Raw genomic sequence first — 110,949 nt, 5'->3', positions numbered from 1 at the left:
GGACTCCGAGCGTTTCTTTTTTTTTTAAGCCGGAGTCGGAGTTACCAAAATCATCTACTCCGCAGCCCTGTAAGCAAGGGTACAGTGTCAGCAATTCGCAGATTCAATTTGTATACGAGTAGGTATCCGCAAATTCATCCCAAAACGACAATACACCAATGTCGTAGGTCACTTTTTAAATCATTCATGGGGATATTTTTGCGGGGGACGTCCCCCCGGATTCCTCGACTGGGGGTGACGCGTCCCCCCCCGGTTTCGACGCCCATGAGAATTACTGAGTTGCTGCAAAATGTAGTGAAAAAACTTGTTCGGTAAAGGATTACTTCTTTTTTTTTCCGCAGCATGACAGGTAACTGAGAAAAAGCAGCTCGAAAACTTCGATTGACATTCAATTTGAGGAGGGGATAATCCCCCCCACCCTCACTCCAGGGGGGGACGGTGTCCCCCCCATCCCCCCCTGTGGCGACGCCCATGCATGCCCCCCTTGGCTCTGAAAGGGGGGTCAACATATCTTTTGGCCCCCTTTCATCCGTGCTGTTTCTCACAGCCGGCTAATTTCTCAGAATTATTTTCACCATTTCCATCGACGCTAAGGCCGAACAACTTTTTTGTTATTAATATGATCAGGGATTTACGCACGAACATTTTTTTTTGGGCGTGCTGGCAGCCAGCTTATGCAGCACACTGCACAGACAGCTTGATTTTCGACTATGCCCGTTTGGCTGTAACTGCAAGGCGCCGAGGTTGGCCGCCGAATTCCATTTGTCTATGTCCTGCTGGAAGGTAGCCCAAAGATCCTCGCTCAGGATTACGCCCGGTCCGGATGGTAGCCGGTTATTTCTTCAAAACTCCGGCAGGCTCGATTGACGCAACCACCTGGACCTTGGTAGAGCAATAAGCTGGCGCGCCGTCCTCCATGAAATTGCATGTTGACCTTCCATCGACCGTCGAGGCCATGCGTCGACTCAGAACTGATCGGCTGAAGGCTACTGGACCGTGCAATCTTTCCCAAAATCTTTTTTCCAAAATCTTTTTATCCCTTAGGGGTAGAAATGATTAGAAACCGGATAAGTGTTGCCCTAGGTAGAGGACAAAACTTTTGCCGGACCCTGCATAAAACCACCTTGCAGTTTCCCTTCAATCGGCTTTGATCCAGCGGAAATAGTCACGCATTAACCTCTCTCCTTAACCCGCGCCAGGCCGCGGTCCTCGGTGCCAACCGCTCCGGGCCGGTGGGTGTCTGAACTGGTCTGAACACCCCTCTCCTTCTTACTCGGCTCCTGGGCCACGTAGTGACACGTGGCAAGCGGCATTCGAAAGACCTTCGAAAATCAAGACGAAAGCAGTCATTTTTTAAGTCTGGTGACCAGCCCAGCTAACAATTTGCCGTTGTTACAACGTCGTTTAAACTTTAACCCGCGCACCGACGGGGGGCGGATATCCGCCCCCCCCCTGAGGTTTTTCGCGAATAGCGGGAAAACCGCGGTGCGTAGCGCCGCGAAATTTGGTATGACTATAACCTCATCAATTTTACACATGTTGTGCAAGTTTGAATCTCCTACCTTTTAAGGTCAGGTCACCAGGTCACTTTGAATGACCCAACCTCAAGTCACTTTTTTGCAACTTTGTCACCGTGTTAGAGCTATAGTAGATGTCGGAGACCTTTGAAAGTCGCAGGATATTATTAGGTCATTAGTAGCTACAATTTGTATATCTCGGAATTTTGATGTCGGTGACCTAAGGTCAGGTCAATTTCGCGACCTCCCCATTATAAGTCAATGGGGGAAGAATCAACTCCCTGTTTTTCAGGGTTGGCATTTTTGCCGGCAAAAACTAGTTTATGCCATTTGCCGGTTAAAACCGGTTTTAACCGGCAAAAAGTGGCAAAAACTGGCAAAAACTCAGAATATCACAATGCTATGCCTAGACATGATTTTGAACAGGAAACATTTTAAGGAGAATTCGGTGAAAGCTTTATGCTTTCAAACAGAAGTGACATTGACCATTGAAATGTTTCATACCTAACTCAGAAACATTTTCATGGGCTATCCATAAGGAGCTAGTAAGATGTCTTTTGGGGGTAATAAATGAGCCAATGCAAGGGTGACTGGGTGAGTCCTGCACAATCAGAAAAGCGAAGAGGCATCTGCCATTGATATGCGCACGGCACCGCATGACACCCTACTTACCGAGGCCGCCTTGTCCCACTCTCCCCTTACATGGAAATACATTCCGTTGTGGATGTCTACCGACATGCATAATTGCATAGACATTTTAAGCAGGGATAAGTAATGAGGCAACTTCAGAATGTTAAGTGCATCTATATAGCTACCAGAAATGCATTAAATGCATTTCTGTACATTTCAAATCCATTCCTAACTAGAAAAGTTAAAGGTTTGGCCATCTGATTTTTTGCCAGTTTTCGCCAGTTTTTGCCACCAGGGTTTCTGCCAGCCGGTTTAAACCGGTTAAAACCACTGGCAAAAACCAGTTTTTGCCACCCCCTGCCAACCCTGCTGTTTTTACCACTAAAACGGGTCTGAATGGCCCCATATACCATACATGACTTCATATACGATCAACCTTCACTACCTTGAGGTCTGTTTTGCTGTTGGGCAGCTGTGAGGTCATGTGACGTCATCAAAGGTCACCAAAGGTTTTTGGCCAATAACTCCGTACAGGAACAAGATACAGACGCGTGGATGGTCTCATTGTGTTCAGCTCGTCAAGACGCATCGAATGATATACATGATGACCTCGAGGTCACGTGACCTGAGGTCAACCTTTGACCTTGACCTTTCGAGGTCAACATATATATCATTCGATGCGGATTGACGAGAGGATCACGATGATGCCCTTAGTTTGTTCCTATCTTGACTAATTCGAAAGTTATTCGAGAAAAACTCTCTCCATATCTAGTGCCGCCATTTTGACTTTTTCGACCCCTGTGACGTCATCTTTGACCTGACCTGAAAATGACCTTTGTAAAAATTGTAGATCTTGGCCGTGCGTATCCGATGCCGTTTACCGCTTGTCGCTATCTTGCTTCGTTCTCGAGATCTCAGGGGGGGCGGTCATCCGCCCCCCCCCCGTCGGTGCGAAGTTGGCGCAGACCCCCGTCGGTGCGCGGGTTAAACGTTGTCAAATGGTTACCACAACGTTCCGATTTATCGTTGTGACAACGTAATTTTGTAGACTCCAGAGAACGGCGTGACAACGTCATCCGACCATGCATTTGAATGTCATCACAACGTTTCTGTAACGTGGCCGTGACGTCCCAAAACCGTTCTTACAACGTCCCGCCAACGTTATGAAATGTTTTCTGTAACGTGCCAACAGTGTTTCTGGAACGTTGTCACCACGTTTCCGCAACGTGACTACAAGGGGTATAGAACGCTTTGGCAACGTCTCTGCGACGTTTTTATCACGTACGCACCACGTTGTCGCTACTTCGTATTGCCGTCCCTGCGACCCTGAGTATACGTCCTAAACATTTTCGCAACGTCCTCTCAACGTGTTCGCAACATACTCAGAATGTGTTTCAGACGCTCTCTTCCCGTTCTCTAGACTTGTAAAAAAGGCATGTAAGAAGTGTATATTTCAATACATCACACAGGTCAATTTACAAAAAAAAAAAAAAAAAAACGACAGCGGCGGCATCGGTGATGGGGCATGGGGCCCAGGGGCGCCCCCATGGGGGCGTGGGACGGAATTGGGTTCTACCGGCTCTAGCGCTAGCCGCTAGCACGCCAGAACTGGTGGAAGTTGACTTCTTCACTAACCCTCGCTGGGAGGATCACTCGGCGGACCGTTAGGCACCGGCTCATTTGTGGCCTCGATGTCCCTAGGCAGCTGGCAGTGCCTGACCAGACGGTCTGCGCACCCCCCGTTCCGGTCGCAGCTTCCGGACAGCCACTTCGCTACCGCCTTGCCGACAGTAGGCCTGCCACAAGGCGCGCTGACGAGTTGCAGGATGTCTGCGGGAAGACATGAGGGAAAATCAGACATATTCAATTCATGAAAAATCACAAAAAATACCTGCACCACTTCCCATAACAGTGCGACAGGCTAGATCAAACATGTCCACACCTTAGAGGCTAGAGCTACAATGAAATATAGCCTAGACCGCACGATATTAAAAGGCACAATCTTGCAAATGCTACTCGTAAATGGTACTTTGACTTACCAGTCAAAGCAATCACATCAAACGCAGACAACTGGCGCTATCTTTCATCTTCCAGCTATCTCAACCGCGCCCGCCGCCGGCCCTCACTGCTCGCTCGCGCCGCGTAGACTGCGGCTCGGCCGGCTGGCTCTGAACGCCGGCCGGTGACACTGACGTCACGGCCCCTCAGGCGAGGTCAGGGCGCGAGCCACCGCTCGCCTGAGTGGCGGCCGGCGTGGCTTGCTGGCAGCCGCGGATAACAGCCGCGTTTACATAGGGATAGTTGCAAGCCTCTAGCTCCGCCTGTGATGTTGCAAAACATGCCAATAACGCTTTGCAATTTACACATGTTATATATATATATATATATATATATATATATATATATATATATATATATATATATATATATATATATATATATATATATATATATATATATATATATATAATCAGAATTTATTTGTATAAAACACCGCTAATTATTCAGTAGGGGAGAGTGGGGTAAGATGCCCAGGGTGGGAAAGACGCCCCACCCCCTCTAGCGGGGAAACAAAGAATCGAACCTGGAAATTAATGTTCTTAGCGTAAAGCAGAAGCCTGCCTTGTTAACTGCCCAAAAATTTGCGAAGCTCAGTTGGGCAACGGCTGACTGGTGATTGCATGCTTTTTATTTGCTGCTTTCAAAAATATTTTGGCGTCAAAACATTGTAAATATCAAAAAAGGTAGATAATTTTTGCGTCCCATGCTATAGTCGTGATACATTAACATGCGTATACTGTGTCCCAAACAGTTTGTTTCAGGGTGTAGTTTTATGGCTAACAAATTGTGCTGATTTAATGTTATTTCGGTACCTTGGGGTAAGATGCCCCCTGTCCTGATGGGAAAGACGCCCCCCTAAATCCGTAGGCTGTCCTTCAAGCAGCCCGTCAAATCATGTATTACATACTTGTGATGAGAGACAAAAGCCGATCTGGGACTATTGAGAGTCCGGTACGGTCGGGTGCTCCCCATGCCGATCTCTCGGCCCACACAGCGACTTTTTGGGCGGCATCTGACTCTGAGAGCCCTCACGACGGCCTCTGTGGGCCCCATTATTGGTTCTATGGCCCCTCACGACATCCTTTGAGGGCTCCCACGTTGGCTCCACGGGCCGCGCTGGCATCTGAGGTCCCCACGATGGGCTCGAGGGCCCTCAAGCATCCTATAAGGGCCCCACAGTGGTCTCCGAACGCCACCACGGAGGCTTGTTTGGCCACGCTGGACTATGATGGCCCTAACGATGACCTCTGAAGCCCCTTACGACTACTTTTGAGGGCCCTTACGATGACGTTTGGTGTCTACTGCAGGCTCGAAGGGACTACTGATTCGTTCAGGCGATTCACGTGCCTATTTATGTCACTTTTAGTGCAGGGGGCATCTTACCCAGCGCCAGGGGGCGTCTTTTCCACCCTGTGGGGTAAGATGCCCCCTTTCACTTCTTCAGGAAAATGCTTGATAGCAAAAAAAGTTATCATATTTCAGGCACGAAAGTGTGATATTTTTGGAAAAAAATGATGTCGGCTTCCGTTGAAACTCCAAGTTTTGGCTTTCCGATCGTCATTTTCGAATAATATATGACATAGTCAAACCCTGGGCATCTTTCCCCACTCTCCCCTACCTATAATGTCAAGGTTGTGAAAAACCGTTTTAACAACGTGTTGGCGACCACCAGCTGACAACGTGAACAGTCCTAGTGTTAAAACATGTCCAATTTAACGATGAAAACTGAAAATGCGCATTGAAAGTCAAAGGAAATGCATTATATGGCCATATATGTCACCATGCATTATCAAAATATTATGTTGCAAGTGTGCGGTTGCTGCAACGTACCAATAAAACGTTGTCACAACGTTTTACCACAAATTTCGGACCAAACCATGGCTTCACAACGTTCAGAACGTTGCTACAACGTAATTAAAACGTAATTTCGCAACTTACCGAAACACGACGTTGTGACAACGTTGTACTAACGTTTCCTGTTAGCTGGGAGACTCTGGTCAAGGTCATAGGTCTGGTCACCAGAGAACATCAAAAGAAAAATCTTGCCTATGTGTGTCAACACATTTCGAAACTCCGGCGCATAACTCAAGAACCAATAGAGCTGCTGCAGCGCCGCAGAGAAACGTATTCGATAGCCCTTTAAACGCTTTTTCTAAAGACAGTGCTCAGATTTGACCTCAGGTCAACGGTTTAGCCGGCAGAGGCAAAAATTGAAAATAGCTGCTTTTACGAACAATGTTTTTTTTAAATCACTTCTGACTCAAGAAACGTTGAGATCTCTCGTTGAGATGGCTCAAATGAGCTATACTTTGGAATTACAAGGTATTTCGAAATTTGACCTTGGGTCAAGGTAGTGACCTGATCGGAAAAGGTCATTTTGCATATCAGTAGATCCGTATTGTCGACCTGAACACATCGAATGTGTTTCGAATAATTCCTCTAGCATGTCTCCAATCATAAAAAGTTATTGTCAAAAACTGAGGGGGGCCTTTGATGACCTAAGGTGACCCCAGGGAAATGGAGGGGTCATGGTTGCAATTTTTCGATTTAGCTGTCTATTTTATCTGTAACCCGATGTTTGAGTGTTTGGAATGACGTTCGTCGAAAAGAACCGCCTTTCGATTTTCTCCTATTTACTCAAAAAGGAGAGGGCGCAAAATTGACCTGACCGTAAGTCACCGATATCAAAACTCCGAGATAAACATTTTATAGGTAGGTACATAGGTACTGCTACTCGTACCAGCCGCTGAAATTTTCAAGGCAATCATTCAGTCGGTGTAACTAATGACGAACATTCAAGTTTTACTGAGATGAGGTTTCTTGAAGTGACGTAGTGACTGGACCTTTAGCGACCGGGGTCTGAAATGTTCATGACATGTGCGGAAAAGATGCATTGACAGGTGTGCCAAATACGGCCGCCGTTTTTTAGATATCCGCAAAAGACCGCAATGGGGTGTCCAAACATCTCCCCAGCCCCGGCGTGGGTTAAGGGGACCCTCCCACCTTCAAAAAGTTTATGAATTGGCATGAAAGTAATGTCGCTCGGTTCAGAAAGAGCGAAAACGAATATCTACCAAATGTCACCGAAAAATATTCACCGGTTTTCAAGATATTAGACTTTTACTTTTGTTTACTTTTTGGGATCTCCGCTGTTCCTAGCGACTTTATTTGGAAGCAATAGTTTGGCGGCTGAAAGTGCGGCACTTGTTGCGCGCAAAGCAGCATATACCACCGCGTGCTACAAAACGTTTTAGTCAAACATTTAAAAATCGTTAGATATCTGCGCTGACGTCACACATTCAGAGGGGTATTCCTATGCATTAGCCCCGCTGAATCAAAATGCTGCAATTTTGAAATTCAATATTTCCGATTTAAAGGAAGGGTGCCACCTTTTGGACACAACGCAGTTTTTACAAGATTAGCCTCACATGAACCTAAAAACCGGCTTCACTTACCTATGCTCGAGACGGTCAGCATTGAATCCGCACGTGAAGTTATCATTTGCGAGTTTACTTGATGTTCGGTTGGGCAGAGCCTAGGTTGATGTCACAGATTGGTGTTTGCACGGGCGCAGCCAGGTTGGTCCTCCCTCCAACCCCCGGCCTTGATGGTCAGTGATACGTGATTTTTTAAAATTTATTTTTGGCAGCTTTACAAAATAAAGTGGCTGAAATCCGGGGAGAAAATAGGATTTGGGGGTAGGTTAGGTTCCGCGGGTCCTATCCTAGCTAAAAACCTAATGGGCAGTTGGCCCCCCCTTTCAGCTGACCCTACTTAGATCCGCCCTTGGTTGCAGTCGAGACCGGGTCGATGAAAATAAAATAACCTCCCCACCACTTAACGCAGGCGCGCCAAAATTTTGGCACCTGTAGGAACTTGATTGAAGTTTATTGTGACCAAGTTAAAAAAAAATCATTTAGAAAGTTTTTGAGATATCGAGGTTTTAGGGAGGTCATGATTTCTGAATTTTCGACCAAAAACGGCATATGTAAAAAAAAATCATATAAAATCACAGCATAGACATACAGACATGCCATAAACGCCATTAGACTGCCAATACCATGAACAATCAAATGGTTGTCTTCGATTTTTTATTAGCGTTCCGCATTTTCCAAAATCTTGAACTGAATCTTGGCTATTTCTCGTGACTACTTCACGACCATGATAGGTACGAGTACATGCATTTCTTAAATTGAACTTTTTAAACCAAATGTTGTAACGCAGAGGCTCCGTTCCAGACTGTGTATTTGCGGCCGGTCACGGGGCTCACAGACACAGCGCCTGAGGCGACCAATCAGGCGTCCGCTGGCCGGCGCTGCCTGCGCCGGCATGGTGCACTGGGACCAGAGCAGCGGCCCGGGCACAGCAGCATTGTGCACCACAACACTCCTCCCCCCTGGTTACAAAACCATCACCGTAACAAGAACATAACCGAAGAAAACACTTCTGCGAAAACCGAGTCATACACACGTGCCCATCAATATCGATCCGGAGCTCGCAAGGTCGCGCGATTCCTCAGATTGTACCCGTGGTGGCCGGTGGAGCCACCCGGCGTGCCAGCGGATGGTAACGACGGGGAGAGCTGGTCTCGGCTCCCCGGGTCCATTGGAGCAGCCGTCAGTGACGGGCTGCGGCCGGTGTGACGGACCGGAGCCGGGCACGGGAGCAGCGGCCGACACCGGTGCGGGATCCGGCGGGGCTCCGGTGGCCGGCACGGCTGGAACCGGTGCGGCCGACACGGGAACCAGGAGTGGACGTGGCACGGGTGGCATCACGGGCTCCACGGGGCTGGAAGGAAACACAACGTTTGAAGAAGTCGGCACAGTATGCTCGCTATACCGTCTCCTGACGAGACATACACTTTGTCCCCGATCGATAGGTCACGCTCACATGCCCCCTATCACGATAGGTACTCTTTTTGCTCGGACTGTCTGTCACGGATGTGCTGACTCAAGTCGGGGCTAACTGCACTCAGGTGAGGACGGGGCTGTCTACCCAGAAACAGCTCCGCCGGAGAGCGTAAGGTCAGCGTATGAGGTGTAGTCCGGTAATGTAACAAAAACCGGGCCACTTTGGTCTCAACAGACCCAGTAACCTGCTTGTAAAAACCATTTTTAAAAGTTTGCACCGCCCGTTCTGCGAGACCGTTCGATTTGGGAGACATGCATGGGCTAGTGAGATGTCTGATGCCATTCGTGTGACAAAACAGCTCAAATTGTCGGGACACAAACGCCTGGGCATTGTCGGTCACGATCACATTCGGCAGACCCCAGCTGGCAAATGACATCCGCAATTTATCAATCGTTGTTTCGGAGTCAGATGCACGAGTCGGTCAGACCACGGTCAGTTAATAGTCGGGTCAGACCACGAAGCTGAGTGAATGAGATCATATTGCACATCATTCGATTCGCAAGGTCTTCCCGAGTCCATTGGTAGCTTCACTGGCGGTCGCAGCCGCTAGCAAAAGGGGGGGGGGGGGCAAAGTCACACACGCGGGACATAACATTTATCCGTCACCGGGGGGGGGGGGTGTGATCGGATAATTTTTTACGTCCACGAGGCGCCGAAAAAGTTGGCATTACTTATGCTTCATCCACCTCATTCTTGCGTGAAATCTTTAGGCTCAATTTAAGGCAAAATCACCAGTTCCATTTCCCGTCCCACGGTGTTTCCACCGGTCGGGCCACTGCACCATGGCGACGGATCGGTGTAGCATATACTGGAAGGTCGGGCACGCGGATTCATGACCTTACCACTATAAAACAATTCGGAAAAGTACAGATACCTCTTGCTTTGAACAAGCATGTGAAACCCAGAGAGCATTTTCAGACTATGACATTTACCCATATAGGTACCTAGTTGTGTTGCGGCGGGAGAGTGTAGGTACACCGACCTCTGGAGACCCCCACAGGTTCCGAGCTTTCAAAATTGGCATCTGAGGACCGCGCGCGACTCCGCGCGCTTCGCAACGGCTCTATTGGGGCTCACTCAACCTGCCTAGTCCTGCCTAAAAGACTGGCCCTGAGCCCTAAGGACTTCATCAGTCTCTGCCAGCCCCAGGACTCACACCGGCTCATGGGGTCCCGACGTCGAAATATGAAATAATCTGCGCGGGACCATCAGGACGTAAAGTAATCTCGATCAGGACCAACGTAAGGCTGTGCCGGAGACTGCGTGAGCCCTCTGATCTTCAGAAACCCACCCATGTATGTTTTCACGTAGAGGCCAGTTTAGGGCCCTCAGAGACCAATGCAGGGCCTGGAAACTGCAAAGGCCAGTAGTTTGAGACCATCAGAGACCGAGTTGGGCTCTCAGAGGCTTATGTGGGTCCTACTCATTACAGGCCAACATGGGGCCCTCAGAGGTCAGCGTGAGGCCCTAAAAGACCGGCATGAGCCGTCGTTGGACCCCAGAGGCCAGCAGAGGGCCCTCAAAGGCCAAGAGGCCAATGCAGGCCCTTAGAGGCCGGCATCGGGTCTTCAGCAGCCAGTGCGGGGCCCTCATTGGCACCTAAAGGTTCGTCTTGGGACACCAGAGACAGAAATAAGGCCACCAGAGACCGGTGTGAGACCCTCAGACGCCGTTTGGGGCCCCTGAGGCCGGTTAGGGACCCTCATAGGCCAGGTGTGGGGCCTCAGAGGTTGATGTAGGCTCTTAGCGGTCAACGTGGGCGCTTGACCGCCACTGAAGTTCCCTCAGAGGTCAGTGTAACCCGCTCAAAGACCGGCGTGGGAGCTATATTAATAGCTGGGCGTGGGTTTTTTGAGCCTCGTGACGATCGAATCAGGGCCAGGGCCCCATACACCTATGGGGGCCCATCGGTTGCTTGAGGGGGGGGGGGGATAAATGATATGATGGCCCCCTTTATGTGCCTTGGGGGGCATGGCCCTGATGCCCCCCCCCCCCCCAGCGACCGCCACTGCATGTACACATTACATACAGGCCTCTGAAATTACATACTAGCTTATGCAAACCCTATGCAGGCCCCGGAGATCCCACGCTAATCCGTAAGAAACCAAGCCGGCATTCGGCGTCACCACCGGGCTTCTGAGGTGCACAGCACCAACCCATGAGGTCTTATGTGTCGTAGAACCACGCTCATTTGGCGGGGCCCACCCGCCACTGGCGAAGAGGGTCTCATGCCAGCCATTGCTGGGCCTACGAGAGCCTCAAGTAAACCCAAGCTGATATTCCATATAAGATCCGGCCATACCCGTGAACCGGTGCCAGCGACGCTGACCGCCAAATTGACAGAATGCGAAACTGAGCCCACTCATGAGTGAAATTTACGTCCTTTGATGGCGCAAGAGAGAAAATGAAACATACAAAAAGCTTTTCTAGGACTTTTGTTCGATGTGAAAGGTGGGGCCAAAAGATAGTATGGCCCCACCTTTCAGCACCAAAGGGGGGGGGGGGGTAATGGCCCCCGAGGCCCCCCCCCCTGGGACCGCCTATGGGTAGCTTTCCCGTCTCTCTAGTTCAATTTGATCGAGAGTTATTGACGAAAAACTCTTATGACCCTAGTGACGTACGAATGACGTCACGCAAGGTCAACAATGCAAAAGTCAGGCACAAATGACTTCAATTGAACTTTCAGTAACCAGTGATGTCACTAGGCAGCTTTACCACGCCATTTGTAGGCTCTCTTCCCGAAATCACAATTTGAGACCATTACGGTAACGCAAAATAAGTACATTTATAGAAGAACACCTTCCTATTTTTTGCATACTACTTAATTATGATCCAAAAATGTTTTAAGAAAATAAAAATTCAAAAACATTTGGTCCCAAAGGCATAAAAATGCAAATGAAAGGAAGCTCGAGGTGTTATATATCAAAAATAGTTTATATTTCAAAATTCTAAAAATGCATATCATTCTTTGTTTCAATGCAAGTTCAATGCCGTATAGCATTTGGCATAGGCGCGGGAGCCGGGGGGGCAGTGGGGGCAGCTTGCCCCCCAACTCTGGGGCCGTGGGGGCGGTGCCCCCACAGCTTTGAGACGGAATACCACACTTTTTTTGCAAATGTTTTCTTTTTTTGTTGAAAAAGCCCAGGGGTGAAAAATAAGTGGCCTAAAACCGGTGAGAAAACTAGATTTGGGGTACCCTAGGTTAATCTCTATTATGGTGTGCCCCCACAGTCGGAAAGTAGTTCCCGCGCCCCTGGCATTTGGCATTTGGATTATCTGTCTTAGAGTTACAGCCCGCCAAACTTGGCGCTGCAACGCAAGATCCAAAACATGCTACACACTTTTTTAACTCAAAAACTACTCATCTGATAAGCCTGAAATTGTCACAGGAGGATTCAGAGCCCCTGATTACCCCTTAGACCAATTATCGTTAAAATCCGAGAGATGAGGGTGTCAAATTGGAAAAAAGTGGTACGAACTACGATCTATCGTGGAATGCCCCATCTGCCATCTAGCGGCCAGTAGTGCAGGTACGGTCATTGCGGCACAGTATCACTGCAGGCGTCTCACTACTGCCATCTAGCGGCCAGTAGTAAAGGTACGGTCATTGCGGCACAGTATCACTGCAGGCGTCTTACTACTGCCATCTAGCGGCCAGTAGTGAAGGTACGGTCATTGCGGCACAGTATCACTGCAGGCGCCTTACTACTGCCACCTAGCGGCCAGTATTGCAGGTACGGTCATTGCGGCACAGTATCAATGCAGGCGTCTTACTACTGCCATCTAGCGGCCAGTAGTGAAGGTACGGTCATTGCGGCACAGCATAACTCGCACCGGGCCGGTGTTCGGCGTCCACCGCGACAGGCAGGCGTGGGGCATTTGAATTTTGAACATCCCTCTCTAACTCGGCTTCTGAGCCACTTAGCGAGTAGCGACACGAGCTAGGCGGCGCTCGAGGGAGCGCTAGAAATCATGACGGTAGTATTGTTGGCTGTCAGACCAAGGCCTCCGATCGGTGCTGACAACTGGCGACGGATTTGCGAATCTAGATGTACCGCAGCTGAGACAGATGGCGCTGTGTGTTCGGTTGGCCATGGGCAGCTCGTTCGAGGCGAGTCTATGCGGCCCTGTGGCCTGTGATTGGTCGCCGGTTAGGAGTGGGAGAATCGGAAACAGCTGTGACGGAATGGTGGTTGGCAAGATGGCGACGATCGGAACGGCCATGCTTATATCTGTATTTTCGGATACAATAAACAAGTTTTGAGTGAGAATCACGTCTTGAGTGAACCCACGAGAACGGGCAATAGTGGTGGCAGCGGTGCTCAAGATGGGAGAGTGATTCTCGTGGTACGGACGGACTTTTACTGGAAACCGTGATTGCCGCAAGTCAACACGTGGCACAGATTGATATACGCAAGATGGCAGAGAAGGACATTTCACTCGATAAGTTTACTGGCGTGACAGCCAAGGATTGGATAGAGTGGCTCGAGGATTACGTATGTTACGCGGAAGGGAGAAAATGGAACCGGGAGAAGCAGGCGTCAAATCTCCGATTTTTTGTGACAGGCGACGTACGGGACTGCGTAAGAGACACTGGAGCCACAGACCTTAATGAGGTCGACACAGCAGTCCAGGCCCTGTTGGGTGGAAAACCGACCTCTCTAACGGCCAGTCAAGAAATCGATGCAATTACCTATAAGGGTAGCGTACTCGTCATGGTCCAACAGATGCGGAGATGGGCGAAATATATTACCAAACAGGAAGAAGTAGATCAGATGGTAATGCTACATCTTCAAAGGCAACTACCTGTGGCGTACGCAGAAGAAGTGATCAAGCGGGACTGTCAAAACCTGAAAGAGGCAGTCAAGGTCGTACAAGGACTCGAGCGGGCACATCAAATCCGAGTGATGCGTCCTCAACAGCCTGAGCAGGTTGTGAGTCGTGTGGTGGAAGGTCAGAGAGCAGATGGGCATCCTGAGAGATCAGCGGGCCATCAGCAGCAGCATGGCTCTCGTGGCGGCTTTGGTCGCCCACCACCTCGTGGTCAGCGAGGAGGACAGCGAGGACAGTTCGCAGGGAGGTGGCAGCAGCGTCAACCCCCACTGGTGACATCTGCTGGTCAGTTCCAGAGGCAGCCACGAGGTAGGAGAGGGGCCCAGTGTTTCACATGCGGAGGTGAGGGACACTTTCGAAGATCCTGTGTGTTTAAGAATGACAGGTGTGGAACGTGTGGCAGAGTGGGTCACCTGAGTCCCATGTGCAATGAAAAAAACGAGACACGACCCGCTACACAGAGCCTCCAGTAGTGGGTCATGGGTGTGAAGAGGACTCTAAGGAGCCTGAACCAGGGGGGAGGTACCTGAAAGTAAAAGTAGGTGATAAGGTAGTCGGTGCTCTTATCGATACAGGGGCTGATGAAACATTAGTTAAGTTGGATTGCCTGCCCCAGGGTACACCTACGTATCCCCTGGACAGTAAAGTTAAGTTAGCGGATGGAAGTGATGCAGATATTGTAGGTTGTGCTGTGCTAGATATAGAGATTGCCAAGTGTGTCCAAAAAGTAACTGTACTTGTGTCACGTAAGTTGTCTGAAGATTGTTTGATTGGAGCTAGGCTTCTCACTCAGCTGGGGGCAAAGATCGACATGAGCACAGGTTTGCTTCATGTCAGAACGGTGACTGTCCCACTACAGTGTTCACCCATGAGAGATCAGTACCATGTGTCTCGTGTGGTGGTGACTGACACAGTTGTGGTGAAGGCTCGCACTGAGATGTTGTTTAGTGGTGAGGTACGTGAGCGACGTTTGCAGGGTCAGACGTGTTTGTTGGAGCCAGAGCGTTCTGCTGAAGACAAGTTAGGCGTTTGTGTGGCTCGGTTAGCTGTTAAGGTTGATGATTACTGTGTTCCCATTCGTGTGTCTAATGTGTCAGCTGATGATGTGAAAGTGTATAAGGGGACACATATTGCCAATGTTCAGGTAGTAGGAGATGAGGCTGTGCAAGGGGTGGGTCATCCAAACCCCTCAGACCTGTCTGACTTTGACAAGGACCTGGACAGGGTAACTGAACATCTGACCATGCAGGACAGGAATGACTTCAAACAGATCCTGACTGAGTACAAGGAGGTGTTTACAGGATTGGGTAGGACGAGCATTGCTGAGCATTGCATACCGACTGGTGACCACAGACCTATTTTTCAGAACTACAGACCTGTGCCGGGTCACATGAAGGGGAAGGTGGCTGAGCAGCTGAGTCGGTTGGTTGACAGTGGAGTTGTTCGGCCTGTACCTGAGTCGGAGTGGGCGAGTCCTCTCGTCGTCGTCTCCAAGCCGCACAGTAAGGACGTTCGTATCTGTGGTGATTACAGGCGTCTGAATCGCATCACTACTCCTTGTGTGCAAGTCATTCCACATATTGAGTCGTGTTTGCGGAAACTTTCGGGAGCTAAACTGTTCACATCGCTTGATTTGGCGCAGGCCTATCATCAGATGCCGCTTCATGTAGCTGATCGTGCTAAAACAACAGTCACAACAGAGTTCGGTTTATTTGAATATCAGTCTTGCCCTTATGGACTTCAGGGATTGCCTCACAGTTTCAATCGTGCTGTGGCACTGGCATTATCTGGTGTTAGTGTGGATGTTTATGTTCAGTATTTCGATGATATCCTCGTTTTGGCCGAGGACATGAGTGAGATGAAATCGAACCTTCGTGCTATATTCCAGTGTTTACAGGACGCTGGCTTTACTCTTTCGCTCCGGAAGATTCGTCTGTGTCAGAGGGAGGTGAAGTTCCTTGGATTTCTGGTCAGTTCTGAGGGAGTCGCGTGTGATCCCGAGAAGACGCGTCTCATCCGAGATTGGCCACAACCAACTACAGTCAAGCAGGTCAGATCATTTCTGGGGCTAGCTTCATATGTTCGTAAGTTTATTCCCAGATTTGCTGAGTTGGCTAAGCCGCTGACCAGATTGACCGAGAAGGGTGTGCCGTTTGTATGGACGTCACAGACCGCTGAGGCCTTTCAGGCTTTGAAAGCTGCTTTAGCGTCGCCACCTGTGCTGGCGCATCCGTCGTTTGAGAAGGGCGCTCCGTCGTTTATACTAGACACAGATGCCAGTGGTGTAGCGATCGGGGCTTGTCTAACGCAGAACGATCGGGTGATCGCGTATGCTAGTCGTCCGCTGACGAAGGCAGAGCGGCAGTATGCAGTCACAAAGCGTGAATTGCTAGCTGTAGTCTGGGCAGTGCAGCATTTCCACCAGTTCTTGGTGGGAGCTAGGTTCGTTTTGAGGACAGATTACGCAGCACTTCAGTGGTTGTTTAATTTCAAAAACCCAGAGGGCCAGATCGCCAGATGGCTGCTGATACTTTCAGAGCTGGATTTTGTGACGAGACATAGGAAGGGAGTTTTGCACAAAAATGGGGACGCTTTGTCTCGATATCCGCATCCAGAGGAGTCGGATTGTTCAGATGGTGTGACGTATCGATGGATTCGGGTCCCAGTGACGTCACAGGATGCAGATGTGGGAGGATCTGGACCAGTGACTGATGAGTTCCATGGGACACCGGTGTTGCGTGCTGTGACATCGGAGACCGAGCAGAATGTGAATGAAAGTAGCATTCAGGGCATGACCATTCAGCAGCTGTCACAGGAGCAGGACAGAGATGCTGGAATTCTGGAGCTCAAGGCGTGGAAACGCAAACGCGTTCGTCCGCGCGAGAAGCACCTGAGATCAGAGGGCGCCATACGGTTACTGAGAGAGTGGCGGCGGCTCGTGGTGCGTGGTGAGGAACATCCTGTTTTGTACAGACGGACGCAGACAGTAAGGGGAGCACCTACTTGTTTGCAGATGGTTGTTCCACAACACCTTCGTCGTGAGATCCTGGAGGCACTTCACTGTGGCTATGGTGGAGGACACCAAGGTGCAGACCGGTTAGAGAAGCTGGTTCGACAGCGATTCTTCTGGCCGGGCATTCAGTCCGAGGTGAGGGGGTTTTGTCAACAGTGTGAGGTGTGTGAGAAAAGGAGAGACGCACCCAGAGGGTCAGAGGCTCCCATGGGGTCATTGCAGTCCGAAGGATTCATGGATCGGTTGGACATTGATTTGGTTGGACCTCTGCCAGCGAGTGAACCTGACGGATATAAGTACGTACTGACGTGCATTGATTCCTTTACCAGGTTCTCATGGGCATTTCCGTTGCCAAATCAGGAGGCACGTACCATTGCTCAGGCGCTGATGGAAAACGTGATTTCTGTTTTCGGTATTCCTCGTGCTATTCACAGCGACCAAGGTCGTAACCTGACGGGTAAAGTGATGACCGAGCTGTACAGTCTGCTGGGTATTCACAGCAGTACGACCAGTGGGTATCATCCCGAGGGCAACAGCTATTCGGAACGCAGTCATCGTGTTCTGATGGCAGCTGTCGCCAAGATGTGTGCTGACCATCCAAAGGCGTGGCCTACTTGTTTGGGCCCTGCTGTGTTGTCAATGAACGCCAATGTACATGACTCCATAGGGATGTCGCCCTATGAAGCTGTGTTCGGACGCCAGGTAAAGCTGCCTGTGGACCGGACGTTTGGAGAGGGAGCCCAGGTCGCGCCGGATCAGTCAAGTGAACCGGACATTCTGGCATACGTGAAAAGGCTCCAGGAGACTATTGACAGCACTGATCAGTTGATTCGTGATGCTAGCGTTTCAGCTCATGAGAAGAGTAAGGTTCTTCATGATTCTCGTTTAGTTGAATCGGTATTCGAGGTTGATGACAGAGTATGGCTTCGTAAACAGGTCTTCAAGAGAGGAGAGACGCCGAAACTTTCTTGGAGGTGGGAAGGTCCGTACAGAGTTCTCGAGAAAAGGAGGGGCTGGACGTATAGGATTGGCAAGGAAGGAGCGGGTGGTGCTTCGAAAGTTGTCCACCACAATCGTTTGAAGTTGTGTGTGTCTACCCCGACCGTCCCACAGAGGCACTCGGCGAGAGGTGATGAGTCTCGGCACGCGGCGCGAGATGATAAGTCTGTGAGACCAGTGGAGGCTCGCCGACGTGACAGGGCGCGCCCAGATCCGATACCAGCAGATACAGGCCGCGAGTATCAACGTAACCGTGTTTTGAACCGTCCTCGGGAAACCGACCTGACCCTTCCTGTGACACGGCACGCTGATGTTCGGGTAACTGACAGACAGACTGATGAATTCACAGGAGACGGGACATCAGATGTGCAGACAGACGGTGACACGGCGTCGACAGACCATGTTGTTGTTGACCCGACTGACGCCCTCCCAGTGCAAAATGACAGTGCTGACACGAGTGGGGTGACGGATGCTAACCCACCCTTACGGCGCTCAGGCAGAGATAGACGTATGCCTCGTCATCTGGCTGATTACGTGCTGGATTAGATTTAAGATTTCAGTGTGTGCTACATGCATAAGATTTGTTTTCGTTTCATAATAGATGTAGGAGAATGATGTCAGAGCTGACAGCAGAGCTTATCTGGATCACAGTATCTCAGTCGATCTCCAGGAATGGTTAAGGCAATGGTATTTACTGGCTGTGATATGTGCTAATTCATAAGTGCACATGTGAGTGAGCCCATATTAGATCCGAGTAGCAGAGCGGTGCATTGAAAACAGCAGTCTATGACTCACTGTTTCCCTCAGGTTGATTGTTGAGTCGGTCAGATACAGGTGTAAAGTAATAACATGCAGGGACATCGTGTGATTTTTTTTTCTACGCTACGTTATGTTGTCTGACAGTTTTGTTGACGGGTCGTCAACTTATGTGGCCGGGGGTATTGTTGGCTGTCAGACCAAGGCCTCCGATCGGTGCTGACAACTGGCGACGGATTTGCGAATCTAGATGTACCGCAGCTGAGACAGATGGCGCTGTGTGTTCGGTTGGCCATGGGCAGCTCGTTCGAGGCGAGTCTATGCGGCCCTGTGGCCTGTGATTGGTCGCCGGTTAGGAGTGGGAGAATCGGAAACAGCTGTGACGGAATGGTGGTTGGCAAGATGGCGACGATCGGAACGGCCATGCTTATATCTGTATTTTCGGATACAATAAACAAGTTTTGAGTGAGAATCACGTCTTGAGTGAACCCACGAGAACGGGCAATAGTATTTCGGTTGTTTTGGGTCAGGTCAAAGGTTTGACAAACTGGCGCATAATTCGGGAGCCAATAGAGCAATAGAGCTGCAGCGCCACCGACATCAGTAGCTTGTAAATTGTCCTCAGATTTGACCAAAGATCGGCTTCAGATAAAACCTAAGAACGGGCTAGCCTCCAGAAATCAAAAACTGAAAAACAGGCGTTTTTCTATTTGTTTTCCGTTACAACTTTTAGCTAAAGAAAGGTACACCATTTCGTTTGCCAGCATCGTGTTTCTCTTGTCAAAACGCGTCGAAAAACTATAGTTTGGCCTTTAAGGGTCATTTTTAAAGTTTGACCTTAAAGTCAAGGTCATTACCTTGATAGAAAACGTAATGTGGCACATCAGTCACTCCGTATCGTTGACCTGAACACACCCAAGCTGGTTTCGTCACTCTAGCATGTCTCTATCAAAATGTAATATCAAAAACCAGCTGGGACCCTTAATGACCTAAGATGACCTCAAGAGCATAAGGGCGGGAGGGAGTCACTCGCGCAATTTCCCGATTCAGTGTGGCTTTTTACCTGTAACGATTTTTTGAATGACGCTCGTCTAAAAGAGGCGCCTTTCAATTTCTTCCCACTGGCTTATAATAGAGAGGGCGCAAAATTGGCCATACCATAGGTCACCGGTTCCAAAATTCTGAGATAAACATTTTATACACACTGCTACCTTTATTAATCACCGAATGTTTCAAGGCGATCGTTCAGTACAGGGTGTCTCAAAATTAATGTCACACCCTCCCACAACCTTTATTTTGCCTTCTATGGCGCCATATCAATATAATTTTCCCGGTACTGGCTCCCAGACCATCTTAGCTACATTCTAGTCACGTGACCTTCGAAATTTTGTGACCCTGGCCGGTCAAGGGGTGTACGGAGGTCATTTCCGGGGCAGTACCCAGCGCGCGCGGACCAGGTGTCCAGGAGGGCAAAACTGCAGAGCAAATCGTCCCGCAGCGGGGCAGTCGGCATGCGGGTTGCCGGCAGCATGACCTACGGCCAAGTCGCTAGGCACTGGGCATGAGTTGCCGCACGATTTGCCGCTGGTTGACACGCGGCAAAAGCGGATAGACGCCTGAGAACAAGCTAGGTCGCTGCAGGAAGACTTCCGCCAGCCGGGTAGCGCAAATCGTCATTGCGAAGTGCGGAGATAAAGACGGGCTTTTCCACAAGGAAAATGGCAAGGAAGCTGTTACCAACAGTCATCCAGTCTCCAAGTCGACAATCCATCGGTACCGGAGGTTGTCTCTAAAGCTGAAGCCCACCAAGCCACGTCACCAGCCGAGAACTTCTGCTGAACATGTCCATTGTCCAGGGTCATCTTTCAATGGGTCGGCGCCGCGGCTCATCGAGCTAGAACGACGCAGGACTGGTCCAGATCGAACTTCCCAGCATTCTGGGAGAAGGACAAATGGCCGGGAAATAACCCTAACCTGTCGCCGAGAGAAAATTTTAGGGCGATCGTCCGGTAAGAGGTGAACAAAATGGCACCAGCATAATCTGAAGGCACGCTGACCAGGAACGTTCGAACTCTCTGGTCCAAGATCAGTCCACAGAAGCTGGGCATGTTGATGTCTGATGTCCCGGACCGTATGCTTGCCCGTATCAGGGATGACACAGGCGACAGCAAATTCGAAATCTATGGCCTAAATGAACCATAAAACATGTGTCACGTGACCGACTTATGACATAAGATTTCCGTGACCTATGATGACCTGACCCTGACCTGAAAATTAAAGTGCAAGTTTCGTACCCTCAGGGTATCTAAAGCATCTGTTCACGAGTGTGTAAACCAAAAATCAGCCTGATCTGACTTGTAAGACGGCAGACAGAGCACAAAAAGTGAAGAAGCCAAATATCGATAATTTTTACTTTGACCTGACCTGTGACATCATCGGTGACCTCGAGGTCAATGAAATTAGGTTTCGCTCGACAGTTTTTCCGGGGCTATCAAATGTCGTTTGAATTTTGACGATCGGCCCAGTAGTTTCGGAGTTAGGAGGGGGGGGGGGGTTATGAATAGCCTGTGGGTCTCAGGGTAAATAGGTGCGTGTTCGGAGGAGAGGAAATTACCCAGAATGAAAGAACGAAATAAACAGTGAAACGATGGTTAGATATGGGTAAAACTGGGAGAAAAACGTGAGAAATAAAACTAGGAACTCGTCGAAATACTCAGCCTCTCTGACACTCTGCGTACGGACACTAAATTTATATTTGAACTAAGAGCACGCGCCAAAAGCCATAGAGATCAAAACGAACAGGAAGTCAACGGGGGCGGAACTAGACAGCCAAAAATTAAAACACTTTTTTACATAATCAAAAACGAATCGAGCATATGGAAACGGCGAAAAGTCAATCTAGAAATTACAACAAATTAAAGCAAGGACAGATATTAAATACGGTTGAAATCTATAAAACAGAAGTGACGATAATAACGAATTTACAATAATACAAAGCGGTAAAACAAACGCTCTTGATAAAATCGTAAACACAGCGCACAGCGGCGATCGGCGGCGCAAAGGCAGGCTGACCGAAGGACACGCCGCAGCTAAATTACCGGCGCTAGCGCGCCACACTGCTCCCCCTCTTAGTCGCGGAGCGCATCACATCACATCACAATTCACAAAAGGGGCCTGCGCGGTGGTCACCAGCGACCCGGCGGCCGGGAGCGGCGCGACGGCGAGCGGATCGGCGTCCGGTGGCGGCGGGACTCGACGGCGAGCGGCTCGGCGTCCGGTGGCGGCCAGCAGCTCGTCGGTCCGGGTGGTTGCGGACAGCACCGAGTCCAGGCAGTGTCGTTCGCAGGTGTGAAGCTGGTACAGGCGGCAGTCATCTTGGGCTGGCAAGTTGGAGGCGATCTGCCAGTGTCGATGTGGTGGCTGGCAGGTATCAGGCAGGCGTCCGAGGTCTCTCCAGGCTGGAACTGCTCCAAGATGGAGGGGTCGCTGGCACAGGAGAGTCTGGACTGGAGGTGGCTGGTCAGGACTGGTTGACCATGGGAACGCACCTGGATTGTCTGGGAAGTGGGAAGCACAGTCAACCACAAGACGACAGGAAATGAGCCAGAAGGGGTACAGAGACCTCAGCAACAGCGAACATACACTGGAAGGAACAACAGCGGGCCAGGATAGGAAAATAATGGAAAGGTCAACATGAGGAAACAAACGTCAGTCGTCAGGAGTCAGGATGTCTCCTGCACTCGAAGAATGAGGCGGTCTTCAGGTCGTTCATCTGTGGTTCAGATGGCGTGCAGGTCGGTGACGTCCACAGTGACGGCGTTGACTGGTGTCCCAGCAGCTGAGGCAGTCAACTGGTAGTCAACCGGCGGAGCTCCTGCCAGGTGCGGCTTGACAGAGGCCCCAGGAGAGGCGGCTGCGTCCTGCGCGGCAGGGTCGTCATCCTGTGCAGCAGGGTCGTATCGACTTATTGCTGGTCGCCTCTCTCGTCCTGCTGCTGGTGCTGGTTGACGGCGGGGGGCTGCTCAGCGGAAGTGCGAGACAGCTGGTTTGTCAGGCTGCACGCGGGTGCGAAAACAGCACCAACAGCAGAAGGCAGGGCCAGGGACTCAGCCACAAGCACATCATCCGTCAGAGTGAGGCATGACGAGTAGGTAGGCAAGGTCAAGGTTAGCAACAAAAAGCACAAAAAATGGCAACAAAAGCACAGGATATATCAGCAGGTTAAACTCATCACTTCAATCACGTCGGGGTCACCAGAATGTGGGTCTCAGGGTAAATAGGTGCGTGTTCGGAGGAGAGGAAATTACCCACAATGAAAGAACGAAATAAACAGTGAAACGATGGTTAGATTTGGGTACAACTGGGAGAAAAACGTGAGAAATAAAACTAGGAACTCGTCGAAATACTCAGCCTCTCTGACACTCTGCGTACGGACACTAAATTTATATTTGAACTAAGAGCACGTGCCAAAAGCCATAGAGATCAAAACGAACAGGAAGTCAACGGGGGCGGAACTAGACAGCCAAAAATTAAAACACTTTTTTACATAATCAAAAACGAATCGAGCATATGGAAACGGCGAAAAGTCAATCTAGAAATTACAACAAATTAAAGCAAGGACAGATATTAAATACGGTTGAAATCTATAAAACAGAAGTGACGATAATAACGAATTTACAATAATACAAAGCGGTAAAACAAACGCTCTTGATAAAATCGTAAACACAGCGCACAGCGGCGATCGGCGGCGCAAAGGCAGGCTGACCGAAGGACACGCCGCAGCTAAATTACCGGCGCTAGCGCGCCACAAGCCCCCCCCCCTCCCCAGTGGGACATGTTATACACAGACCCCAGTGGGGCGCGGGTTAACAACCATTGCTGGTTCACACCTCAAGTAAGGGGTTCAGCCGCACGTGCGCACGTGCACACCCCTCGTTCATATCTTGAAAACTAGCTGCCCGATTTGGTTGAAACCGTGTAGCTGCCTTTCTAAGAGCTAAGCTAAACGTTCCTGATACTCGTCGCAATCTTGAAGTGCCGTTGCACGTGCGCACGCGCCACGCGCGCGCCCCTAATTCGTAGCTCGGAGACTAGCGGTTCCGTTTTGCTGAGACTTTGTATGCAGCAATGTAGGTACTCCATAACGAGTAACCACTAGCGACGAATACATTTGGGTATCTTAGAAATTTGTTTTCCAACGGTACTAAACCTCTGCATTACCTATCAGGTGCGGCTGCACGTGCGCACGTGCAGACCCCTTGCTTATATCTGGGAAAGTACTGATTGTGTCTGTCAATACGCCAGTTCAGCTGAGCGCGCCGCCCAGCGCGGACGCGAGCGCTGCTCGCTCCTACCCGTGTACCCATTCGCCTATCCGTGTGTGTGTTTTCAGTGTGCATCTGGGTGAAAGTGATACTTACAGCCCAGGACTGATCCCGACTCTTCGCACTGGACGAAACTTGGCTGCGTGACGGTCGTGTCACGTGTGACGGATTTGAACCTCCATCATGCATCGAGACCTGGCCCGCTGCCTGACCCTGCTCGCCGTCGTGCGAGTGCTGGTGCTCATCTGCGCCCCGCAGCCGGCGCTGGATCCCTCTCCCTGGACGGATGCCGTGCATCGCAGCAGAGTGCAACGTCTGCAACCGTCGGATCGCTGCCTGCTGCGTGGCGTCACCACCCGGCAGCCGGCTCGTCCCCGCGGTCGTCCGGGCCGCACGGTGCCACAGCGCCGGCCCTGAATCGTGACCTCTCAGCGCCCGAGGCAGCGACCTGTCACTCACCTGCCGGTGACCGAGCCGGGCCGCGACCGAGGCAGGGTAGAGGGAGGAGACCGCAGCGACGCGGTGCGCGCGGACAGAGGGGCCGCCGCCGCCGCGGCGGTCGGGGAGCGGCACACGCCTGTCTGCACATCGGGGCACTGAACATTCAGAGCTTGAAGCCCAAACTTCTACTGTTAACGCCAGACCCCTTGAGACCCTAATTTTTCGCGATTACTTTTAAATGCGTGAAGGAATTTCAACCAAGCTCAGGACATGGCCGTTTCAAGACAGGCCGAAACTTTTACAATTTAGATATTTTATCGCCATTTCAATATTTCAGGCACTTCTCATTGACTCGTAATGTTAAATTTCGAGCAAGATTTTCATCCGGTGTGTAGAGGCTATCACCAGTCAGTCTGTGATACGTTATGACGTCACAGCTAAGCCCCGCCTCTGTGGTCTTGGCCTGCGGCGGTTTCGGGCCGGCGCGCGGTCACTCTCGCTGTGGCGGGGAGCGGGGACGGGCGACGGTCGAGCGGTGCCGAAAGCCGGCGGAGTTGTGCGTAGCGTCTTGGCTGACAGTGCCCAGAGAGCGACATGATGACTAAGGAGTCATAAATGCTCAATGCGCATTGCTTCTACAATGCTGATATGTTCGCTGATATATTTTTTTTTATAAGCTGCAAATGACGGGCAGATGGCATATAACTGACATAAGGTTAGGAAATATTCACCTGTATTTAAAGCCTAATGGCGTTGCAGATAATGCGATAATGGGATGTCGGATGTCACCAAGTAGCTGCCGATTTGTACATCGCTATGCAACCATCGAACAACGCAATAATAAGTTAATTGCCTGAGCTTCACATCATACGGCTCGCTCGTATTTCAAACAGATACCCTACATCGAAAATCGTATTTGTTAGGAATCGTTAACGTTTGTTCGAAGCACGACTGAGTAGTAGGTTGAGGAGTGATGGTCCTCTTGGTCCTATATACAAGAGTCAACAAGAGCCTAACATTTACTTGACCGTCTGCTGCAATTGAATCATAGCACGTGAAGCGTCAGCGAAATTCATAGTCCTTCACAGATGGCAGGGGTGTCGTTTGTACAGAGGTCGCTGATGGGCACGGGTCAATGCCGCAGTCGTGGGCGGAGCCTAATGTCATATGACGTAGAAAGCCTCTATCCAGGATGGAAAAACAGTTAACATTACGAGTCAATGACAAGTGCCTGAAATATTGAAATGGCGATAAAATATCTAAATTGTAAAAGTTTCGGCCTGTCTTGAAACGGCCATGTCCTGAGCTTGGTTGAAATTCCTTCACACATTTAAAAGTAATCGCGAAAAATTAGGGTCTCAAGGGGTCTGGCGTTAACAGTAGAGCTCTCGGACGTGCTGCGACGTCGCGACTTCGATGCCGTGCTCCTTTCCGAGACGTGGTTGCGACCCTCCACTCCTAGCCGACTCGTCGTTCTTCCCGGCTACACCATCAGCCGTATACGGATCGGCCCGACGGACGGGGGTACGGCGGCGTGGCCATCCTTACCAAGACCGGTTTAACCACATCTAACCTCAAGATCAATGGTTCCGGAAGCCCCGACAGCAGGCTGGAGTCGTGCTGGGCGCTACTTAAGCTTGATCGAGGACGTCAGCTCGTCATCGGCTCCCTGTACCGGCCGCCCCGGTACACAGTAGCTGCCCTGCAGGACGACTTCACTGACCTGGAGATGCAGCTGCACCGTATACTGATTGACTTTCCCGGGGTCCCACTGGTGATCTGCGGTGACCTGAATTGTGACTTGCTGAAAGACCACTGTGATCCCTCGCGTCGCCGGCTCGCTGAGTTTTTATCTGATCACTCTCCACGGTTCGTCGGAAGGTCGTCTCAGGCTCAAAAGAAGCGGTATATACCATTCGAAAGCTGACGGTGAGCTGAATCCAAAAATGTAATTTTTATCAAAATCGATCGATGGCCTTTTTTGAAAATCGCGTTTTTGTAAAAACTTAATAATCTTTTATTCAACGGGCTGTCCCGGACATTCTTGAAAACATAAACATGTATTTTTGAGTTCCAGTGAAAGCTGAACGCCAAAAGAACAATATTTAGCGAAGCAATATTTCCAAACATTAATATGCGTCTTCCACAGCCGACAATAAGGCGCAATCACACAGCTCAGTGTCACGATGGACCAAAGTCAGCCACACAGAAGCGTGAAATGACCCTTATCGACTCGCAGACCCGGCGCTCTCGGCCCGCCTGACCGGCCACAGAAAGAACGTTCGGCTCCCGTTCTACTAAACAAATGTCATATTTGTCACTTTAACTGTCCACATCGCTATGAAAGTTATTCAGGATACCTGTGAATAAAATTCATTGTTCTGCTTGATTTATAACATGCTTTAATTTACATTTTTCTTATACATGTTTTGTTCCATCCAGCTGCGATCAGTGCCCGCGCAGGGGAAGTGAGCGGGGTTTCACTGTCAGAGGCTGTACTGGTGACAGCTGCTCGGCCGTGCGACCGGTCAAAGGTTACCCTGCCCCGCCGGGCGCTACCCCCACTCCACCCGAGCTGAGGCCGGTGCAACCTCTGACATTTCAGCGCGGCCAATTTTCCTTATATGGGCATGATACAAAGCTCAATTGAGCAAAGTAGACATGAACAAATGCAAATTAATGCATGATGTGAAGATTGCAGAACAATGAATTTTCTTCACAGGTATCCTGAATAACTTTAATAGCGATGTGGACAGTTTATGACAAATATGACATTTGTTTAGTAGAACGAGAGCCGAACGTTCTTTCCGTGGCTGGTCAGGCGGGCCGAAAGCACCGGGTCTGCGAGTCGATAAGGGTCATTTCACGCTTCTGTGTGGCTGACTTTGGTCCATCGTGACACTGAGCTGTGTGATTGCGCCTTATTGTCGGCTGTGGGAGACGCATATTTTTGATTGGAAATATTGCTTCGCTAAATATTGATCTTTTGGCGTTCAGCTTTCACTGGAACTCAAAAATACATGTTTATGTTTTCAAGAATGTCCGGGACAGCCCGTTGAATAAAAGATTATTAAGTTTTTACAAAAACACAATTTTCAAAAAAGGCCATCGATCGATTTTGATAAAAATTACATTTTTGGATTCAGCTCACCGTCAGCTTTCGAATGGTATATATCGTTTCTTTTGAGCCTGAGATGACCTTCCGACGAACCGTGTCTCTGCACCAGCTCGTGACTTCGGCCACTTTCACTTCCGGTTCTTTACTCGACTTATGTATGGTTGACAATCGAGATAACGTTAAGAGTTTGTGCGTTCTAAACTGTGATTTTAGCCCTCACCGTCTTATCAGTGTTCGAGTCAGTGTTCCTAAACCACATGTTAAGCCCACAGTCATTTTTTTCACGTAATTTTATACATTTGGATGCTGCTGCTTTTAACCATGATCTGAGCTGTGTGGACTGGGGGGGGGGGGATATTCACTGCGCCGACGGTGGGTGAGCAGTGGACTGCCTTTTTGAACCGATTTTTGTCCATTGTTGACGCTCACGCTCCGCTGCGAAAACTTACGATCCGCAACCCCACCGCGCCCCCGGTCTCCCCGGCCACCCGTGACCTGATGGCCCGCCGCCGGGCAGCGCTGACTCACGCCGGCCGGGACTCCGCCGAGTACCGCGATTTAAACCGGGCCGTCCGCTCCGCTATACGCAGTGACAGGCGCCGCGACATACAGAGGGAGATCGGTGAGCGTGGTCCGGGTAGAGTGTGGCGCTGTATTAGGTCGGTGGTGGCTGGGAAGCGGGGTGATGGGTCTATGCGTCCCGACGCCACGGTTGACCAGCTGAACGAGTTTTTCGTTTCTGTCGGCCCGAGGGTGGCCGCGGAGATTGGGGCGCGGGGGCCGGTGCCTACCATTGATACGCGTTTACCCCGTGTGGGTGCCTGTTCGTTCGCGCTCTCCCCCGTGACCCGGGAGATGCTCGGACACACGATCTTCAGCATGCGGAGTTCGGCCGCCTCCGGTGCCGATGGTGTTTGTATCCGCATGCTGAAGATCGGTTTCCCAGCTATCGGTGATCCCCTCCTGCATATCATCAATTCCTGCATCACACACTCCGACATCCCAGCTCCCTGGAAACACTCCCTAGTCAATCCCATTCACAAATCCGGTGACCCCTCTGACCCTACTAACTTCCGTCCGATATCTCTTGTTCCTGTCATTACCAAAGTAGTCGAGCGCGTCGTTCACCGACAGCTCTACAACTACCTCACCAGCAACCACCTCCTTTCATCCAGTCAGCACGGTTTTCGACCTCACCACTCCACGGTAACTGCACTTCTTTCCGTATCCGACCAGCTCCTATCCGCCACCGATAGGGGGGAGATTTCAATGCTGTGCCTCATTGACTTGAGCAAATGTTTTGACGTCATCAACCACGATATTTTACTGCGAAAACTGAGTTTGCACGGCATTGAAATCTCCTGGTTCGCCGCCTATCTTCGGGGACACACACAGAGCGTGTCCCTGAACGATGGGTCCGGATGCAGGGTGCTGTCTCGGCCGCTCGCCAACGACATGGATGTCTTCCAAGGTTCAGTTTTAGGTCCGCTCTTATTTACTATTTTCGCCAATGACTTATCTCTACACGCTGATGGAGCTCTAGTGTTTCAATACGCGGATGACACCCAGTTGTTGGTGAGCGGTCCGAAAGATGACGTCGGGGGACTCACCTCTCGCATGGAACGCTCACTGTACTCACTAAGCTCTTGGTTTAGCTCTCACTCGCTGAAAGTTAATGCAAACAAAACCCAACTTGCTATCTTTGGCAGTCGACAAACTCTGCGCTCTCTTCCGAACATATCAGTAACTTTTTGCGAAGTAGCTTTGAAACCCCAAGCAGAGGTGAGAAACCTGGGCGTCGTCTTCGACGGTGCCCTGACCTGGGAAGCACATGTGTCCGAGCTGTGCCGGCAGTGCGCCGGTGTGCTCGTCGGCTTATCTCACTGCCGTCATTATCTTCCGGACGGGGTCATCAAAGTGCTAGTATCAGCACTTGTACTGTCGCGGATCCGCTATTGTCTTACTGTTTACGGAAATGGTTCGCAGCGAAATTTTGACAGACTCACCAAAATTCTCAATTTCGCGCTGAGGGTGATTTTTGGCCGTCGAAAATTCGACCATGTTTCCCGGCTCCACGAGCAGTTGCGTTGGATGACGCCTCGCCAGATGGTACAGGCTCAGACGTTGGAACTGATGCACAGGGTGCTGCGGTGGGGTGAACCAGACTCGCTGGTTAACTCTTTTACCCGATGCTGTGACACTCGCATGAGAAGTACGCGACAGGACCACCTCTTCCGTCTACCCAGGCCGAGGACAGAGGCCGGGAGGCGTCGCTTCGCCTATAGAGCGCCAGACCTCTACAACTCGCTGCCTGCCGGAACCACCGAGCTGTCTCACCAGCGTTTCGTCCGAGCAGTGAGAGCCCATGTTTTGACCTTGTGAGACCGTCCGTGCGTATGGGTCGTGGGATGTGGTCCGGGCTGTGAGCTGTGTGATTGTTTTTACTGCTTTATTGTATGGTGTCGATGAATGAGATGACTGCAACCTGTATGATTTTACCGATTATCTTATGACTTGGGGCAATAATAGCCACGACTGATTGTGGACTGCCCTGCAAATGTAATACATACATACATACATATCACGCAACCTAATCAAGAAAAAGCAACGGTATTAGCTCTCGAGTGTTTGACAGGTGATTTTGAGTATGCGTGGCGGCGTTTATAAATCATTTATGTCTTCAGCTTTTAGGGGTAAAATCACCCCTCACTGTTTTTTGGGGGGGGGGGCATGAAACTGTGCCTCCTCGGGATCCGCCACTGAGTTTCCCGTGACATGCCGGGAGGGGGGGGGGTGTTTTGGACCACCCCTGCGGTTTCTTGTATCCCGCGACCGCCTGGGGGGTCGGATCCAACCCCCCTCCGTTTTTCTTGAATAACTCATGAACCGCTCACGCTATCAACTTGAAACTTTGCATACCCTCTTCCCCATCAATTTGACGTCTACTGTATAATTTGTAAGAAAATTTTTCCAAAATCTTTGAGATATATCGATTTTAGTGATGTAACTACAAGGCGTTTTCAGTCAAAAAGTGGTAAATGTTTAAAAAATCGCCAAAAATCAGAGTTTAAAGCAAATTGCAAATTTAGGACATGTATAGACGCAGCTCTACGTGTTCTTTAAAATGGCTATCTCGGATTTTCCATAAAGTGTTTTTTTGTACCCCTAAAAGTTCAAAAAACTATTTTTTTTTGGAAAACAGCTAATAAAATCCAAAATGTTGAGAATTTCCAAAAAATCGGAATACATATTATAGAGCTCTGTTAGAACATTAGATGTCCCAAATTGAACTTTCTATCTTGATTTTTGACCCCCAAATTGTAAAAATAGCTCCAGGTGACGTCATAAGCAGGGGCGTCGCCACGGATTTTTGAGTGAGGGGGGGGGGGGTCGGGTTCCCGGTCTTCGTCTTGATGGTTAACCCGCGCGGGGCTGGGGGGGGGGGGGTAAATTTTACCCCCCTCGCGAATTTTTGCGATATCTCAAAAACGGCGGCGCGCAGCGCCGCCAAACTTTCAGTACCTTTTCTTACATCAATTTGACACGTTCCCTGAAAATTTGAGCGAAATCCGTCGGAAAATTTTTGAGAAATTAACGTTTTAGTGACGTCATGTTCGCCATTTTCGCCTCAAAAACGGCAAAAGATCAAACGCCGCTAACATCTTCATTTTTAAAGGAATCAAGACGTAACAAAAAAGGTTATACGTAATTTTACTTTGTCTATCAAATGGCTATCTCGGTTTTTTGAAAATTTTGGATTTTGGCCTAAATGTTTTCAAAAAACTGATTTTTTTGGGAAAATCATTATAAAATCCAAAATTTTGAGTCTATCAAAAAAACCGGAATATATGTCAGAGAAGTGGTCTATGTGCACCTACATACCAAATTTTAGAAGAATCGGTTCAAAAATGTGGGAGTTATTCAAAATTTTATGACGTCACGACACACAAAATTTTTGAAAAATGACTTTTTTGGAAGTTCTACACCTTTTTAGGCGCAATTTCAAAAAGTGAAAGACCATATTCAAAAAGTTTAAGTTCGATTTCAAAAAGCTGAACACCAATTTCAAAGAGCTTAAGTCCAATTTCAATAACCTTTAATTCATTTTCAAATAAGTGAAGTCCAATTTCAAAAAGATAAAATGCAATTTCAAAGTTGTTGAGTGATGCAATTAGTTATAAGTAATAAAAAAATTTTTGCCATAGCGAACATGATGAGATGTTAGATTCACTCGATGAAAGATGTAGGACAACGATTGGTATCATAATTATATAATATTTTGTTACTTGCATAGGTATATATGTTGGCGCATTAAATTGCAAACAAAGAAGAAATATGGGACTATGTTGCATTTGTGTGCATGTTTGCTGGTCAGAATTACAGGTACTATAATTCTGACTATTCTGACTAATAAATAAGGTATATCGTTTTACGACATTGGTTTTTAAATAAAAGGAGCACGTAACACATTTATTACGAGACAAAACAAACACAAGAGACCTCACGCATGAAACAGGTGCAGGAGAAATGCGTAGCATGGTACAATCCGTGCGAGAATGATTGTACACTTGTACGTTCACTATATACAATCTACATGGGTGCTCAAAAGTCGCAGATATTCACACGATCGTTGTAGGAGCATGTCACCGGCAGTGCTCATTGTCCGCCGAGGTGTTTACCGTTTAGCAGCCCATGGCAAGGTCAGCCAGGGTCATACACCCTGCATAGTGGCGCTGCACATGGTTATAGAAGTGAAGGCACATCACTGGAGTGATCTGCTCCATTGCCGCGTCAATTCTCGCTTCCAGATAGCGCAGGCGGTGCTCCTGCTGGGTCATTCCCTGCGGAGTGGCCATCATCTCCCCCAAGGAGCTGGACATGCTTTGCTTCATGTGGGCCTTCATGGACGACCAAACCGCCTCGATGGGGTTCAGCGGAGCGCTGTACGGTGCCGTTCTGAGCAGCTCCAGTCCGGGGAAGTCCGCCACGACGCTCTCCAGGTCCGTGTGTACGGGTGCGTTGTCGCAGACCACAGTGGTTTGGTCCAGCGGTGTTGGGCAAGCCTCGAGGGCGCGCCTCAACCATTCTTTGCAGTCATCCTTTCGAAAAGAACCTCTCCTTCGCTCCCAGTGCACCATACCTGTCTGGGACATGGCGCCTATCACATGGATGTTTGGACCCCTAGCATTGGCCGCTTTGACTGAGCAGCGCGTGCCTCGGAGAGAACGACCTTGCGAGCGCCGTAAGAACAGGTTCACGTTGGTTTCATCAATGTAGATGATGGTCCTTCCTTGCCCGTTCGCTTGCATGACCTTCTGTACGAAGAGGGCCCTTTTCTGTTTGTTGTCCAGACTGTTCATCGATATAGGTTCAACATTCACCTTCTTAATGGTAATACATCCGTCCATTGAGATGGCTGTGGATCGTCGGCAGTGACAGTGAAACTCCCGTGTCAGCTTCCAGTTTGCGACCGATCTCCGTCAGTGTTATCAGGGGATTCTCCTCTACGTATGTCAGCATCTTATCCACCATTGGACCGTCTACTTTCTTGGAGGTCGCTCCGCCACGGGGCGCTGGAGTGTAGCCGTCTGGTCTGGTTATATAGCCATACGCCGTTCTGACTGCGACACCGTTTGCCGTGGCGGCAAGCTTCCAGTCACCGCCTGCTCTGTATACATCCAGGATGCGCTCCCTGGCATCAGCGCAGACGCGTTTGTAGGGGCCGCGTTTGGTACCCGGCGCCAGCCCCCGTCTGCGGCGCGGCCCCGCGGCCGGCTGAGGCGGACCATCACCTGACCCGCTGGGGCGCGGCCCCGCGGTCGGCTGAGGCGGACCGTCACCTGACCCGCTGGGGACTGGTGAGGTCGCCGGCCCATCGTCTGTCTCGGCAAAAGTGACCTCAATATCATCTGGATCAAAATGATCGTCCACGTCCTGGGACGACGCAGACATGACCGAGGTTATGAATTAAACGCGATATAATAAAATTACGGTCAGCAAATAGAGCTAGTAAAAAATAAACAGATTATGATAGATTACATCGATATTACTCAGCTTTAAGTTTCAACAAAGGTCGAACTCGGCGCAAAAACTGCGATCAACAATAGCATTTGTTTTAACATTGCACGTTCTTTTGCATGAAGCAATTTACGTCAACATACTCCTGCTATTGTGAGTCATATAAAAAGGGTCACTTGCAAGATTGATTTCTAGCGTTTTCATCGAAATGACGGTCTAAAAAATTAAACGTTACCAAATGTAATAGATTATTGCATTTCATTTGAAATAGCATTTTATCTTTTTGAAATTGGACTTCACTTAATTGAAAATGGACTTAAGCTATTTGAAATTGGAGTAAAGGTTTTTGAAATTGGTGTTAAGATTTTTGAAATCGAACTTCAGCTTTTTGAATTTGGCCTTAAACTTTTTGAAATTGCGCCTAAAAAGGTGTAGACCTCGTACGGAAACAAAAATAGCACCATTCGATTCGCCGTGAAAAACTGCATCAGATAGACACCTTTTTAGGCCTTAACAACCAACTTCAAAATTTGACCTCACTTGACCTGACCTTGACCTGACCTCGACCTGAAATTCATCCAGAGGTGGTCCATATCACTTATTGAGTGTGCCTATTGAATTCTATGAGTAAAATGACCCATAAAACATGTGTCGCACATGCCCTTTTCTATATTTTGTTTTTTGGTGACCTGACCTGACCTGACCTGACCTTGACCTTGACCTCTGAATGATATTGTATGCAACGAATATTGTCTTGGTAGCCTAAGAACACGTTTTGGGCGATCAGTCTCAGTCCATGACTCCATTCTTCGGCAACTACGGTGCAAGGCCGATACTGTAGAAACTTGCAATTTGTACCCTTGACCTGACCTTGACCTTACCTCAAAATTTAAATTAAGTACATGTTTTTAGTGGTTCGTGATGAGAGCTTTCGATTGGCGTTTGAATTTTCCAAATCGGACCATTAGTTCGGGAGATAACAAGGGGGGTAAAATTTACCCCCCCCAGCCCCGCGCGTTCGGCTGGAGACCCCAGCCCCGCGCGGGTTAAGGGTGTTTTTAGCCACACTCCCGCTTTTTTCGTGTGTTGAGAAAAACCTCGGCGCGCAGCGCCACGAAAACAGCGATATACCTACCTATCTTATTGTATATCACTTTTGCATCGGGCATAAAAATCAAGCACAGGTCACCTGAATTCAGGTCACAATGTCATGTCAAGTTCAGTTTTAATGCCTCTAAAAACTGCAAGCTTGTCATTCCTATAGATTATCTCCTATAAGTCTGAATTTGGTGTAATGAATGGGATTATAAGTGGATGGTCTCATTGTGTTCAGCTCGTAAAGACGCATCGAATGATATACATGATGACCTCGAGGTCACGTGACCTGAGGTCAACCTTTGACCTTTACCTTTCGAGGTTAACATATATATCATTCGATGCGGATTGACAAGAGGATCACGATGATGCCCTTAGCTTTGTTCCTATCTTGACTAATTCGAAAGTTATTCGAGAACAACTCTCTCCATATCTAGCGCCGCCATTTTGACTTTTTCGACCCCTGTGACGTCATCTTTGACCTGACCTGAAAATGACCTTTGAAGAAATTTCAGATCTTGACCGTGCGTATCCGATGCCGTTTACCGCTTGTCGCTATCTTGCTTCGTTCTCGAGATCTCAGGGGGGCCGCCCCGTCGGTGCGAAGTTGGCGCAGACCCCCGTCGGTGCGCGGTGTTGCCTGCATACAAAATTTGAACGAAATCGGACGAGTAGTTTCTGAGATACAAAAAGGGGATGTGCACATGCGCACGTGCATCAGCACCTCAAAATTGGGACATGTATTATTGGCAAGTGTGTTATACCTAGCTGTGTGCCAAATCTGAAGTCATTCCGCCCAGCCGTTCCAGAGATACTGTCACGCCATTTCCATAAACATCTCTCACGCGCCACGTGCAAGTGCTCCCCCGTTACACCGCATCGGTTCGGCGGATGGTGACCATCAATTTCAATGAATGCGGCGGTGAAAAAATGTCGTAGGTAAACTGGCTCCCGAGTTATAAGCGTTTACTTTTAGGGCCGTTGTGGTCATGGCCAGATTTTCTGTGTCCATTCCCTGTATGCAGAGGTCTATGGCGTGACCTATCGATAAAATGATTTGACCACTTGTATTGGTTAGGTCATTGTTTCCTTATTGGTTAGGTTGTTTTCCGCTAAAGTCATTTCGGTAGGCGGAAATTTGACCACCCTGACGTGACTGTTTTCGACGGTCGGCGCTTTCGACGGGCGCTGAAGCTCCTCCCTGCCCGTGATTGTATATATACTGACTGACATGTCTGCAAGCGTGGACGTACGTGAGTGTGAGGACGCATGGCAGAGTGTTTTTGTGTGTGTATGATTCATAGGCTGACCTAAGAATGTACTGCATCGCTCACGCTGTTGACTCGGAGCCATAAAAGCCACTGCTGCTGTGGAGTGCTCCTCAAGGCAAATACAAACAGAAATACGTTTCATTTAGTGCAAACGAAACCACGATCTGGATGCCACTATCTGTTATGTGGCGCACCGGACGTTCGTGTGGATGTAAAGGTGCCTACGGCGAAATCAGCACGATTTCCCCGAATATCTAACGACATGACTGAAAGCATCGCTCCCGTTTCTAAAATGTATTGTATCAGTGGCTGGCATATAGCGGCACAACCAGACTAAATTCCACAAACAAAGGGGCGCCACCACGCCGCCACCATATAGATGCAAATCTGGCTCGGTCCTATACACGATCATAGCGATTACGGTTGTTACAGATATCATTTTCTCTCATTTTGTGTCGTATGCCAAAGTTATCACCAGCGAGCTCTCTAACAGCAGCTCGTCACACGTCAGTGAGTCAGTGAGTCAGTGAGTCAGTGAGTCAGTGTGTCAGTGAGTCAGTGTGTCAGTGTGTCAGTGTGTCAGTGTGTAAGTGTGTCAGTGTGTCAGTGTGTCAGTGTGTCAGTGAGTCAGTGAGTCAGTGTGTCAGTGAGTCAGTGTGTCAGTGAGTCAGTGAGTCAGTGTGTCAGTGTGTCAGTGAGTCAGTGAGTCAGTGAGTCAGTGTGTCGGCTCGTCACACGTCAGTGTGTCAGTGTGTCAGTGAGTCAGTGTGTCAGTGAGTCAGTGAGTCAGTGAGTCAGTGTGTCAGTGAGTCAGTGTGTCAGTGTGTCAGTGAGTCAATGAGTCAGTGAGTCAGTGAGTCAGTGTGTCGGCTCGTCACACGTCAGTGTGTCAGTGTGTCAGTGTGTCAGTGAGTCAGTGTGTCAGTGAGTCAGTGTGTCAGTGAGTCAGTGTGTCAGTGAGTCAGTGAGTCAGTGAGTCAGTGAGTCAGTGAGTCAGTGTGTCAGTGAGTCAGTGTGTCAGTGTGTCAGTGTGTCAGTGTGTCAGTGTGTCAGTGTGTCAGTGAGTCAGTGTGTCAGTGTGTCAGTGAGTCAGTGTGTCAGTGAGTCAGTGAGTCAGTGAGTCAGTGTGTCAGTGTGTCAGTGTGTCAGTGAGTCAGTGTGTCAGTGAGTCAGTGAGTCAGTGAGTCAGTGAGTCAGTGTGTCGGCTCGTCACACGTCAGTGTGTCAGTGTGTCAGTGAGTCAGTGTGTCAGTGAGTCAGTGAGTCAGGGAGTCAGTGTGTCAGTGAGTCAGTGTGTCAGTGTGTCAGTGAGTCAGTGAGTCAGTGAGTCAGTGAGTCAGTGTGTCGGCTCGTCACACGTCAGTGTGTCAGTGTGTCAGTGTGTCAGTGAGTCAGTGTGTCAGTGAGTCAGTGTGTCAGTGTGTCAGTGAGTCAGTGTGTCAGTGAGTCAGTGTGTCAGTGAGTCAGTGAGTCAGTGTGTCAGTGTGTCAGTGTGTCAGTGTGTCAATGAGTCAGTGAGTCAGTGTGTCAGTGTGTCAGTGTGTCAGTGAGTCAGTGTGTCAGTGAGTCAGTGTGTCAGTGAGTCAGTGTGTCAGTGTGTCAGTGAGTCCAAAGTGCAGCTGGATGCGTCGTGCAGCCGGTCGGCCGCTGGCCATCGCTCCTCCGGGCGGGCGGGCGGTCGGCAGAGCAGACCGCCGTGGAGCGGGCGCCGGCCGGCTCAGAAGAACTGGGTGCAGCTGGCGGGCGGGCGGGCGGCAGAGCAGACCGCCGTGGAGCGGGCGCCGGCCGGCTCAGAAGAACTGGGTGCAGCTGGCGGGCGGGCGGGCGGCAGAGCAGACCGCCGTGGAGCGGGCGCCGGCCGGCTCAGAAGAACTGGGTGCAGCTGGCGGGCGGGCGGGCGGCAGAGCAGACCGGCGTGGAGCGGGCGCCGGCCGGCTCAGAAGAACTGGGTGCAGCTGGCCCGGCCGGCGGCACACTCGCAAAGCAGCCCCTCGAACGGCTGGAAGCCGCCGGCCGGGAAAAGGCCCGTGTACCAGCCGCGGTCGCGGCCGAACGCCCGGCCGTTCCACTCGTGGTGGTAGCAGCCTGCCGACCGGTGTCAGAAGGTGTCAGAGGGGTGTCAGAGGGGGGTCAAAGGGTGTCAGAGGGTGTCAGAGGGATGTCAAAGGGATGTCAGACAGTGTCGGAGGGTGTCAGAGGGTGTCGGAGGGTGTCGGAGGGTGTCGGAGGGTGTCAGGGGGTCAGACGATGACAGGGACTGTCAGACGGTGTAAGCAGGTATCAGAGGGGTGTCAGAGTGTGCCAGGGGGTGTCAGGGTGTTTCCGAGGGGTGTGTGATGGTGTCAGAGTGTGTCATAGGATGTCAGACGGTGTCAGAAGTGCCGGAGGGGTGTCACAGGGTGTCAGAGTGTAACCAAGTCGTCATATTGGCGGCTGGTCTATCCCCACGGCCCACACACGGACGAGCTCGACTACTGTGTAGGGGCGCTTGTCTGGCGGCTTGTGAGCTTATCTGGCATCGTGTCTCAAGAAATGCTAAGTAATGATAAACCTTATAGATGAATCTTTCGACTATTCGATTCTCTGCGGTAGAAGGCAGACGGATCAAAACTTTGAAGGGCCACCACCATTTGAAAAAATGGGCAATTTTGGGTGAATGACTCAAGATCGGGACCCCAGCCACCTGCTTCTACAAGTAACACTGAATAACTCCGAAACTACCCTGATAATTCTTGAAGAAGATGTTACGTAGTCAGTGCGTGCCCCGATCCGTAGCCCAGTGTCGCCTCAGCTCAGCGCGACCGCTGTCACCCGTGACGGCAGATGCCGATACTCACATTGCGGGCTGACCTCGCGCACCACGTAGCTGTGCTCGTTGCACATGAATCTCTCGCAGTCGCTGGAGAAGATGGACACCTCCGAGCTGGGTGCGAACATCATGTCGCCTTCGAACGGGCCGCAGCCGGTGCTCAGATCCCCGCAGCCGGGCTTGTCCACCTGCGGGGCGCGGCGCCGTGTCGGCCGACAGTGCGGCAGTGACGCCAGCCAGCCCTCTCAGACTCTCTCCCTCTCTCTCTCTCTCTCTCTCTCTCTCTCTCTCTCTCTCTCTCTCTCTCTCTCTCTCTCTCTCTCTCTCTCTCTCTCTCTCTCTCTCTCTCTCTCTCTCTCTCTCTCTCTCTCTCTCTCTCTCTCTCTCTCTCTCTCTCTCTCTCTCTCTCTCTCTCACACACACACACACACAGACACACACACACGTCATCTTATATCGTTCACTGTACAGTTATAGCAAGCATGACAATAAACCGGCAGATAAGCCAGATATGATTGAGGAAGGATGATATCTCTATAATGATGACATCTTTCACACAAACATTTCCGAAGCAAGAATACGAGTATGTGCTTTCGTATTCGTGAACGATGCCGGTTAAGTCTTCGAATATGGGATAGCCGGCACAATATCTACGCCCTTCATTTCCCGCGCCGGGCCACCGTCCCCCCCCCCCCGCGCTGAGCGCTGACCCCCCTCCCCTGCGCTGAGCGCTGACCACCTCCCCCGCGCTGAGCGCTGACCCCCTCCCCCGCGCTGAGCGCTGAGCGCTGACCGGCGCCGGTCGGCGCCGCGCTCACCTGGCAGATGGGGTAGAGCATGTTGGCCCGGTTGTCGCACATATAGTCCTTCCAGCCCTGCGATTGGCGCGTGACGGTGAGGCCAGCGCAGTTGGTGCGCCGCAGGTCGTCCGGGTGGCCCTCCTCCCAGGGCGCGAACGTCAGCGTGTCGCCCTGCAGCGTCTGCCACTGGCGGCCGCTGAAGCGGGCGTTCACCCAGCCGCCCAGCTCGCGCGTCGAGTCGCGCCCCTGCAGGAGGGGGGGGGGGGGGCAGATACAACACTGGGCCCAAGGGAAGGGGGAGGAGAGGCGGCATTTACCACACTGGGCACGCCAGATTTGGTCGCAACCCTGTACAGACCGGGGAAAGTTGACCCACGGCTCACGGCAGACTCATTGTCAAAAGTAATCACCATTTAGTGTCTTCGTTCGGCGCTGTGCGGGCCCGGCGGCGTCTCCGTGCGTCCGTTACCCCCTGTCCCCGGCGGCGTCTCGGTGCGCCCTTTACCTCCATGTCCCCGGCGGTGTCTCGGTGCGTCCGTTACCTCCCCGTCCCCGGCGGCGTCTCGGTGCGTCCGTTACCTCCATGTTCCGGAATACGCTGATGAGCTGCTCCAGCTGGGCTGCGTTCTGTGGCAGCGCCAGCCGCGCGCGCAGCTTTTGACACGCCGCCGTGGCGTTGTTGAACGTCATCAGCTCCCTCCAGATGAAGACACACGAGCCGCCCAGGTCCAACCAGCCCTCCGGACACGGGCGCGCGAATATCGCTGTAAATGGGGCACCAACACCAACTGTCACAGGTCCAGCCAGCCCTCCGGACACGGGCACGAGAATGTTGCTGCTGAGGGGAGGCACCATCCGTCATCGGCACTCTCTCCAAATGGCACACAACTGGTCGCTTTCTGAATAATTCAACATGGTTTTAATTAAAGTTGACCAATACAGCACTACAGGAAAGCGAATTAGAATTCGAATACGAATCGGCGACGAATTAAAGGAAGGAACACATCAATGACAAACGAGGCAAAGCACCAATAGTGGGTTTCTTTCGCGAATGCCAATAGCATTTAACAGTGCTAATTTCACTGGCGCCTGTGACATTTCTAATCGTGCCGCTAAGCCGACACGCGTGCTGCACTGAACGGGCACTGTGCAGGGTGCCGACTGGGGAGGGTGCGGCTCGGGACTGAGCCGACTGGGAAGGGGAGCGGCTCGGGACTGAGCCGACTGGGGAGGGTACGGCTCGGGACTGGGCCGACTGGGGGCTCGGGACTGAGCCGACTGGGGAGGGTGCGGCTCGGGACTGAACCGACTGGGAAGGGGAGCGGCTCGGGACTGAGCCGACTGGGGAGGGTGCGGCTCGGGACTGAGCCGACTGGGGGCCGGCGCGGCGCCGGGAGGGAGCCGACTGGGGGCTCGGGACTGAGCCGACTGGGGGCTCGGGACTGAGCCGACTGGGGGCTCGGGACTGAGCCGACTGGGGAGGGTGCGGCTCGGGACTGAGTCGACTGGGGAGGGTGCGGATCGGGACTGAGCCGACTGGGGGCTCGGGACTGAGCCGACTGGGGGCCGGGACTGAGCCGACTGGGGGCTGGGGACTGAGCCGACTGGGGAGGGTGCGGCTCGGGACTGAGCCGACTGGGGGCCGGGACTGAGCCGACTGGGGGCCGGCGCGGCTCGGGACTGAGCCGACTGGGGGCTCGGGACTGAGCCGACTGGGGGCCCGGGACTGAGCCGACTGGGGGCTCGGGACTGAGCCGACGGGGGGCTCGGGACTGAGCCGACTGGGGAGGGTGCGGCTCGGGACTGAGCCGACTGGGGAGGGTGCGGATCGGGACTGAGCCGACTGGGGGCTCGGGACTGAGCCGACTGGGGGCTCGGGACTGAGCCGACTGGGGGCTGGGGACTGAGCCGACTGGGGGACCGGGACTGAGCCGACTGGGGAGGGTGCGGCTCGGGACTGAGCCGACTGGGGAGGGTGCGGCTCGGGACTGAGCCGACTGGGGGCCGGGACTGAGCCGACTGGGGGCCGGCGCGGCTCGGGACTGAGCCGACTGGGGGCCGGGACTGAGCCGACTGGGGGCCGGGACTGAGCCGACTGGGGGCTCGGGACTGAGCCGACTGGGGGCCCGGGACTGAGCCGACTGGGGGCTCGGGACTGAGCCGACTGGGGGCTCGGGACTGAGCCGACTGGGGAGGGTGCGGCTCGGGACTGAGCCGACTGGGGAGGGTGCGGCTCGGGACTGAGCCGACTGGGGGCCGGGACTGAGCCGACTGGGGGCCGGGACTGAGCCGACTGGGGGCCGGGACTGAGCCGACTGGGGGCCGGGACTGAGCCGACTGGGGGCTCGGGACTGAGCCGACTGGGGGCCGGGACTGAGCCGACTGGGGGCCGGGACTGAGCCGACTGGGGGCCGGGACTGAGCCGACTGGGGGCCGGGACTGAGCCGACTGGGGAGGGTGCGGCTCGGGACTGAGCCGCCTGGGGGCCGGGACTGAGCCGACTGGGGGCCGGGACTGAGCCGACTGGGGGCCCGGGACTGAGCCGACTGGGGGCCGGCGCGTTGCGGCGCGGCTCACCGGCGGCGTCGGTCGGCTCCGGCGTCCAGGCGCCGTCCCGACAGACCAGGTTGGTGCAGTCGTCCTGCGGCACAGCGTGCCCCGGCGGGTACAGCTGCCCCTCGCCGGGCCGCTCACAGCCTGCCCAAACGGCGCGCCGGCTCCGTCAGACAGACAGCACAGCACAGACAGCACATCACAGCGCAGACAGCACAGACAGCACAGAAAGACGGCATAGACAGTACAGACAGACAACACAGACAGCACAGATAGACAGACAGCACAGATAGACAGACAGCACAGATAGACAGACAGCACAGCACAGCACAGACAGCACATACAGCACAAACAGCACAGACAGCACCGACAGACGGACAAACAGACAAACACACAGACAGACAGACAGACAGACAGACAGACAGATATACAACGAACAGATACACGACTGACAGACAGACAGACAGATACACGACTTTAGCCACCAACAGACATAGATGGTTCATATCGATATATTACAGGCCGTATGAAAACTCGTCCGTTTACAAACGGCCTGGCCCGAGTCAGGCTGTTTGCAAACGGCCTGGGCGGCCCAGTCACTTTGCAAAAGAACTGAAAAGTCAGGCCGCTTGAAAACGGACTGAAGTTCCAGGCCGTTTGCAAACCGCCTGAAATTTCAGGCCGTTTGGAAACTGCCTAGGTCGCATGAAAACTAACGAGACACCAAGCTGTTTGCAAACGGCATACGCTGTTTGAAAACTGTCTAATCAGTGTGAAGGTAGCTGAGCAATGTTGAGGGCAATAATTTGTTGAAACACGACTGTTGGCAATATGTCGCCCCATGGACTGCCTGTGGCATGGTTCACCCAATTTCATTCACTGGATGAATTTTAAAACCTAAAGTAATATTGTCGGGAACAGGGCCGCGACGAGCACCTGCACAGTTAGAAAATGTTCGAAGCAGACGAGTCCTTCCGCAGACCCGATCATCCACCAGTCTGGATCTATCAAGTCATCCTCAGAAGTTGTTGTTACTTCGCCAGGCCGTTTGTAAATTGACTAGGCCTTTTGAAAACTGCCTCGTCCATTTCTAAATGGCCTAATATTTGAGGTGGTTAGCAAACGGCCAGTGTTTTCAGGCCGTTTGTTTCATACGGCCTGTACCAGACATTCACAGTGAAGCTCCAGTCAACGCTGGGCGCTCAGACTGAGTGAGTAAATACTCTGTACTATACTACACCTTTTTGCATTTGAATTCAAACATTCGCCATAACTGTTTCGGGGGCCATTTCGACAATCGGCGTTGAACACAACTATTCCGACGTTATGTGTTCCATTTCAGCCATTCAGCAAAACCGATTGAACACTGGAGTGAGGGATCTGCAAGACAGTTTAACAGTTCGACAGACTTCGGCATTGAGCGAGCCAGCTCGGCACATGACGACTAGGTTCGACCATTGACGATTTGTTTCACACAATGTTGAACCATTCCCTTAATGTCGAGTTGTAAAGGAAGACCGCCAAATAGTTTTGCACAATAATGGCGATTCTTTGTGACCAACCGCACATTTGTAGTGCCACCTATATGGCGAATGTGTACGAATGTTTTGTCTAATGGTCAAAGGCTACCGCAAAAAGGTGCAGTACCTTCTCTGTACTTAGAGCCCACGCTGGGGATGAAGTCCAGCCTACTCTGTAGGGGAGAGTGGGGTAATTTGGCCGGTGGTGTAAATTGGCCGCCCCCACCTGTACCATGTCTAATAAAAGTGAGTGAAATAACTCTAGTCTCTATTCATTTGTCATGGGTAGAAATAACTGGAGGACAAATGTCAAAACTTTGCCCCTCGTAGTTTTATTAAAAATTAATAAAACGTTAATTTCATTAGAAAATGGTAACTTTTGCTTCTGTTTACAAAGTTGTATAACATGTAGTATTTGGGCTCAAAACGAATTCAGACATTATAGCGCCATTCTTGGGGGTGTTCAGCGGTTCCAAGAGCAATTTCATCTAATTCCGTATAGCCGTGATGACTTTATAGACAAAAATTTTCAGAATGGCAATATGGGGTAATTTGGCCGGGACTAGCGGGGCAACTTGGCCGGTGCGCTCATGGTCACTATGCTAGGACGGCCGAGTTTTCATGGTTAATTGTACCATAAATGACATGATTCATGACCAACTTTGACTTCTTTGATGCCTTACTTCCGATTGGTCAACTGTAAGAGCATGTGACGTCATCAAAGGTTACCAAACGTTTTTTGCTAATAAATCCTTACATAAAAATGGTACAGCCACACAAATGGTCTCATTCTGTTCAGTTCGCCAAGGCGCATCGAATGATATGCATGATGACCTTGAAATCACGTGACATTGAGGTCAAGCGACCTGAGGTAACGTGACCTGAGGTCAACCTTTGACCTTGACTTCTCGAGGTCAACACATATATGTTTCGATGCGCACTGACGAGAGAATTACGATGGTACTCGAAGTTTTGGCCTAGCTTGATTACTTCAAAAGTTATTCGTAAAAAACTGTCTTCGCATCTAGAGCCGCTAATTTGGCTATTTTGACCCCTGTGACCCCTGAGTCAACCTCCAAAATGCGGCAAATGCGTCATAGGACACACGTCATTGCTGAATCTGAAGCTGACTCGCAATATAAGAGAAACTCCCGACCGCAAACTAACACCGGCCAAATTGCCCCACACCCCCGGCCAAATAACCCTGCTAGTGGGGCAATTTGGCCGCCTTGCAGACCTTTGTAATACGTCACAATTTCAATATAAGTAATTACTCTATCATTTCAAGTTCACTGTCCAGTAAAGTAAAATGAATGCGACACCTGCCAGCGTTGAGAAAATGCAGAAATGTGTCGTCAATTTTAAGTTACATCGATTTCTAAAAAAAGCGGCCAAATTACCCCACTCTCCCCTACTTACAGCCCACGCTGGGGATGTAGTCCTACCTACTCTGTACTTAGAGCCCACGCTGGGGATGTAGTCCTACCTACTCTGTACTTACAGCCCACGCTGGGGATGTAGTCCTACCTACTCTGTACTTAGAGCCCACACTGGGGATGTAGTCCTACCTACTCTGTACTTACAGCCCACGCTGGGGATGTAGTCCTACCTACTCTGTACTTACAGCCCACGCTGGGGATGTAGTCCTACCTACTCTGTATTTAGAGCCCACACTGGGGATGTAGTCCTACCTACTCTGTACTTACAGCCCACGCTGGGGATGTAGTCCTACCTACTCTGTACTTACAGCCCACGCTGGGGATGTAGTCCTACCTACTCTGTACTTACAGCCCACGCTGGGGATGCAGTCTTACCTACTCTGTACTTACAGCCCACGCTGGGGATGTAGTCCTACCTACTCTGTACTTAGAGCCCACGCTGGGGATGTAGTCCTACTTACTCTGTACTTACAGCCCACGCTGGGGATGTAGTCCTACCTACTCTGTACTTACAGCCCACGCTGGGGATGCAGTCTTACCTACTCTGTACTTACAGCCCACGCTGGGGATGTAGTCCTACCTACTCTGTACTTAGAGCCCACGCTGGGGATGTAGTCCTACCTACTCTGTAGGTACTTAGAGCCCACACTGGGGATGTAGTCCTACCTACTCTGTACTTACAGCCCACGCTGGGGATGTAGTCCTACCTACTCTGTACTTACAGCCCACGCTGGGGATGTAGTCCTACCTACTCTGTACTTACAGCCCACGCTGGGGATGTAGTCCTACCTACTCTGTACTTAGAGCCCACGCTGGGGATGTAGTCCTACCTACTCTGTACTTACAGCCCACGCTGGGGATGTAGTCCTACCTACTCTGTACTTACAGCCCACGCTGGGGATGTAGTCCTACCTACTCTGTACTTACAGCCCACGCTGGGGATGTAGTCCTACCTACTCTGTAGGTACTTAGAGCCCACGCTGGGGATGTACATAGTCGTACCTACTCTGTAATTACAGCCCACGCTGGGGATGTAGTCCTACCTACTCTGTACTTACAGCCCACGCTGGGGATGTAGTCCTACCTACTCTGTACTTACAGCCCACGCTGGGGATGTAGTCCTACCTACTCTGTACTTACAGCCCACGCTGGGGATGTAGTCCTACCTACTCTGTACTTACAGCCCACGCTGGGGATGTAGTCCTACCTACTCTGTACTTAGAGCCCACGCTGGGGATGTAGTCCTACTTACTCTGTACTTACAGCCCACGCTGGGGATGTAGTCCTACCTACTCTGTACTTACAGCCCACGCTAGGGATGTAGTCCTACCTACTCTGTACTTACAGCCCACGCTGGGGATGTAGTCCTACCTACTCTGTACTTACAGCCCACACTGGGGATGTAGTCCTACCTACTCTGTACTTACAGCCCACGCTGGGGATGTAGTCCTACCTACTCTGTACTTAGAGCCCACGCTGGGGATGTAGTCCTACTTACTCTGTACTTACAGCCCACGCTGGGGATGTAGTCCTACCTACTCTGTACTTACAGCCCACGCTGGGGATGTAGTCCTACCTACTCTGTAGGTACTTAGAGCCCACGCTGGGGATGTACATAGTCGTACCTACTCTGTACTTACAGCCCACGCTGGGGATGTAGTCCTACCTACTCTGTACTTACAGTCCACGCTGGGGATGTAGTCCTACCTACTCTGTACTTACAGCCCACGCTGGGGATGTAGTCCTACCTACTCTGTACTTAGAGCCCACACTGGGGATGTAGTCCTACCTACTCTGTACTTACAGCCCACGCTGGGGATGTAGTCCTACCTACTCTGTACTTACAGCCCACGCTGGGGATGTAGTCCTACCTACTCTGTACTTACAGCCCACGCTGGGGATGTAGTCCTACCTACTCTGTAGGTACTTAGAGCCCACGCTGGGGATGTACATAGTCGTACCTACTCTGTACTTACAGCCCACGCTGGGGATGTAGTCCTACCTACTCTGTACTTACAGCCCACGCTGGGGATGCAGTCTTACCTACTCTGTACTTACAGCCCACGCTGGGGATGTAGTCCTACCTACTCTGTACTTACAGCCCACGCTGGGGATGTAGTCCTACCTACTCTGTACTTACAGCCCACGCTGGGGATGTAGTCCTACCTACTCTGTACTTACAGCCCACGCTGGGGATGTAGTCCTACCTACTCTGTACTTACAGCCCACGCTGGGGATGTAGTCCAGCACCACCTCGGGCCCAGCTCCGTTGTCCTTGCAGAAGACAAACATACACTTGGAGGCAATCCGGTCGAGCGTTTCGCCAACAGGGAACAGCTTTCCCTTGTAGACGCAGCCTACCGGTCCTGCGGGCACAGTCCGCAGTCACCCAAATGTTATCTTCCAGTCACTTATAGCCGCCTGCTACCTGCAACTATAGCTATAGTTTAGTTAAAGTATAGTTAAGTGACTATAGTATAAATAAGTTTGACGTATTTCGTAGCTGACCGCGTCATGTGCTGGGAAGACGGCAGGGCGCTCGGTCAAAACCGCCTGCTATAAAACAAAACAGACGGGCTCAGCACGCGACCAATGGTGAGTCAGTGTGCACGAGGCCCCGTTGGTGTATAGGTACCACTGCCGCCGCCGGCGGCTCTCAGCAGCCGCGCCGGCCGGCCGACTCGCCTTCTGGCTGGCTGGTGGGCGCCGGCCCGCACTCGGGACACGTGCCGTAGCGCGAGCAGCACTGCCGAAAGCCCAGCGTGTCGCCGTCGTGCTGCAGCGGACAGCAGTCCTCCTGGGCCAGCTTCTCCGAGTCTGCCGAGACGGCCGGGTAACGCCGGGTAACGCCGGGTAATGGGGCAGCGGGGTAACGGGGCGGCGGGGTAACGGAGTAACGCGGAAACGGGCGTGTCATGGAATGGTCCGCAATGTTGAGAAATGTCTGCAAATGGGATTTGTATCTTGTCTAAAGCATGTTGACATTTTTCGTAGCTGTCTAATATCTAACTTTGTGCATTCGAATAGTAACCCATTGTAGCATTTCGCTTCCTCTGCACCTAGAAAATGACTCGAATCCGGGCGGTGTTAGCGGCGCCCATTTGGGCCCACCCGCGGCGGCACCGACGGGTAGTGTGTGTGTCCGGGCTCACCCACCGACGGGTAGTGTGTGTGTCCGGGCTCACCCACCGACGGGTAGTGTGTGTGTCCGGGCTCACCCACCGACGGGTATTGTGTGTGTCCGGGCTCCCCCACCGACGGGTAGTGTGTGTGTCTGGGCTCACCCACCGACGGCTATTGTGTGTGTCTGGGCTCACCCACCGACGGGTATTGTGTGTGTCCGGGCTCCCCCACCGACGGGTAGTGTGTGTGTCTGGGCTCACCCACCGACGGCTATTGTGTGTGTCTGGGCTCACCCACCGACGGGTATTGTGTGTGTCTGGGCTCCCCCACCGACGGGTAGTGTGTGTGTCTGGGCTCACCCACCGACGGCTATTGTGTGTGTCTGGGCTCACCCACCGACGGGTATTGTGTGTGTCTGGGCTCACCCACCGACGGGGCAGACGGGGCAGAAGCCGAGCGTCTGGCAGCAGTTGTTGAAGCCGTAGAGGTCGCCGCGCTGCTGGAGCCCGCAGCAGGTCTCCTGTGCCTTCTTCATGGTCGGGCCGTCGGGCACGGACGCTGCGGCCGGCCACAGAGGGACACAGTCACCGACACAGTCACCGGCACAGTCACCGACAGTTACCGATACAGAGGCACACAGTCACCGACACAGTCACCGACACAGAGGCACAGCGGGGCACAGTCACCGACACAGTCACCGACACAGTCACCGCACAGTCACCGACACAGAGGCACAGCGGGGCACAGTCACCGACACAGTCACCAACACAGTCACCAACACAGTCACCGACACAGTCACCGACACAGTCACCGCACAGTCACCGACACAGAGGCACAGCGGGGCACAGTCACCGACACAGTCACCGACACAGTCACCGCACAGTCACCGACACAGAGGCACAGCGGGGCACAGTCACCGACACAGTCACCAACACAGTCACCAACACAGTCACCGACACAGTCACCGACACAGTCACCGACACAGTCACCGACACAGCCACCGACACAGTCACCGACACAGTCACCGACACAGTCACCGACACAGAGGCACAGCGGGGCACAGTCACCGACACAGAGTCACAGAGGGACACAGTCACCGGCACAGTGGCACAGCGGGGCACAGTCACCGACACAGTCACCGACACAGTCACCGGCACAGTCACCGACACAGTCACCGACACAGTCACCGCACAGTCACCGACACAGAGGCACAGCGGGGCACAGTCACCGACACAGTCACCGACACAGTCACCGCACAGTCACCGACACAGAGGCACAGCGGGGCACAGTCACCGACACAGTCACCAACACAGTCACCAACACAGTCACCGACACAGTCACCGACACAGTCACCGACACAGTCACCGACACAGAGGCACAGAGGGGCACAGTCACCGACACAGTCACCGACACAGTCACCGGCACAGTCACCGACACAGTCACCGACACAGAGTCACAGAGGGACACAGCCACCGACACAGTCACCGACACAGTCACCGACACAGTCACCGACACAGTCACCGACACAGAGGCACAGAGGGGCACAGTCACCGACACAATCACCGACACAGTCACCGGCACAGTCACCGACACAGTCACCGACACAGAGTCACAGAGGGACACAGCCACCGACACAGTCACCGACACAGTCACCGACACAGTCACCGACACAGAGGCACAGCGGGGCACAGTCACCGACACAGAGTCACAGAGGGACACAGTCACCGGCACAGTGGCACAGCGGGGCACAGTCACCGACACAGTCACCGACACAGTCACCGGCACAGTCACCGACACAGTCACCGACACAGAGGCACACAGTCACCGACACAGTCACCGACACAGTCACCGACACAGTCACCGGCAGGCGACACAGTCACCGACACAGTCACCGACACAGTCACCGACAGTCACCGACACAGTCACCGACACAGTCACCGACACAGTCACCGACACAGTCACCGACACCGTCACCGACACAGTCACCGACACAGTCACCAACACTGTCACCGACACAGTCACCGACACAGTCACCGACACAGTCACCGACACAGTCACCGACACCGTCACCGACACAGTCACCGACACAGTCACCAACACTGTCACCGACACAGTCACCGACACAGTCACCGACACAGTCACCGACACAGTCACCGACACAGTCACCGACACAGAGGCACAGAGGGGCACAGTCACCGACACAGTCACCGACACAGTCACCGGCACAGTCACCGACACAGTCACCGACACAGAGTCACAGAGGGACACAGCCACCGACACAGTCACCGACACAGTCACCGACACAGTCACCGACACAGTCACCGACACAGAGGCACAGAGGGGCACAGTCACCGACACAATCACCGACACAGTCACCGGCACAGTCACCGACACAGTCACCGACACAGAGTCACAGAGGGACACAGCCACCGACACAGTCACCGACACAGTCACCGACACAGTCACCGACACAGAGGCACAGCGGGGCACAGTCACCGACACAGAGTCACAGAGGGACACAGTCACCGGCACAGTGGCACAGCGGGGCACAGTCACCGACACAGTCACCGACACAGTCACCGGCACAGTCACCGACACAGTCACCGACACAGAGGCACACAGTCACCGACACAGTCACCGACACAGTCACCGACACAGTCACCGGCAGGCGACACAGTCACCGACACAGTCACCGACACAGTCACCGGCAGGCGACACAGTCACCGACACAGTCACCGACACAGTCACCGACACAGTCACCGCACAGTCACCGACACAGAGGCACAGCGGGGCACAGTCACCAACACAGTCACCAACACAGTCACAGAGGGACACAGTCACCGGCACAGTCACCGACACAGTCACCGACACAGTCACCGACACAGAGGCACAGAGGGGCACAGTCACCGACACAGTCACCGACACAGTCACCGACACCGTCACCAACACAGTCACCGACACAGTCACCGACACAGTCACCGACACAGTCACCGACACAGAGGCACAGAGGGGCACAGTCACCGACACAGTCACCGACACAGAGGCACAGCGGGGCACAGTCACCGACACAGAGTCACAGAGGGACACAGTCACCGGCACAGTGGCACAGCGGGGCACAGTCACCGACACAGTCACCGACACAGTCACCGGCACAGTCACCGACACAGTCACCGACACAGAGGCACACAGTCACCGACACAGTCACCGACACAGTCACCGACACAGTCACCGGCAGGCGACACAGTCACCGACACAGTCACCGACACAGTCACCGACAGTCACCGACACAGTCACCGACACAGTCACCGACACAGTCACCGACACAGTCACCGACACCGTCACCGACACAGTCACCGACACAGTCACCAACACTGTCACCGACACAGTCACCGACACAGTCACCGACACCGTCACCGACACAGTCACCGACACAGTCACCGACACAGTCACCGACACAGTCACCGGCAGGCGACACAGTCACCGACACAGTCACCGACACAGTCACCGACAGTCACCGACACAGTCACCGACACAGTCACCGACACAGTCACCGACACAGTCACCGACACCGTCACCGACACAGTCACCGACACAGTCACCAACACTGTCACCGACACAGTCACCGACACAGTCACCGACACAGTCACCGACACAGTCACCGACACAGTCACCGACACAGAGGCACAGAGGGGCACAGTCACCGACACAGTCACCGACACAGTCACCGGCACAGTCACCGACACAGTCACCGACACAGAGTCACAGAGGGACACAGCCACCGACACAGTCACCGACACAGTCACCGACACAGTCACCGACACAGTCACCGACACAGAGGCACAGAGGGGCACAGTCACCGACACAATCACCGACACAGTCACCGGCACAGTCACCGACACAGTCACCGACACAGAGTCACAGAGGGACACAGCCACCGACACAGTCACCGACACAGTCACCGACACAGTCACCGACACAGAGGCACAGCGGGGCACAGTCACCGACACAGAGTCACAGAGGGACACAGTCACCGGCACAGTGGCACAGCGGGGCACAGTCACCGACACAGTCACCGACACAGTCACCGGCACAGTCACCGACACAGTCACCGACACAGAGGCACACAGTCACCGACACAGTCACCGACACAGTCACCGACACAGTCACCGGCAGGCGACACAGTCACCGACACAGTCACCGACACAGTCACCGACACAGTCACCGCACAGTCACCGACACAGAGGCACAGCGGGGCACAGTCACCAACACAGTCACCAACACAGTCACAGAGGGACACAGTCACCGGCACAGTCACCGACACAGTCACCGACACAGTCACCGACACAGAGGCACAGAGGGGCACAGTCACCGACACAGTCACCGACACAGTCACCGACACAGTCACCGCACAGTCACCGACACAGAGGCACAGCGGGGCACAGTCACCAACACAGTCACCAACACAGTCACAGAGGGACACAGTCACCGGCACAGTCACCGACACAGTCACCGACACAGTCACCGCACAGTCACCGACACAGAGGCACAGCGGGGCACAGTCACCGACACAGTCACCGACACAGTCACCGCACAGTCACCGACACAGAGGCACAGCGGGGCACAGTCACCGACACAGTCACCAACACAGTCACCAACACAGTCACCGACACAGTCACCGACACAGTCACCGACACAGTCACCGACACAGAGGCACAGAGGGACACAGCCACCGACACAGTCACCGACACAGTCACCGACACAGTCACCGACACAGTCACCGACACAGAGGCACAGAGGGGCACAGTCACCGACACAATCACCGACACAGTCACCGGCACAGTCACCGACACAGTCACCGACACAGAGTCACAGAGGGACACAGCCACCGACACAGTCACCGACACAGTCACCGACACAGTCACCGACACAGAGGCACAGCGGGGCACAGTCACCGACACAGAGTCACAGAGGGACACAGTCACCGGCACAGTGGCACAGCGGGGCACAGTCACCGACACAGTCACCGACACAGTCACCGGCACAGTCACCGACACAGTCACCGACACAGAGGCACACAGTCACCGACACAGTCACCGACACAGTCACCGACACAGTCACCGGCAGGCGACACAGTCACCGACACAGTCACCGACACAGTCACCGACAGTCACCGACACAGTCACCGACACAGTCACCGACACAGTCACCGACACAGTCACCGACACCGTCACCGACACAGTCACCGACACAGTCACCAACACTGTCACCGACACAGTCACCAACACTGTCACCGACACAGTCACCGACACAGTCACCGACACAGTCACCAACACTGTCACCGACACAGTCACCAACACCGTCACCGACACAGTCACCGACACAGTCACCGACACAGTCACCGACACAGTCACCGGCAGGCGACACAGTCACCGACACAGTCACCGACACAGTCACCGACAGTCACCGACACAGTCACCGACACAGTCACCGACACAGAGGCACAGCGGGGCACAGTCACCGACACAGTCACCGACACAGTCACCGACACAGTCACCAACACTGTCACCGACACAGTCACCGACACAGTCACCGACACAGTCACCGACACAGTCACCGACACAGTCACCGACACAGAGGCACAGAGGGGCACAGTCACCGACACAGTCACCGACACAGTCACCGGCACAGTCACCGACACAGTCACCGACACAGAGTCACAGAGGGACACAGCCACCGACACAGTCACCGACACAGTCACCGACACAGTCACCGACACAGTCACCGACACAGAGGCACAGAGGGGCACAGTCACCGACACAATCACCGACACAGTCACCGGCACAGTCACCGACACAGTCACCGACACAGAGTCACAGAGGGACACAGCCACCGACACAGTCACCGACACAGTCACCGACACAGTCACCGACACAGAGGCACAGCGGGGCACAGTCACCGACACAGAGTCACAGAGGGACACAGTCACCGGCACAGTGGCACAGCGGGGCACAGTCACCGACACAGTCACCGACACAGTCACCGGCACAGTCACCGACACAGTCACCGACACAGAGGCACACAGTCACCGACACAGTCACCGACACAGTCACCGACACAGTCACCGGCAGGCGACACAGTCACCGACACAGTCACCGACACAGTCACCGACAGTCACCGACACAGTCACCGACACAGAGGCACAGCGGGGCACAGTCACCAACACAGTCACCAACACAGTCACAGAGGGACACAGTCACCGGCACAGTCACCGACACAGTCACCGACACAGTCACCGACACAGTCACCGACACAGTCACCGACACAGTCACCGACACAGTCACCGGCAGGCGACACAGTCACCGACACAGTCACCGACACAGTCACCGACAGTCACCGACACAGTCACCGACACAGAGGCACAGCGGGGCACAGTCACCAACACAGTCACCAACACAGTCACAGAGGGACACAGTCACCGGCACAGTCACCGACACAGTCACCGACACAGTCACCGACACAGTCACCGACACAGTCACCGACACAGTCACCGCACAGTCACCGACACAGAGGCACAGCGGGGCACAGTCACCAACACAGTCACCAACACAGTCACAGAGGGACACAGTCACCGGCACAGTCACCGACACAGTCACCGACACAGTCACCGACACAGAGGCACAGAGGGGCACAGTCACCGACACAGTCACCGACACAGTCACCGACACCGTCACCAACACTGTCACCGACACAGTCACCGACACAGTCACCGACACAGTCACCGACACAGTCACCGACACCGTCACCGACACAGTCACCGACACAGTCACCGACACAGTCACCGACACAGCCACCGACACCGTCACCGACACAGTCACCGACACAGTCACCGACACAGTCACCGACACAGAGGCACAGCGGGGCACAGTCACCGACACAGTCACCGACACAGTCACCGACACAGTCACCGACACAGTCACCGACACAGTCACCGACACAGTCACCGACACCGTCACCGACACAGTCACCGACACAGTCACCGACACAGTCACCGACACAGTCACCGACACAGTCACCGACACAGAGGCACAGCGGGGCACAGTCACCGACACAGTCACCGACACAGTCACCGCACAGTCACCGACACAGAGGCACAGCGGGCACAGTCACCGACACAGTCACCGACACAGTCACCGCACAGTCACCGACACAGAGGCACAGCGGGGCACAGTCACCGACACAGTCACCAACACAGTCACCAACACAGTCACCGACACAGAGTCACAGAGGGACACAGTCACCGGCACAGTCACCGACACAGTCACCGACACAGTCACCGACACAGAGGCACAGAGGGGCACAGTCACCGACCAACGGTCAAAACGAAGACTCAGTACACAGCGGGGCACAGGGCACACACAGGTGGGGGGTGGGGGAGTCTATGGTTAAACAAAAAACTTAAAGTCTCAATATGCTGCTGGTGAACCGGGCGCGGGGAAGGTCACGTGGTCGTTCCGTGGTGTCATAAAAAGCCATGCATGGCCCCCGGCCCCTAACCACCCTAGCGTCGCCACGGAGGGTAGGCGGTTCAGCCTGCCCCTCCCCTCTGCCTCCGATCTGGCACCCTTTGGGATCGATCCAGACCTGAGAGACCTTTAGCTCGGAAGAATGGGATATATGTAGTTCGTTTATTTTAAGTTTGCCCCTCACTGTAAACGTCTCTTGGAACACAGCTCGAGAATTGCTAGCTGAATTACTGAGAAAACTGGTTACCGCACATTGTAGGTATTGAAGATATGAATAATATTTCAAAATAAGTTTTGAACACAGACGATGTAACGTTATGTTAAACGCCGTGCAATTTGTTAATTAGCTGAGACATAATTTCTGAGAAGTCGTCTATCCCTGTGGGGCTGTAGGTATTGGCAAATACTAGCTATGATTTTGTGAAATAGTAGGTAAATAAGTTTGATGAAATTGATCGTCTGTGAAATCTGGTCAAATCAATGTGCGCCAACCAGTTATCTCAGTAATTCAGCTAGCAATTCTCGTGCTGTGTTCAAAAAGACGTTTACAGTGAGGGGCAAACTTAAGAAAAACGAACGTCACCGAGAGGCGGGAAGGGGGATGTAAACAGCAACGATCACAACTTCGTCGGAGCCAATCCTGCAATGTTCGAAGGTTTTTGGCGGCACCTTTAAAAGAAGAGCAGGTACTGTCAGCTGTCTTCTCAGGTCTGATCAGTTTTACGACAGACTTTGGGGTTGCGTACAAGATCACCCACGCATCGAAAGCTTTCGCATTGCAGTTCTCGTCAGCAAAATCCCCTACAGTAGCAAAGCTACAGGGTGATCAAGGAAGAATGACAAAGCACATAATACCCACGAGACCCACGAGAGGCACATAATATATATTAAAAAAAAAACACGGAACAAATAGTGCATGGACGCGTTTCGATTATTAAATCTTCATCAGCATGACATAATCACAGAGAAAACAAGATATAGCACACAAACATTCGAGCTCGTCACAGTGCAATCGTCTTGATTTTAAAAATTCATGCATATGACATATTCGCTACTAATCCACCTGTAGGAGAATATCCACGAAAAATGATAGCAAAATAGATCACTGACATACATAGACACATGGATAACAACAAATTTGTACATAACGATCATGAACAAGTAGAACAAGGCTGATAAGTTGCCAAGGAGATACATGGAAGCGTTGAGAAGATTAGCCAAGGATTCGTCCGTGATTGTCACCCAGGCAGATAAGGGAGGTGGATTGGTGATTATGGACATCGATGACTACACAAAGAAAATGAATGACCTACTCCAAGACACTGAAACATACGTAAAGAAACCTTCGGGATACACGGACAAAATTAGTAAGAAGTTCAATCAAGAAGCAAGACAGGTACTCAAGAAATCCGAAAAAGGGAAAAATCTTCTCCATCTGCTAGAAGAGGCGCCTGCTGCACCACGAATGCGCGGTCTCCCGAAGCTACACAAAACGAATGTTCCGATGCGACCGATAACGTCAGGAATCGGCAGTGCTCCACACCGACTCGCGAAGGTCTTGGCCAGGCCTCTTTCAAGCACGTTGGGCACGATCAGTGACGCACATCTCCGCAACACTGAGGATCTCATGGACAAGATCAAGGACATGGACTTATCAGATAAGTTCCTGGCTAGTTTCGATGTGAAGTCTTTGTTTACCAACGTTTCGGTAGACGGTGCGTTAGAGGTGATCAAATCTGTAGTAGCAAATATGGACTCCGAACAGTTACCTGTGCCAAAAGATGACTATTTGAAATTACTTGCAATGTGCCTTAACTTTGGGGGATTTCAATTTCAGTCTGATGAGTATAGTCAACATAGGGGACTAGCCATGGGGTCACCACTGAGTCCGGTGGCGGCATGTTTGTACATGGAGTGGCTCGAAAAGCACCATTATCAGGGCATCATGGGCAGTAACGTAATTTGGTTGCGTTATGTTGACGATATCCTCGTAGTAGTGCCAAAAGAAACGAACTTAGAGGACAAACTTGATAGACTTAACTCGGTAGAGGAAAAGATTCAGTTTACACTTGAGAAAGAAAGCAACGGGACGATTGCATTTCTTGATACTGTGATCATACGTGGGAGTCAGCCAAAATTTAAAGTGTATCGAAAGCCTACAAACAAAGAGTCGTACGTACATTTCTATTCTGGACACAATGATCGGGTTAAAAGTGGGATTGTTTTGGGTTTTTTCCTTAGAGCGTATCGCATTTGTAGTGAAGAGTTTATAGATGAAGAGATTCAGCACATCATGGCATCGTTCACGAAGTTAAAGTACCCCAAAGGATTTCTAGTCAACTTGAAAAGAAAAGCTATCAATATTCGAAAGCGAAGCGCGACAACAAAGACGAAGAAAACCGAACGATATATAACACTTCCCAATTCGAAACCAGCCGAGATGATAGCGAAACAGATTGAAATGACTGGATTTAAAACCGCTTTCTCTTCGGGAACAAAGGTAGGGGATATACTAAAAAACCACACAAAAAGAAATGGAGAAGAAAAAAGTTTAGTGTATAAGATTCCTTGTGGTTCTTGTGACAAATCATATATAGGGGAAACCGGGAGGGGCTTAGACGTTAGATTAAAGGAACATAAGCGGAACATGCGAAACAACGCAGAACATAGCGCGGTAGTAATTCATACTCAGAAAACACATCATTTACCAAGATGGGGCGGGGCGGAAATTATAGCATTATGTAAAAACAAAGACAATCGGAAGGCGACAGAGGCGGCATTTATAGCAATGAACGACACGATTAATATTAGGGTGGGTTCGATGAAATGGGCAAAACCAGCGGCGATGTATAGTTTAAAGAAGACGCGTCATTAGTTTGTATACCTAAGTACCTACTTGTTCATGATCGTTATGTACAAATTTGTTGTTATCCATGTGTCTATGTATGTCAGTGATCTATTTTGCTATCATTTTTCGTGGATATTCTCCTACAGGTGGATTAGTAGCGAATATGTCATATGCATGAATTTTTAAAATCAAGACGATTGCACTGTGACGAGCTCGAATGTTTGTGTGCTATATCTTGTTTTCTCTGTGATTATGTCATGCTGATGAAGATTTAATAATCGAAACGCGTCCATGCACTATTTGTTCCGTGTTTTTCTACTTGTCTCTATCAATATACATAATATATATTCTTATGCAAAAACACAACACCGTTACACAGGAAATGTTGGACATTTGACATTATACAAACATAATTCAGTTATGACACTTCGTTTATATATAAGAGGTGCCCGAAGTGCCCACCCCTCTACGCGCAGCAGAGCTCGGCCCGGCGCATACCATGAGTGACTTCATTTTAAGTTGGCGCGGACCCCCGTCGGTGCGCGGGTTAAGAGGTGCAGAGAGAGTCTTACAACTCTTCAAAAACCAGTTCAAAATCCACTTTCGCAATACTTCAGGAAACCTGGGATTATCTTTTTGAAATGTGTGGACAATCCTGCATAAGAAACTGAATTGGAAACCATATTGCCCGATCCTAACGACCGTAATCTCCGCTGACAGCATGGTGTCGATGCTGGAAACGTGCACCTTCTGGCTCTGTCAAGCGGAAGAATGGTTCGACCGGCACCTGGCTTTTGACTGAGCCTCATGTCGATCAGCTCACCGCAAAGTGTACAGGCATGTTGATCGCACTCATACACGCTAGACATGTTGTGCCACACTGTACTTTGCGACAGATGTTGAATCCCTGGTGTTGTCCACGATCCGATATTGTAAATCGATTTACGGCACGTGTAACAAGAAGCAGATGCACAGTGTCAAAAAAATTGTCAATTTTTGTACACGTGTGATCACCGGCAAGAGGCAGCTCGACGGGATATCGTCTGAAGCGGAACGACTGGGTATTTTGCCTGCTCGTAGTCTTTTCGAGTGCCACCAGCTGTCGCTCACTAAGTCGGTACTGCGTTTTGGCGAGCCCGAGATTCTGCGTCAGATGTTTGAACATGTCAATCATGACCGAGGAACGAGACGGGTAGGGCAGCTGCGCCTGCCGAGAGTGAAGAGTGGAACAGGGAAGCGCAGGATCGCCTATTTAGGCGCCAAAATGTTTAACGATCTGCCCGCAGCAATGCAGGATACCATGAACAATGAACATGTCTCGTTTCAAGGAAGACCTTGCCCGTCTGCTCGAGGCAAATCGTGCGCATACCCATCACTGAGTTGTATGCCTCGGGCTCGCTTACACACAGGGAAATAATTACACTCTTCGGTTCTTCGGAGCCAAGTACTCCCATTAATATGATTCCTTAACCCGGCAGGCGGTGGGCCTACCAGCCACCTTCCACGCGGTGGGGGGGGGGGGGGGGGGCACTTTTTTGCCCCCCCCCCGTATCTCCAAAACTACTGGACGGATCCCGAAAATTCAAACGGCGTTCGATAGCCCTGTCAAATTTGTCGAGGGAAACCAAATTTCATTGACCTCGGGGTCACCGATGACGTCACAGGTCAGGTCAAAGATAAAATGTTTCACCGTTCACGGGGCTTCTAGGGAAAGCGCTATAACACCGAGTAAAACGCATTTTGTCGAAAATCAGCGATAAGGCGTCAGTTGTATAGTACATATGTTGCTATTAGAGGTCACTGGTCATACCAGGTCAGGTCACAGGTCAGGTCACCAAAGGTCACCAAGGGTCACCACATGAGCCCAACTTTACTAAGGTTATGCGATGCATGTTTTATGGCCAGTTTTTCATTTCCAACTCAATAGTGTTGGTTATAAGACCATCAGGTACGGTTTAGGTCACTTTCTGGTGGAGGTCAGGTCAAGGTCAGGTCAAAAAAGGTCAAATTTCAAAGTTGATATTTTTGCATAAAATGGGTATCGATTCGATGCAGCTCGTCACGGGGAGTCTAATGGTGGTCTTTGTTTTGCGCTACGAGGTCTAGAATTGCTAAAAATTGAGTTTGAAAATTTGACGTTATCAATTTTGAACAGTTTTTTCGCTATAACTTGGCCAAAAAAAGAGGTATCGATCTCAAATTTGGTATGTAGATAGAAAGCGGTAGGGGCTATCACATATATTCCGGTTTTTTCGAAATTCAAAAAACTTTTTGGATTTTTTGGCTATTATATTCAAAAAATCTATTTTTTAATTTTTGGGGGTCAAAATCCAGAAAATTTGAAAAACCGAAATAGCAGTTTTGTAGCCCTTTTAATTTCACACCTTTTATGTCTGAAACATTTTTCTGTATCTCTAAAGCTGTAGGCCTGACAGCTCTTCCCGCGAAACCTTTTTTTGGGTCGAAAACGGCAAAAATGACGTCACTCTGACGTCATTAGCGGCCAACCTATCATAGCCTTTGGAAAAATTTTTGGTCACCATGTGCGCTAGCTGCTCCCGGGAGGGTACTGAAAGTTTGGTGACGATCGGCGCAGCGGTTCTCGAGATATATCGAAAAAACTAAAGGGGGGCAAAAAATTGCCCCCCCCCCCCCCACCGCCTGGAAGGTTAACTCACTCTTGCGCGCGTCACGTGTTGACCTACACTCGACACACTCTTAAAGAGTATGGATGGAGCTGAAGAGCTCATAGAACATCCACTACGACACTCATAATACCGTTATGAGAGTCGTGTGACACCCAATATTAGTGTCATTTTTACACAAGAAAAACACGCCGATAAGCTTGTGACGACAAGAAAAACACGCCGATAAGCTTGTGTAAAAATGACACTAATATTGGGTGTCACATGACTCTCATAACGGTATTATGAGTGTCGTAGTGGGTGTTCTATGAGCTCTTCAGCTCCATCCACACTCTTTAAGAGTGTGTCGAGTGTAGGTCAACACGTGACGCGCGCAAGAGTGAGTTAAGGAATCATATTAATGGGAGTACTTGGCTCCGAAGAACCGAAGAGTGTAATTATTTCCTTGTGTGTATATAGTATGTGTATCTGTAGCGGTGTAGCCTTATATCCACTTTAGAAATAAGTGTACCATTGACATGGCAACTGAAAAGCCTCACACTTGTGAGGACGGAGCCGCAAATACACGAATACGAATACGAATACGAATACGAATTCGAACGAGTGATCTGGAGTGACGAGAAGTGGCTAGTGTTACAGCAAACACGGAACACCCCACAGGAAGAATACAGTCTCCCAGGTACTCAACTCTCAAGGTAGCCTAATATTGCACAAAAGCTGATTCCAAGTCTTGAACAGTTTTTAACACTATCCTGAGAGCCATTATATATAAAAATAGAAAACACCTTGCTCTCATGTTCTTGCTCTCATGCGAAATTAACTATGGCTACCTGTCCAGAATTGAATTGCACATCTCATCGTGCAAGCAATAAGAAAATCGGTTCACAACTGGTCTAGTAATAGCGGTGTACAGTGAACATCCTGTCGCCGCGGCGACGCGGCGACTCGGCAGCCGGCGCCGACCGCTACGCGCCGCCTGAATTGTAGACTGTGCCGGGAGGGAACGGAACGGTTCCGTCTTTACATCGCGCTCCTTATCGCTGATTACGTTTGATTCGCGTCAAATTTTGTGAGAAGACTAAGAAATGCACAGGCAATCTTATGGTGAAAGAATTTTGAAAATCAGTTGGTAAACAATTGAAATATGAACGTGTAAACACAACATTGTGATTGCTGCGTTTCCCTCGTCGGGCGATCCCGCCTCAGCCGGCGACATGTTGCTATTATCAGGCCTCTAACTGCCATATTTATTATTAGATTAACTAGAAATTCCCCATACATACTCAAAAATGTATGTTCTTTCGTATAGTGAAGATAAAAAGACGTGATCGTTGCGTGATGATGCTTTCGTTGAATTTACTTCACGATACATTTCCACGCGGCTCAAAATTCACCGCAAAATACCGTTTGCCTGAGACACTTTTGACTTTTACTATGGAACGTGAATGCTACGCAGTAGGACCACGCAAATACTCGACGACAACACGAATACATTTGTGGAAGAAAAACGGCGAACATTGCAAGCCAAACGGTAGACAGCACCACACCCACCAAAAACCGCCAAACTGAAACCCTAAATACGTTCGGAACTCAGCCCTGATCGGAAAATGATAAAAACCATCCTTCAGGTCTACGGTGACAGCCTGCTCACCACCGCGCACTATCTCCGGCAGCACATCAATACCCTCAGAAGAAAATTTTGGCGTGTCACAATGCGAGTTCACGTACCTGAGGTCGCATATCAGTCTGAACTTGCCGCCACTCTTGGGTACTACCTTCAGCGGCGATACACAATGGGGCATGTCGCGAACCCGCCGAATAATACCCCTCTCTTCCAGCGCACTGATTTCTTGGTCCAAAAACGTTTTCTCTGCACCACTAAACACTGGATTGGTGAACACTCTACGCTCGGGTTCACGCACGAGGGGGATGGGCACGCCCTCCGTCACCCAGTTAAGTACTGTATCAGACGCACCGATCCCCGCCCAGGCCTCCGGCCGCAGCACCATGTCCACTCTCACTATCAGTCCGCAGCTCCGGCCCCCGCCCCACCAGACTGACTCGACCTCGGCAGGTCACGTGACGGCGGCAGGCCGGGACGACCGCGGCTCCGCCAATCAGACGACACCGGGCCGCCGTATAACCGTTGGCCCTGCGGTGCTGAACCTCGCCAGCGACCACGGTCAGGAACTTGGCTGACCTGACGAGAATGCTGCCGCGCCCCGGCAATGGCCACGGCGCGCTGGAGATTTTCCACTGCTCCAGGCGTGAAGGTCGCCGGGTTGTGTTGCAGCGTTTTGAACAGCTGCGCCGTAGAGTCGTCGAACTGGTTGGAGACAATCAGATGAGTGTACTCCTCTTGTAGGAACCTGAGCTGAGCCAGCGTCACGGTTGTGAGCTGGTCAATCACTGGATCAGCTACCTGCGCCGAAGACAGTATCTTCAAGGCGGTTTCCTGGAAACGGGCGCACTTCTGGATGACCTGGAAGCGCGCTAGATCAGCCTTGCCGATTCCGGCTCGGGAGTCACCAACCACCAAGTCCTGAGGGAGCTTGACCTTGCTCAGGCTGTCCCGAATCGCTCGAAAGTCAGCCTGCAGATCTGCTGACGCGCCGAAACTCGGCTGCTCCTGCTTCTCACTGGGCTCAGCAGCCTCGGCTGCACTGAGAGCCGTTGGAGCCACGTGCCGACGACCGGCGTTGGGCTCACTCACACGAGCGTCAATGACGCGCACTGATGCCTCGATGGCACTCACTTTTTCCGCCAACTCGCGGATAGCCTCCTCCATCTCCGCACCGCTCAAAGCACATGCGGAGACCCGAACCGCCTCAAATACCGGCGACTGGGCCACGCACAGGGAGCTCCGAGCTCTGCCGAAAGCGAGCACGCACTGCCGGTGGCGGGCAGGGCGAACGCCACCGGCCCCACCTGTCGGCGGGTCACGTAACTACGGATATCACTAATCAGCAATCATTCATTTCAGAAAGTGTACACAAGCAAGCATGTCTTGACTCTGTCTTTCAAGGTCACGCGCGGTTGCGTGATGTTGATGCATGAAAACGGCGTTTGCCGCGAAAGTTATGAATGGCCCACTTCAATTTTTTCACAGATGGTTAGGAACATTGTGACGGACATAATATGTAAAAATTACCCAAATCGAAGGTGGCGTGTTTTTTGCTATCTAAATTTTCTGTTTTAATTCAAGGTCAAATGCATTTCAAGGTCACTTAAGTTTAATTTTATAACTAAAAATCAAAGCCTTATCAATTGCCTACAAGACCCTGTTAATATCGTTTTGATACCAGAAAAGGAACCAGAGTTATAGACATTTAAAAAATTGATGTGTGACATTTTTGGCTATATTCGATGACCTATATCTCAGCGATACGTTATCAAATTTCGAAAATATTATACGTAACTCAGTTTTGAACCATGCCCAGTCTGCCTACAAATTTTCAGAAAAATCGAAGGGGATGACGGATTTCGGTGTTTGATTTGACGTGGAATGCCCCTGATAGCCTCTAGAAAAGTCATCCGAGGTCATTTGGAGGCTACAAACAGATTTTTGCCAATAACTCTCGATTGGAAAAAGATAGAACGCTGGAGATGGTCTCATTGTGTTTGTCTTGCCGAGACGCATCGACTGATATGCAACATGACCTTTTTCGGTCAGGTCATGACCTCGACCTGAGGCCAAATTTTAAAGTTGACCTTTCAAGATCAAATTATAGTTCATTCGACGCGTCTCGGCGAGAGGAATACGATTCTGGCAATAGAAATGTCTGTAAATGAAAAGCAGACAAACAATTTTAGGTTATGTGAATGTGTTCTTAAAAGTTCATAGGGTCACATATTCCATCAATACTCAATAGTCAATAAAAACTGCGAAACTAACACACTGAACAGTTAGCACACTGTTCCACCCTCCAGGATTCCAAGGACGACTTTGCGACAGCACGTAGCTGGGATAGTAAAGAAGAACCGCAAGGGCCCAAAAAAGGACTGGGCCTTAAAACACATTCACTGAACAGCAAGAAGGAATTTTTACCACTTATTTCCGAAAGCTGCCAAAGAATGTAAAAACAGCTGAATATAATAATGCGCGCATCTACCAATAACAATGAGCATTCCACGGTGAGGCTGATGGCTGATGCATGTTGCATACGTCGACATAAGTCGACATACATAATACATAGGTATGTAACTCTTTATGTCGTTACGACGGCATAACGAGAACTTTTGTTGTCGGCAGTAGCAAATGAGTCGTAGAATCACTATGATAATTGGCTTTAACATATTCCATGCCTACTATTTAGGTGCGAATAAAAGCACGAAAAGAGCCACTGAACCAATACGAGTACCTCACTCACACTGCCTGTTGGCTGTTAACAAAATAGGTCTAAAAAAGGAACAACTTTCCTATTTGTGTTTTGCAAGCTGCACTGCCGGCAGGTGCTGGGGACGGAGTGGCTGGGGACGGAGTGGCTGGGGACGCACTGCCGGCAGGTGCTGGGGACGGAGTGGCTGGGGACGCACTGCCGGCAGGTGGCCGGTCGGACTCACGGCAGGTGCCGGTCGGACTCACGGCAGGCGACGGTCGGACTCACGGCAGGTGACGGGCGGCGCGGTCGGAGCGGCGGTCGGCGCGGCGGTCGGAGCGGCGGTCGGCGCCGGCCGCTGGGTGACGCCCCTGCGGCGCTGCTGGCGGCGCGCCTTCCTGCAGGCCTTCTTCTTCCAGCGCGGCACCTTGGCGCACATAATGCGGCCCCGCCGGCTGGGGGCAGGCGCGGCAGGGCAGGCGCCCTGTCAGACCTCCGACGTGGCTATCAATTAGAGAACGGCAATTATCGTCCTACAAAATCCGTGCTTCAAACAAATGAAGGAGGCATGGTGTCGGTCGGTTAGATACAGATAGCAGATCCAATGTTCTGAATCGTAAAGCCCTTTAAGCATATACCGACTACGAGTTGACATGTATGCCGGTACACGCCGGAGCCGACCCATGTGGGCGGTGCAGGTAACGCAGGATCGCATTGATGCCGCTCCCAGTTGCATCACCGATCCGGATCAGCCAATTTAAATCGTACTATATTTCTCGAACCCCTCGTTACATGATATAATTCAAAGTGGATTAGCTATATTTAATCAGTTAATCCCTTATTTTCATTTTCATATCGTGTCTAATTATACTGGATTAGGTAAACCATTTTTCATTCGGATAATGATGCACAGAATCCCTGTAAATAGCGTAATGTTAGACTAACGGTACCTATATATTAGCCGCTTTCACGACGGGCTATCCGGCGAATGCACCTAATTTGACCAAATCTGCACCTTATCTCTTTTACAGCAATTATCTTCATTTTATGAATTTATTTCGATGATACTCTCTGATGATATGACAAAGGAGCCATATAAGCAATTAGTGCAACCCTGGCTGATAGCTTCTAAGAGATACCCTGAACGTGATTTGACCAAATCTGCACCTAATCTGCACCAAGTGTGCACCAAATGTGTACCAGATGACTGTCGTGAAAACGGCTATTATTGCTATACATATAGACTGAGGCAGACGTTAATGATAATCCTAGCAGTCTTACTCGACTGGGAATCCTTGCAAAAACCGCGGGCTGGTCGGCGGTTCCGGTCCGTAATCCTGGGAAAAGGCGCAGCTCTGTGTCACTGACGGGGGAAGCAGAAGGCGCAGACTTATACCTACAGCAATGTCACTGACCTCTAACTTCCAACACGAGTCAACCAGAAAGCATATCCAAGCAGAAAATGTAAATATATTGTATTCATTGCAGAGTGCAACTGCGAATTTTCAGTTAGGTACTTTTTTGTTGCGTAAAACTTTTCTTTTTTTGAAATAACTCGATGTGTATGAATATCGGCAGGATAAAGAGACGCGCTAGGAGCATTGACCTAAGGAATCCTCTGGCCAGCGCTGACCGCCGTCTCCGGAACCCAGGGAGCTGACACAGCCGGCTGGGTACCGGTACCAGTACACACCCCCTGTGTCGGGCTGTCGGTACCGGTACACACCCCCTGTGTCGGACTGCCGGTACAGGTACACACCCCCTGTGTCGGACTGCCGGTACCGGTACCCCCCCTGTGTCGGACTGCCGGTACCGGTACACACCCCCTGTGTCGGGCTGCCGGTACCAGTACATACCCCCTGTGTCGGACTGCCGGTACCAGTACATACCCCCTGTGTCGGACTGCCGGTACCAGTACATACCCCCTGTGTCGGATTGCCGGTACCGGTACCCCCCCCCCCTGTGTCGGGCTGCCGGTACCGGTACCGACCCCCTGTGTCGGACTGCCGGTACCGGTACACACCCCACCCCCTGTGTCGGACTGCCGGTACCAGTACCGACCCCCTGTGTCGGACTGCCGGTACCGGTACACCCCCCCCCCCTGTGTCGGACTGCCGGTACCCGGGGAGCTGACACAGCCGGCTGGGTACCGGTAGGTACCGGCTGTCGGCCGCCGCCCGCCGGCTCACCGGGTAGTCGTCCACCGAGTTGCCCGCGCCGCCGGCGGACGTCAGGTCGGCGTCCGGTACGGACCACCCGCCATAGCCTCGCGCCGGGGGCCCGGCCGGCGGCTCCCCGTACTCCGGGTACTCGGAGTCGTCGTACAGGTCCAGAGTGGGCGGGTAGGCGCCGCCGTAGCCGGCGGTGGCGGCGGCGCGGGCCGGCGGGACCGGCGGCGGCGGCCGGCTCTTGGCCGCGCCCAGGGTGCCGAGCAGGCTGCTGGCGGCGGCGCCCAGCTTCCGTCCGATACTGGCCGACACTGGCGACACAGAGGCCGTCACGGTCACTGTCACTGTCACTGTCACAGAGGCTGTCACTGTCACTGTCACTGTCACTGTCACTGTCACTGCCACTGGGGCACAGAGGCTGTCACTGCCACTGTCACTGCCACTGTCACTGCCACTGCCACTGTCACTGTCACTATCACATAGGCGGTCACTGTCAATGTCACTCACAGAGGCGGTCACTGTCACTGTCACTGTCACTGGGGCACAGAGGCTGTCTCTGCCACTGTCACTGCCACTGCCACAGAGGCACAGAGGCTGTCACTATCACTGTCACTGTCACTGTCACTGTCACTGTCACTGCCACAGAGGCTGTCACTGTCACTGTCACTGTCACTGTCACTGTCACTGCCACAGAGACTGTCACTGCCACAGAGGCACAGAGGCTGTCACTGTCACTGCCACTGTCACTGTCACTGCCACAGAGGCACAGAGGCTGTCACTGTCACTGTCACTGCCACTGTCACTGTCACTGCCACTGTCACTGTCACTGTCACTGTCACAGAGGCTCTCTCTGTCACTGCCACAGAGGCTGCCACTGTCACTGCCACAGAGGCACAGAAGCTGTCACTGTCACTGCCACTGCCACAGAGGCTGTCACTGGCGGCACAGAGACTGTCACTGTCACTGCCACTGTCACTGTCACTGTCAGTGTCAGTGTCAGTGTCAGTGTCAGTGTCGGTCTCATACAGTGCAGTGTCAGTAACAGTGCCAGTTAAAGTCTCCGTGTCGGTGTCGGTCACCATCCAGCCCGCTGGTTGTGGACGGCCACGCCGCCAGGCGGACCACCGGCTGGACGCACCTCACAGAACAGGGATGGCGACTACACACAGCGGCAGTCACGACAACTGAGCATGGACAGCACTGTGCGACCCTGAGAGCAGCACAGAAGCTGCACAGCGCCACTGACCGTCCTTGCCGAAGAAGAAGCGCTCCTCGATGCCGCCCTCCAGGGCCGGGTCCACAGTGGGGCCGTAGTCGTCGTAGTCCTCGGCGCCGAGCCCCGGCGCCGGGCCGGCCGCCGCAGCCGGGGTGCTGGAGGCCGGGTCGGCCGCCGCCGGGGTGCTGGAGCCCAGCGGAGCCGACTCAGCGTCAGGAAACGTAAAACCTGCCGACACAGACATCTGCTCTGGCCGTCACCGTGTCTATCGCTCACCTGCATACCCCGCTGGAAGAAATTGTTGGAGCCCCCCACCCCCATCACCCCCTAGCAGCTTCATCCTTATCCCATTAGTCGGTCACAGTTGTGAGCAATAATTCATGATTATTTTACGGGTTGAAGCACGTTCGATCTGATAATTTTATTAACTCCTTATTTATTAACTTTTATTAACTTTCTGCAAAATGTCTGTATGTATAGTAACTTACTTCAGTTTATTGTTCGGCTGTCTTGAATGGCACCGAGTCAAACTTTGTTTGGCTACAAATGTGACCAACGAGCAAAAACCCAACATGAATTTGTCGTTTTCTCATTGCATGCCCCTGCTGATGCACTGAAAACAATTTTACCCGGAGCTGGCGAATTAAGCTATGCACTGCGGGTGGTATATGCGCATTAACTCGCCATGTCCAGATAGAGGGTAAGAGGGTAAGCAGACTACCCCGCGTTATTACTCAAAAATATGCACCGTACCTGCGGTCCGAAGATAAGGTAGCTACCCAGCACCGGATATTGTCCCCGCGGGTGTCGAGTCATTGGCATAACCCTCACTGAAAGAGTTGGAACTACTCGACGTATCGTAAATAAATAAGAACTTTATACGCGTATCCGTGGACCGGATACGCGGACCGGATATCAGTAGATCCAACCTACCTTTCCTGAAGGAGTTGGATCTACTGGTAAATTGTGAAGGCTCAACCACCACAACTACAGGGATGTTCACGAAAAAATGACACATTTTAAAACGACTTTGTGAGCATGTGAGAGCTCACGGAGACTTGATTTGCATGTCATTCGAAAGCCTGTTGAAAAAAGTTTTATATGTGCATAGCTCCTTTAGGTAGCATCACATGAGTTTTCAAATAAATAAGAAAGCGTTAAAATGGGGAAATTTGACTTGGCGACAAAACTTAGCGGAAAAACAATGAAGCTCTCGCGGCTACCATCTGCCACCACGACTGAACCAGTATACGAATTCGTCTAAAATTTGACATATTAATGTTTCGATTGATTATGTTTTATACTATTGGCATATTGTGGGCAAATTCCTAAGGAATGCCAAAATTGGCAGGCTTGGAAGTGCTGATGCCAGAAACCATGGCCGCATGCTGGCAGTCACTGTAGAGTGGTACCGTGCCATCTTGTAACGGCTTCTGTTAGCTACTGTAGCGGAAATGGGTCGACGTCTACACCATTTGGTGGTTCTGGCACGTCAGGGCCACCCCACGTACAGTAACCGCGATCATCGGTCTCACACGAGAACAGGGGGGAGGGGGCATTGTCTCGCGCATCACCTCTCACCCATAGCCGGCCATTTCGCTCTACCTCAACACCGTGGACTATTCCTGTGGGGTCACGTGAGTGACATGGTCTGTAGCAGCGGCCCAAAGGACATCAAAACTCCCGACGAGTGCAGTGAGAGGTGTTGCAATTCTCCAGGCACGTGCCCAAAAACGGGGGATAATTTCCTGTTTCGGGCTGAGTCGTGCACTGCTCCAAAAACTCGTCATCTGCAAAATACGCTGTAAAGGCCTGGCTACACTACGCGTTTTCTGCGTGCGTTTTTTGCGTGTTTGCGTGATTTGCGTAATATCGTTCTAGAAGAAAGCTATATTTAATAAAACTTTTACATAAGTTATGTCTAAAAGGTAATGCAATTCTTATATTAGCTAAAATTGAATATGAAAAAAACATTACAAAAACGTAATATCGTTTTTTACTAGCACGATATCACGCAAAACACGCAAACACGCAAAAAACGCACGCAGAAAACGCATAGTGTAGCCAGGCCTTAACTTCTTAGAAACGAAAATGACATGTTCCCAAAATATGTCAATAAAAACTTAGAAGTCCACTCTATTTGCCCATAGCATGATCACCATGCTGAGGGCAGGTGTTTTCTCGTAATTCGGAAATAAAATGTGTCAGTTTTTCGTGAACATCCCTGTAGATGGCGCTGTCTCACACAGTTTTGAATTACAATTTTTTTTCACCAATGATATATTCGCACATAGCTTGGCGGTTTTAAAGTGGGGGCGAAAGTACAATTGTTAGGGTGCATCTTTAAAACCTCTCCAATATTCGTCACGGGACGATTGGCAACGTTTTTTTTTCTCTTCCGAAAGTATCAAGTGAGACCATTTTAATTCTTATATAGGTCACGAAGGCAGTAGCGACACATCTTCATGTTTTCGGGCGGTCTGCATGACCATGCTGGTGATAGGGTCATGTCGAATTTTCTATGGGAGTTCGATTTGACCTTTCCCACCGATGTGACTTTCTCACCGATGTTTACCGTGTGTGAGATTGTCATTTTATAGATATCTTCTCTCAAAAATTGACAAGCGTGTGACACAGTTGTGCTTGACTCATGAGTCGAGTCACAAATTTGACTCAACTCTGACTCAAATGAGTCAGATTTGAGTCGAGTCGGATCAACTGTTGAGCTGTTGAGTTGAGTCAGAGTTGAGTCGGACAAAAATATTAAGGCGTTGAGTTGAGTCAGAGTTGAGTCAGTAAAATAACTTTTGACATTGAGTTGAGTCAAACATTTAGGAACATGAGTCAGCTGACTCAACTTTCTAGAAACAAGCTTTTCATCCCCCCCGCTTAACAACTTCGCCCTGGCCCTGCTGCCGGATTTTTTTTTTCACCCCCGCCCCCGCTCAACAACTTTTTTAATTGAGTCAATTTTGAGTCAATTCACTTGACTCAACAAAAAATTTGAGTCAAGCTTGAGTCGACTCATATTTTCATTGAGCCGCTTGAGTCGTGAGTCGAGTCAAGGGCAAAAATCAGCTCCTTGTTTGAGTCAGAGTTGAGTCAGGGCTTTCTGAAGTTGAATGATGAGTCGAGTCGGCAAATTTTTTTGAGTCGAGCACAACCCTGGCGTGTGAGTTTTTTGGGCCCTCGTGACTTGGTCGGCGAAGGGTAGGCGTGGAGGGTAAAACTAAAGGGAGGCGTCAATGTAAAGGAAGGTTTCTTTAGGGGTTTGTGGGGCGCGTCTGCCAGGTAGGCGTCAATGAATAAATACATTTCGATGGAGGGGTCGCGAGCGACTGGTACGCGAATAGTCGTGGAGGGTTACTACTTTCCAGAGTGAATTGCGAACTGTAATGCCCTATAGGGGAAGCGGGGGGAGCACCGCCACCTTAAGCATTTCTGCTCACCGAGCTGATATGCGTAGTAAAAACGAAGCTCTTTTGCATTCATGTGACACTGACAGTAGGAATGTTTTCCTACATGTTGGCATAGTTTCCAGCGCTCCATTATAAAATTTCGCTACTTTACAGACGTCGAAAACAAGTCCTGCATTTTTCGTCCTCCAAAAAATGTGCGGGTAGCACCGCCACTGATGGCGATGTTATCCACAGATCGGCCTTACGGTGACAGCCACCCTTGGAAGCGTTACTGCTGTCTGAAATAGTAACTCAAACTCATATAAGACACACAAGAGTTGGTTGTTAGTTTGTCACAGATCAGACTGTTTTTTGCGGACAATATGCATACAAAGCATGACAAATTCACGTTTATTTCGAAACATCCAGTGAAGTCAAACGTGAGGTTAAAAAACAGACGACGTTTGCGGCCTAACTAAAGCTCTTCTCCGAGCTGAGTGAATCATCATTGCGGCTTAATCCATTTTGCCACCCCTTGGGGTAGCACCGCCGAGCATGGCGGTGTTACCCCACTCACAGTCATGGACCGACAACGTCCCGACAGCAAAACAAGCCGGGACGCGATTCTTCTGTAATTCCTTTCTCAACAAAGAGCACTTCATGCCAGGGATGCGGAGCCGGAGCCGGAGTCGGAGCCGGAGCCGCCGGAGCCGGCATATTTTGCCCGGAGCCGGAGCCGGAGCCGGAGCCGTGAAACAATATAGCCCGGAGCCGGAGCCGGAGCCGGAGCCGCCAAAAAAGGGGGCGACTCCGGCTCCTTTTTATTTTTTGAAGAGGGAAAAAAATAATTGACCTAGTTCGGTTTGACAGTACAAGGCAGTAAAACATATGGTACTTACGTCATGGGCCATCAAGTGAATGAAAAAATCCGAATATCCCCAGTATCCCACAGTACGCAAACAACTTCCTGTTTGCTCTTCCCCCCCCCCCCCCCACGTCTACTGCATCCCCAGAACATGAGGACCAGTCATCAGGTGACGGCCATTGTTTTCAAACCAGTGCAGTGGACTGCGACTCCCAGCACCGTCTCATCCCACACACCCCCCACCCCTCACCCCCCAACGCAGCCGAGACGGGTGTCAGCTTACGATGGTTCACTGAACTCCGATTCGCGGCGACTGCGTTTCCAATGCCATCGCTTCCTAGCCCTTTGTTCTGCCAGTTCTCTCCGAGGTGCGTTTGCGCGGGGACGCGGTGAGCCGGTCATGGCAAAGAGTAACGCGTATAACCAATCCAATTTTTCTTCCACCCGTATTTAATTGATTGCGTAGGGGATGTACTGAGTCGGAGCCGGAGCCGCCGGAGCCGGACCATTTTACTCGGAGCCGGAGCCGGAGCCGGAGCCGCCATAACATTTCACCCGGAGCCGGAGCCGGAGCCGGAGCCGATTTTTTTCTCCGGAGCCGGAGCCGGAGCCGGAGCCGTCTGAAATTTCCACGGCTCCGCATCCCTGCTTCATGCCCTCAAATTTAACGTAAAAATCAAGGCATTTTGACTTGAAATGACCACTTACTTGCTGCTCAAACATGCCAAATGATTACAACGACGGTTTGAAATTCACAAAATGGGCAATTGCGATCTCAAAATCAAATAAATCTTAGCGAAACCTACCTCACGCGGCGTCCCGTTTCCGTTCGGACACCGAAATGGCGGGTGTTTACATTTACAATTCAGAGTTTTGCCGATAGAGAGGATGGCGGTGTTTCCCACATGGCGGTGCTACCCCCGCTTCCCCTACTGACTCCTGGGAGGGTGGTCAGGGCTGGAGAAATGATTTCAGAGGTGGGGGGGGGGGGGGGACTTGGCCTCGAGGGGCCATCAAGGAAAAGGCTTGGGCCCCAAGTGTCTGGGCCCAAAATCATATTACCTTCCAAGGGCGGATCTAGGGGATCGTGGGGGGGGGGGGGGGGAGTCACAACTCACAAATCGGCCGAAATGCCGGGTCTGATGGATGAATTCTGACGACCGGGGGGGGGGGATGGTAGGGAGCGAGAATGTCGAAATCAAATGACATTTGATCTTCGTCGTTTCTAAGATAAAGTTTTTATCGTTGTTAGTCACTCGGCTCGGTAGTTTTAGTTAGTGAAACCCACCTATACAGGGGCGTCGCCACGGATTTTTTACTGGGGGGGGGGGGCGGATCGACCGACTTAAACACCCAAAAGTAGATATGGGTCATATCTGCGGTGATTGGTTGAAAGTCCAATAATAACGGCGCGCGTTAGACGACGTCCAAAAGAGGAGCCAGAACTTTCCGGACACCCTGCTCGTGCACCTGCAGATCGCCCCGGTTTCGTTTATACGGTCACCATCTCTCCCACGTAGACGCAGCTGAGTCCCTAGAGACCAGCGGCCGGCGGCCAGCTTGAAATCCCGCCGAGAAGCACGAGTGTGGCCGTATCATGACCACGGGCATCGCCATCATGTCGGTCTGTGTTTGTGTTAGGCACTTAGTGGAGCGATAAAAGAAAGTAAATATACACTTGTTAATAAGTACTTGACAAAGGACAGTAGAAGTTATAACGCGAATACAAAATGTTTGACTACTAAATTATGACATAACTTGAAATTTGTGAGATGCAATGTTAGCTTTTCAGAACAAAAACAAGATTTGTGAAAAAATAAGTAATTTGTGATCACCGCAAGCGAATTTTGCCGTGGGGCCACTGGACACTGGTTAAAAACAACTGAAAAGTGATAGCACGGAATTTAGACTTCACTTAGCTTTCCGGTTAGCTTTCCGGAGTCGGAGTCGAGGCAGCTGGTGTTTCGGTGTCCAGCTTCGATTCGGTGTCCTGGCGAGCTGGAGCGCGGACGTGTCCAGTCCCGAGAGCCTTCGACGATATTGGCGCACAAACCAGGGAGTAGAGTTCATTGATAGATTTTGAGTTTAGAATTAATTTTTGTTCTTAAATTAGGTACCAACTTTCTTTTCGGTAATCTCACCTTAGTTTTGTAGCTTTGCCGACTTTGTGTTCGTACTTGAGTAATTTTTCCGTAAGTTAAGGATCGGTACCGTGGGAGGCCCAAGGATGGATAAAGAGGCTATTGAGATGATTGTGAAGGAGGCAGTGAGCCTTGAGACTTTGTCTCTGCGAGAGGAGCTGAAAAAACTAAAAACTGATCAAAAAAAGAATGAGGAGGTGATAGAAAACTTGAAAAAAGAAAACAAAAAGCTGTGGAAGGAGATAGAGAAGGTGGATAGAAATGTTGATGAGGTAGAGCAGTACAACAGAAAGTCCTCTCTCATCCTGGGTGGTTCCTTTCCAGAGGGTGCGGAGGGGGAAACACCTCAGGAAACCAGGGCCACAGTAAAGAAGGTGCTCAAGGAAAATCTGAAAGTAGAAATGAAGGGAGAAATAGTAGCATGCCATAGACTGCGAAACAAAAGGCGGGTGATTGTAAAGTTTCAGGACCTTGATGACCGTGATGCTGTCTATCAGGCAAAATTTGAACAAGGTGGAGAACCAGGTGAAAAGATCACGATCCATGAGAACCTGACGGAAAAGAGGGCTAAAATGGTCTCTGTACTTGAGGAGATGCGCAAGAAAAAAGAGGTCCTCAACTATCATACCAAAAATGGCAACATCATGGCAAGAGATTCTACAACAAAAAGGTACTCGCGCATACAGCCATGGTTCAGTGAGGAAGAAATCAAGGCTACACTAGGTAACGCACCACTTAAGTCAAACCAACGCGAGCATCAAACAGGCCACAACTTCATGCGCTCACAAACTCTCCTCAACATCCCACCCGGATCCGTCGCACGAAAAGCTACCAACCTTGAAGACTACGTGGTCCCTTCCGCACGTCAGACTCGACAGGCAAAGAAGTCTCAGACTGAGCAGTAGAATATACAAATCCCTAGCTTTCTGAATGAGTCATTTTTGATTGGGCATGCCTGATATCTGGTCTTTGAAATGTGTGAAATAGTTTCAAATGGAAAGAACACAAATACAAATACAAATACTGCATGATACAAATATTGCAGCACATCACAAAGTACATGTTATGCATATTGCATAGTACAATAAACTTGTCACTCAAAATATCAAAAATAGCAAGTACAATTAGTAATGCCTACTTACCAAACATAATAAAACATGTCATACTGTGAAATATGACACTGTTTTGGTGCAGTATGCTTGGGACGGCTTGCTTATGAATGGTTACAATACTGCCTACCATACAGCTCTGAGCTCCAACCCACTGTCTGCACCTCACATCGGATACCCTTGTCTGGTCTGTCATGATAATGCTGGTCCCTTTACTGGAGCTCTCATTAACTGATCCTCTCACCTAATTGATCACTTTGATCTGACAGAACCCTCCAGGCCTACATCTGCCAGCTCTGCCAGGGTGCTATTGGAGCTGCGTGGATGTGGGTGGAATGATTGTGTGAGTGGATGGATGAATGTGGTGACAAATCACCTGAACCTGGCAGAAAGGTCGTTTTAACTATTTTAACATGGAGACTGGAGGAGTTATTTGCTATCATTGGAATTTCTGACTGTTACAACTTCACAGTATATCAGTTACTGGGTTGCTCCTGGACCAGCACCTGACAGTTGACATGGAGTTATGTTATGATACTAATTGGTGTGAAAAGACAGACATCGTAACAAATAACAATGAAAACGACATGGAGCCGGAGGCAGGTATTGGTTGTAATTAACAGCAACATCAACTACTTCATAAGATGGGCTGTCTCATGACATCTGCTTCCTCAACAGCATGCTCATAAACACCTACAAAATCATAGCAACAACACAGCTTGTGATCACTAGCATGTATGTTAAACAAAATCAAAATGGAATAGCAACAAAAAGTACAATAACTGATGTCAATTTAGCACTTCAATTTGTGTGCAAATTGTGATGATTTGTTGCCTGTTGACCAGTGATGGTGTGTCCAATCGGAAATGGCTAATCACAATAAGGAAATAAAATATTTCACTTATCTTCAATATTGCTAGCCTGGATTTGTGTTTACCTAAAATTTATCCAATGCTGCACTGATACTCATTGCCTGTCACGTTTCTCACGTTTCATTACCCAATGAAACTCACCACATCACAAAATGACTCCTTTCCTACATGTTTCCACACGCCTCCCCCTCGTATTCTCTCACTCTCTCGCTCACTCTGACCTTCAAACACCACAAGCAAACGTAAACAATGAGTAGGTAGTATGGAAACCACGTGCTAACTTCATTCATAAAATAACCTTCAAATGATACAAACAAAATACATGAGTTACCGTGGATTATCACGTGACCTTATCAAGTTTTTTTCTTGCCAAAGTTGAAACAATGCAAATCACAAATAACCTAAAAACAAATAAAACAAAATACAAATGAATCTTCTTGCCATGATGTTCTATCCTTGGTATGAAGTTATTAAAAACAAATGCAACGAACATTCATTACTATAAAGTCACGTGACTTTTTCCATATCAAATAATGAAAATAGTCAGCCTTGGGCTTCCCTCACATGGGTTAGTCCGCCTCGTTTCAACGCCAGCCAAGAGGCGCTTGTTGCGTCGAACTGGTGAGGTGCTGGACATTGATTGTGCTATTTTCTGTTAGATTAGACATACCATACTTGAATGAATCTAGTAGAATGTACTGATTCAAATGGATCTCTTGATACTATAATATTTAATCCCTTCCAAAGATTAGCATCATCTGATCTGCACCTGACTCATGAAAAATTTGAAGAACTGAGATCTTCATGCAAATATTTCTCCCTTCCCCAAACACAAAATTTGAAAACTACTCCTGACCTCAACCAACTCAGTATCCTGCATGTTAACGCCAGATCTATTTCATCTAATGACAGATTTGATGAATTCCAGCTTTTCCTACAAAGAACACAATGTACATGGCATTTCATATGTGTCTCGGAAACATGGTTATCAAATGAATCAGTAAATAGTCATCAGCTTCCTAGTTTCACAGGATACTTCAACAACAGGGTCGGAAGGAGTGGAGGAGGAGTTGCAATTTATGTCAATGATAAATATGTTAAATCCTCATGTGATATAAAATTAAGCACAATGTCATGCACCCAATCCCTTTTTATTGAATGTCAAATAACAAGCATAACTGGAGTGATTGTTGGCATTATATACAAACCTCCTGATTTGGTAAACAACTTGTTTCTAGATGAACTCACAGCCTCTCTTGAACAGATTGAGAAAAAGAATAAATCAACATTTATTGCTGGTGACTTCAATTTTGACTTACACAATATTGAACAGGACAGTGCATGTCTAGAATTCTTCAACATCATGACTTCTCACAGCTACTGGCCAACAATTTCAAAATCAACAAGAGTCTCGGAGGACAGATGGTCACTGATTGATAATATTTTTTGCAATAACCTTGAGCTCTTGTCCTATTCTGGCATCATATATGATGACTTTTCTGACCACTTCCCTATATTCACATGCTGTACTAAAAAAATCAACCCACCTGAAGACAATTGGATTACCACCTTCAATTATAACAAAGTCACTGAACTACAAGAATACCTATCCCAACAGCTCTCAACATTCCATACCATCCCTGATGCAAATACTGCAGCTGATACACTTATCAATGCATACTCTTCAGGCATAGCATTGTTTAGCATTAAGAGGAAGTGTACTAGGAAAACAACAGCCATAAAACCTTGGATATCTTCAGCAATTCTCACCTCAATAAATACCCGTAGCACTCTATATAGAGAAAAAACAAAGAATCCTACAAATAGAAACAAACTTGCCTATCAAAGACATAGAAACTGCCTCAATGGCTTGATAAGGGAAGCGAAGAAAAAGTACTTTCAGGAACAATTATTGCTTCTGTAGTATCGGATACGGCAGTGATTTAGTGACTGCGTTATCCGCGGCCTTGGAAGAGACGATTCAGTTTTGTTGTGCGCCACAGTTGTGTTGTCTTCTATAGTGGTGACTGCGTGACGGGTTTTGCGGACGTGGACAGAGGGCATAAAAGGGACTGCTTGAGAAGGTGAATACAGTCTTTGGTGAAGGGACACGAGGCTCTGACTGGGCAGGCGGTGCGGCACGAGAAGGAGATAGCGACGTCGGTCACTACATTATGGCGACGAGGATCAGATGGTATTAATTTTAAGGCCAGTATCTTGATTTTGCCGTGCTCATGCCTAACTACGACGTGCCCCTGCCTGCGCCGTTTTTGCCGCTGCCGGGCAAGCCTGCGAAGCCTTGGGAAAAATGGCGTGATTACTTTACGGACATTTTCTTGGTGGCTGCGGCGGGTGAGGGTGCACCTATCTCGCCGAGGGTTGCGCGAGCCCTTCTGATTTCTGCGTTGGGTGAAGAGGGCCAGCGAATTTTTGACACCTTGCCTGAGGGCGTCAAGGTAGAAGGTGAGACCGAGTTTGCTGCTGCTATTCGCCAACTCGACTCTTTCTTTGTGTCGAAAGCGAACGTAATTGTGGAGCGTTTTGCTTTCAGACAGCGTTCACAGCTGCCCACAGAAAGTACTGCTGAGTATGTGTCTGTGTTGCGGGGGCTTGCGAAAACTTGCAAGTTTGGGGCCATGGAAGATGAGTTAATTCGGGACGTGGTGGTGGAGAAAACGTTGCACTCTCGCCTCCGGGAGAAGTTCCTGCAGGATAGTGAGCTAACTCTTGCGAAAGTCTTGACTACTGCAGAAGCCTTTGAGCGTTCAATTCATGAGTCGCACATGATGATGAACCATCCCGATGTGTCTCAGTCTGTTGCCAAAGTGTCCCCAAGCAAGCCACCCAAGGGTCCGAACCAGAAAAAGTGTGGAAGCTGTGGCCGTACTGACCATAATGCTGCATCTCTCCAGTGCCCAGCTCGGCGTGCCGAGTGCCGAGTTTGTGGGAAGAGGGGACACTTCGCGGTCATGTGTCCGGACCGCGCAGCAGGTGCCACAGCAGCCCAGTCCAGCCGCAGACCTTCACAACGTCCGAAGAGCAGAGGTATGGTCAAAGAAGCCTTTGTGTTAGCATGCCAAGCACAGAACCTCAGTAAAGTAAAGTGCCCAGTGACTCTATCTGTAGGAGAGAAGTGCCACGAAGTTGAGTTGCAAGTGGATACTGGGGCAACATGTTCAATCCTGAGCCTTGATGTTGCGCGTGCCATGTTCAAGGGCTGCAGGTACAACCCCAGTGATGCAAAGCTGTTCGGGTTTGGCAAGACCCCGCTCAAGGTTGTTGGCACTCTGCCAGTGAGAGTTCAGCATGGTGATGCAGTTGCGGAAGTGTCCTTCTACCTGGTGGAGACGAAATCGTCAGAGAGGTTGATGGGACTTGACCTCATGCAAGCCCTGGGTCTGTCCATCCAGAGCCACAGTGGCCTGACCCTGCACCCCGCCTCTTGTTCTGTGGACAGTGTGACTGCAGAAGCGGAGCTGCCAGCCATCACCGGGTACGAGCACCGCATCGTCCTTCGCCCAGATGCTGTGCCGACTGCGTACCGGCTGCGCAGGCTGCCACTCGCCGTCAGGGAAGAGGTCTCCCAAGAGTTGCAGCGTCTTCTCAGGGCTGGGGTGATCGAGAGGATCGATGCATCCCAGTGGGTGAGCCCTCTGGTGGTGTCTCGCAAGCCAGATGGGAAGATTCGCCTCTGCGTGGACCTACGTGGTCCCAACTCCCAGATTGTTCCCGAGGTACACCCTCTGCCGACCATCGAGGAGCTGCAAAGCCGTCTTCAGGGTGTCATCTACTCGAAGCTAGATCTGCGCTCTGCGTACCACCAGCTGAACCTCCAGGAGAGCAGCAGGGACATCACCGCCTTTATCACTCATGATGGGCTGATGCGGTTCCGAAGGGTTCCGTTCGGACTGGTGTCAGCTGGTTCAGCCTGCCAGAAGCTGCTGGATGACCTGTTGGATGGCATCCCTGGATGTGGCCATTACATGGACGACATCCTCGTCTCTGGGAAGACCCGAAGACAGCATGACGAGCGTCTACGGAAGGTGCTGGACCGACTGAGAGCTGCAAACGTCACCATCAACATGGAGAAATCGGTGTTCTCCTCTGCAGAAGTGGACTTCTGTGGTCACCGGATGACAGCAAGTGGCATCACTCCGTCAGACTCCACGGTGCAGGCGGTGAGGGACGCGCCGAGGCCCACGGGCGTGCAGGAGCTGCGGAGCTTCATGGGCCTCGCCGGTTGGTTTGCCAAGTTCATCCCAGCCTACGCTGACGTCGTTCGGCCTCTCGCCTGTATGCTGCGGAAGAACGTGAAGTTCACCTGGTCTGAAGAAGTTGAAGAGAGTTTCCAGACGGTGAAGAGGCTGATCACCAGTCGTCCGATCCTGCAGCCGTTCCAGTCTGCACTGCCGATCATCGTGACGTCGGACGCCTCTGACCGGGGCGCCGGGGCGGTGCTGGCTCAGGTGCATCCGGACGGCACGGAGCACCCAGTTTCGTACTGGTCGAGGAGCTTCACAGACACCGAGCAGCGCTACTCAGTGTCTGAGCGTGAGGCCCTCAGCGCCGTCCAGGCCATCGAGAGGTGGAAGCTCTACCTGTGGGGGAGATTCTTCACCCTGCGGACCGACCATTCCGCACTGACCACCCTGCTCTCGCCGAAGTTTTCCGGCAGAGCCGGAGCGAGGATCGCCAGGTGGCAGGCGCGTCTGCAGCCGTTCGCCTACGAGGTTGTCTACACCGCTGGGAGCACGGGGAGCGTCCCCGTGGCAGACGCCCTGTCTCGATTGCCGCTCAGCTGCCCCGGACCGTCGGAGGACGACTCGGGCGAGGACGTCGTGGCGCTCGTCTATGCAGAGGCAGCCGCAGGAGAAGCCGTCCTCACCGAAGAGAAGGTGCGAATGGAGTCGAAGACGGATCCTGTCCTGCAGCAGTTGAGGGACGTCATCGCCAGAGGCTGGCCGGACTCGGCGAAGCGCTGCACGCCGGAGGTGAAGCCGTACTTCGCTGTTCGTCACGAACTGCAAGTTCGCACTGATGACGTCATCCTCCGAGGACCGGATCGGGTGATAGTGCCCAGCGCACTGCGAGCGGAGTACTTGTCAGCAGCCCATCGGGCCCATGATGGGGTCGTACGCACCAAGCAGTTGCTGCGCAGCCTCTCGTGGTGGCCAGGGATGGATAGGGACGTGGCGGCCCTGGTGGGCGCCTGCGACCGCTGCCAGGCCAGCGACAAGGTCCTCAGCCAGGCGGTGAGGAAGACGCCGCTGCAACCAGTACCCTACCCGGACAAGCCGTGGTCCCAGCTGGGACTGGACGTCGTCGGACCGCTGCCCGGAGCGCCAGCACACGCGCGGTTCGCTGTGACGTTGACCGATTACGGAAGCAAGTGGGTTGAAGTGGGTCTCACGTCGACGGTAACGACATCGGACATCATCCGCATCTTGTCGTCTGTCTGGTCCCGGGAGGGATATCCGGACGTTATCGTGACAGATAACGGCACCCAATTCACCAGCAACCAGTTCCGTACCTACCTCAAGGAGCGGAACATCGAGCATCGACGGTCTTCCGTCTACTGGCCCCGAGGAAATGGCGCAGTGGAACGGTTCAACCGGACGCTGAAGACCTGGTTCGTGGCTGCTGTTAACCAGAGCGAAGTGTCGCTGCAGCAGTACCTCCAGCTGCAGCTGGCGAGGTACCGGGCCACCCCACACTGCACGACCGGCAGGGCGCCGTCTGAGTTGCTACACGGCCGGGTGATGCGGCTCGACCTACCAGTCATCGGCCAACCTGCTTCACCCGACCGAGAAGTTCACCGGAGGGTTGAACGGCAACAGCGGCGGAACCGCCGCAACTACAACAGCCGGCAGGCCGTCCGCCCAACCCGGATCCAGGTTGGAGACGTGGTGCGTGTGAAGATACCGGGACACATCAGGAAGGACGACCGCAAGTTCTCAGAGCCGCTCAAGGTGACGCGGCAAGTGGCCGCTGGCACGTTCGAGCTGGAGAACGGCACAAGGTGGAACTCCGCACACCTGGCGCGCGTTCCAGACACCGGACAACGAGCTCCAGATGGGGAATCTCCGACCGGCGCGCCGGGCGCGCCCCCTGCGGTGCGGTCGGAGGCCGGACAAGTCGGCTCTGACGCGCCGTCGCCGCTGAGCGCGCCCCTGGCGGCGCGGCCGGGCACTGGCTCGGAGCCGCCGCCGGTCTCGCCTCCACGGTGCTCGCCGCCCCGTGCGGACCGGGCGGCGCCGCCCGGGGCCGGTCCCGGGCCGGCGACGCCGGAGCCGACGGACGTCACGTCGACGCCGACTACGGGACGGACCCGGCGAAGTGCGGCTCGATCGCCGACTGGCCGCCGGTCGTCGCCGTCGGTGGAGGGCCGGCCCGACTGCTCGGGGGCGAGCGACGTCGCTTCGGGGTCACCCCGGAGGTCGGCGCGGCGGACGGATCGCGAGCTGCAGCCCTCGGCCCGCGGTCGGCGTCGTTACGCGCCGGACCGTTATAGTCCGGGGTAAAGTACACCTGTGTGTCATGTAACCGTGGGGATTCCTTAAGGGAGGGGATATGTAGTATCGGATACGGCAGTGATTTAGTGACTGCGTTATCCGCGGCCTTGGAAGAGACGATTCAGTTTTGTTGTGCGCCACAGTTGTGTTGTCTTCTATAGTGGTGACTGCGTGACGGGTTTTGCGGACGTGGACAGAGGGCATAAAAGGGACTGCTTGAGAAGGTGAATACAGTCTTTGGTGAAGGGACACGAGGCTCTGACTGGGCAGGCGGTGCGGCACGAGAAGGAGATAGCGACGTCGGTCACTACAGCTTCATAAGACAAATTCAAAGAAAATGTGGGAACTACTCAACAGTTGTATAAATAAGAATCCTAGAAAATCTGAAGTATCTACTGCTTTCAGTGATGCGCATGGAAATCCCATTGAAGACACCAAGCAAGTAGCTCACTTATTTAACAATTTTTTCATATCAATTGGTGAGAAGCTTGAAAAAGAAATCCCAAATACCAGAACTGATCCCCTGGATAGTGTCACTTCCAGTGAAAACACATTTGATCATTTTCACCCAACAAATTCTGCAGAATTAGACTCCATGATAAGAAATATGAAAAATGTTGGTGCTGGTATTGACAACATCAATTCAAAAATATTCAAAAATACATATTCAGCAATACTCAGTCAATTGGTTCATTTAATAAACATATCGTTGAGTACTGGAACATTTCCTGAAAGTATGAAGATGGCTGTGGTGAAGCCATTATACAAATCTGGAAGTAAAAATATATTTAGCAACTATAGACCCATTAGTATCCTTCCCTATCTTTCCAAACTTCTAGAAAAGATTGTACACCAGAGAATCAATGCATACCTCATACAGAATGACATATTATGTAAGGATCAATTTGGCTTTCAAAAATCCTTATCAACATACATGCCTATAGTACTCCTGCAAGAACGAATAACAAAAAGCATGGAAAATGGGAAAATGCCCTCAGCGGTATTCATTGACCTTAAAAAAGCATTTGATACAGTGAACCACAACATACTCATCAGCAAATGTCGTAAATACGGATTTACTGGTCGTGTGTAGTGACCGTAGCCTATGGGTACCGTCGTACTGAGTACCGAGTACTCGTTTCTCTATTGTGTCGTTTCTCGTCCGCCACTATCGGAAATAAACAGTCTCCATCTTGGACAAATCGTGGCGTGTCGTGGCCCGGACCGTTCGACGGAATTACACACCCAGGACACTATATTGTGGCGACGAGTGGATACTTTTCGAACTTTTCACGTAATGTCGAGCGCGTGTGTTATATTTTCGTCAGTTTTCTTGTATTCGGCGACGCAATGAGCGCCTTCGACGGCGGAGTGCCACTCCCCGCGCCGTTCCTGCCGCACCCTGGTGCGCCGCAAACGCCGTGGGCGACGTGGGAGCGGCGGTTCGGGAACTACTTAATTGCTCGCAGTGGCGACACCCCTCTACCAGCGGCCCAGAGACGTGCACTGCTACTCTGTGCAATCGGAGATGAGGCATATCGCGTTTATGAAAACTTGCCGACGCTGGTGAAGGACGAGAACGAGGACGACTATGACGTCACCATTCGCCAACTACGCAACCACTACGAACCCAAGACCAACGTCATCGTAGAACGGTTCCAGTTTCGGCAGAGAGGCCAGCAGTCACATGAGTCTACGGCAGACTACGCTGCAGTTCTGCATGGACTTGCCAAGAAGTGCAACTTCGGAGCGATGGAGGACGAGCTGATCAGGGACCAAATTGTGGAGAAGACCCCTCACAATGCTCTGCGTCAGCGCCTTCTGCAGGAGCATGACCTAACACTGCCGAAGCTGCTCGGCATGGCAGAGGCTCATGAGCAGGCTCTGCAGCAGGCCGCTACTATTCAGCATGGTGTTGTCGCCGCTCCACCTGTTCCCGCTGTCGCAAAGGTGGAGACACGTAAAGGACATCAGCAACCTGCCCAGACCGTCAGCACCCCGTGCACCAACTGTGGACGTCACGATCACCCTGTCCGTGATCCCAGCTGCCCAGCCAGGCACATCGTCTGCCACATCTGCAACCGCCAGGGACACTTCGCTGCCTGGTGTCGCAGTCGCGACAACCCAGAACCCAGGGGTGGAGGTTCAAAACCCAAGAAACCAGGTCCTCGTGGCGGCAGATCTGGGTCCAGCCGTTCCAGACCACAAGCTGTCAGAGAACTGCACGTTCTGGCTTGTGAACAGGGCAAGTCAACGAAGCTGTCGTGTCCAGTGACCATCACAGCCGGTGACATCACACGTGAGGGTGTGCATCTTCAAGTGGATACAGGTGCCACCTGTTCGCTTCTAAGCCTGCAGCGTGCCAAGCAGCTGTTCAAGGGTGTCAGCTACGAGCCTACTTCTGCTAACCTGTACGGTTTCGGCCACAACCCCATTCAAGTTCATGGCACCCTCCCTGCCATCATCAGCTACAACGAGCGCAAGGTCGACGCATCATTCTACCTGGTGGACACGCCCCGCCTGGAGGCCATCATGGGTATGGATGTGCTGAGTGCCCTGGGATTAACTCTGCACCCAGCTTCGCACACCATCTTCGATCTGGATGAGCAGACCTCTGCGTCAGAGGAGCAACTTCATCTCCCAGCTATCGACGGATACGCTCACAGGATCCAGCTGAAGCCTGACGCTGTGCCTAAAGCGTTCAAGCTTCGTCGTCTGCCTCTCTCAGTCCGGGAGGAGGTGTCAGCCGAACTCAATCGACTTCTCCGAGCTGACGTCATCGAACGAGCAGACGCGTCTCAGTGGGTCAGCCCACTGGCTGTCACTCGCAAGAAGGATGGCAAACTCCGCATCTGCACTGATCTTCGATGGCCAAACTCTCAGATCATCGCAGAGGTACATCCACTTCCCACCATAGATGACCTGGAGCGGAACCTACGAGGCACCGTCTACAGCAGGATAGACCTGAAGTCCGCGTACTTCCAACTCTGCCTGCATGAAGATTCCCGAGACATCACTGCATTCCTCACCATGGACGGCCTCTTCCGCTGGAAACGAGTTCCCATGGGTCTCGTCAGTTCTGGCTCTGCGTTCCAGAAGCTCCTGGACCAAGTCCTGGACGGGATCGCAGGATGTGGTCACTACCTCGACGACATCTTGGTGTCCGGGCGCACTCAGTCCGAGCACGATGCCCGCCTGCATGCCGTCCTGGCCCGGCTTCGCGCAGCTCGCATCACAGTGAACATGCAGAAGTCCGTCTTCTCCCAGCCTGAGGTCGACTTCTGTGGTCACCGCCTGACGAAGCACGGAGTCGCACCTCTGCAGTCAGCAATCAGGGCTGTGGTGGATGCACCACACCCCACCGACCTCAAGGAGCTACGGAGCTTCATCGGCACCACCGCCTGGTTCAGCAGGTTCATCCCCGCCTACTCCACGGTGGTCCAGCCGCTGACTGTGATGTTGAAGAAGGACGTTCCCTTCGAGTGGGGCCCAGCCGCGGAACACGCCTTCAACAGCGTCAAGAGCCTGATCTCCTCCAGTCCGGTGATGATGCCGTTCTCGCCGGCACTGGACACCATCGTCACCACGGACGCCAGTGACCGTGGTGCAGGCGCTGTCCTGACTCAGATCCAGGCGGACGGACAGGAGCGCCCAGTGGCCTACTGGTCACGTTCCTTCACAGATGCTGAAGCGAAGTACTCAGTCTCCGAGAAAGAAGCGCTGAGTGCTGTGAATGCCATCGAGCACTGGCGGATCTACCTCTGGGGCCGCCACTTCACCCTACGAACCGACCACTCCGCGCTGACAACGCTGCTGTCGCCTCAGTCAGCCAACCGCGCAGGAGCTCGGATCGCCAGATGGCAGTCACGACTGATGTCGTACTCTTATACCGTCCAGTACAAGCCTGGCCACAGTATCCCGGTCGCGGACACTCTCTCGCGACTACCGCTCCCAGACACCACTGCCGCTGAGACTGACAGTGACGATGTCGTCGCACTCGTCACTGATGCCGCTGCCGACGTCCTCACGGAGGAGGACATCCGAGCCGCTTCAGCCGCCGACCCGGTGATGGAGAAGCTGCGTTCTACAATCCGCTTCGGCTGGCCCGACACGACTCGCAAGTGCGCGCCGGACCTTCGCGATTACTTCGCCGTGCGCCACGAACTCCAGTGCAGAGAAGATGGCATCGTCATGCGCGGACCTGAACGGGTCGTCGTCCCCGAGACGCTGCGCAGCAGGTACCTGGAGCTGGCACACGCCGGTCACCAAGGCGTTGTCCGGTCGAAACAACTCCTGAGAGACCTGGCGTGGTGGCCCGGCATGGCGACTGCTGCTGCCGCTCTCGTGAAGAACTGCCACGTGTGCTGTTCAAAGGACTCGGTGCTCGCCCAGCAGGCGCGACCAGCACCACTACAGCCCGTCCAGCTGCCTGACCGACCATGGTCCAAGCTCGGTATTGACATCGTGGGACCCATCTCCGCAGCGCCTCCTGCCGCACGGTTCGCGATCGTCGTTACCGATTACTACAGCAAGTGGCCAGAGATAGCTCTGACATCCACAGTCGAAACTGATGACATCATCAGGATGCTCAGCGCTCTCTGGGCTCGAGAAGGTTTCTGCGATGAAATCATCAGTGACAACGGTCCACAGTTCTCAAGTGAGAAGTTCCGCACGTACCTGCAGCGTCGCGGCATCACGCACCACCGGTCATCACTCTACTGGCCGCGTGGCAACGCTGCAGTCGAGCGGCTAAATCGAGAAGTCAAGAGCTGGCTGCAGGAAGCCGCCCAGTTGAGGCTCAGGACAGCAGACTCCTTCTCCAACCACGTCACACAGCGACTCGCGCTGTATCGGACGACCCCCCACTGTAGCACCGGTGAGGCGCCGTCAGTACTGCTGCATGGACGCCGGATGCGTCTGAATCTACCAGTCGTAGAGGAAGCAGCACATGACAAGAGGATTTCCGACCGTGTCGCCAAACAACAGCGCCGAAACAAACGGAACTACGCCGCACGTAAAGGTGTGAAGCGGCCTGGTCTGCGGCCGGGGGACCTGGTCCGTGTGAAGAAGCCAGGACACGTCCCGAAGGATCAAAGTCGATTCTCGGCTCCAGTCCCAGTCACCCAGCAGCTCGGCCCAGCAACCTACCTGCTGGCTGACGGCACCAGAAGGAACGCGGCTCACCTGGCTAGCGTGCCTAGTGGCAGCCAGGATGGAACCGGACCTGCCACACCGCCGTCAGGCACAGCCGGACCCGTCACTCCGCTGCTGTCTCAGCCGCCGACTCAGCGGTCACCGACTCTACTCCGGGACCAGCCGCCAGCGCCACCGCCGGAGACAGCACCGCCATCTACAGGACGAACAACGCCCCCGCGATCACAGCCAGCCACCGCCGGCGCTGATAGCGCGGACCGTGCCGTGCCTGACTCTGATCTGGCTGAACACGAGCTGCCGAGATCGTCGTTCGGTCGCCGTCGGTTCGTGCCTGTGAGGCTGCGCTGATTGTATTTTCAGAACCACAGTGTCTGATTGTTTCGTTTCAGTTATTGGCTCTAACCGCGTTTCTGTATTAGTTTAACAGCTTCGAGTATAAGCTGTGTCGTGTCTACTTGGCGTATCGTCCGGTGTCAATTATGTTCAACTTTATTGAGGTGGCGGATGTAGTGACCGTAGCCTATGGGTACCGTCGTACTGAGTACCGAGTACTCGTTTCTCTATTGTGTCGTTTCTCGTCCGCCACTATCGGAAATAAACAGTCTCCATCTTGGACAAATCGTGGCGTGTCGTGGCCCGGACCGTTCGACGGAATTACACACCCAGGACACTATATCGTGCTCTTCACTTTATCAAGTCATATCTCACAAACAGACAACAATGTGTAGAATTTAAAAGTACTAGATCCTCTTTTCAAAGTATTAAGCTAGGAGTGCCCCAAGGCTCTATCCTAGGCCCCTTACTCTTCCTTATATACATAAATGACTTAAAAAATGTATGCAAAAAATCAGAATGCCTTCTATATGCTGATGACACAGCCTTACTTTTTGAAGGTGAAAATACACAGGAACTACAAGAAAATATGAATAAAGAACTTGAAGCTGTATCCATTTGGCTTCAAGCAAACAAACTCACACTCAACGTACAAAAAACCATTTACCAAGTATACAACCAAATGGGTAATATCATTAATTTGAACATTATGATACATGGTGAAAAAATTGAAATAGCAGAAAAAGTAAAATATCTAGGCATCACTATTGACCCTGCCTTGAAGTGGAAATACCACATCGATAACATAGCAATCATTATCAGTAGAAATATTGGAATCTTGAGTAGAGCGAAGTACTTTCTTCCTGAAAAATCATTACTCTTGCTCTACAACTCACTGATTCTTCCTTACTTAAACTATTGCTGCCTAATCTGGGGTTTCACATATCCAACTTATCTCCACAAAATCGAAGTATTACAAAAACGAGCAGTTCGAATTATAGTAAATGAACATCGTCTTGCACATACTATGCCCATATTTCGTAAGCTCAATGTTCTTAAAGTAAACGCACTAGCTAGACAACAACTTATCATGTTCATGTATCGAAAATTCGCTTCACATTTACCATCACAACTTAACCAATTGTTTGCTACAGTAGATCAGGATAATATAAGAACAAGAAATAGACAACATTTTCACGAACCCTTCTCGGCAAAACGTTATCGTGCACAAATAGCATCATGGATAGGACCGCGTGTCTGGAATAATGTCGTTGCATCCCAATTCTCTATAACAACCATTAATCAGATGTCTAAATCTCAGCTAAAAAGACACGTCAAAGCATACTTCATACAAAATATGTAAGCTTTCTCGAGAATTTCCTCTTGAATTCTCGCTATCCTTTCATTGCAACTTAATTTCAAATGTACTTGCCTCAAAACTGCACTAATTGCAAGTAAATCACGTTTCATCGAAATTATTTTCATCATCGTCACCATGAATAACTCTGGCGCTGGAGCAAGGAGCCTGACCAGCAACAAGCTTCGCTTAGCTGGAAAGGCTTTTCTGCCCTCAGCATTGACCGGCCGAATTTTTGACCAGAGCGAATCCCCACGTATGTTTGCATGACGTGTGAATGAGCGATTGTTTTTTCTACTCTAGATGAATGCATGCCCTTCTGAGTGAATGTTGCTTTCGGTATCGTAGTAGAGAACAGTCATCTGTCTGGTTTTAGCAGTGGCTACTTTCGCATTCTGTTCTTGTCTCCGCCTAAACCCGCTACCCCTTCTCTCATTTGCTTTTTTTAGTTTTATTTCCTTTCTTAGCAGGGAGTGCCGCGACTTATCAGTTTATTTTATCTGGTGTTAACGTAAGGTTCTGCTAGTCGCTGGGTTTGAGGGCGGGGGCACTCCTGGTCACCTGATCATGGGTGGCGGAGTAGTTCGAAAAAAAAAAGCTGGACCGACTCCGACTCCGACTCCTGGCTGCTTGCCACGACTCCGGGCGACTCCGACTCCGACTCCGACTCCGCCTCCGACTCCGAAACCCTGATTAAGGTCCCACTAGCTTGCTGTGGACTCCGAAGTCCGACTCATTGAGATCTACTCACTGATATAGGGCCCCGATGCTTTGAATATAAGAATTAAAACACTAATACAGGCCAAAATGGCTGATTACTTTTTTAAACATAAGTCAAAAGGGCCCACTTTCGTTATATATTAGGTCCCCCCCCCCCCCAGGAAATGGAATTAACGGGGCCCGGGGGACGGTCCCCCCGGTCCCCCCGGTTTCTCCGGCCCTGAGGGTGGTTAAAAATGGTTGCGGATAGGGTACCCGCGAAACACCGGTTTACTCGCCGGCCTTGGGTTAAATTATTTTCAGTGTGCTTATTCCATTCCATTTCATTCCAGTATGCTTATTGGACAACCACAACACCTTAAAATGATCGACAGCGATATGTCGCTATGTTGCGTGGTTCTCGAGTACTTGGGAGGGGGGCATAATGACCCCTCCCTCCCTACCATCAGACCGCCTTGCTCGGCAGGCCCCATCAGAGCGCGGGCTGATAACTCTGAACGATGCACGAAACTGCCCCAGGTATGGGACACTTTCGTGCAAGGGGTGGAGCGCTTCCGTGCACCCTGCAAACTTCGAGAAATTACGGGACATTACCAGAAATTTACCAAAAGAAATTGGCGGGGGCCATTTCACTCGATTTCTTTCGACAAGAATGAATTGCACAACACATGTACAGCGTGTCCCAGAATTGACCGAACACTGTTAATCAGTGCATAAGATAAGGGGAAAATAATTGCACTTTTTTCGTTTTATCGTCTGATATAGCCAATAAGGGTATAGCTTCGAAATGGCATATATGCAATAGACACGCTAGCTACAACATGAGCCGACAATTGTAGCTAAATGCCAGACGATGCTGGCCTCAGTCGTTTTACGGGTCTCCCGAAACTGGTTGTAAGACGGTTTTCATTGACCTCTTGCCGGTGGATACTATAAACATTTTCGATTAACTTTGCATCCAAACTGTTCCCAGGCCATAAGGCCAAAACCACCCAATCTAAAAAAAAAATCTCCCAAAACCAAAAATTCTGCCTACACCACTGCTGCGCTGTTTTTTTGACATCTGAAGTGGAGAGCCTCCATGCCTGAACATGGCGTGACCTTTGGCTTCCAACAGATTTGGTTTCCAGAACAAACCCGTTTATGGCCATTCAGTTCACGACAACCAGTTTTTTGTAATGCTTGAATATTACTGCAGCAGCAATCTGTGTTAACGGTCGTCTTTGGGGCATCGTATCAAGCTGAATGAGTGCACCGTGGCTCAAAATGTCTCACACTTTGATTTTCGACGAGTGCCTGGCCGTCTCCGCTGTTTGGGCGTTGTCACCATCTGACGTCCACACACGACTTTTTTGTCGCTTCAAAGGGCAGAATACATTCGTAGGGCCACAAAGTGTGTTTCCATTCACTTTCTTGTTGCATATGTTATGATTTATGGCTGCTTTGTAGCGATTTGCGCTGTCTTTGCGTTAGTTTTGGCATATTTTTCTGATGAGGGGCCCAAATTCCAAAATTTTGTCGAAGATAGTGGTCTAAGTAGGCTTTCGGAGTCGTGGTAGTGCTGTTCCGATTCGGACTCCGACTTCGACTCCGGGCTCCTGACCGACTCCGACTCCGACTCGGACTCCGGGCTCCTGACCGACTCCGACTCCGACTCCGACTCCGACTCCACTCGGACTCAGACTCCGACACCGGCTCCCACTCCGGGTCTGATACAAAGGGCAATGGTGGCTGCCAAAATTCCGCGTGTTAGATAACGTCCAAGGGGAGGTCGCTCCCACATTCCGGTTTCGTTTATGCGGTCACTATTTCTCCTACAAATGTTCGGCCAATTCTGGGACACCCTGTAGAAAGAATGGGCTGGCCAACAACAATGTGCCAACTGCCGGCCATCGACCCGCCTCCGTGACCTCGCCAAGGTCCCGTGAATTACTTGTCACGACGTGGCAAGCAGCCGAGACTGAGTCAGGTGAGCGTCATAAGTAAAACCTACTACAGATAGTCATAAATCCCAAAAACGAAAAAATATGCACGAATGTGCCCCTATAGACATTGCTTACACAAACCTGCCCCACAACGTTTATACGTAATATATTTCAAAATTCCTTGTTGAAAAATGACACTTTTTCAACAAACAAATTTGTAGCAGTTCCGTGAATAGAGTGAGCTTCTTCGCCGCCAATTTTGAAAAGCTGAACCACATTTCCGAGTCAGGATCACGAAAATGGATGCTATGGAAAAGTTTGGAAAGCGCACGAACAATACAACTTTGCATTTTTATCAAGCATAACAGCAGGTACCTACAGTTCAGATAGCAGGTACTGTTTTCTGCAGTGAACGAGGGGCGGCAATGAAAGACATTTTTCATAATTGACTTTGAGCTCAGGCAGTCACTCGTGTTCCCATAAACTGCTAAAAACGAATGTGTCCCATGCACGGAAGTGCCCGCTCTCCCCTGCTCCAAAGATTGCTGAACAACATGTACCGCAGGGGCGGATCCAGAAAATCTCCAAGGGAGGGGCCATTAGAAACCAGGAGGCCCCCCCATAATCCCACCTGTTGGGGGCCCCATCTTCCCACTTGTTGCCCCCCCCCCAAAAAAACTGCGTCTATTGAGCTTATCTAGCTGTTCAGGCAACATCTCAACATCTGTGCAGGCTTGGAGGCCCTCTGTGCAGGTTAGGAGGCCCTGTAAAAGTGGTCATCTCTGTGAGTATAAGAGACCTCCAAGTTATGAAAAGCTTTACCAATCTTCTAACAAAGAAGTCTTCTCAGCTAGTCTTCTAAGAAGTAACTAAGTGGGTAGGTTAAAAAGAAACTCATCGGATTTCGGCCACTTTATTTTCAGGAGGCCCCCTTTTCAGCTTTTTAACTTTTTAACTTTTTATTTTATTTTTGAAAAAAATCGGCCAAGGGGGGGGCCATGGCCCCCATGGCCCCCCCTTGTATCCGCGCCTGATGTACCGTCATAAGTTGACGTCACTATGGAAACAAAACCGTTAAATAAGAGTCATTTTTACCCAATATTCGTAATCTGGGCTATCATGAACCACCTTCGTCAAACTTTCATGAAAATTTGAGGGGTTCCTGTGTAAAATCGCACTTTCAGTGATTCATTTGGCATGGAATGACACATGTACCTACAATTCAAAAACCCCAGTGCACAAAGTCTGACGTTCAAAGATGACGGCAATAGGGACAACGGTGGGTGGAACCAGCCTCCCTTTGCCAATCACCTGTGACTCTTTTTGCATTCAAGCGTCGTGGGTTTCACCTTTTAAATAGTCACATTGACATATTTACATAGCGTCTTTCCTCATTCCCTCAGACTTCGCCTTCAAAACCTTGCCCACGTTCCCAGAAATAAAAAAGCTTGAATGGAAATAACCTTGAACGCAATAAATGACGAATCGAGTGGCGGCTGGCAGAGCACACCGCCAGCCGTGTGGCGGCTGGCACAGCACACCGCCAGCCGTGTGGCGGCTGGCAGAGCACACCGCCAGCCGTGTGGCGGCTGGCAGAGCACACCGCCAGCCGTGTGGCGGCGCGCTGCGGAAGCGCTCACCGGTGCTGGGCGCCGCTGTGGCCGCCAGCAGCAGCAGCAGCAGCACCGTCCGCCGCGGGAACCGCATCCTGCCGGACGGGCCGCCGCTCCGACCCCCTGTCTGCACGGGTCGCCGCTCCGACTGTCTGCACGGGCCGCCGCTCTGACTGTCTGCACGGGCCGCCGCTCTGACTGTCTGCACGGGTCGCCGCTCTGCCGCTCAGACTGTCTGCACGGGTCGCCGCTTGACCCCCTGTCTGGGCGGGTCGCCGCTCCGACCTCCCTGTCGCCACACGGAGCCCCCGTGAGGCCTCAGGCCGGTCCTTCCTGGAGAGAGACAACAAAAAGCCTTGCTGCCTCTCCGCCGCTGCGTCCCTACTGCACTGGTGACGTGAGCGGGCCACCAGTGACCACTGTACCACAGCCGCTGCCCACTGACCACTGAACAGGGACCGCCGACCGCCGACCACTGGCCACTGGTCTCAGTCACTGACGGCTGCAGGCGGCTGGCGGCCGGGACCTCTGACCGCGGGCGGCGCGCCGGGCCGCCGGGACCGACACCGTGCCGGCCCGGCAGTGTAAACACAGCGAGCTGGCAGCAGCGGCGGCCGCGCCGGAGTTTCCAGGCGCGCAGCAGCGCACTGCCCACTGCCCACTGCCCACTGCCCACTGCCCACTGCCCGCCGGGGCCGACCGGGGCGGGGCGGGCGTCCCGCAGACAGGGAAACCCGGCCGGCGTCCACACCCACACACACAGCTCTGGAGCCCATATTCAGACCAGATGCAGACCAGATTCAGCCCGGACTCAATCAGCACTCAGCCCAGATTCACAACGCATCAAATTGACAGAGAGTCGTTCCGTGCCACTGTCGGTGCTCTGGCCTTACTGGTTCATCAGCTGTTCATTACTGATTGATCAGTCTTCACTTCCATTAGCTGGTCAAATTTTGGGGGCCATGGCCTTGATTGGCCTCTGGGTCAAACGGCTAGCGGTTAGTGGGAGCAGCCGCAACCAGTTGAAGTTAGTTGAGTAGGACTGGCCGTGTCCGGCTTTGAGGGGCACGTGGAACTTTGGCATCTAAATTCTCCGGTTATCCGGAATTGCGCGATCGGACGGTAGGGGTCGGGGTCTACGCAACACGCTCTGCTTAACGTAGACTCCGGCTCTGTCAATCCGTCCATTCAAACATTCGAGCTAAATTTATATAAGAAAAGTAACATTGTGTTTACAAATACAGTACGGTATATTATTATTATATTAAATAAATATATTTTCATAAATAGGGGCACATACTTTTCTTAAGTTCCTAGTTTTTTCTTTTTAACCTTTGTCGTCTGATGCAGGTGTTCGGGTACGAAGTGTGGTCTGCGCGCCGTTCGATCGTGGCACAGCTCATAGTTCACTGCACGTCACTGTATTGGCACTGCGCGTTTCTCGTACCGAGCGCCGGGCCGCACCCGCAGACATAGCCGACCAACCATCGAAACAACATACTCGGTCTGAAACTTAACGCAGAACCAACCAACGACACAACATACTCGGTCTGAAACTTAACGCAGAATTATTGGGTAGGTATCAATAAAAATACAGATATCTTAAGCAAATGAATACAACCTATGCTTAGTAACACAGCTTCAGGCAAAATAAAACAGAGTTTAACTCACGGTAAATTAACATTTTAACCGAAAGAGAAACCAGTAGCAAAACAGCAATCAGGCAAAGGGCGACATTCAGTCACAAAAAAAGTTTACCTCTCGCACACTCTTGAACTAGCCCATCGAAGTCGCAGCGCGCGGCGCACCCAAGTCGCAGCACGCGGCGCACCCAAGTCGCAGCGCGCGGCGCACCCAAGTCGCAGCGCGCGGCGCACTCTCCCACAGCCTTGCCCACAGCGCGCGGCGCACTCTCCCACAGCCTTGCCCACAGCGCGCGGCGCACCAAAGGCAGCGTGCGGCTGACCGTCGCCGCAGCACGGGGTGCCGGCGAGGTTCCGACTCAGGACCGCGGGCGGCTGGGCCGCGGAGCAGCTGGGGGGGGGGGGGGGCAGAGCGTAAGGCACGGCAACAAATAAACGGCGTACGGATCGTCCGAACGAGAACCAGTCAACAGTGTGGTGTTGCCTGAGCAGTCCACTGCAGTGGACTGCGAGTTCCGTTCTGAGAAGAGCCGGACGGGCGTCCCCAACTGGCCTGCACTGCACATACATTGTACACCAGCAACAACAAACGGCAGGGCAGTAGACTATCGAACTCGCTCGCGACAATTATTCCTCACCAGCGCACAGTGGCCCTTTTTCAGAATTAGCACGCATTAATTCCCACATTACCTGAAAGTGGTGCAAGACATCACCACGTGATCAAGGACGTATTCCCTGCCAATGCAAAGAGAAGAAAAGAAACGAACTGCCCAACGGGACTCGGCCCAACAGCGACAGGCCGCTCGGCCCAAGATTTGGCGCACGTTCGCACGGCTCGCCCGCCGGCCCAGGCCGCTCCGAACGCAAGTGGGGCGTTCCACGACAAATCGACAAGTGCCCTGCACCCTCATATTTTATTTTTTGCTTAAAATTGGTCTAATGGGTTGTGATGGGCGGGGAAGCCAGCTGTGGCAAGGATTTTTTTCTTCGAACAACGGTTTCCGAGATATAGCCTCGGGCAATTCTTGGAGTTTGCGCTGCAGCCCTATGTTTGGCGGCCTATAACTCAGAAACTATTAGTTTTTTTTTTCAGGATAAAACTTCATATGGCTCAACTCACAATCAACCAACAAACATTTTGGCTATCTCGGATTTTCAATTTTTGAAAATTTTGATCACGTGACCTTTTTTCCTATTTTTCAAAGAGTGACCTTGATATTTTCCCCACTGAAAGTTGCAATTTTGTCTGATGACGATTAAAGCCTTATCAATTGTCATTCATATGCGATAATAAAAAAAGTGGTTATCGCCCTGCGTTGACCTCAGGTCAGGTCATTTTTATGACCTGTCCATTATTACGAGCGGGAGCGACACCGAGATCTCGAGAATAAAGCAAGATAGCGACAAGCGGTAAACGGTAAAGGGTACACACGGATAAGGTCTATAATTTTTACTGAGGTCATTTTCAGGTCAGGTCAAAGATGACGTCACAGGAGCTATCAGGAAGTCAAAATAGCGGCACAATACATATATATGAAGTTTTTCTCGAATAACTTTCAAGGTATCCCAGCTAGGAACAAACTAATAGCACCATCGTGATCCTCTCGTCGATCCGCATCGAAACATATGTATGTTGACCTCGAAAGGTCGAAAGGTCAAAAGTTGACCCTAGGTCACGTGATCTAAGGTCAACTTTTGACCTTTCGACCTTTCGAGGTCAACATACATATGTTTCGATGCGGATCGACGAGAGGATCACGATGGTGCTATTAGTTTGTTCCTAGCTGGGATACCTTGAGAGTTATTCGAGAAAAACTTCATATATATGTATAGTGCCGCTATTTTGACTTCCTTTTAGCTCCTGTGACGTCATCTTTGACCTGACCTGAAAATGACCTCAGTAAAAATTATAGACCTTATCCGTGTGTACCCTTTACCGTTTACCGCTTGTCGCTATCTTGCTTTATTCTCGAGATCTCGCTGTCGCTCCCGCTCGTAATAATGGACAGGTCATAAAAATGACCTGACCTGAGGTCAATGCAGGGCGATAACCACTTTTTTTATTATCGCATATGAATGACAATTGATAAGGCTTTAATCGTCATCAGACAAAATTGCAACTTTCAGTGGGGAAAATATCAAGGTCACTCTTTGAAACTAGGAAAAAAGGTCACGTGATCAAAATTTTCAAAAATTGAAAATCCGAGATAGCCAAAATGTTTGTTGGTTGATTGTGAGTTGAACGATATAAAGTTTTTATCGTAAAAAACCAATAGTTTCTGAGTTATAGGCCGCCAAACATAGGGCTGCAGCGCGAACTCCAGGAATTGCCCGAGGCTATATCTCGGAAACTGTTGTTCGAAGAAAAAAATCCTTGCCACAGCTGGCTTCCCCGCCCATCACAACCCCCTACACTAGTTTTCAACGAATAATAAAATATGAGGGTGCAAATTTAATTTTTTATTTGTCGATTTGTCGTGGAACGCCCCAAGTGTGGCGAGCCCGCCATCCGACCACGCTGCACTGACCGGCAGGACGCCCCAGGGCGTCACGTGACCGCATCTACATACAGCTGTTGCCAGCCACCGTTAGTCGGCCCCGGCCGGGCAGCAACTAAGGTCAGCGCGACGCGAACAATACAAACACATAGGCGCTTTTGACGTTAGATCTTAAGCCGACCACGGGACTTGTGCGGCTTGGACATCAAACGCAACAGGAAATCGGACAGTTTTTCTTGAGCACAGCGTTATGCCTACAGCTACATGACATTTCAATAAGCACATCTTATGGCAAAAGTCAAGCCACATTTAGGCGCACACCAGGTGACACCAGCTTCGAGCCAGGTCAATGAGCTTAGTCGTATCGAACAGGAGCCACAGCCACTCGCGAACTGAACCGGCTCACGTTATCCATCGTAGAAGCAAAATGGCGCAGAATGGCGCGATGCCCTTTGGTGGACATGGTCAGAAGAGATCGGCGATTCCAACGATGTATAATACGACATGTTCCAGAGTGTGCTACTTAACATAAAGCTTCATATGTATGCCGCCATCTCCAGTTAATAATTGTCCTGTTATTGTGTCCACAATATTCGGCAAAAGTGGTCTATTTGAGTTTAAACAATGAAAATTGTGGTTTCTAGGGCTTCTACGTAAACTCAGCTTCACAACCATGCCACTAATTTTTAATATTTTCTCACCGAAAGCCTTACAAATTGATGTTCATCTCACCCTACTTTTTAGGGTCCGCCGGCGGTGTCCGCGCGCCTCTCGACAAACTTCGATTTTGCGGTCAGTTTTACCAAAGACGATAATTTTTTAGGAGGTAAAAATGGCACCATCGGATAGTTTGGAATGTTTTGCACACGATTAGACTGCTTTTTACTCAAAAGAAGAGAAAAAATATTTTGAATTTATGCGTGCTAATTCTGAAAAAGGGCCACTGTGCAGCGTTTACCAATTCAGTATGCTAGTCCGAAGTCTCACTTAAGCACAGGCATATTTACAGCTTACCTTAACCAAGGACTCAGCCTGTCTGAGTCCTTTCTTGTCGGCGGATGTCCGTCAAGAAAGTTCAGCGCAAGGCCTGTGCTGAATACTTCACTACCTCGTATCGAAACAGACGGACGACAACGTGGACGGACATCCGCCGACACCTCATCGCATCAAGGAAACCCGAGCCGAGAGCCGCGCCGCTGCACCACACTGACGCGGCCTGGGCGGAGCGACTGAACCGCCACTTCGTGTCGGCCGGTGCAGATGTCGCCACTGCCCTGTCCGCGACCGCGCAGGGGACGCCACTGTCGCCTCGACCGCCCCGTGTCATCAGTGGAGCGTTTAAGGTGCATGTGGTGACGCTCCCCGAGCTGTCACACGGTCTGAGAGGCATGAGCAGCTCGCGGGCATGTGGGGTGGACGGAGTGACAGTGCAGATGCTGAGGGCCACCTTCGCCGTGACGGGGCCACATCTGCTCCACGTGATAAACAGTTCGCTGCAAACAGGAGAGGTACCAGAGAAATGGAAGGAGGCGTGTGTCGTGCCGCTGCACAAGAAAGGTGACCGATGTGACCCCGGCAATTATAGGCCTCTATCCATCAACAGCGTACCTGGCAAACTTTGTGAAAAATGTGTTAGCAATCAACTTTCATCTTATCTAGACCAACATCATGTTTTATGTGATAATCAGCATGGGTTTCGTAACGGGCATTCAACTGAAACTGCTTTAATCGATTCACTTAGTTACATATCAGCTTGTTTGGAAAATAACTGCGTATGTGCATTACTTGCCGCAGACACGTCTCGTGCATTTGATAGCGTTGAACATGAGCGGTTGCTTGTAAAGCTAGGCTGGTACTGCGTGAGCGATCACTGGTTTCGTGACTGGTTGTACGGCAGAAGTCAGAGGATGCAGGGTAGCAGCGCTGGGGCACTACCGGTGACACACGGCGTGATACAGGGGTCACTAATGGGTCCAAAATTGTTTTTACTTTTTACTAACGACCTTATGTCTCATTTACCCAGTGGCAAGCAGGTCATGTACGCCGATGACATTCAGTTTATTGACTCTGATACGGTTTCTAATTTGGACGACCTAAAACGGCGTATGGAGTGTACTTTGGAGGTGGCTCTCCGATGGTACACCCAGAACAGGCTAAAAATCAACCCAACTAAGACTGAACTTTTGCTAGTAAAGCCGCAGAGAAAAATATGTAGTGCAAATTTTACTATTGACTTTGGCATTTGCGAAATTAAACCTAGTCACGAGATCAAAATTTTAGGCGTGTTCTTTGACTCTTCACTGACCTGGGAGAAGCAGGTGTCGTTGGTGACCCGCCGCTGCTACCAAGGCCATCTATAGAAGGTACAGTCACTCCCCCGCCGACCAATCAGAGACAGATCCTGAGTGACGTCACCCCTGATGCTCGCAAGGGGTACTCCATTCCTTTCAACGTAATAATGACTAATTTCATTTGAAGATTATTGATGGCACTCTACACATACCGCTCAGCCGTTGATGTCAATGGAAAGCCCAACTAATTTTCCAGCGACAAAAATGAGCAGCAATATGCTAAGAAATGGCCGGTTTTGAAGATATAGACGATTTAAAAACCCTCTGCATCAGCAGGAAAGCAACGTAAAAACGCATCGAGCTTATATTTTTACTATGGATAATTCATTTTTCAGTAAGTTTTGAGATATGGTATAGATTTGAGTTACAACTTTATTACAATATTTTCATTACTTGAAACTTTATTTCAAAATAATATTTTCAAAAATGGCAGCTGTTGGCCAGTAGCTTGGGAGCGATTGTGGCGCACCGCGCCATTAATTGTCCTGAGGCCCCCTTATGATGTCATCAAAAGTGGAGTGACATGGGCCTGGCTGCTACCATGTACTAGTCGGCCTATCTAAGTTGAGACATAAGCTACCGTATGAAGTAAAAAAGATGCTTATCGAGGCCCTTGTATTCCCCCACATAATGTACTGCTGTACCGTCTGGGGAGGCTGCTGCGCAACCCAGAGGCGACGTGTGCAGAAGGCCATTAACTTCGCGGCGCGCATTGTAACAGGACTGTCTAAACGCGACCACATTAGCGCAGCTCTGGAAGCTCTCGAATGGCCGAAGTTTGACAAGATGTTGGAGGACCGAGACATAGCGATGCTGCGTAGGATTCTCTCGTCGGATGCGCCGCCATCTCTAGCTGGACTCGTGATGCGTCGCTCTGATGTGAATAGGAGGCTCACTCGCGGCACATGTGGGGATCAGCTGGACCTGCCTAAAATTAGAACAGAGCGAGCTAGGCGTACTTTTCATTTTAGAGCAGTAAAATCGTGGAACGGTCTCCATCGTTAGCTTTCTGGCAAACAAGCTGTGATGTATTTTGTGATGATTTTTTTTTGCGCTGCTCACTTTTATTTACTTTGTCTACTTTTTACCCGCGTATTGTGCATTCTTAACTTCACATTTTGCCATCTGAGTATCTTACTGGTACAGACAATTCTCTTTACTTTTATACTGTGCGTCATTCTTACTGATGTGTGTTTTATACCCACGTGTAGTTTTATAGATTGTGAATGATTGTATGACGAGAGCACTGAAAAACCATTCACATGGAGGACTCAATACATGATTGATTGATTGATTGATTGTCTGGCGGTCGCAGAGGAGGTGTCCGAGTCGCGAGTACCGGTACATCCGGGGTAGCAGCGCCACCGCCACCGCCCGGCGTGGCGGCACCACCGGCGTACCGTGTATAGCGCCACCGCCTGGCGTGGCGGCACCCACCACCGGCGTACTGGTTGGCCTTCTGGCCAATTAGATTAAAAACAACACAATATTGTCTTACAACAACCAACCTCTATGCATCCATTACAGTAGATTTCATGGAACGTTTGCAAGAGTTGGAAAATGTAATCAGCACAATGACTACATTACCATCTGACTGGTCGGACACATGAATGCATACCGCCCCTCCGGGATACAAGTACACCAACTGCAGATTATCTTTAGTTTTAGTTTCGAGCAAACCGAAATGAAGATTATTTAAAAAATCGGTTTTATAGAGTTGCCCTGTTCACTTGCATCGTTCACTTTGTTCACCGGTTGAAAATCAAACTGGTTCAAAACAGACAACAAGACCACTACCAACAAAACAACTACCAGACAACTAAATAAAGCAGAAATATTTGGTTTTTAATAATTTTTCATCCCAATCTAGCCCGAAACTAAACCGAAGCAATCATTTACCTGAGGAAGCTATAAAAATGCCACTTCCTAAATAGCAAACCCCAAATTCAAAAGACACAGTTTAAACATCTCCTTCTTGAACAGCTTACTCTAGTTACTCTAAACGACGATGCATTATGCTACCTACGATATCACTCAGCAACACAGACCAGCAAAGAGTCTGGGAGCGGCGGCGGCAAGGCACCAAACCTCTGAGAGCCGCCCTTCCCCCCCCCCCCCACCCCCTCCGGTGAAAAATTTAAGTTAATCTGAAAAAAGTTAATAAAGAGGCAAAAAATATGGAATCAATCAAAAATAATAATTAACCCGCGAGTTGCTGGGGGGGGGGCGTTAAACGCCCCCACTTTTTTCGCCGGGCCATAGCACAAAAACGGCGCGCCGCAGGCGCGCCAAATTTTGGGTAAGGGTGAGTGGGGAAAGATGCCCAGGGTTTTACTATGTCATATATTATTCGAAAATGACGATCGGAAAGCAAAAACTTCGAGTTTCAACGGAAACCGGCATCATTTTTCTCCAAAAACATCACACTTTCGCGCCTGAAATATGATAACTTTTTTTGCTATTAAGCATTTTCCTGAAGAAGTGAAAGGGGGCATCTTACCCCACAGGGTGGGAAAGACGCCCCCTGGCGTTGGGAAAGATGCCCCCTGCACTATAAGTGACATAAATGGGCACGTGAATCGCCTGAACGAGTCAGTAGTCCCTTCGAGCCTGCAGTAGACATCAAACGTCATCGTAAGGGCCCTCAAAAGTAGTCGTAAGGGGCTTCAGAGGTCATCGTTAGGGCCATCATAGTCCAGCGCGGCCAAACAAGCCTCCGTGGTGGCGTTCGGAGACCACTGTGGGGCCCTTATAGGTCTTCATGATGCTTGAGGGCCCTCAAGCCCATCGTGGGGACCCCAGATGCCAGCGCGGCCCGTGGAGCCAACGTGGGAGCCCTCAAAGGATGTCGTGAGGGGCCCTGGAGCCAATAATGGGGCCCACAGAGGCCGTCGTGAGGGCTCAGAGTCAGATGCCGCCCCAAAAGTCGCTGTGTGGGCCGAGAGACCGGCATGTGGGGAGCACCCGACCGTACTGGACTCTCAATAGTCCCAGATCGGCTTTTGTCTCTCATCACAAGTATGTAATAAATGATTTGACGGGCTGCTTGAAGGACAGCCTACGGATTTAGGGGGGGGGCGTCTTTCCCCATCAGGACAGGGGGCATCTTACCCCAAGGTACCGAAGTAACATTAAATCGGTACAATTTGTTAGCCGTAAAACTACACCCTGAAACAAACTGTTTGGGACACAGTACACGCATGTTAATGTATCACGACTATAACAAGAGACGCAAAAATTATCTATCTTCTTTGATATTTACAATGTTTTGACACCAAAATATTTTTTGAAAGCAGCAAATAAAAAACATGCAATCACCAGCCAGCCGTTTCCCAACTGAGCTTCGCAAATTTGTGTGCAGTTAACAAGGCAGGCTTCCGCTTTACGCTATGAACATTAATTTCCAGGTTCGATTCATTGTTTCGCCGCTAGAGGGGGTGGGGCGTCTTTCCCACCCTGGGCATCTTACCCCACTCTCCCCTACCTGTAGGGAATTGATTGAAGTTTATTGTGACAAAGTTTTAAAAAAATCGTTTTGAAAATGTTTGAGTTATCGAGGTTTTAGTGACGTCATGATTTCTGAGTTTTCGACCAAAAACGGCATATATTCAAAAAATCATATAAAATCACAGAATAGATATACAGACATGCCGTAAACGCCATTAGATTGCCAATACCATGAGCAATCAAATGGCCATCTTCGATTATTGATTATCGTTCCACATTTTCCAAAATCTTGAACTGAATCTTGGCAATTTCTCGTGACTACTTCACGACAATGATACATGCATTTCTTAAATTGAACTTTTTGAGCCAAACACGTACACACATGATAAAATGAATGTCACTATCGTGTTCTACGCCCCAAATTACCCATAAAACACGTGTCACAGGCTGCGAATATCAGTTTTGATTTTCGGGGATATGTGCCTACCCGGTTGACCTGACCGTGACCCTTACCTATGCTTGACTAACCCCTACATGGAGCTGACACTCTTGTAGGCCCTATATGATGGATTGTGCACCGTTTTGACAGAGTTTATGACGAGAGGCGCCCATTGCGAAGTCCTGAAGTCCATGCTACTTGTAATGGACACTGAATGGGTGTCATACTGAAGTTTGGTGATTGGAGTGCGGCGACGTCCCATATATCCCCGATAGCCGAGTGGGTAGGGTGTCTGGACGTTTGGCCGGCGTGATCAGTCGGTGGTTGCCGGTTCGAATCCGGCCCGGTCCTTTGCTTTTGTACCGTGCGCCGAGTTTCTGTCCGTGCCGCGCTGTGATTGGTGGTGGCATCTGACCCGAGGTCACGACCGGTGCGTGCCGGCGGTGGCGGTCAGTTTTTGTGCGTGGCGGTGGCCGGGTAAGTGCGGGGACTCCTGTGCGGGGGACTGTTTGGGGAGGGCTCCTGTCCCGTCCGCTGACCGGTGCTGCTGCCTGGGTTGATCCAGAGGTGCTGCCGGGCCCAGCCATCTTGCCGCTCTGCTGCCCGTGTGCTGTGCGACCTGAGGTAGCGGCTCAGACGTACATCGCCCGGGCTGTGGGGAGCGAGATTTGTGCCGCGGGTTGGGTTGTCGGAGGTGCCTCGGGTGTGGTCCGAGAGCCACCGGCGACTGATTCCGCCGTTCACCATTCTTGCGTCGGCCGGCCTCGGGTAATTCCGGGACGTCCGACGTGGGAAATCCACGGCGGCTCTGTTTGGTGGGAACCAGTGGGTTTGGGGGGGACTCGGGTTTATTCCGGGCCCCGGGTTAAGCGGAGGGACTGTCGGCCTGACTGGCATTAACGGGGCACAAATACAGGCACAAAGAGCGACACACTTTTTACTGCTGAGGCTGGACGGCGGGGTCGTCGGATTCTCCGACAAAGCGGAACGACCGAGCACAACATACTGAAAGCCCGATTTCAGGTGTTTGACCTGACCTTGACCCGACCTGTGACCTCAAAATTCAACTTTAAAGTACTCATCTGAAGCGTCTCGTCGCGTTCTTTCGTTTGCCGCCTCGTGCGTTTCTCTGCGCCTATTGGTTCTCGAGTTATCGGCTGGGACGTTTAACGCCCCCCCCCCCCCGAGCAAACGGTGGGTGGCGAAATACCCCAGCAACTGCCGGGTTAAAATCCAAAAGTATAAAAAACTCGGAATGAAAAAGGTGTATTACAGCGTTCATGTGTGTGTATTTGTGAGTGTATTAGTGTCAGCATTGAGCATGTGCTTGTTCAAAGTGTATCTAATATTTCAAAAAAAGTAAAAGTAAAACACAAATTACCAAGAAAATAAAACAAGAATATGTTGATCGTGTCACTGCTCGTTGTGCCAAGTCCATCTGCTCCGCAATTTGAAACTGGCTCAACGTGCAGGTAACAAACGCACCAGGGTAGCATCTGATCTGCTAAGAGTGCCTCGGTAATCCCAATTCCCAAGAGGTCTCTGGAATATGCCAACCTTAACACCGTCACCTATACAAATCCCCGATACAAGGGGAATCAGCAACCAGAAGAGCGCCTGGCTCCAGATGGCGACTACCACGAAAAAGAAAAGGCAGAAAGAAGACAATCTACAGCTCGGCCGATATCGCCGTCGGCGGCAGGCCAGGAGTTCAATGCCTGGAACCTGGAACCTGTTGGACTCCAGTGGGAAGTATGGTTGCAAAGCTCGGGGGTTTGCAGCGCTTCGATTCCGGACCTACCGATTGTTCCACTATCTACATCGGTCTTGCATCGGTCGCTATTGAAAATCGGTCCAACCACCTCCTGACTTGGTGTCAAGCTGTGGTCAAGCTGTTGTCAAGTGTTGTTCTATATGATGCGTCTAATGCAGTTGTGCTTGTCACGATCCGTGTAACAGCTAGGTTGGTGAAAGATCTCAAGCGGCATGTCACGTGATGCATAACTGTGTCGCGAGAGATTTGAGACGGAAGAAAATCGGGGAGGGGAGTGATCTTTGTCTGGGGTTTTGGGAGAAATGTTACACGATATTTGGTAGGCATTAGTAAAAATACATAAAGAACCCGTGACAGTGTTGAAACGTGTTTGTTTTTAATGAATACAGGGTGAGCCATAAAGATTTACCCATCGAAAATTTCACTTTGTTTCAGGGTGAGCTGACATAGCTAGTCATCTTTTACATACATATAACAACGTCATCTCCCAACCAATAAATGTAGCCTGTTTTCTTTATGCTCGCATTCTCCTTATGTTACGCGCCCGAGACGCGAGAGCACTGGCTGCCTGAACCTAAACCTAACCTAATGTAACCTAACCTAACCTAACCTAACCTAAACCTAACCTAACCTAACCTAAACCTAAACCTAACCTAACCCAACCTAGCCTAAACCTAACCTAAACCTAACCTAACCTAAACCTAAACCTAAACCTAACCTAACCTGAACCTAAACCTAACCTAATGTAACCTAACCTAACCTAACCTAACCTAAACCTAACCTAACCTAAACCTAAACCTAAACCTAACCTAACCTAACCTAACCTAAACATAACCTAACCTAACCTAAACCTAAACCTAACCTAACCTAAACCTAAACCTAACCTAACCTAACCTGAACCTAAACCTAACCTAAACCTAACCTAACCTAAACCTAACCTAACCTAAACCTAACCTAACCTAAACCTAACCTAAACCTAACCTGAACCTAAACCTAACCTAACCTGAACCTAAACCTAAACCAAACCTAACCTAACCCAACCTAAGTTAAGTTACTGAGACATAGGTGGCGCCACCTATGACATTAGGTGGAGCCACTTATAGGTTACCGAGATATAGGTGGCGCCACCTATAAGTTACAGAGATGCAGGTGGCGCCACCTATGACATTAGGTGGAGCCACTTATAGGTTACCGAGATATAGGTGGCGCCACCTATATCAATAGGTGGCGCAACCTATATCAACAGGTGGCGCCACCTATATAAACAGGTGGCGGCACCTTAAGGTTACAAAAAACGTTAAGTTACTGAGATATAGGTGGCGCCACCTATGTCAATAGGTGGAACCACTTATAGGTAAACGACTCAACGAGATATAGGGTGCGCCACCTATAAGTTACCGAGATGCAGGTGGCGCCACCTATATTAATAAGTGACGCCACCTATGAGTTACGGAGACATAAGGTGGCGCCACCTATATCAATAGGTGGCGACACCTCAAGGCTACCCCCCCCCCCAAAAAAAAACGTTAAGTTACTGAGATATAGGTGGCGCCACCTATGTCATTAGGTGGAGCCACTTAGGGGAGAGTGGGGTAAGATGCCCAGGGTGGGAAAGACGCCCCACCCCCTCTAGCGGGGAAACAAAGAATCGGACCTGGAAATTAATGTTCTTAGCGTAAAGCGGAAGCCTGCCTTGTTAACTGCACAAAAATTTGCGAAGCTCAGTTGGGCAACGGCTGGCTGGTGATTGCATGTTTTTTATTTGCTGCTTTCAAAAAATATTTTGGCGTCAAAACATTGTAAATATCAAAGAAGGTAGATAATTTTTGCGTCCCTTGCTATAGTCGTGATACATTAACATGCGTGTACTGTGTCCCAAACAGTTTGTTTCAGGGTGTAGCTTTATGGCTAACAAATTGTGCTGATTTAATGTTACTTTGGTACCTTGGGGTAAGATGCCCCCTGTCCTGATGGGGAAAGACGCCCCCCCCTAAATCCGTAGGCTGTCCTTCAAGCAGCCCGTCAAATCATTTATTACATACTTGTGATGAGAGACAAAAGCCGATCTGGGACTATTGAGAGTCCAGTACGGTCGGGTGCTCCCCACATGCCGGTCTCTCGGCCCACACAGCGACTTTTTGGGCGGCATCTGACTCTGAGAGCCCTCACGACGGCCTCTGTGGGCCCCATTATTGGTTCCAGGGCCCCTCACGACCTCCCACGTTGGCTCCACGGGCCGCGCTGGCATCTGAGGTCCCCACGATGGGCTCGAGGGCCCTCTAGCATCATGAAGACCTATAAGGGCCCCACAGTGGTCTCTGAACGCCACCACGGAGGCTTGTTTGGCCACGCTGGACTATGATGGCCCTAACGATGACCTCTGAAGCCCCTTACGACTACTTTTGAGGGCCCTTACGATGACGTTTGGTGTCTACTGCAGGCTCGAAGGGACTACTGATTCGTTCAGGCGATTCACGTGCCTATTTATGTCACTTATAGTGCATGGGGGCATCTTACCCAACGCCAGGGGGCGTCTTTTCCACCCTGTGGGGTAAGATGCCCCCTTTCACTTCTTCAGGAAAATGCTTCATAGCAAAAAAGTTATCATATTTCAGGCACGAAAGTGTGATATTTTTGGAGAAAAATGATGTCGGCTTCCGTTGAAACTCCAAGTTTTGGCTTTCCGATAGTCTTTTTCGAATAATATATGACATAGTCAAACCCTGGGCATCTTTCCCCACTCTCCCCTATAGGTTACCGAGATATAGGTGACGCCACGTATAAGTTACCGAGATGCAGGTGGCGCCACCTATATTAATAGGTGGCGCCACCTATGAGTTACGGAGATATAGGTGGCGCCACCTTTATCAATAGGTGGCGACACCTAAAGGTTACAAAAAAACGTTAACTTACTGAGATATAGGTGGCGCCACCTATGTCAATTGGTGGAACCACTTATAGGTTAACGAGATATAGGTGGCGCCACCTATAAGCTACCGAGATGCATGTGGCGCCACCTATAAGTGCATATCACAGGATTGTAAAATTACACAAGATTAGGTTAAGATAATGATTGTACTGATTAGAATTACAGATGAAGTTGACCTTTCAAGGTCAAATTATAGTTCATTCGACGCGTCCCGGTGAGAGGAACACGATTCTTGCAATAGAAATGTCGTGGCTTTTTGTAGTCGAAAGTTATTGTCGAAAAACACTTGTAAAAACAGCTATTTTTGGTTTTTGCCCTCTGGAGGCTAAACCGTTGACCTAAGGTCAATTTGGATAATGATCTTATCAAAAGAAGAGTTCAAAAGCTATCGATTGCTGTTCCATGCGTTTTTCTAGCTACCATAGTTCCTGAGATAACGGCATGTTTTCTGAAAAATATAATGACAATTGGCAAATTTTGACCTTTGATGACCTCTGGTGACCCCAATATTGCTCTAAGATGAAAAATGACTGAAATACTTTCAAACGTACGCATTGAAAGCTATCGACTGCTTTTTACCGAGTCTTTTTAGCCCTCTTGGTTTTTGAGTTAGAGGAGGGTGAAAACATATGCTCCCCCCACTACGGCGAAGTTGGCTGAGACCGCCACTGGGGCGCGGGTTAACAATGTGCCACCTTAAGTAGCACCATGCCATCACCCGCAATCGTTATGTAGCAGCGTGCCATCACCCGCAATCGTTATGTAGCAGCGTGCCATCACCCGGAACCGTTAAGTAGCAGCGTGCCATCACCTGGAATCGTTATGTAGCAGCGTGCCATCACCCACAATCGTTATGTAGCAGCGTGCCATCACCCGGAAACGTTATGTAGCAGCGTGCCATCACCTGGAATCGTTATGT

General features: G+C 50.9%; 1 protein-coding gene across 4 annotated transcripts; it reads right to left on the bottom strand.

The window, feature by feature from the left end:
- Positions 1 to 36,266: 36,266 nt before the first annotated feature.
- Positions 36,267 to 95,474, bottom strand: LOC122364809. Of its 4 annotated transcripts, XM_043335566.1 has the most exons (14): positions 94,977 to 95,474; positions 68,981 to 69,178; positions 67,756 to 68,045; positions 66,848 to 66,903; positions 65,855 to 66,021; positions 48,661 to 48,789; positions 47,794 to 47,925; positions 47,331 to 47,474; positions 42,174 to 42,293; positions 40,176 to 40,360; positions 39,615 to 39,842; positions 38,825 to 38,984; positions 37,933 to 38,072; positions 37,469 to 37,713 (listed from the first exon to the last, which is right to left on the bottom strand). In XM_043335566.1, the coding sequence occupies exons 1-14, from the start codon at positions 95,041 to 95,043 to the stop codon at positions 37,705 to 37,707; spliced, it is 2,025 nt and encodes a 674-aa protein (XP_043191501.1). In that variant the 5' UTR covers positions 95,044 to 95,474; the 3' UTR covers positions 37,469 to 37,704. The 4 variants fall into 4 exon arrangements, with proteins under 4 accessions (XP_043191500.1, XP_043191502.1, XP_043191503.1 ...); XM_043335565.1 differs by having other exon boundaries at positions 36,267 to 38,072; XM_043335567.1 differs by lacking the exon at positions 94,977 to 95,474 and adding an exon at positions 78,883 to 79,162 and having other exon boundaries at positions 36,267 to 38,072; positions 68,981 to 69,194.
- Between the last annotated feature and the right edge of the window lie 15,475 nt (positions 95,475 to 110,949).

Source organism: Amphibalanus amphitrite, unplaced genomic scaffold (assembly GCF_019059575.1).
Source record: "Amphibalanus amphitrite isolate SeventyFive unplaced genomic scaffold, NRLGWU_Aamphi_draft 000699F_arrow, whole genome shotgun sequence".
NCBI classification, from domain to species: Eukaryota; Metazoa; Arthropoda; class Thecostraca; order Balanomorpha; family Balanidae; genus Amphibalanus; species Amphibalanus amphitrite.
This window is presented reverse-complemented; position numbering and strand designations above follow the sequence as displayed.

What these genes read in the sequence shown, in the direction of transcription:
- LOC122364809 (XM_043335565.1), bottom strand. Translation starts at nt 95,043, where the DNA reads ATGCGGTTCCCGCGGCGGACGGTGCTGCTGCTGCTGCTGCTGGCGGCC. An exon ending in TTGCAAGGATTCCCAGTCGA is followed by an intron (nt 66,022 to 66,847) that starts GTAAGACTGCTA and finishes GCCTGCCCCCAG; the next exon opens with CCGGCGGGGCCGCATTATGT. An exon ending in GCGCGAGGTCAGCCCGCAAT is followed by an intron (nt 38,073 to 38,824) that starts GTGAGTATCGGC and finishes ACCGGTCGGCAG; the next exon opens with GCTGCTACCACCACGAGTGG.